Source organism: Rhipicephalus sanguineus, chromosome 9 (genome assembly GCF_013339695.2).
Source record: "Rhipicephalus sanguineus isolate Rsan-2018 chromosome 9, BIME_Rsan_1.4, whole genome shotgun sequence".
In the NCBI taxonomy this organism is placed as follows: domain Eukaryota; kingdom Metazoa; phylum Arthropoda; class Arachnida; order Ixodida; family Ixodidae; genus Rhipicephalus; species Rhipicephalus sanguineus.
Genome location: NC_051184.2, coordinates 125,190,205 through 125,334,383, shown reverse-complemented (window position 1 = coordinate 125,334,383; position 144,179 = coordinate 125,190,205).

The following is a 144,179-nucleotide window of genomic DNA, read 5'->3' as shown; positions in this document are numbered from 1 at the left end:
CTCGCGCGAACAGGTCGACTTTTCACCATAGAGACGACATACCGTCACCGCCTTGACATCATCTACATGGTTTGTAGCGATGTAGACGCAGATGGTCCTCGGGAAATCGGAGTTGTTCAGGCGCGTAGTACATGATCCTGTCGTTGACTGCGCTATAATTGCAGCGACACCGAGAATCGCAAAGGCAATACGGTCACGATCACAGTTTATTTCATTTCTTCCTCTTCCTCTCCCACTGGAATTTTACTCATGTGTCTTCTTTGCTGTCGTCTTCCATACAAAACATATTCCGAAGTGCGACCGTGGATTCGAACCTGCGAACCCTTCGCTCGGCATTGCGTTGCCTTAGACAATAGCACCACGCACCACTTGTTCCGACGGATAATAAGGGCATTATCCAAACGCACGAGGCTTTGGGGTAAAACGCATGGGACGCCACAATTGGCGAAATTAAACTTATGCGAGACGTGCGCCATGCTGCATTGTTGTCCGTGCTGCGTTTGTGCCGTACTGCTGGGGACCAACGCTAGTTTTCCACTTTTCAGTTGTAGCGCCACGAGGCCCGTGGCCAGTCGGCCAGGGATAAAGATGAGCGCCCTGTGACTCGTGATGGCGTGAGCTAGTGGGAACGCGTTGGCTCTGGTAGACTTATGCCCCAGGAAGGGAAGGAACGACACTGTATAATCAGAACCACAGTAGGCCCTATATAGGTTACACCATGAGCAGAATCGACGCCAGCAGGGAACGCGAGCTGTCGATTCACGCGCTACTGCTAAGCGCCGCCTTCATTTTCTTCTCTTGAGGTTGTCGCTCTCCGGTTTTGTTCGCCGCCCAAAGGAGGGTACTAAGGGTCTTGGGAAAGCGCGAATGTAAGAATACGCGAGTGGATTGCGTTCTGCGCATGCGCCTTGGCGGCTGGCAAATTTTCTGGGTCCCCTAGCTCTTTGGGTTCTCATTTCTAAAACTCTATTGTTTCGCCAGAGTTGTGCTGTGCGCCTCCGACTTGTACTTTGACATACAGCGCGTGGTCGACCATGCTCGCGCGCTTATCTCTCATGGGGGAAGGTATTTACGTCTGGTGATTTGACAGCAAATTTCGCGTTCAATCTACAGACCGCGTGAAGGTCTCTAGATTGAACAAACAGCTGCTAGAAAATAGCTGCTAGCTAGAAGAGCCAAAGTAGGGGGTAATTGAGGTAACAAATTTAACAGTTAGTTCACGCTCGCCCTGTGTATACCGGTGTGTTCTTTTCTTGTTTTCTTCTGCGTGTGTCTGAGCAGCTTGCATTTATTGCACATTTATTGCATCACCGTTTTGAACAGATTTTCATCTATGAGCGCGCCTTGGAAAAAAGATGATTACTATACTTCGAGTAGATTCTACATGACCGATTATGTAGATGTTGCTCTAAACGGGGTAATAAAAATAGGAACATACATGTGTGTAGTAAACTAGCCAGCTTTCTGTATCGTTAAGTAGTTTCTATATTTTTTGTCTGCTGCAATAAATTTACGTTTCCTAAATGACTTCCTGACGTGGCGGACTGAAATCGTCAAGTGAAAAACGTGAAAAATTTGGCAGATCCTACGTACCGTGGCAATCCATCCTATGCGAAGCATGCGTGGGTGGTGACACATTGAGCGAAACGTTACGGAATGACGCTAGAGAAATATGGAAGTGGTATACGCACACTCATATGTTGAAGAGTCGCATATCTATTATATAACCAGTTGTTTACAGTTGCGTAGCGATGGCAACAGACACATGGGTGTTACGAACACCAGGCGTGGTAAACTGATATGTAGTGCTTATATTCATCAATACTGGATAGCGCGGATCCGAACGGGACAAAGAAGGAACACAGACGCACAGGACAAGCGTAAGTCACAATTAATCTTCATTCAGGAAACTTTCCCTAGATATATACACAGCTGAATGGCACGCGCAGGCGCACTGCACGTATATACGCTACATGCACAGTTACAGTTGTAATGCTTATACTTGTCCGTTATGACGGAGAACGCACGCACGTTTCACGAACCCGTGTGTATGTGTAGAAGGGGTTTTTGACAGTTCTCGAACAAGGTCATCATCACTGTGACCAGTGAGTACCAGCTGCTGGACTGGACTTGTTAATCGGATCCGTTCGTCATCGCGGTTACGAGGGGTCTAAGTGTAGTTAAGTGCGAGGTATAGTATACTGGTGGAAACCCTGGATGCATCTTACTATGAAATGATCTATGATGCCTCCTGTCGTGGACGCGGCAGCGAGGTCTTCTGATGCCCTCTCCACATCCAATCCGTCTTTCACGCAATATAAGGACCAATCATATTTGGGTCTTGATAAATAAATGTTCAAGACACCGGTAATGATGAGAGGCCTGGTTCTCTCAGCAGATTTATTGTAGGAAGCAGTGTCGCCGGTTTTTGTGTAATCCCCATGGTCCACGTTGCGGACCATGTGGACGAGTGGATGGCACTTGAGCGTCTTCCAGGGGTGTTCTGTCTTCAGTTTTCTCACTTTCCTTGCGTTCGCCGCGGTGGTGTAGCGGTTAAGGTGCTGGGCTGCTGACCCGAAGGTCGCGGGTTCGATCCCGGCCGCGGTGGTCGCATTTGGATAGAGGCAAAATGCTACATGCCCGTGTTCTGTGCGATCTCGGTGCACGTTAAAGAATACCCAATGCTCAAAATTTCCGGAGCCATTCGCTACGGCGTCTCTCATATCACATCGTGGTTTTCGGACATAAAACCCCAACAATTATTATCACTTTCCTTGCGTGCCAATGTGTGTTCGCGGTTACTTCGTTGGTTGAGACTCTGTATCACCTGTGGCACATACCCGCTAACATTAACTCTGGTTTACGGGTATGTGCCACACGTGACTGAGAGAAAGGGTTTCATGACGTACGCAACAGGTATTTTGCGTTACTCATGTCATGACCAGTGAATCGTGTTCCACATGCACTGATCCCCTGCTAGGCCAATATTGGTATATTACAAGTTATGGAGACGACCAGGAGAGCGCCCAGACGTAGGCGGCTAGATAGATAGATAGATAGATAGATAGATACGTAGATAGAAACGGGCAAAGTGCCTGAGGTTCGCTAAGAAATGCTTCGCATTTAAAAATTATAGCAGTTTCGCACTAGTGGCGCCAAAGCTGAAGGAAGATTGTAGCTGGGTGGTCTTCCTTGTTTCTCTTTATTTTTTCTTCCCTTTCTCTCTGTTTCAATTATCTCTTTCCTGTATCTTTTTTCTTCACTTTCTGTGTCACTGTCTATCGTTGTCTCTTCCCTCTTTCTGTCTATATTTCTCTTTCTTCGCTTTCTTTGTGTTTCTGCCTTGCTTTCCGATTTCTGCCTTCTTTCCGTTTTGTGCCTTTCTATACGTTTTCATGTCTTTCTATCTTTCTCTTTCTTTCTGTTTTGCTGACTTTCAACTGTCAATTTTTCGTGCATTATGATTGCGACCTCGTAATAGGCGCTGGTAGAACTTATCCTCAAGGTCAGCTGCAGGAGAGGCAACTTATGAGAGCCTTCTTGCCAGGAAACGTGTCATGTGAGCAACGCATTATCACTAGAAATAAGAGTGAAATGTAAAATTTCCGCAGGACTGCAATGCTTCTCACAGAACATGAATTTTCAAGATTGAGTCCTAAAGTTTGTAATTGTGCAAATCAGCACAGCCGACAGGAGAGGAAAGAAGAGAGGACACGGAGCGCTGAACTTCCAACAGTTTATTTCTTTTGAATGCATTTGCTTTTATGGATTCGGTCCCTGCCCGCGGCAAGTTATCTTTTCCTCCACTTTGATTTCTTCACACTTACACTACATTTACTACTAATTACATCCCCTATGCTTTCCTTGGCATAATTGTCTGTTAGTGCTCATTAAAGGGGTACTGACACAAAATTTCCCGGCCGAGATAGTCTGCTGGATCGATTCCCGTGTACGTGCGTGTACCATCTGCAAAATATCGACAGCGAAGAAAGCTTGAAGGGAATTTTATATGAATTTTGAAGTTCGCGAGCGCGATCCAACATTATAGGCCGCACATGGTGCATTGACACCCTCGGAGGTGACCCGAGGTGACCCCCCTACTTCCCCTACGTAACCGTTGCAGCCGGTACAAGTGATGATGACGTCGTAGCCGCCATTTGATTTGACGCGCTTCCCGACGAATCGCTCCTCGCCAGCGGGTCAAACCTGAAGTGATTCGCCACGTCGAAAATTTCTTCCATCCTCGCCGCAAGAAAATCGTCGCCATCAGACGACGATGAGCCCGACGACGACAGACCGCGCGGAAATGCGTCACTGTTCTGTGTGCTCACGTGACCGAGCGTTTCACTCGCTAGGTGGTGATAGTCGCACCCGGCGGCTTGTCGTTTTTGGAGCTCTGTCAAACCGAAACTGAGGCTGTGTCGGTAATGAGGAGCTTGTAAATAATTATCTGTCGCGCGCTGCAGCAAACGATGTGCCGTGTAATGACTAACAGGCCCCCAGCAACACATTGCAGCAAAAAAATGCGGGGCGAAAATTTTTGTGTCAGGACTTCCACTTCTTTCCACTTCTTTCGTTCATTCATAGCCAGGGTCTCGTTCTGGCAGACTTGGTGCATTCAGGTAGTATGCGAGCTTTTTTGGTCAGCTGCCAGCTCGTAATAACTTCACGTGCTACGTGACGCAAACAGGCAGAAAAGAGTGTTCCACACTCGCCGTCATAGCTACTGGCGGCGCTGACTGACGCTACCACGTTTAAACGCACATATATACCCCATAAAGTGGACGGAGGGATGGCCGCTGCGGTAGCTTGGTTGGTAGAGCATCGGACGCGTTATGCGAAGGTCGCAAGTTTGGTCCCTGCCCGCGGCAAGTTATCTTTTCGTCCACTTTTCGTTCTTCACACTTAAATTACATTTACTACTAATAACATCCCCTATACTTTCCATGGCATTACTGTCTCTTAGTGCTCATTAATATTTCGCTTTTATACAGTTACACACCGTTACACCAGTCATACGGAGAACACAATGATGTTACAATTCATCACGTGAACAAACCTAAATATATGTTTTCCCTATCAGTGAGAGAGACAGAGGGGGTACTTAAGCAATCATCATTTAAAGAAAAAAAATCTTAACTGCCTCGATGATTTCGCGTCTGATGCGATATCTGCACTTGGCGACAATGCTACAATCTGAATATCTTGGTCTACACCCACACGTGCTACAATGAGCGGACAGCCACCCTTGCTTTGACCGATGAACATTGTACAGATGATCCTTCAACCTTTCATTGAAACAACAACCCGTCTGACCAACGTAATATTTTTCACATGACAATGACAGCTGATAAACTACGTTACAAAGACAGTCTCAAGTTATTTGCGTGGTTTGTAGTACACGCCCTATTGGGTCTGGACGCAGGGACAGACATTTTGCACAAACTGCTCAATTTTATGGGGCCGAAAAAAAGCACTATCGCATCCACTTGACGCACTACTTTTTTTCAGATTGTGTGCTATCTTACGCAAATACGTAATTACAGCGTAATTCTGTCTCTCTGGCAGGCTGTCCCGCGGTAGTGTTGCCATTTGAATGAAGATCACGCAACAGCCTTTCGGTGACAGAAACTTGTACACCGTCAGTGTACCCGGCCATGGTCAGCCTCACAGATTGCTCCTGAAAACTTTCTAACATCATGTGTTCAGAAGACTTGCGCAAAGAATTCGTAAAGCAGGATTTTATAGTGCCACGCTTAACTAGTTTAGATTCTGCAGAAACAAATGGCAGAATTGGCTTATTCCCACACGGTTGATACATCCAGCAAGAATGACCATCATTCAAGAATAACTTGACATCAAGGAACCTAATTTCGCGATTCTGAGACAATTCATGTAGTTCGTGTAGTTCGTTTCATGTAGTTCGTTTGCGGATTTGCATAACCTTTCGTTGTAGTAGAATTCGTTTTTGGCCTAGTTAGTGCATTGCATACTTTCGTTCACTTATTTCGGCTGCTCTGTCCACATGCAAGCCCCCACCTCCACCGCAAACGAACTTTCTGTATATGCCACTGGAGGGCAATGCTTTATTTTCCGCTGTGGTCTCAGCCAAGTTAGGTGCTACAGTATGGTAAAGCAATCGTATTGCAGATCCGGCGTGGTTGAAGTCAATTCGCACGCCAATATTGGATGACTAGTTGCAACCCCATATCAAGGTTGTGGAGAGCCTTTGCACGCAAACGAAAGCGACAGTTACGCTTCTACCGAAAACAGATAGATTCATCGAAATTCCTCCAAACGGCTGGTAGATCTGTTCTCTAGGCTAATAGGACGCCGGCTGGCGCTACCAAGCGCGTTTTGAGATGAAAGTGAGTGGGGAGCAGAGCCGGAGTTTTGAAGTGGAAAGCTGCACCAGTGTCCGCATCCGCTTCAGCGTTTCGCTGTGCATAACACATTTTCACTTGCAACGTGGGTCTATCTGTAAACGATTCGAGCAACAAGAGGTGGGCTTGACGATTTACACGCGTCCTGCCTCGATGGCCCTCGGCGAAGTTTCTCTACCGAGGGCTGCGACATGCAGTCTCGAATGTAATGTCGATCACGTTGCATTGATAGCAGCGAGTGACTGGATGGCGGTCACGATATTTTCTAGCGACGGCCTTTCCCGTTGGCGTTTGTTGAACTGGAGGGCGGCGACGGCAAAACAATGCAGTAACGGGTGCCGCTGTGTGAGCATTCAAAGCAAGAGCAAGGAAAGCGTAAACTATGGATGAGCGGGAGAGGCAGACGAAGCGCTGAACGTAGAGGTCAGTGAGGGCTTTGATGGCTTAGGTAGCGATCAAGTCGGAACTGGAGGTTCGGCAGCCGCTGAGGCCTTCCCACGACAGGCGTTCGACACGAGTAGCAAAGTCTTGGATGCTGTAGTGGCCTTGTTGCACAGCCGTAATTTTGACAAATATACGAGCTGAAGATGGGGATCACCATAGCGGGACTATTGTGCCGAGATTAGACGTGCGAAATTTGAACGATCGGAGGCTGGCAGGGACTCCAAGTACCGGAACAAAACTGAGCCACGAGGATTCGGGCTTTTTGGTGCGGTGACCATAAGTAGAGGGCAGCGACACGTTGTAACTGAATGCAAAAAGCGGACAACAACGCTGTAACGTCAAATGTAGGTGGGCTTGCGAACAAACCCTGGTATTGGTGTGTGGCGCAGTTCGAGGCGATAGCAGGAGTGCCGCCCTAAGAAACAGGTCGAACTTCAACTCTTGAAGGAGACTACATGATGTCGCAAACACGTGTCGTGAGATTGGAGAGAAGACCCTCAGTTGAGAAAATTCGCTGGACTAAGGAGTTCTCAATGGGGGACAGTCGCTGGTCAAGGCTTGCTTCAGGAACATCGAGTCAGGTGCAGGCGGAGGTCGATCGAAATCTGAATCGGTAGGTTGAACGACTGAAGGTGTCATACTAGGATGTGGAGCCTGACAGTGCGGCAGCGCTGACTGCCTGGTAGTGGCCCTCGCAAGGAGACTGTGGTCGAGTTGATTCCGTGATGGTGCCAGCAAAGATTATGGCACAGGTTCAATCGAAAATACTGTATTAGGGGACGCCTTGCTTCCGGTTAACATAATTGCTGCCACCAAGCGTAACTGTCACTATACACACGAGATACACTAACAGATGTAATACTTTATTATCTGACAGTCATTGCATGTAGTATCTTCCTGCTAGCTAGCCGTATTCCTCTTTTGTTGTAATCTGCGGCGTTGACTGCCACCGGTACGGTATTATCTGCAGAGCACGCAATCGCCTTGTATGCGGTATCACTTGGGAGGTAGCATGCGCAAATGCAGATGCCGGAATCGGTATCCACGATAAGCCTGTGGCTACTCATCATCGCGCGCCGTGGATCGGCAAAAGCGACCTTTTTCAAATCGTTTCCTTTTTCAAATCGCGCGTGACTGTGCGGCCACACTCGCGGATGCAAGGAGGTGATCGCTCTTTGGTTGTGTAAATATGGCGCATTGCTCATAGACTTAGGTCCCAGCAGAAGCCGTCGGAAGCCAGGAGAAGAGACAAGGAAGCTTCTCTTTAAAGAAGGATTTAATGCCTCATCGAGGCGAGGATGTCGAAAAGGCGGGCGATTTAGTTCGTGAGCCATGAATGTTTTTACTTCTTAGGGATTTACCATGTAAGAAAGTTGCCCATCCAAGAACTTTGCAGGAAGAAATAAAACGCTTCAAGATTTATATCGCAAGTGAACACGCGCGTGTGCCCAATAGACAAGTTGCCCATGTGTGCCTGACTGAGCCAACGGGGCAAACATCGCAGAAATTTCCCGAAGAAACCCCTGTCCGTGTTAGTAATGGCCATGAGAACATGATTTCTTGTAAAGGAGGTTGATGGGTCAGTTGGTTCACCGTATTTGAAGGAGAAAACCTGCGCTAATGAAACCACGACAGTACTGAAGAAGAACCACTCAACATAATCGCTGAACTTACAATAGAATTTTTGATAAAGAAAGACCACGCTCCCACGCACATGAACCAAAATGGCAAGTTAGGCTTGTTCGTGGTTGTTCATTCTTGAAGAAAAACAGCGCACAGGAAAACGTATAGCAAAAAAAAAGAAGGAAGACACACAGCGCTGAGTTTACAACCGACAGTTTCCTCGAAGCTAATATAAACCTTTTCAAAATGTTAACAACGCAAGAACGAATAGGAAGGGACGAGACAACAAAGAAGGTAAAGAGCGCTCTTTACCTTCTTTGTTGTCTCGTCCTTTCCTAATCGTTCTTGCGCTGTTAACATTTCGAAATGAATCCACACCAACTTGCCCAAGCGTCAACCCTTGTAATATGAACCTATAACCGTAATACGGCGCTTGTCATTCAGGTCATCTTGACAAAAAAACATTAAACATTTGAGAAACTTTGTACACAATTGTGTACACGTCTCGTTCTTGCTTGTTGTGTCGACTAGTTGCTAAGAAAGTACCAGATTCGTTGACCTTTTGATTAATTGAACCTCCCGCACCAAAATATGTCTTCATTTAACATCACTTTGCAGTGTGCTGTCGAATATAGTAGCTTTACTGAAGGCACTGCCATGTTCGACGAATAGTTCGACGAGCCGCTTCCCGCGACCCACGTCAAAAGTATCGTTTTTCTTCGCTCACGTGAACATAACCGAAAGCGAACAAGCGCTGCATTGTAGCCAAAGATTTGATTCTATTTAAGGAAAAAGAGAGCGTGAATGACTTCAGGATAAATACATATTTGATTTCAATTTCGTAAGATCAACAAGTCTAGCGCACAGAATCAACGTATTATGACATTCATTTTTGAAATAAAATATCGAGTACCTTCAAATAATGTTGCGTCAATATGACACACTTACAAAGAATTCTTCATAGGGGGCGTCTGAAAGGATCAAGTATAGGAGAGCTTTTTATAGGAATAGCGTTGGCACCCATTGGAGAAAAAGAACTAGGAGGCTCACTAGTAAATATACGGCTGGCACAGTAAGAAATATGGCAAAAACAGCGTTAACTGAAAAGTCTGAGAGGCGGAGAGGATTTACTGGATGGCCGCGATGGAAAAAAGCAGCTCTTAGTAACTACCGAAAGGGCAAAACGAAATAAGGAGGGAGGCATTTTACGATAATTCAAAGGGAAACGCTTTACTGTTTGAAGTGAGATTGGGTGTCCTTACTACGCGTAGTTGTAAAGCGAGATTCAGTAAAGAAGAAGAACACTGCACATGCTGTGGGGAAGATAAGGAAATGGCGGAGCATGTTATGACCGAATATGGAATATGCACCCAGGTGTAAGTTTGGGCACGAGCCTACATGAGGCCTTGGGCTTAGGTACAACAATGGAAGGCTAAACACACACGAGATTGAAATCAGTGAGAGAGGGTTGGTGTATTACTGACAGAAAAGTAGAGAGAAAGCAAGGAGACGCCGACCAACAACTCAAAAAATAACAAGACGTTTCAGCTCCCGTACGGGGGCCTTGTTCACAAATGACTTCATTTCATTTGCGAACAAGGCCCATGATTATATATGAAGCAGCGCACGACGACAGGCACAAAAGGAACGAAAGGGACCCTTTCGTTCCTTTTGTGCCTGTTGTCGTGCGCTGCTTCATATATAATCATGAACTATCACCAACTCGCCCAACTTTCGACATCACTGAACAAGGCCCCCTTACGGGAGCCGAAACGTCGTGTTATTTTTTAGCTTGTTGGTCGGCGTCTTCCTACTTTTGGCCATGATTGTTCTCGACCAGACGAGGTTTCGACGAACTCTTGATTTCAGAGAGAAAGCACAAAAATAACTTGTGAGAAAAACAAGGACATTCTGCCGCAAAGGGCAGAGAACAGGGCTGTGAATTTATGTATTTTTAACACGAAAGTGTCGTATGCCGGGGTCCACCAAGACTTCAGTGACGTATTTCAGTCGCAGAAATGACGTCGAAAAAATGCACACGATGAGATGACAAAGAACAAACTATACCATCTCCCACTAAAAGAGACCATGTACGGATTTGAAGCTTCGCATGGGTTTACTTAAAGTTCCATTCATCACGGGCACCTTGCCCGATGCTAACGCGTCCTTGCAAGTGGAGCAAACCATGAATTCAATGTAGTTGCTGTTGCTGTTACGAGTCCCGAACTCTTGTTGGAGCACGCCACGCGGGTTCACCGCGCGTGTGCAGAATCTCGATCCACGGCGCAATCACGTGATTGATGAGAGAGTCTAAGAGGGAGAGGCCACAGCGTCTTACCCAGCCCCTTACACAGGCCCGAACGTGCTTGCGAGTGCCAGCGCGTTCTGACTAGGATACAACGCGTTGGTTCACCGCACGTCTGCAGAATCTCATTCCCCGACCTCATCACACGATTGCTGAGAGAGCGTAAGGGGGAGAGGCCACAGCGTCTTATCCAGCCCGTTACACAGGCCCGAACGCGCTAGCGCGTGCCAGCACACATTTTTCCCCTTAGTGGGAGATGAGCGGACGGTCGCCAGTGGAAGGACGGACACAGCCCCGAACAAAAGCTGGTTCGCATCTAAAAAAGGTTCATCAACAGGAGTCAAACCGACGACACCTTGTTCTGCGACAACAGATGCCGGGCACGCTATCCGCTGCGCTAGAGTTACGCTCTCCTGAGGCTTTACAAACGCGCCTATTATATTTCACACTTTCCTCTATCAGTGCTCTTGGTCGGTGGCTTGGTGTCACCGTCTGGGAGCGGTAAAGTGAAGTAATGGGTTCACAGCCTGCAACGTGTCGTCGCTACGCATGCCTCCCGTTCGGCGCGTTTCCAATAGAAGTGCAATTTTGTCAACGCCTTAAAACACCGCCAGGTGGCGACCTCAGCCTAAGTCTCGGCCTCGCTCATAGCATTCGTCCATATCAAATATAGCTCTGCGACGCACGCCTGCCTCGCCTGGCTGTAACAGCACGTTTCGCGCTTACGCTCGCACCGAGAAAAATAGCGGCCGAGCTACAGGGCAGAGACGACGTGCGTTGCGTTTCCCTCTAGTCCCGCCGTGGCGTTCAATAACTCTTTAACATGCGGCGGGATACCGCATGCCCAAGTTATGCGTCCAGTCAGTGACGCTCTTTTGGCTGTCACACCGCTTTCTCTGATAACGCTCTCACCATTAACTAATACCGCTACCACAAAGCTTTATTTAATCATTGATCATGGACGGTAGTCGTCGGGATATAGATGTGCTACCAAACGTCAACGTGGGTACATTCACGTTAGACGGTGCTACAGTTGCCAAACACCAATATACATTGTGCAAGCTCTCTTATACCAATGTACTGTGAACATCAACTTCATGTGTAAGAAGGACGCGTCCTACTTTCGTGTTATACCGATTCCTACAATGGAGGAATCGACCATGTTTTTGTGTAGTAACATAGATTTATTCGAAGTGGAGGCAATAGGGAACCATTAAAAAAGGAAAAGTTTCTTTATTTGTCGGCCCTGGTGGTGCACTTGTCACCACTCCGTTATAAAGGGGACGCTCATAGCATCCATTCATCATACGCTCATCAATAAAAAAACACTTTTTCTGCATCGTCATTGACGTTTGGCAACCACACTATTCAGGACACGTACGCATGTGCAACGCTTCTGAGATTTCTCGTGTGATCTATTCATGGTGCTTAAATAGTAAAATGTTACTTAGAAAACCGCGTGTACAACGGCACCTGGCGTATTAAGAAGCCAAATGAGAAGGTAGATCATTCTATAAAGAAAGGTAATGCCTATAGAGCCGTTTATTAACACAGCGGCTCGTTTGTCCGAAATACGAAAGATCTCAATACACTGGGATGAGACAAACAAGTCCGATTCAACATGCAGCATACTTATGGTTAGGGTTCACAGCACACTTTTTCACATCTGACTTATCTTTTTCGCTCATTTTTGTAACCAGAGAGCACATTATTGCGAGTTTAGTTGGCGCCCTGAAAACATCGACACAGTAGCGGGAACCAACCTTTTTTAGCCCATGTACGAACATCGAAAAAAAACAGAACTTTACGGTCATTCCTTATGTGCATAAACTAGCCGACAGTGGAAGGTATGGCGTCGGTCATGATAGCTGTGTCAGGTGAAGGAACACCCGCGTTGCGGCGTCTTGACTTAGGTGCTGAGGGAGAGGGTTAAGACGGTGTGCACTGGCGGAGCTCATGGCTTTCGGATGTTGCTGAGCTACTTCGGCAACGCCCGTAGTTTGGGGAATTTCTTCACGGACAAGGTAAGTAATTGCAGCGAAAGTAGTTTTTTTTACGGAGAAAGCAATAGATTATTCCTCAAACGCGAAAATGGACCATCGGTGTACGCGTCGTCAACGGTACGCCGCCGAAGTCGTCAGTCAGTTCCTGTCACGACGTGAAAATGTATTACAGTGATAGCGTCAAAGAGCTCGTTTCGCAGAAATTCAGGTATCATGGGCGTCGGCGTCTTTGGTTGTGCGCGCATTGATCGTAAGCGAAAACTTGAGCTAGATGCAAGTAAAGATAGGAAGCGGAGGGCGTTTACACTTTGGATTTTTGCGGCACAGTTTATGTCACCACCGAGAAACAAAGGCACACTGGCGATTAGGAACACGATGGTGCGTGTGTGTGTGTGTGTGTTTGTGTGTGTGTGTGTGTGTGTGTGTGTGTGTGTGTGTGTGTGTGTGTGTGTGTGTGTGTGTGCGCGCGTGCGTGCGTGCATGTGGATATTTCCGTCGATATCAACTCAGGGGTATGATAGGGTACATCGACCAAAATGTAACTTCTTAATTTCAATACTAAGAAATAATAAACACTGTGAGGAGCGAAAAATGCATTGGCGAGTGTGTAGGAGTGCTCCAAGCCATTTAAAAATGGCGCTAAAGGTGATACATTCTAAAGGATACGCAGGCTCTTTTTCACCACTGTTTCTGCGTCTATGCATTTTTTTATCGTAACTAGGACTAGATTGGGTGAAAATATTCACTTTCTACCATTTTCATACTTTTTGACTGCGAAATTTCCCATCAAAATGCGTTTTAGCGAAAATATTGCGATACGATGTGAGGACATTGCGCGCGTGTTTTGACATAAAATCATGTCTTTCTGACGATCACTCTTGAAAACTTTCTAAACTTGATGTACTTTTTCTGGGAAACTATCCGACGGATGTCGCTCAAATTTCTGCAGATTAAAGTTCATTGTCTGTTCCGTTAAGGTACATTGTCTGTACACCTATATCTCTTCCGAATAATCTGAACCTAAGTTATGAATAACTGTTTAGGTTATGATTAAGAAAGAAAAGGTTAATTGGAAAGTCTCCCTCACGGCAAGAGACAAGTCAGGATAATATTTTTTCATTGTGAGAGAAACGTTGTATCCAGATATTATAGGTTGCGATTAATTAATAAAATATGTTGATTAAGCGTGGCAAATTTCACGGTCATATAATTTTGTTTGGTTTTTGAGGATATGTTGTGCAGCATTCTGAAAGTTTGTACTCAACCAGAAGCAAGTAAGAAAAGCTACACGATCTAAATTGTGCAGGCATAAGGTCACAATTTCCCATATTGAGCAGGCAGAGTTTTATAGCAAAATATGGTGCAGTTCATGAAAAAGAAAGCTGAAACGCAGACCACCTGCACACCTTACGATATCTCCTTAAGGCGGACCGTAAGAGTCCCCAATAATGGGGGCATGGAGGGAGGGGGGCTAGTTTGCTCAAACGTGCAGTAAAATAGCGCCAGCCAAAACAAGGAAGCAGACAAGGAGGAACCACACGTACACAGGCCGCAGTAGCAACTGAAAGTATATTCAGTATTTCCGGCGAATAAGAAATGACACGAGGTGGATAAAGGAAACATATGAAAATACAAGAGATGACAGGAAATGGCATGGTCACTACTAGTGCGAGTGCAAAACATGTAGGTAAAGGAGTGTCTCCGCAATTCTATACATATGTTCCATTTCGTATAACTCTCCTGAAGTGGCGGCTATGGCGGGAGTAAAGGTGCCTATAGCCCACCCGAGAAGCTTGCAAAAATGCCTAGAGTGGTAATGAGGGAAATAAGAAACATGTGTCACCTAAGAAGCATCGCAACAGGTTTGTACAGTGCACTAAATATGTGGTTAACGCAGATTATTTGTCTTGTGGTCCGTCACACATAGGTAGAAAGGTGTCTAAATGACAGAGAAAGGGAATAAATGCAACGCAACAAAAGTGGTGTCAGGGCCTCTAGGTATCCATTGTAGGGACAGCGGATGCGCACATGAATATGATCACACTAGCATCTTGTCCAAATCAACTGATAGGTTCATAAGGGAGGCTGTTGAATCCCTTGAGATGAAAAATGTCTGTGAATCCCCTGTCAGCGTGCCGTATGGTACGGTTTCAGATACAGAAGTAAAAGGTCTCACAGAACACTTTTTGCACGCGTAGTAAGAGTGACCATGTGATTCTATGTCATCACTTTTACATTGATACCGTTTGTCTATTCATGTAAAGCCAGTACTTATTCTGCGTGACTACTGAATATAATTGCAGTTCGTGCGCCATCGGGTACATGTCGTTCCTCCTCATTTGGTCACTTGCTTTTCCTATCAGTGTTTCAGTGCAAATATCACTGCGGTCAATTTTGCATCACAGGTGAGCAAAAGTTTGTTCAGTTTGAATGCAGTAATTTCAAAAGCTAAACTACAAAACAAAGAAATAAAAGCATCAGCAAAATAATTGTTACATTATCTCTTACACAAAATATTCTGGACAAAATTATATAAGAAGGAACTACGATGAGATACGGAATAATTTAAGAGCCTTTTTTTGGATATACCGGGTGTCCCAGCTATCTTTAGCCAAGGGTTAAAAAATACAATATTAGAGGCACGCGAGTGAAATCGGTTGCATATTGCTGACAGCCACCTTGCGCACTACAGACAATTTTTTGTTTTGTAATTAACTAATTTGTTAATTAGGAATATTTAATTAAATTGCTAAATATTGACTGTAGGCAAGAAATGCGGCTTGCAAAGTTCGAGAGCGTCTTCAGAAACCCCAATTCTACTATTTGCGATAAAGAAAGTCTCACGATACCATTTTTTTCCAAGCTGCAAAGAAAGCCCGCGAAATACAAAAAGAACCACGTGACTAGCGCATTCTCCCGCCGCGAGAATGCTGCCCTCAGCCGTGGTTCGAGCGAACGAAATCAGCTGCGGCCGCGACTCGCCTGCTCCGTTGCAGTGGTATAGGCCGATAAGTCGGCGGTGGTTTCTTGGCCCGTTTCCAGCCAGTCGGCGCGCGTGACGGTACAAGTTGTAGCGAGCGCGCCGCGCTTTTCGGATGGCGATAAAAGCTACCCATCTAAAGGATAGAAAAGAAAAAAACGAAAAGAGCTTTAGGCAATATAGTCGCAGCTTATGGCTTGGCTGCGCAGTGATAGAAGGCGTGGCCGCTGGTTGAACTCTCCTTTCATTTCTGGTTGCTCACATTTATATGAAGTGTTCGAATAAGTCGCCTTGTGAAACGATACAGCTCTGACATCTTGTTCGCATATGCGCCGTTGCATTTCTTATGACCGCCTCAGGCATAGTTAAGCAGACTTCCCTTATTTTATCTTTCAGGTCTTGCGGTGTTGAAGTTGGCGCGCAGTATACCTTGTCTTTAATGTAACCCCACAAGAAGTAGTCCAGGGGTGTCATGTCCGGTGACCTGGCTGGCCAATTGACGGGTCCTAGCCGTCCTATCCACTTGTTCGGAAACACAGCGTCGAGCCAGGTCCGAGCCTTGCGGCTGCTGTGTGCGGGGGCACCATCGTGCTGAAACCATACATCAGTAGCCCTGGCGAGTGGCAGGAGCGAAAGGAAGTCGTCAACTGGTCCTTTAAGAATGTCATTTACATAGCGCTCTGCTGTCAGCGTCTGGTCAAAAAACACAGGTCCGATCAAACCCCCGTCAAAAATTCCACACCAAACACTAAACGACCATTGGTACTGGTGCTGCGTCTGCCAAACCCAGTGGGGATTTGACGCGCTCCAGTAGTGGGCATTGTGTATGTTGACCTGTGCATTTCGCGAAAAAGTCGCCTCGTCAGTCCAAACAACTTTGGAGAGAAAATTCGGGTCGTCTTGCATCTGTATGAGAATCCAATTGGCAAAGTCGGTCCTGCTTTGGAAGTCCCGTTGCACCAGACTTTGGTGCAGCTGCACATGGTACGGACGCAGCTCGTGCTTCCGCAGAATCCGCCACACTGACGACTTGGAAACTCCTGAATCCTGGCTCACGCTGCGAACGCTTGCTTGGGGATCCAAAGAGAAGAGCGATAAAATGTTCGTCTCGACGTCCTGACCAAGAACAGGTGCTCTGTGCCGTCTCCGCGTAAAACTGCCCGTTTGTCGCAGGGTCTCGTACGTGTTCAGGATCGTCATTGAACTTGGCCGCCTGCTAGGGTGCCATTGTTGCATAAGGTCGGCAGCGCGCCTTCTGTTCCCATGAGATGCTCCGAGAGCGAGAACCATGTGTGCTTTCTCTTCGTTTGTAAACGGCATGTCTGCTAAGCTGCAAGACACTTCACCGAAACTTCACTCTCAACTCTCGCATGTTACTGACATCGCAAGAGTGTAACATTGCCTGACCACTGCTTCTAGCTCACAAAGTTGTATTTACTAGGAGACAAAAGTGCCGCCAACACCACCCGCCAGCACAAATCATGAATTCTAGTTTTCTTTTGCTTCTTAGTGACAAAGCTACCTTGGCATTTCATTACCTTATCCGGTTGGGACTATATCCCCAGCCGAAAAACGCGGCGCGCTCGTAACAACTTGCACCGTCACTCGCGCCGACTGGCTGGCAACGGGCCAAGAAACCACCGCCAATTTTGTCGGCCTACCGCTTCAACGGAGCCGGCGAGTCGCGGCCCCAGCTGATTTCGTTCGCTCGAACCACGGCTGAGGGCAGCATTCTCGCGGCGGGTGAATGCGCTAGTCACGTGGTTCTTTTTGTATTTCGCGGGCTTTCTTTGCAGCTTGGAAAAAATGGTATCGTGAGACTTTCTTTATCGCAAATAATAGAATTGGGTTTTCTGAAGACGCTCTCGAACTTTGCAAGCCGCATTTCTTGCCTACAGTCAATATTTAGCAATTTAATTAAATATTCTTAATTAACAAATTAGCTAATTACCAAACAAAAAATTGTCCGTAGTGCGCAAGGTGACTGTCAATAATTTGCAAGTGATTTCACGCGCCTGCCTCTAATATTGTATTTTTTAACCGTTGGCTAAAGATAGCTGGGACACCCTGTATACGTGCTAGATGATGAATGTAGAAGGCTGTGAAAGATTTCTGCAATGAAATGGCTGTAAATAAGAAACAATATGTCTTAATTGTTGTAAACCCGTGGTAACCGTACATTTCCCATTGAAGCAAAACATGTCTGCCACTTTTAACTAGTCACGGTTGAAAGGTAGCTCACTAAATTATCATAAAACATGTGCGAATAATTTCACGTATCTGTTTAAGAGATAAGATGTTATTAATATAGACAATTAGAGAGTATTAGAAATCAGCACGTTGGAAGTAATAATGAGGATTGAGTGGTTTGGATCAAATGTCTTGATGAAATGTAGGATTTGTTTCAATTTGCCGAGGGGCGATATGCAGGATGGCCCGCGTTTGGAGAAACTCGGAATCCATCGAAGCTCTGGTGAAACTCCCTTTTGAACGAGGTAACAGTACGAGAATGTCAAATGTATCCTTCAGCGCGCGCTACGTTCCATTCGTTACGATGAAACGCAGCGTCACGTCAAGGGCGGTTAACAAAGCTGGGTGGTGCTCTACAGAGAAGCTGCTTCTTTCACTTGTTTGTCCTTCCACTGGATGCAGAAGTGCACCCATGCAAGAAAGCTGTGAAACATTTACTAACGATGTTTTTTGGAGGCAGGGGCAGTGTAAATTCATTTTCAAGCTTTAAATATCAGCACTAAGTTTTCTTTAAAAAATTTCGGCAGATCCCACGTACCGTGGAAGTCGATGTTATGCGAAGTATACGGCTGGAAGGTTACTGTGGCGCAATTTTTTTACTGAGCGAAAGGTTACAAAATGGCACTATATATATATGTATAAATTTTATACGCACACATATATGTTGAAGAGCCGCATATGTGTTATATAAGTAGTCGTTTACAGTTGGGTAACGCTGCCAACGGCAACGTGGGTGCTACCAACACCAGAAACGGTAAGCTGATATGTAGTGCTTATACTTCTCCCTTATGATGGAGGACGGACGCACGTTTCACAAACCAGTGTACATGTGTTGAAGAGGTTCTTGACAGTTTTTCAGCAAGGTCATCATCACCGCGATCAGTGAGCACCAGCCTCCGATCATGACTTGTTATCGGATCCGGTCGTGATCGCGATGACGAGGGGTCCATGTGTAGTGAAATATAAGGTATGGTATAGCTGTTGGAAATCGTGGATGCATCGGTCACTTCGTCGACAAATTGGACCTCGATAAAGCCGGCGACTTGTCGGAACCTGAAGTGACCTTTCGCGTTGGTGAGGTATAGGCCGTCGAGGCTGGTAGGCCTGGATACTACTACGTAGACAAACATTAGTGGATGGCGCTTGTCGTATTCGTAGAATACCGCGGCTTATGTGGCCTAGTGAGCTAGAGGGGAAGGGACACACCGCCCCCCCACCCCGAATTTTTTTCCATGGCACACAGAGCACAAAATGACAGTCGACCACATCTGCCTGCCCGGCCCCCACTTCAGATCAAGGTGGTGCAATGCATCAATATAGCTTGCTGAATCATAGGAATACAAATGTAACGTTTATTAGACTGCTATAAAAGCGGTGCCAACACTGGAACCACAGACGTTATTCTGATATGACGCCTGCATCGTAGGAGTACCGATGTAGTGTTTATTGCTTTCTTGTAAAATCAGATAGCCACCACCACAACCACAATTGAGGTTGCACCGACATTACGCCTGAAGGACTGTTTTTCCAGACCAGTTTACAGATCTGGAGTGGCTCTGTTGTAGAATACTTGGGTTCGATTCCAGCTGGGATCCTAATTTTCATTGTTTTCATACGTCGGGTAAAGGCTGCCAATGTCGGTTTTAGATGCGAAGTATCGTATGGCGGAGTTCAATCCGCTGCTGGTGGTGGTGTGCGGCGTGACCACCCTTAGTGCGCATGCGCATACCTTCTCCACTCACCCTCTCCCTCCCTCCTCTCCACTTCCCCCTCTACTCTTCCCCTCCACTCCCCCTTTTCCACTTCCCCTCTCACCTTTCCCCATCTCCCCTCCCCTTTCCACTCTTCCTCTGAAACGCGGGCTAGACTACAACGTTCATCCCGCCCTCGATGAGCTGGAAATCCGAAACAATATTTCGTTCAGTCAGCCAGTTCTCGAATGTTCCCGCGTGGGCCCAACACTGTTGTGCGCTTCGCCGGCAAAAATGCACCGCCCGACGTTGAGCTATTTAAGCAACGTCGCCGCGTTCGCGCCCGACGCCCGCGCCCAACCCAATGTGACCACTCTGGCCGATACGGTCACATTGGCGTCACATGCACTCATGAACAACGCTGTGTACGTTGCGGTGGTCCCCACCCCCGTGCCGGGTGCGCAACCGAGACTCCCAAATGTATTTACTGCGGCGGCCCCCATCCAGCCACTGAACCACGCTGCCCCCGATGGTAAGAGGAGGGTCGACTCCTCGAGGTGCGCGCTGAGGCGGCTCTATCGGGAACCCCATATCGCGAACCGAGGCGCTCGCCATTGCGCGCGTTAAGCGCCCTAACGTTAAGCGCCCTAGCCCCGGAGTCGTGTACTGCTCGGGAAGGCCTCTCCTATGCGACGGGCTTTGGCGGACCCTCTGCGACACGCACGCAGCCTCCACCTGGCGTCCCTACGCCTCCCGGCACGTGCACCAGTGACGAGCAGGACTCCATCATCACCCTCATAGCAGCGGCACTAAAATCTGCTATGGACTTCCTACCTACCGGCTGCCCCGTCCGCCCGCTCTGCGCTGCAGCGCTGGCCACTCATCTGCCCCTCATCGGTGATGACGAGTGTTAAACCTGAGCGAAGGCAACGCATACTGCAGTGGAACTGTCGCTCCCTGCGTCGCCGTCAAGTAGAGCTCGCAGCGATTCTTCCCTTGCGCGATTACGACGTCATTGCTTTGCAGGAGACGTATGTTCGCGTGGAGGACGTTTCGCTGCCCGGCTACATCGGCTACAGCAGTTCCAGGCAGTGTGCGCTGGCTGAGTGCAATATTGCGCCGTCCTGTGACACCGCCCACCCGTCCGGGAAGCCGCGCGCCTGTTTGTACATTCGTGACACACTCGCTCATGCGTTTGTCCCCATAGAACATTTATGCTGTGCGACGAGTGAGCGCGTTGCTGCCACGGTCCGTGTTGACGGTGTGGACACTTCCGTAGCGAGTGTTTATGTGCGCCCAGTCGTCGCGGCCAGCTGCGCGCTTGTGCCGCGCCTTGTCGCCGTGCTCGCGCGTGACCACGTACTATGTGGAGACTTCAACGCGCACCACGTCAGCGGGGGTTGCCGTACCACGGATGCGCGCGGTAGGGACCTATGCAACGCGATCAGTTCGGTGGGACTCCTCGCACTAAACTCCGGGGAACGCACCTTCATCCGTCGCAGTGCGGTCTCGACAGTGATTGACCTAGCGCTGGTGTCAGAGCGCTGCTCCTACGAGTGGAAACGCCACGCTGACACTGCTAGTTTTGATCACTAAACGATCACACTCCTACCGTGCCACCCCAGCCGTGGTGCTGTTCGTGAATACAGTGTTGTACGGTGGCCGCTTTTCCGTGAACTGTGCGCGAGCGTGCAGAGCAGTGATGATTTCTTTTCGCGCATCGCGGACTGTGCTAAGCGCGCGACAACGCGCTGTGTTGTTCCCGCCGGCACGCCCTGCCCTGACATCAAGCTGCTCAACCTCCGCGCAGTGCGCCAGCAAGCACAGCGACGGACGCTGCGCTTTTCGGTCCCCGGCGCATGGACAGAGTACAACCGACTCGGCGCTGTGTGCCGGAGGCACGCGCAGCGGCTACACCTCCGCAGCTGGGCGGGCGTGTGTTCCTCTCTGAATGACCCACGCTGACGTCGCCGCGGCTGGCACATCATGCGCGTCCTGATAAAACCAAAAGTGTCGCGTTACCCAGTGCTCGCCGTAGCCGTTGCGCAGGGCATCACTGAAAGGGAGCTTGCTGAACTGCTTGCCGTCTCTTTCGCGCCTCCTTCCCCCTCTAGAGCGGGGAGCGCTGGCGGTGTCACGACAAACGCCGCACCCCCGCTCTCCACCCTGCCTCCCGTGGATCCCGTCATTTCAGCTGACATTCGCTCTCTCTGCAACGAAGACTTCTCCCTCTACGAATTGGAACGGGTTCTCCTCAGAAAGCGCAAGCGCAGCGCCCCTGGAGCGGACAAAATCACACACCAGCTGTTGAGAAACCTGGATGCCTCCCAGCGCCCACTCTTGTTGGATGCATTCAACAGAGTTTTCTCCAGTGCTGTCCTCCCGGAAGAATGGCGTTCCGCGATTGTGATCCCTGTCCTCAAACAAGGCAAACCGCCGCTTTCGGTGGCGTCATAGAGGCCCATCTCCCTCACTTCTGTGGCGGGCAAAACTATGGAGGAGATGGCTCTTTGCCGACTGCAGTGGATCGCGGAGGTGCGCAGCGCTTTCCCACCAGAGCAGTGTGGATTCCGGCCACATCGCGCGACCATCGACTGCATTGCTGCAGTCGTGAGCACCCTCGAGCAAGCCCTTCACGATGGTGAAATGGACATCCTACTCCTCCTTGCCATAAAGTCGGCGTTCGACTCGCTCCCCCACTCATCTATCCTCAGTGCTGTGCGCGCGCTAGGTGTTGAGGGCAAACTCTTCAACTACGTTCAGGCCTTCCTCACTGACCGAACGTTTACTGTGCGCGTGGCGGGGCGACAAGTGCGCCGCGATCTGTCAGCTGTGGCGTCCCACAGGGCAGCGTCTTCAGCCCGTTTTTGTTTAATCTAGTGCTCGCGCCGCTCGTCAAGTGCCTACCAGAAACGGCTGTGTTCCCTGTTCGCGCAGTGGTGTACGCTGATGACGTCGCATTGTATATGCGTGGACCGACCCGAAAGTGCTCGGTGGTGCGCGCTTGCATGCAGGAGGCCCTCAAAACTTCTTTGCAGACCAGTTGGTTCATACTTGTAAACTCGACTTGCTGTGCAACCAGCAGGAAAGAAGGAGGAAGACAGGAAAGAGCGCCGACAGGAAAGAGCGCAGCTCTTTCCTGTCTCCCTCCTTCTTTCCTGCTGGTTGCGCAGCAACTCGAGTTTACAAGGAGGCCCTCCAATGTGTGGCTTCCTTCGTGAGAAATATCGGCCTCACGATCTCGGCGCCGAAAACCAAGGCCCTCGCAGTCCACCCGCGTGCTGAAGCCCGACGACGTCTTCCGTGCCTTGAGCTGGATGCTGCACCAATAGTTTGGAGTAGCAACGTCCGCTACCTCGGCCTGAGGATATACAATCGCCTCCGATGGTTCCCGGCGGTGCGACGTGTACGCCAGACGACGCGTCGCGTGGAATCGGCCGTGCGCCAACTACTCGCATGCGGCAACGGCTACCCCGCTGCCTTCGCCTGCACCATCTACAAGGCGATGGCTCTGTCTCCCATCCACTACGCACTGCCGATCTGCAAACTTCAGGTGCCACAGTGGCGACTGGGCGACCGGGACCACCGCCGAGTCATCCGCATGTGGCTCTCGTGTGGCCGAGACCCTCGCGGAGGCTCGTGCGTGGCCTGCGTCGCTCACGGCAGACCTGCGCGCATTGTGCCACTTGCAGCGTCTCCACCGGGCGCCTGAAGCAGGTCCCCTCCTCTCGCGGTTACGTGCTGTGCCAAACTCACGTGTCGGCCAACTTATCGACGTGTACGACGGTGTTGTGGCTGACGATCTCGCACGCCTTTCGCGCTGGCCACCACCTCACCGTCGAGTGCCCCTTCGAGTGAACTTGCACCTGCCGGGCATTCGATCCAAACGCCACACCCCCCTCAGTGCCATTGCTCAGGAGGCCGCGGCACGGATGTATGAGGACGTGGCCGGGAGGACGCAAGTGTTCACCGATGGGTCCGTCCTGCAGGATCGCTCAGCCGCGGCCGCGTGCATAGCCCCTCAGCTCAGCTCGGAACGACAGTGCCGCTTGCGATACTGTGCGTCCTCAACAATAGCTGAGCTAGTCGGGCTCCAGCTGGCTGCAGACCTCTTGCGCAATTGGCCGGCCGTCACTAGCGCAGCAATCTCCTGCGACTCGAAACCTGCCCTGCGCCAGCTTGCTTGGGAGGAACGAGGCAGCCTTCTTGCTCAGCGCGCCGCTCTCAGCCTGCTGGCCCTCCAGGAGCGCGGCTGTGATGTGGTCCTTCAGTGGCTCCCTTCACACGTCGGCATCGCGGGCAACGAGGCTGCAGACGAGCTCGCAAAACGAGCACACTCCGCCGAGACTTCGCTGACGGATTACGCCAGCTCGTTCGACTCGGCACGCAACAACCTTCGCCGGGAGCTGGTGCGCGAGCATCCCGGCGCACGGGTCGCCGCCGGACACCCCTCTCCTCCCATCCCAGCCACTGCTTTCACTCGCCGCGAGCGCGCGCTTCTCCTTGCCGTGAGGACCGGTTCCGTGTGGCCCGCGGAACGCAGGCATCGTCTTCGCGGCGCCGCTGCACCGAACTGCGCGCATTGCGGCGCGATCGAAATCCTCTGCCACCTATTGTTTGACTGCCCTTCTCTCAACAATGCGCGGAAGCGGCTTGTCATGAAGTACCGCCTCGTCGGACTGCGGTGTGCGACCGTTCAGGTCTTGCTCTATCCCGCCGGCCGCGTGCACCGTCGCCGATCAGCCCTCGCGGCCCTACTTGCTTTTCTCGAGGATGCCGGTCTAGTCGAACGAATTTTCTAGCCGCTCACAACGGTGACTCGGACGCCCGTTCTCCTGCCCCCTCCCCCCCTCTCTTTTTTTTCCCACTCATACCTTTCTTTTTCTTCTTTTACCATCCTCTTTTCACTCTCACTGTCCCTTCAATCCCCAATCCCCCGTGAGTGTATCGGTTGAGGTGTCCTCACTTGAGAGAAGGTTTTCATGCACTCCACACCCAATTTTCATTTTCATTTCCTTCTTCATGTTAAGAATCAGCCCCCCATGCCAAAATTCTCTCCTGCGCAACGCCGCGATGAGCACCAGCGCATGCGCGTCCCCTCCCCCTCTCTCTCCTCTCCTACGCTGCCCCCCTCTCGCACTCCTTCCGACCGCGTTCCCCACTCGCCCTGTGAGAATTAACGGACAGGCTAGGGGGAAGACAAGACGCGCGTAGCGTTCCTCTTCGCGTTCCACGACGCGAGGTCGGTAGCATGCCCAAAGAACGCCAACGGAACGCGATCGTGCAAGTGCTCCTGCTTCGCATCGCCTCATGGTCGCCTTTAGCGGGAAATGGTGTAATTTTTTTTCTTAACGCTCTCGCATTTAAGTTACCAGAGTCTGCTCTCGCCGTTCCTGGGTAGTTTAAACTGTGAATCACCTGTGGCGCATACCCGTACACCGCGGCCCATGATAAACGGGTATGTGTCACACGTGTGTACAGGAAAGGGTTTGACGACGTACGCGACAGGACATTCGCGTTATTCATGTCATGACCACACAGTCATATTCGTCAAATCCTCTTACCCTCACATGCCAATTTTGGTCTACACCAAGTCAAGGTGGCGATCACGAGAGCACCCAGACGTGGGCGGCTAGATAGACAGATACGTAGATAAAAATGCGCAAAATGCCAAAGGCTCGCTAAGAAATGCTTCGCATTTAAAACCAGCACTGTGGCCTCGGAGATTAGCTCCGGACGAGCGCTATACATCATGGCGGCTTCATAGTCAGCCTTGTCAACGGAAAAATCACTGCCGCCGCACACTCCATCAGGAAAGCACGCCTGGAATATGCTGGATGACCAGGTCACCATTCCCCCTCACTCCAGCGTGATCATTTCCGTGTGCACTGAAAAATCTGCAGACCTCAAAGGCCTCGTTGAAGGCGACCAACACCAATTTATTAAATGCGAAATTTGCGTCGCAAGCGGAATAGCTGAGCTGCGGAGAGGGAAAGCAATACTGATGCTCACAAATTTTGGCAATTGTACAAGCACGTGAACATATGTACGAAGGTCGCCTACATAAAAAAAATCGTAGAATCCACCACTGCTTTCGCCCTCACCGATTCTTTTGAGCATTGTGCGACGAAGCAGGCTCCTCAACCAGCTTTCGACGTCATTCCCAGCCTTCCGAACAATAAGCAAGAACAGCTCAAAACCCAGCTCTCGCAATACAAGGACTGCTTTTCGTTGTCCTTAAGAATCCGGCAGACTCCTATCGCAAGACATCGCATCATTACCGAGATAAATGTCAGATCACTACTTCAGAGCCCGTTCAGAATTACGACGCGAGAACGGGAGCAGTACAGAAACCAGTCGACGAAATGCTACTCGACGACATCAACCAGCCATCCAAGAGCCCGTGGGCGTCAGCTGTGGCGTTATTGAAGAAGAAGGTCGGAACCCTACGCTTCTGCGTCGATTATCCACGCCTGAACAAGATCACGAAAAGGTCGTGTACCCTGTCCCACGGATAGACGACACCCTGGATCGACTCCACAATGTCCGGTACTTTTCATTCATGGACCTCAAGACCGGCTACTGGAAAATAGAAGTCGATGAGAAAGATCGAAAAAAAGACTGCCTTTGTAGCACCAGACGGCCTGTTCGAGTTCAAGGCCATGCCCTTCGGTCTTTGCTCGGCGCCTGCGACTTTCCAACACGTTATGGATAGAATACTCGCAGGTTTGAGGTGGCAAACTTGGCTCGTGTACTTGGATGGTGTTGTCGTCTTTGCCTCATCTTTTGACGAGCATCTCCGGCGCCTTGCGGCTGTACTTGATGCAATCAAAGCATCTGGACTCACCCTGAAGCTAGAATAGTGCCGCTTCGCGAACGAGGAGCTCTTGTTTTTGGGTCACATGATCAGCCAGGATGGTGTTCGCCCAGACCCACGGAAAACAGCCGCCATCACTGCCTTCCCGCCACCCACTGGCAAGAAGGCGATACGCCGATTTCTTGGTTTGGGCGCCTACAGCACACGCTTCGTCAAGAGCTGACCCGCTAACACACCACACCAAGTCCGAAGTGCCATTAGAGTGGGAAACGGCGAAAATCGAAGCATTTCGAGTACTGAAACGACGCCTTCAGATGCCTCCAATACTGGCACATTTCGTCGAATACGCCGATACGGAAATCCACACCGACGCAAGCAGCCTAGGACTCGGCGCCGTCCTTGTGCAAAACACTGACGGGCTGAAAAGGGTCATCAGTTATGCAAGCAGGTCGCTATCAAAGGCAGAAAGCAAATATTCCACAACAGAAAATGAGTACCTGGGCATCATCTGGGCTACATCGATGTCGCGCCCCTACATCAATCGCCGGCTCTTCAAAGTTGTGAGCGACGACCACGCCTTGTGTTGGCTATCTAACTTGAAGGACCCTTCAGGTCGCCTTGCACGGTGGAGCGTAAGACGTCAAGGATTACGTCATTTACAAGTCCGGACGGATGCACTTCGAGGCCGACCAGCAGTCCCGTGCCCCCGTTGACCCACTGCCACGGGACGACCAGTATGGTGACTACTTCTTGGGATTGGTAAGTACTGATGACTTTGCCGAACAACAGCGAGCCGACCCGGAACTGAAGGGTCTTGTGGAATACCTCGAGGGCATGTCCACCGTTGTTCCGAAGGTATTCAGCCGAGGACTGGCGTCGCTTTTCTTGCTGAATGGCGTTCTCCTAAAGAAGTTCTCGCCCCGTTCGAATCTTCAGCATTGACACCAGAAATCCTTTAGGCCCCACACGATGACCCGACGGCTGGACACCTCGGTGTTTAACGCACGCTCACAAGAATGACGGAAAAGTACAACTGGTCACGCCTTGCCGCCGACATCGCTCGCTATGCAAGTACATGCCGAGACTTCCAGCAATGCAAGACACCGTCGACAAGGCCCGTAGGCTTTCTTCATCCGATCGAGCCACCTCGCCGACCTTTCCAGCAAATTGGTATGGACCTACTAGGGCCGTTCCCGACTTCGACTTGCGGAAAGAAAAAGATCGTCGTCGCTACCGTCTACCACACCCACTACGCCGAAACAAGGTCCTTACCTAGAGGCAGTGCCGCTGAGGTAGCGAAGCTCTTCGTTGAATACGTCGCGCTGTGTCATGGCGCCCCAGAGTTCCTCATCACCGACAGAGGTACGGCCTTTACTGCGGAGCTAACCCAGGCGACTTTGACATCCACCACCGACCGCCTGCCACCCTCAGACCAATGGCCTCACCAAGCGTCTAAACAAGACCATCGCCGACTTGCTGGCCGTGCACGTCGACGTCGAGCACAAGACGTGAGATGCCATCCTTACGTGCGTGACCTTCGCACAGAACACGGCAGTACAAAAAACGACGAAGCTGTCGCCGTACAAGTTTTTCTACAGAAGGAGCCCGGCAACGACGCTCGACGCAATGCTGCCAGCTACCACCAACGAAGACAATGTCGACGTCTCCCCTTATTTGCAACGCACCGACGAAGCTGAACAGCTCACCCGCCTACGTATCAAGAACCAGCAGAGGATCGACAGCCGTCACAATAATCTTCGGAGACGCCACACGGAATACCAGTCCGGTGACCGTGTGTGGGTCTGGAGAGCGATACGCCGACGTGGACTCAGTGAAAAGCTTCTTCGGCGATACTTCGGGCCATACAAGGTGCTACGACGTCTCGGTGAACTGGACTATAAGGTTGTTCCTGATGGCATCACAAACTCTCAGCGGCGCTGCGCACGGCCTGAAGCCGTTCAATTCGTGCTCATCAAGCCATTTTATGCGCGATGAGGAACCTGAAGACTCCGCTTTTGCTTTCTTCATTGTTGTTCTTTCGTGTTACATGCATATTTTTTATTTCCATGTTCTGTCTTAGACATCGGGACAAAATGCTTTTTCAGAGGGTGGCATTGCCACGCCCGCTTGTTGTTTTATTTTGATGTATTCGGGTGTGAACCGCATGGACGGTTAGCCACGCTTCACGCTGACCGCGCCGCAGTGTTCTGCTTTCAGATTTCTGCTTACACGCATTCTGGCCACCCAGAACCAATTTCTCGCCTTTTGTCATGTCTGAAACCTATATGTTAAATTCCACTTAATTTTCAAGGAAGCGCCAGTTAATTAAGATCTGCTCCAGCGCACACCCTACTGAAAATTTATCTACCATGTGGAATGGTGGATTCCACCATCCATCATTATGGTGGATTATGGTGCTGGAAGATGGTGGCACATGGGGTATGCTGGATGCTGGCGTATGATGGATGCTGGAGAATAACGGAGCGTAAAACGGCTCTACAGCGTCGGAACCATCGTGCCTAGCTGTCATACATAAATAATTGTATATAAGGCCGATGTGGGGCTTATCTCGACGCAGGCCTAAGGTAAACGTTCGTGCATTTTAGCTCCTCATGCATTTTCAGTGTTACCTTAAAGTACCGCTGAGGTAAGTGAGTGAGCAAGAATTGCCACAGTTGCGTTTCTAGCGTGGCGGTATCAAGCGGCGGCTGTTTTCTGGTCTACCCGCTGGAAGGGCTCATTTAATTCTCGGCAACTGCGCGGCAATGTAACACAGTTACGTTGTTCACACCGACACTTCTAGACTTGTAAACATCACAATGCAGCAGCACATCGCGGATGTAAACCTGATAAGTACGTGCGTTAAATGTAAACATTCACGGCTGCTGTGCTCCAAAAAACTTGAGGCGGTTATTGACGCCGCATGAATAAAAAACAGCGTGCTGGAAAGCTTAACGATCGGCGTTGGCTTCTTTGAACTGTAAACATATTTTTCTTCACATTCAACAAGAAAACATTAGAAGTGACAGTGATTTCACATAATGTCACGTGCACTTCCATCATGCCACCGTCATCCAGCTTGTACACAAAGCCATCCACCAAAACATGTTTTCCTCACCACCATCAGCCAGCATTTTCCACTTAACACCAAAAGAAGCTCGCCACCACCGCAACCATCTGCCACCATATTTACCACTGTCGCCATCATCAGCCATTATGACAACCACTATTATTTCCACCTTGTCCACTATTGTTTCCACCTTATCCACCAAGAATAACAGTATCCACGAACCCACGATTTTCAGTAGGGCAGTCGGTAGCTAAACTGAAATCTTGATCGACTTTAACTTTCGAAATTCAATCACGTTTGGTATTCGCCAAAAATTTTCAATTTTGTTCTTATTGGCCACCCATAGGCTTTTATACTTATAATCCTTTCACAGCTCCTCCACTGGCTTTGACGGCTATAACTTCAACTTTTACAACGGAACATTTAGAACTATACTATGTTTTTCATGTTATCTTACGCAACATCGTCTAGCGGATATGTTCCACAAGAAATGGCGCTAATCTGCATCCCACTAAAAATGGAGAAGCTGTCTACCGCAGTGCAAGATCCTCGTCGGATACAATGCGCCAAATACTGGCGTTAGGGGCACATTGCTAATGGTTGTCTCGAACCAAGAAAACAAGAAAGGAAATTGAAATTGAAACTTTGCCGATTATTGAACACCTGAGTGACCAGACGTGGTCGCCAATGCTCTTCCGAACGAGCATACTTTGCTCGGTGAGGTACTGAGTATTCGTACTTCAACGTCTCTGTATACTTGAAGCTTGTTGCACGTTCATGAGATTGCGAGAAATCTTCCTGATTTCGCTTAGCATTTTGTGCCGTCTTGTACGTTATTCCTTTCATTTAATGGCGTTACCCAGTGTGTTGTAGTAAAAATTGCTGTTGAGCCGAATTCATATACAATTCGCACAAGACACTCCATTGTGCTCGCCTTGCTTTCGCCGACTGCTCGCTTCGTTCACAGGTGATCTGAATTATATACACCCGGAAATACATTTTGAAAAATATTTTCAGCTCTATGACCTCGGTAATTTAGAAAATGGTATGAATTATGTTCATCCAGCGATCAATCAAAAAATGACAACGTCCTTTAGAGTCAAGCTTTAAAACGCTAAATATTTATTCGACACCGGTACCTGAAGGCTTCCTAAAGTGCCATTCACAGGCTAGCCTAAATACGTCATCCGGAGAACGTAATATTTCGATAACTTTCTCTCATTGACTGTTGGCGTCGTTATTTATTCAGAGATATCAAGTGAAATCTTTCGCCAGACCACTTATCCAAATGTAGGGTAAAATTGCTCCTCCCTGGATATCGTGAAGAAAGTTATTGTCTGTCAGGCAGCTGATGTTTGTTTTCTTTCTTTTTCATTCATCAAGTAATAAAGCAGTTGCATAATAATCACTCCGAGGCACCAACACACTATCCTGCCTCTATAACCACTCAGGAGCACCTTCATAAGCAATATCATTTATGCGAAACTCCTGAACTAGAATGTCTCCCTTGCTCTTTCTTTCTGCCTCTCTGCACTCGTTTTCTTGCCCATCAGCGTTACTGCATCCCAAGGCGAAAAAATTTGCCCCCGTGTTCAAGGAGCGAAACAGAAGAGCAAGAAGGCGCGTGCCAGTTCATCACGATGCTAATATCTATTCGCTACGAACGGGTTTTTCCTTCCGAGGTGAAACAGCTCATCTGTTAATACGTAAATTACCGCAACATCTGACGCGTTTATGTTACATCCTCCTCACCGCATGTTCGGTCTCGGTACACCAGTCCAGTGCACCAGCTGTGCTCCGGTTTACACAGCGCTAACCTCACCTATATCACAGGTAGGGCTCGCGTAAGGTGCACATCTTCGGGCACTGGCCAGGTGTCGCGCACTTTGCCCTTCCTCATCTTCTGCCTAATATAAGAGCACCTGCTTTCTCACATCACCGGTTGCTCTTCTAGATGTGCCGTGGTACAGCACAAAAGAAGCCATGAAAAGGATGTCAATGCACATAGTTGTCCTACTGTTCGGACAGCGCTTTACCGCCGTCTTACCCCACAAGTTGCTCTTCTGCGCGTGCCGAGTTATGAAAAGATAGCAGCCTCGCTGGCGTCAAATCATGGCGCAGCCGATGTCTCCTTCGGCGCTGAGGAATACACCAGGGCACACAATCAAGGATGGGTGAGTGTCATTGCCTGATACATAAGTGAATGATGAGGGTCGCCTCCAGGACGTTTTGAGCGCGTAGCACTTGAGGGCTCTAGGCTGTCGTCTCATGTCATCGCCTGGCGTCTGAATTAAATTACCGAAATATGTCAAAAGATGGCGCTACAGCTCTTGCTATTTCCGAAATAGGTAATAGCAAGAGTTCTGCAAGGCCATGGAAAACAAAAAAAAATCCGCGCATTTGGCACTCCAACGCGCGCTAATCCATAAAAATCAGCGTCCCCGAAGGGCTAGTTCGTCGGTTCGAGCCGGCGAAGCACTAGCGATACGCCAACGCCGGAAGGTACACGGAAGTATATGCAGGAGAGAAATGGTGGCGAAGCGCCAGTGAATGCAAAATAACGCTCTGCTTCGGAAGACTAAGATATAAGCCTAGAGCCAACAGAGACAGGTAAAGCTGCAGCTTCGACACGGACAAACACAGGCCCAGCGTCAAAAGAGGCAGGCGAATCCTCACCCCTGCTACGCAATTAGCTCCCTTGTTAAGGTGTGGAGCTGGCTGGATTTTTCTGCAAGTTTTTCGCCTAGATAACATTGTGATCGTTCGCATTATATCTGATTTTTTGATTGGCTGTAGACACTAATACCTACCAGATGCAGCTGCCTACTCCCACTGTTTCACTATGGGTACAAAGCTTGTACTAGGAATTGTTTTATAAAGCCATCGCGAATATTACTGCAATTCTGTAAAATGACGCGCAAGCACACTACCCCATACCGTATGCAAATTGCCTCACAGACGTTCTGGATCGACCTGTCACAGACATACTTGCGAATCACGTCGATTTAGACTGAGCTGGCAAATATGTTGGCCTGTCCTTGAGCCCCTAGACGACAGTAAATGTGACAAAGTGACAAACATGCATTTATACAGGGTTAATATTCTAAAACTGACCTATTTCATTGGGGCAATAGCTTCGTTAGAAATCATCCAATTTTAATGCGGTTTGTGGCAAATGATTCAGGACGGATGAAACAAATATGGCCCGCTTCCGTTTTCTGACTTGCAATGCTGGAAAAAGCGAAAAAAGATCACAGCATATCCACGGAGTGAATGATGATGTGTGGGCGAAGAGCGGAGGTTCATCGGTAAACCGTGAATCTTCCGTGAATTCTGCCCAGTACATCATCACCGACGTGAGATCGGGCGCGTTTATACTAAATGTTCGATGAGTTATGACGACTTGCAGCTCACTTTAATTTTACATGTACGCTGTGAATTTTCATTGTTTAGAAAACCATTGCTTTAGAAAACATCTGGCGTCTTTCGTTAAGCAGCTGGCGTCTTTTCGTTTTGCTTTAGAAACATCTGGCGTTCTTTCGTTTTGCTTTTACAAAACATCTGGCGTCTTTCGTTGGTTTTTTTCATCAATCAACGGCGTTTTGAACAAAATTTTTATTGTTTAATCACGCACAGGAGAAATCTCACCAGGCACTACCTTGGAGGTAAACAATGGCTGCTAATGGGAATGAGAGACAGAAGAAGTCGGCTTTTAGCTAACACTTACACTTCTACTTCTACTAACGTTTCCTACTGAGACATGCCAATGGCTGCTAATGGGGAATGAGAGACAGAAGAATTCGGCTTTTAGTTAACGCGCACGCTGCGAATTTTTTATTGTTCAACAACGCACAGGAAAAATCTCCCACCGGCACCACCTTGGAGGTCAAAGCGTAAGACTGGTTACGCACTACGACTACTACGACTACGACTACGAGGGACGAACGGGTGCCGCCTTAAGGAGCTTCGCCCCTAAAAAAGGTGAAATAACCGAAACCGCAGCATTCGGTGAAGTTCTATGCGAGAGGGATGCCGCGCACGCGCAAATGCGCGTTGTCAAGGCGATGGGGCGCGGCGCGCGCACGTGGGAGTATAGAGTGTGTTTTCTTTGCGTCAACTAAAGGTGTTTGACCTGGCGTCGCCGACTTTCCCCGGCGCTGGCTGACGCGAATGCTGCGTCGGATTAGCCATCCCTGCTTGTATAGCATTTCCTGGTTTGGGTAATTGCTTACTTATGCTTTTAAACGCGGAGCATTTCTTAGTCGCACCTGCGGCGTCGGTGCCGCCGTCCACACCCCCACTGCGCATGCTCGGCTTGTCTCGTGCCGCAGGAAGCCTCTCCTCTCCCTCCCTCCCTCCCTCATCTCCCTTGAACGCGGACGGTGTGTATATAAGTGGCAGAGCGCGCATTCGGAATTCAGTCAAGGGAGTCTTTACTTGGCTTTCGCTTGACTTGACGCTTTGCTTGACTGGAGTAGATGCGATGGAAGCAACAGTACCTTCAATCAGCGTCCCACCACTCGTTGAAGGCAACCTTACCCCACCCTCACCGTCGTCGTCGTCAACAACAGCGAGCAACGCAGAAGACAAGGATGCGAAGAGACGAGCATACGACGCTGAACGCAAGCGTTTGAAGCGAGCTGCGGACCCGGAACTTTGTGCACGCTGGAGCCGTTCAAGTCGTACTTGGTGTGCGCATCATGTAACATTAAGCATTCCCAAACCATACCCAATTACGCAACATTCACGCGATACCCCCACCACTCTTCAACGCATTTACTCGAGTTTCCCCCGTTGGAAGATGCGGCGATCTTGTTGTTCTGCATCGCACATAAAAGCGAGATGGGCCATTTTCTTCTTCAGATAATGTTTTGCTGCATACCTCATTGAAATGGGTTAATTTGTAACGAATGTACAGCCCAGTGAGATAGGTCAATTTAAAAAAAATCACCCTAAATATACGCGCGTGCTAAAGGATGTCGGCATTTCTAGAGAAACCAGCAGCAGCCGCAGCTTGGAAGAACGAAACCGCTGAAGCAGATAGGCAAGACCGCATTTGAAAGCGAAAATAAAAGCGCGTTGATGTATTCGGCGCTATGTAAGCGCACCAGCCTCGTACGCTTGCGGTCACTCGCTTGCGGCTATCTAGTTTCGTCAGTAAAACAACTAGACAGCACCAAGATGTGGCATCCGGATGGCACTACTTGCTAGCCAACATGAACGCTTTTCTGTGCAGATGTCGTAAGACTGTCTAGGAATCATTTGCAGCTTTCTATGATTGGTCTACGCTATCAATACCGCGAGCCAAGAGGCGCAATAAAAGCGTTTTTTTTTCTTGCATTGTTTTGTCTGAGGACCATCAAAGCTATATCGCTGCTATTACCCCAGTAAACCAATTTGCACCCTTAAGGCGGGTTCAAGCAAGGAATACACCCTTTTTGACTAACCGGAATTTGCGAAAATTAGGGTGTAAGTGTGGATTCCTTCCGAAATTGCCTTAAATAGTAATATTTTAACTAAAATACCCAATCAGATTTCGACGTCAATCCGAGCCTCCTGACCTAAAGGTGTTTTGGGTTATAGAAACACCCGTGGCCCATACGACAACGTGTCAGATCCTACTTGCATATGGGACTCGCTGATTATTAGATTGTTTGATAATAGGCGAGTTTGTATTAAAAGATTTGTCCTTTTAGGGCTATCCACAAGCAAACCATAACTCTACGCCTACGCTATTAATGTTTAATGTTCATTATAGGGAACAGGGATATCCCCACCGGCACTAAGCGACGGCCTAAGAGACTATGGCTATGTATACGAGATGGTCGGAGGAAGGCTGTGTAGCGCGAGCGCTCCGTCCGTGGGATAATGTTGTCGGTGTGCCCAACAGTGTGCCGAAATCAGTGCGCCAGGGGTGCCACTTATCTCCACTGATGTTTTGTTTATACATTGAACCGTTTTGTCTCAATTTTATAAAGCGTGAATGTATACCTCGATTAAAAGTGCATGAGGTTGAAGTGCGTCTTCTCACCTATGCAGATGACATCTCCAATTTTTGCATTTACTATTAGAGCATTACACATGCCGTGGAAAATTGAACAATGCTGCTCTGTAGCAGAAAATACGCTGAATGGGTGAAGTGCATAGCTTTCTGGCACGGTGAATGGTCCGGGAACCCTGAAATTTTCGCCAATATAGCCTTCATTCAAAAATCCGTGAAATATCTCGGAGCGCCCTTGTATCACTACAAGCACAGGGATGCATACTGGCAGGAACAGGCTGCTAATTGCGTGACTGGACCAGCAAATTGAATAGACGGAAATGGTTAATATTTTCTAGAGCAACTCTCTGTAAGTAATTTTTGGTCATTAAGATTTGGTATGTGCTCCAGGTTCTTCACTGTTCTAGAGTTAACATCCAGCCATTTCACCGTGTTCTTGCACTGTTCCTGTGGGTGTCGACACGGCAGGGGACAACTCGAACTGGTTTTTTTGAAAGACGATAGTCTTTCTTGGGGAACTTAAACGCAGAAATTTTGGTCTGTCTTTCTGTCTGTCTGTCTTTCTGTTTGTCGGCACGTCCCTCGATTCAGCCACTCGGCCAAAGTTGAACCACTTGCCCAAGGGCCAGCCGTCTTGAACTGGTACGGCTGTTCATACTTGTGAACGCTGTCGATCAAAAAGTAAATATAATGCATATCTCAGGTGCAACATCACTAGGTAAGTATTAGGTGGCGTGTTCCTTTAATAGAAAATGCATACATACGTAATTTTAAGGACCCTAGTTTCTTAAGCTGCGCTGAAAATGCATAAGAATGGAAGCTTGAGCGAGTTGGTATGCGTTCATCTTTGTTGCTACAGCGCTCACTAGACGACAACAAAGTAAAAGAAGGCACAAGACAGGCGCTGCCTGTCCTGTGCCTTCTTTTACTTCGTCGTCGTCTAGTGAGCGCTGTTGCAACAAAGCTGAAAATGCGACTGCGCTGAAATTTGCCTTCCTCCGTGCCCTTCGCACGAGCTCATGGAAGTGTTTCGGTTTCGGTTCTGTATTGCACTGTACGAATGCCATGGGTTGGTGTTGAAAAACTTTAGTTTTGAGAAGGCCAAGAAGGTGAAAAAAATATTTAAAAAATGAAAAAGCAGCGTTGTGGGCGGCCTTCAGGCTGCTGGTTGTGGGCGCCGATCTGGCGTTCCTGTTTTACCCAGGCGACGTGTAAATAAAAGAGTGTGTGTAGAGTACTCGTTGAGCGCGGACGTTTCTCTGCTTCAGCGCTTCGCGCCAAACCGCGTTTTCGGGCTGGCTGGCGTCCCCGCCGGTCGCGTTGGTCACCGCCGGTCTTCGCCTGCTGCTGCGTCGGGACTACCAGCACGCAACACAGCACTCATGTTTCCCGACGTATTGCCAGATGGCGTCCATATCTCACACAGCGCCTCTTCTATCGTCTTTACACGACATTTTCAGCGAAGCACGCAGATACGCGGCGAATTTTTTCGACTTAAAATTGGCGGGCTCGGATTGACACACCTATTAAGAGTGAAGCTGCTTAGCAAATCGCTCCTTATCTGAAGAACCAAAACAATTATCATCCTCACCAAGAGGTACGTGCCACGGAAATTTGGTAAGTTCCCATATGCACCACTGGTCCACTTAAAATGATGAAAGTAACAATTACCGCAACAAATGTGCGACATACATTCGTTAAATCCCACTACTCACCACTGGTCCACTTAAAATGAAGGAGGCAACAGTTAGGCCAACAACAAATGACAGCGAAGCGACGGCGCCGAGCCGAAGATCCCGAGTACGTACAACGAGAGAATACTAGGTAAAGGGAAAGGCAATGACAGCTGCTAGAAGACCCCGGAGTGACGGAAGGCATACGCCAACGTCGACGTGCCCATAGAACAATGAGAGGTGCGAACGCTTGCTTTCATCGCGAATTTATCTCTCTGGTGTTTGGACACCCGTGTCGTGTCTGCGACTGTCTGCGGTTTCACTCGAACCCCTGTACGCTGAGAATCAACGTAGAAACGACCTAGCATCACCTAGCTAATGCGTAGAAAAGACCTAGAAGCAATCCAGAAAAAACCTGCACTCCCTAGCTAAAACCTAGAAGCAAGCTAGAAGCAAACAGATTAGTTTTCAGGATAGTCCAGTATTGGTGTTTAAAGCCTTGTGAGGCTTTGTACATGCTTCGCCAATTTTTTGCGCCAGATTGTCGAGCCATTTCTATTCTTACGCAGTGTACAGGACCCTTTTCTACGCACTGTGTGTCAGATTCGCCTGCGCAAACCGCTGCCGGGCATTGTGTTTTGTGCGACATACTTGGCTGGAAGCTTTCATAGCTTTAAGAAGTAGTATCAGCTCGTGATGTTTGTCCACTCACTTTTCTCTAAGTTATCTTTCTACTGTCGCATAAAAGAAATTGTATAGATACCTTTGTCACAATGTACAACCTGTACCGCAGTGCAATACAATGCACTCTGGGGGTTGAGGGAGAAATCTACTAAAAATCCGGCAGATCCCACGAACTGTGTTAATCGATGTAATGCGAAGCAGACAGCAAAGAGCGGCATACATCGCCTTGTTTGTCATTGAGCCAAATGAAATCATTCATGTCATGGCATCTAGTCCACCATATATGGCATGCTTGCCATGCACGTATGTATGCACAATCTGGTATATACCATGCTTATGAAACGTATCTTCTGGTATATACAATGCCTGACCTGTCATTTATGTTCATCAAGCATTCGTGTCATGCCATACACTTTTTGGTATATATCCAGTTAACAAAACGGCCGGAAGCGCATCATGGCACTGTCATGTAAATCATACCGTACATGGCATGCATATAACATGATTCGCACGAAGGACCGGTCAGTTATCTTCGTCATACAGTCACATCGAGCAATACCAACGTTGGTGTGTATCAAACGAGCGAAATGGCCGCGAGTGCACCATGAGTGTGGCATGTAAATCATGCCATACATGAAATGCATATCATGGTTTCATGTTACCACCTGTAACTTATGTTCGTCATAGAGTCGGGTCCCACAGTACCAATTTTGGTGTATATCAAGCTAGCGAAACAGCCGCGAATGCACCATGAGCGTGGCATGTAAATCACAATATACATGACATGCATATCATGGTTTTCATGTTACCACCTGTTATTCATGTTCTTCATACAGTCGCATCGCGCAATGCCAATTTTGGTGTATATCAATTTAGCGAAACGGCCGCGAGTGCGCCATGCGTGTAGCATGTAAATCATGTCGTACATGATATGAATGTCATGATTTTCAAGTTACCACGTGTCAGTTATGTTCGTCATACAGAAATGTCTCGGCATACCAGTTTTAGTATATATCCATTCATTTAAACAGCAGCTAGCGCCCCGAGACCATGTCATGTAAATTATGCTGCACATGACATGCGTGTCATGATTTGCACGTTAGGACCAGTCATTATTTTCGTCATGAACTCTTGTCACGCCATACCATTTTTGTTATATATGAAATTGACGGAACGGCCGCAAGAGCCCCAAGGCCATGGAATGTAAATCATGCTGTTCATAACGTGCGTGTCATGATTTTCACGATATGACTTGTAATTTATGTTCGTAATACGGTCATGTTATGCCATACCAATTTCGGTATATATCCGTTTATGGAAACGGCCAGGAGAGCACAAAGTCGTAGGCGGCTAGATAGATAGATAGATAGATAGATAGATAGATAGATAGATAGATAGATAGATAGATAGATAGATAGATAGATAGATAGATAGATAGATAGATAGATAGATAGATAGATAGATAGATAGATAGATACGCTCAAAGTCGCAGAAGTTCTCTAAGAAATGCTTCGCATTTAAAAAAGGTCAAGAGAATGATGGCACCTGCAGGAATGAAAACTTTCTTTTTTCAACTAGAAGCAGGAAACTTCCCGTCAAATAATGACTTGAGGAAAATGGCATATTTGTGCCATGGAAAGCGACTGTTTAATGTGCAGAAAAGTAGAATCGATGGACCATATGTTGCTTGACTGCTGGGACCTGAGACACCGTGTTCCTATGAGACGTATTGGAGCGTACCATCAAAAAAAAAGACTTCCCCTTAGACCCCCCTGGCATATGGAAGTGCAGGATGGCCATACGGCCCGCTTACGTGGACAGCCATCCGGCCTGTCAAGGAAAGCATAACTCGTTTTGTTGAAGAACAAACACTTCTTGAAGATGTTGCCGATGGGTAAGAAGATGTAGAGCTCCTTTTGCAAATGAACGAGTTCTAGAGTGTCTCATTAGTCCCAGTTTAGCTTTGTCCTTTTTGACACGAAAGTGCGTCATGCCTGGGTCCACCAAGGCATCAGTGACGTATTTCCGTCACGAAAAGGACGTCGAAAAAATGCGCGCCATCAGATGGCAATTTAAACAATAACGAAATAACTTCCATCAATTGGAGTCGAACACACGATCTGCCACACAACAGACACCGGGCATGCTATCCATTGCGCCACTGTCACACACTTTGGAGGATTTACAAACACGCCTTTTATATCTCACACATTCCTCTCACAGTGCTCTTTGTCGTTGGGGTGGTGTCAGGATGGCTAGCTGGCTTCAGCTTGGTAGGTTCGTTGCTATCGCAATGTGATATAAAACTTTCAGCTCAAATAGACTTCTCCGTCCTGCGTGGATCATTTCCGCGAAGCTTGTACTAGTTTTATATCATATTGGGGCGGTGTCGCCATCTGGGAGCGCTAAAATTAGGGGTTGCATTATGACGGTGCCCCTCGCGATTAGCTCCTGCAGCGCGTCGTTGCTACGCGTCCGTTCCTATCAGTAGGTTTCCAATAGCAGACGCGCAATTTTTACTATCCCTCAACACACCACGAGGTGGTGACCTTAGCCCAATCCTCGGCATCGTTCATAGCATCCATCCGTATCAAACAATAGCTATGCGACGCGTGCCTGCTTCTGTAACACCGTGCTCACCGCCTACGCACGCCCCGAGAAAAATTGCAGCCGGGCAAGAGGAAAGGCACGACGCGCGTTGCGTTTGGGAATCTATAAACAGCACTTTGAAAATGGGAATCTCTAAACAACACTAAGAGCACAGGCCGCGAAAAAGCACTGGTGCTTCGCGTTTCCACCAGTGCCCTTTCCTGGCCTGTGCTCAAAGTGTTATTTATAGATTCCCATTTTCGTGCGGCAAGGTGTATATCGGGCAGACGGGCAGATGCCTGAATGATAGGTTCAGAGAGCACAAACAGAAGCTTAACTGCGACCGCGACGGGCATGTCTAGTCTGCCAGTCAGGGAACATGCCTGTACAGATGATGCGCCCAACCATACACACAGCTTTGTACATTGTAATATACTCTAAGGAAGGAGCGCTCTTTTTTTCTTTATGGAATGGAAAGAGCGCTCGCGCTACACAGCCTTACCCCGGCCATCTTGTATACATAGCTATAGTACCTTAGGCCGCCGTTCAGTGCCAGTGGGGATATCATATTCCGTATACATCAACATTAAACATTAACAGAATAGGTGGAATGTTCTGGCGTGCATGTAGATAGCCCTACATGAGACAAATAATTTAATCTAAACTCGCCTAATATCCAAGAACCTTTTAATCAGCGAGTCCCAGTTATCTCGCACGCTGTATTAATGGCCACAGGTGTTTCGATAAACCATAGTGCCTTTAGCTCCTAAAGTGCCATTTGGTTAAAACATAACTCTTTAAGGCTATTTCGAAAGGAAAACACACTTAAACCATAATCTTCTAGTTAGTCCAAATAGTGTTTCGCTTGCTTGAAACAGCTTTAACGGCGTGAAGTGGTTTACGTTGTATTCGGGGCGAGGAGTTACTCTGTCACCCTTCATCGGGCAGGCATCTGTTCGTGCTTGGTACGATGACACAGGCGCGCGACCCATTAGTTTGGCTGGTGGCCGTCTACAAAAACACCACGCGGAAGGTCTCGTGGGAGGTGTTTACAGCAAAAATAAAACCTTCGATAAAAAGAAAGCACATAATTGATTACAGGTGCTACCTGCTTACGGGATATGAACAGGGAGCGCAGGTTGCGCGCGGTCGTCGCGATGGAGTATCCACAAACAAGCTTCTTGCATGAAAGGCAGTTCCTCAAAACGAACTATATGACGCATGCTCTTACATCGGTAAATCTGCATAAATAAATAAGACGTACCATATTGAAGCCTTAATTAGGCAGTCACGCGGTCGAGTGTATATTGCCGCACGCGCTCCTTTAATTTTATGTTTTATGTTACCGCCCCCTTACAAGAGTGTTACAACTGGCTTACGCAAGCTGCGCCAGAATCTCTGTGAACATTGCAGGTTGCAGCAGATCATTTTGTTAAAGGGCCCCTAAACCACCCAGAGGTCGTAATTTAGTTGTGGCGTTGCAGTTGTGCACCAGTCTACAGCGAACGCCGGCGGAGATGCACGCGCTTTCTCGTTTCGCCCTTTCCTTCACTAGGCTGCCTTCGTTGGCTCGTCTATCCACCTTTCCGAGTGCCCTTTCTCGGCGTCCGAGGTGGAAACGCAAGAAGCGCGCGCATCCGCTAGCAGAAAACAGGCTCTTGTTCGCCCACTGACAGCATCTCTTGCTCGCGACGTCACCTAATCATACAGGTGACGTCATGACGGCTATTGTCGACAGAGAAAAGGCACGCAGAGGAGCAGGCGAGCCTCTGTTGGTGGTTTAGGGGCCCTTTAAGATTGGGCATATGACGCGAATATGCAAGAATATTCCAGAGCTTCCATGACCACCAGCGATGAGGCTGGAAAGATCGATCCATGATGTATAAAAGAAGGCGCGTCTCAGCGATGATCAGATTATCGAAGGCGGACGTTCTGTTCGCCGTCATCAGTGTGCAGTGTGTATTGCTGTACAGTGCGCAGTGTATTTTCTAGCCACAAGTTCGACCAAATAAGTAGTTTCATCGTGGACATGCCGAATGCTGTCTTCGTCGACGTCACGACCCCGTGAAGTCTGGTGGATATGCTTCCCGGTCCATATACCGAACGCCCCCCTCCAGCCGTAAGCCAAGCCCACACCATCAAGGGGACATCGCCGGCAACCAGCGAGCTAGCCACAGGCAGCGAGGTCACCGGCTGCTGTGTCGGCTGCTGTGTCGTGACGGCTACTGCGTCGGCTGCTGTATCGCCTAAACGAGTCGATCATGAATCAGCCGATGCAGCCGCCGACTTTCCGCGGATCACTATCTGAAGACCCGGAAAGCTGGTCTTAAAAAGGACGGCAGATCCCACGCAATGTGGGAATCGATGTAATGCGAAGCAGCCAGCAAAGAGCTGCATACATCGTTTTGTATGTCATTGAGCAAAATACGTATCATGGTTTTCATGTTAACTCCCATTATTTATGTTCGTCACACAGTAACGTCACGCAATACCAACTTCGGGGTAGATCAAGCCAGTGAAACGGCCGCCAGCGCCCCATGAGCGTGGCACATAAGTCATGCTGTACATGACATGTGTGTCATGATGTTCATGTTAACTCGTGGTATTTATATTCGCTACACAGTCACGTCGCAAGATACCAATTTTGGTGTATATAGATGTAGCGAAACGGCCGCCAGCGCACCATGCGCGTGGCACGTTGTCATGGTGTACATGACATGCGTGTCATGATTTTCATGTAAACTCGTGTGTTATTTATGTTCGTCACATAGTCACGTCGCAAGATACCAATTTTGGTGTATATCAAGCTAGCGAAACGGCCGCCAGAGCACCATGAGCGTGGCATGTAAATCATACTGTACATGGCATGTGTGTCATGAGTTTCATGCTATGACTTGTCATTTGGGTTCGTCATACAGTCATGTTACGCCATACCGAGTTTGGTGTTTACTCGATTAACCAAGCGACCAGGAGAGCACAAAGTCGTAGGCGGGTAGATAGATAGATAGATAGATAGATAGATAGATAGATAGATAGATAGATAGATAGATAGATAGATAGATAGATAGATAGATAGATAGATAGATAGATGCGCTCAAAGTCGCAGAAGTTCGCTGAGAAATGCTTCGCATTTAAAATACGACCAATTTACCCAATTCAACAACTGGGACCATGATAAGAAACTTCGTGGCGCATACTTCTCCCTTGAAGGTAGAACCAGGACCTTGTTGGAGAACAGAGGGGTCACCCTGACGACCTGGGATCTATTTCGCGCCGCGTTCCTTGGAACCTTCACAAGTATCATACGTAAGGAAAGAGAAATTTTTGCTGGAAAGATGTGTACAGCTCCCAAATGAGAATGTTGGGATTTACACCGAACAAATGACGCGCCTCTTCCGTCCCGCCGACCCAGCCATGTCTGAGGAGAAGCTCCGGTTCCTAATGCGAGAAGTCAAGCAAGGGCTGATTGCCGGACTTATTTGCACCGCGCCCAAGAATGTCACTCAATTCCGTACTGGCGCCCAAACAGTAAAAAAGGCGCTTGAGATGCCGACAAGGCACTACAACCGCCGCTCACCAACAACCGACTACGCCGAATTTCAAGCCCTCAGCGCGGACCAGCTGCGTAAGATGTTTCCGTAATCGCAGCCTCGAGTGGACTAGAACACCTACATTGTTCGTGAAGAAGACCAGCAAGCGTTGGGCATTCGCGAAGCACCGCAGCCTCATCCCGAGGCTACCAGGTACGGTGCTGCAGCGCGCCGTAGCGCTCCCCCTCGGCGCCGACGGGACGGGCGACGCCACACAACCGCGGCTCCGCCGTCAGACACCACCGCCAGCGACGCCATACCGCCCAACTGTCTGCCGGCGCAATGGTCCAAGGAAGACCGACGTGGGGCGTGCCCCCGACCACCATAAATTCTGCTACCACTGCGGAGAAGCCGCCACACCTATGGCCGCTGCCGCTACCGCGAGATAGGACTGCGTGGATTGGCCAGCAACGCGCCATACCCAGAACGAGGTGAACGGCCGTGTGACATCCCCGACTATCTCGCAGAAGCGCAATGGACAACACGAGCACCTTCCCGATCGCGGTCGCCAGGCCGCTACGTCTCTCCTAAACGCCGAACATAGTATGGCCCAACCTGGCCCCGATCACCTAGCACGTATTCAGGAAACTAAGGCAGCAACTCATGGAGGTGCAGTTGTTGAACGGCGAACTACCGAAGACCCTCCGCCGCTAACGACAGCCCCGCGACGACGCCCTAAGTGCATGACACAAACCAAATGGAGCCCTGACGTCGAAACCTCGCGGCCTTAACACCTATCGAGGCGACGTAGAAGCAGCGGCAGACGGTGACCTAGCCATGACCCAACGCCGCAAATTAGCCGTAACGCAAGACGACGAACAACCGACGTTGACGGTCTTATTGATGGCCACAACGTCACGACACTGATGGACACCGGAGCTGACTACTGCGTCATCAGTGGCCCGTTCGCCACCAAGCTGAAAAAAGTAAAGACTGCTCGGAAAGGACCCGAAATCCGGACGGCTGGAGGCCACCTTATAACACCAACTGGAACCTGCACAGCAAGAATCACAATTGATGGCCAGACTTATCCTGCAAGCTTCGTAGTCCTACAGCGTTGCTTGAGAGATGTCATCATTGGCATGGACTTCTTAGGCCTCACGGTGCAGTCATCGACCTGAGATCCGAGTCGATAATATTATCCGCAGACAAAGCGATACCGCTGCACAGGCCGCCCGGAGAGCACGCTTTGAATGCTCTGGAAGACCAGGTCACCATTCCCCCTCGCTACAGTGTCATCATTTCTCTCGGCACTCAGAAATCAGCAGACCTGGAAGGCGTCGTTGAACGCGACCAGCACCAGTTGATTAACCGCGAGATTTTCTTCTCAAGAGCAAAAGCCGAGCTGCGGAGAGGAAAAGCAACAGTAATGCTCAGAAATTTTGGCAATGACTACAAGCTCGTAAATAAAAATGCGACAGTAGTATACATCGAACACATCGTTGAAGCCACTACTGCTTTCGCCCTTACCGATTCTTCTGAGCTAGTCCGACGAACTCAGCTACTCAACCAGTTTTCGAAGTCAATCCTAGCCTTCCGAACACTGCGCTTGCAATACAAGGAATGCTTTTCGTCGTCATCAGGGATTCAGCAGACCCCTGTCGCAAAACTTCGCCTCACTACAGAGGAAGGCACCAGACCACTCCGCCTGAGCCGGTAGAGAGTTTCGACGCGAGCATGCGAGGCTGTAAAGAAGCGAGTCGACCAGATGCTGCGCGACGACATCATTGAGCAATCCGAGAGTCCGTGGGCGTCACCTGTGTTGGTAGTGAAGAAGGACGGAACCCTACGCTTCTGCGACGATAATCGCCGGCTGAACAAGATCACGAAAAAGGACGTCTACCCTCACCCACGGATAGACGACACCCTGGACCGACTCCACAACACGAAGTAGTTTTCTTCGATGGACCTCAAGACCAGCTATTGTAAAAGCGATGTCGACGAGACATAGGCCGAGAGAAAACTGTCTTTATAACACGAGACAGCCTCTTCGAGTTCAAGCTCATGCCCTTTAATATTCGCTTGGCACCTACCACTTTCCATCGCGTAATAGATGCAGTACTGGCAGGATTGAAGTGGCAGCCTTGCCTCGTGTACTTGGACGACGTAATTGTGTTTACCTCAAACTTCGACGAACATCTCCGGCGCATTCATGCTATCCTTCAAGCAATCAAGGCCTCTGGCCTCACCTTCGAGTCTGAAAAGTGCCGCTTTGCATAGGAGTAGCTATTGTTTTTGGGTCACGTGATCAGCCAGTCCGGAGTGCGCCCAGACCCGCGGAAAACAGCTGCCATCACTCTCTTCCAGCCACCCACTGCCAAGAAGGCCGTACGCCGATATCTAGGCTTCTGCGTCTATTACAGAGGCTTCGTCAAGGACTTTTCACAGATTCGCCGAGCCACTAACGCAACTCTCGAAGAGCGACGTCGAATTCACGTAGGAAACAGCGCAAGTTGAAGCATTTCAAGAACTCAAACGACACCTGCAGATGCCTCCAATAATTGCGCATTTTGATGAATACGTCGATACAGAAATCCACACCGTTGCAAGCAGCGCAGGACTCGGCGCCGTCATTGTGCAGAATATTGACGGACTGTACAGGGCTATCAGTTACGCTAGCTGGCCGCTATCCGAGGCAGAATCCAACTATTCCACAACAGAAAATGAGTGTCTTGCCATCATCTGGGCTACGGCAGTTTCGCCCCGACCTCTATGGCAGACCCTTTATTGTTGAGAGCGACGACTACAACCTGTGTTTGCTAGCTGACTTGGAGGTTCCTTCAGGGTGCCTCGCACGGTGGAGTCTGAGGCTTCAAGAATTCGACATTACCGTTCTTTACAGGACCGGAAGACAGCACTCTGATGCCGACTACCTGTCTCGTGCTCCCGCCGACCCACCACCGCAGGACAACCAGGATGACGACTGCCTCTTGGGAACCATAGGTTCCGACTACTTCGCCGAACAACAACAGCGAGCCGAACCGGAACTAAGGGGCCTTGTGGAATATCTCGAGGGCAGGACCGCCGTTGTTCCAAATGTATTCGCGCGAGCAATGGCGTCGTTTGTCTTGCGATACGCCATTTTTTTAAAAAGAAAAACTCGGCGCCACTTGGAACCAACTACCTTCTCGTGGTGCCCTCAGCATTACGATCAGAAGTCCTCCAAGATCTACACGACGACTCCACGGCTGGACACCTCAATGATTCCCGCATGCCCGCTAGAATACACGAAACGTACTGCTGCCCGTAGCTTGCCGTCGAAGTCGCGCGCTACGCAAAGACCTGCCGAGACTGTCAGCGACGCAAGACGCAGCCGGCAAGACCAGCAGGCTTTCTTTATCCCATCGACCCACATCGCCAACCATTCCAACAAATCGGCATGGAATACTGGGGCCGTTGCCTATGTATATCCTTGGGGTGAATGATGATGAGTGGGCGAAGCTCCGAAGGTTCATGACTCTTCCGTGAAAATTCGCCCTTTACATCATCCTGAAAGACGTGAGAACCAGTGTCTGAGGTTATATAAGAACTTTTATTCATTTTCTTAGATGAGGTTTGACTTCCGTTGTCCCTTCTAAATCACGGCTTTATGGTCCGTGAAATGCAAGTAGAGCGGTTCTTGTATGGGTTGCAGTTGGACGTTCGTAAATGCAATCCGCATTCGTCATGCGCATGAGCTTGGCGTATTTGTCTCTGTCCATAACGTCCTGACGCTTGCGCACGGCGGCACAGAGACTGCCGTCTTTGACGACACACATCAGCTCTTCGTTGGGCACGAGGTCGGCGCCTTCGTCGGCGAGGACCACGGCGGCGGCAGCGGCGGCGGGGTCGGCGGGCTCCGATTCTTGTTGTTGTTGTGATTGTTGTCGGTGTTGTTCAATAAACTGAGCCACGATGTCATCGTCATTGGCAATGTTGTACTCTCGGTGTTTAGCGACAACTCGAGCGCAAAAAGAGGGAGCCTCATGGCGCGTTACTTCTGATATGTTGTCTTCGGGCGTAGTTGAAAGCACGAGACGTAGTAAAGAAGAACGCCACACAGGCGAACACACACGAAAGTCTCACTCGTCAACGTCGTCTTCTTCTTATACTGCATACCAGAACACGCGTACGAGTGAGCGCCAACTATACTAAAACTAGCACCATCTAGCGATATTATATGCAAATATATATAATTATATGGAGCGAGCGCGCCAAGAGGGAGCCTCATGGCGCGTTACTTCAGAAATGCTGTCTTCGGGCGTCGTTGAAAACACGAGACGTAGTAAAGAAGAAAGAACGCCACACAGGGGAACACGCACGAGAGCCTCACTCGTCAACGTCGTCTTCTTCTTCTACTGTGTACCAGAACGCGCGCTCGGTGGCTACTACAAACGGAGGATGGACAGACCCTCGGCATAAGGAGCTTCGCCCCTAATAATTGGATCGTCTTTGTTACCGACTACCTCACCCGCTACGCCAAAATAAGGGCCTTACCTAGAGGCAGTGCCGCCGAGGTACCTAAGTTTTTTAAATGCGAAGCATTTCTTAGCGAACATCTGCAACTTTGAGCGTATCTATCTATCTATCTATCTATCTATCTATCTATCTATCTATCTATCTATCTATCTATCTATCTATCTATCTATCTATCTATCTATCTATCTATCTAGCCGCCTACGAATTTGTGCTCTCCTGCAGGGTTGCCAATGGTGGCTACTTTTCGCCAAATTGGCGAATTTGAGAGGCCCGTGGCGACCTAAAATTATGAATGGCGACATGGCGAATTTTTGGCGATTTTCGGCTTAGGTCTCCACCGAGTTTTGAATCCTAAGCTCAGTGTCTTCCTAACGAATGAGCGGCAACATTCTCAGTACTTTTCTTGGTTTTAGACCCACGAGTAGAATGTGCACATTACGCGTCATTCGGCATGTCCGTCCTGTAACTCATGTGTACCTCCTCAATTCATCTAGAGAGATAATAAAACGTTTATTTGATGTTCTGTGAAAATAAGATCAGTGAGTGGGATCCCTAGTTCGGGATACCATCTAGATGCAGGAGGTACTGGAACGTCCCCCAGCGACATTCTAGCAAAATGTAAGTCAGCGCGGACTGCCTTGCAAACCGTGAGGGGGCAGTGATTGACTATAGGTTTATGGCTTTATGTGCTTTAAGCTTATCTGAAGTTTCGCATCTGAAGGGGCAAGACGACGGGTTGGCCGCGTGTTCCGACCATTTGTTCCGCCAAAGCTCCAACTACTCTGAATAGCTTGGCGACTTATTCACTGTTGTAGTACCCCCAGTTCAGCTCGCAAAGACTGTTTTGGAATAGCAATAAAAATTATTTATTAAGGCATTTTTCACTGTTCTCGGTGAGCGTGTGCAATAAAAACAATTGCTATATAACATTTTACATTGTTATACAGCAATAACGCATCGGATTGACGCGTGTAGATATAAGGAACTATAAGAAAGGGTCAGTGATGTCCGGTATCATATTAGTTCACACTGAAAAGGTGTAAGACTCACTAATGATCGGTTCATGTAAGAATTCTGTCGTGTTACCTTAAATAAACCTTTTATTCCTTTTAATTCATATAAGGGTACGTAAAGTTGTCTACAAATAATGCTTTCACGGTTTTCGCCCAAGATTTATACCCCACTTTTAGCTTTGAAACGAGAGGACAGGGATAGAAGGATATCATGAGCGTTTCGTTCATTCACCCTTGCGCCACCACGCACATCTTGCGGCTAGTCGGAGAAGCAGCACCATGCACTCCCATGGTGAAGCGGGCAATATGACTGGCATCGAGAAACGTCAATATAATTTAAGGGTCTTGGATGGTACTGTATTCTACGGGGGCTATACGTGAGTGGAAATTTTTATTACTGGGTATGCTGCACATATCTAGAATGGCGACTTTTTTGGCGAAATTTGTAAACAAATGGCGACTTTTGGCGACTTTTTGCTCGTCGTTTGTCGACATTTACTCGAAAGTCAGTGGCAACCCTGCTCTCCTGGTCGTTTCGTTGAACGGATATATACCAAAATTGGTGTGGCATAACATGACCGTATTAGGAACAAAAATGACAAGTCATATCATGAAAATCATGACACGCACGTCATGAACAGCATGATTTACATTCCATGGCCTGGGGCTCTTGCGGCCGTTCCGTCAGTTTTATATATACCAAAATTGGAATGGCGTGACAAGAGTTCATGACGAACATAATGACAGGTCCTAACGTGCAAATGATGGCACCCATGTCATGTGCAGCATGATTTACATGACATGGTCTCGGGGCGCTAGCTGCCGTTTAAATAAATGGATATATACTAAAACTGGTATGACGATACATCTCTGTATGACGCACATAATTGACACGTGATAACTTGAAAATCATGGCATTCATGTCATGTACGACATGATTTACATGCTACACTCATGGCGCACTTGCGGCCGTTTCGCTAGATTGATATACACCAAAATTGGCATTGCGCGATGCGACTGTATAAAGAACATGAATAACAGGTGGTAACATGAAAACCATGACATGCATGTCATGTATGTCATGATTTACATGCCACGCTCATGGTGCATTCGCGGCCGTTTCGCTAGCTTGATATACACCAACATTGGTATTGCTCGATGTGATTGTATGACGAAGATAAGTGACCGGTCCTTCGTGCGATTCATGTTATATGCATGTCATGTACGGTATGACTTACATGATAGTGTCATTATGCGCTTCTGGCCGTTTTGTAACTGAATATATACCAAAAGTGTATGGCATGACACGAGTGCTTGATGAACATAAATGACAGGTCATGCATTGTATATACCGGAAGATACGTTTCAGAAGGATGGTATATACCAGATTGTGCATACATACGTGCATGGCAAGCATGCCATATATGGTGAACTAGATGCCATTATATCAATGATTTTATTTGGCTCAAAGACAAACAAGGCGATGTATGCAGCTCTTTGCTGGCAGCTTCGTATTACATCGATTCCCACAGATCGTGGAATCTGCCGGATTTTTCTTGAGAACATCGTCCTGCATCATGGCGCCCCACAGGTCCTCATTACCTACAGATATACGGCTTTGCTGCGGACCTAACTAAGGCGATCTTGAGATACAGCCAATAAAGCCACCGCCCGAGCACCGCCTTCCGCACACAGACCAATGGCCTCACCGAGCGTCAAAATAAGACCATCGCTGATATGCTGGCCATGTTCGTCGACGTTCATCAGAAGACGTGGGATTGCAGCGTTCGTTATGAGTGCTTCGCATAAAACACGGCCGTACAAGAAACGACGCAGATGACAACATACAATTTGGTGTACGGAAGGAGATCAGCAACGACGCTTGGCGCAATGCTGACAACTGCCACTGACGAAGACAATCTCGACGTCCTCGCTTATTTGCAATGCGCTGAAGAAGCTCGACAGCTCGCCTGTCTGCGCATCAAGAACCAGCAGAGGGTCGACAGCCGTCACTATAATCTTCGACGAAGCCACATGGAATACAAACTCGGTGACCGTGTGTGGGTCTGGACGCCGATGCGCCGACGGGGAGCTTCTTGGACGATACTTCGGACCATACAAGGTGCTCCTACGTGTTGGCGACCTAGGCTACGAGAATATCCCGGACGGCATTATGAACTCTCAATGGCGCCGCGCACGACCTGAAATCGGCGATGTCCTGCGCCTTAAGCCGATTTTCCTCGTTAGAGAACCTGCGGACTGTACTTTTCGCTTTATAATTGTAGTTTATTTCTGTGTCACTTCCATCTTCTCTTTAAGCATCGGGACGGTGCCTTTAGAGGTGGGCAATGCCACATGCACTCCTTTCTTTCTATGTTTTACGTTATCGCCCCCTTACACATGTTACTAGAGCCTTGCGAAAGCCGCGCCAGAATGTCTGGGAACATTTCATATTGTAGTAGAGCACTTTGTTAAGATTGCACATATAACGCGAATAGTCAAGATTATTCCAGAGCTTGCGCGACCACCAGTGATAAGGCTAGAAAATTCATTGCATGGTGAGAATATTGACGGCCGACACTCTGTTCACCGATATCAGTGTGCAGTATGTAAGGCTGTAGTTTCACTTTTCGTTTCCTGGCCACAAGTCCAGCCAAGTAGAGAGTTTCATCTTGGACACGCCGACTGCCGCCTCCGTCGACGTCAAGAACCCATGGTAATATGAACTCATTTATCTGTACAGAGTTGAAACTGTTGTTGCGTGAACAGTATCGAATCATTTCAAAATTATTTATTTGAAACTCTATTGAAATTGACGCCCACGGTGACTTTAGTGTGTCAGCAAGAAAATTGTTTTCTTTGCTAGTTATTGGACATTTCATCATCATTATTACTCAAGTGGCATCGCAATGCGCGTTTATATCCGTGAGCAATTTCCCGCTGTTTCTTTTTATTAACTGGTACACTCATTGGTCGGGGCTGAGATACGCATGAGCATATATGCCGTGCCAATCCTTAACATCATTCCTACCCGTTCTATTCCAGTAACTTAGCTATTATCTACAGACTACAGCATCAAAATGCTGATATACCAAAGCTGAAGACTGTAGGTTTCGCGACTACTGTTAGAAGAAGCGGTCTACGACGCTGAACATGTGGCGTCGTTCTGCGAGTAGGCGGACAGATATCAAAAAATTGAACGCTCGCTGGACTAGTTCTGCAAACATTGTTAGTAGGCAAGGACCCGCACGAGGTAGGAATACCCTTGAATAACAGCAGTTATTGCAGCAAATAGCTCAAAGCGGAGTAAGAAGGTGTAAAGACCTCACTGTAATGTTTTAATGCGCAGCATTTTTATAGTAAATTCTGCCATTATTTGGCAGCAAAATTACGTCTGTAACTCAAAGGGCGTAGCACCTTTCGCGGCTAGAATGCATACTGCGATTCGCAGAAAATAAATGAGGTTGGCATGGGCCAACTTGAATGTGGGAGTGAAAACACATAATTTTGTGATCGATATGGAGATGGGCAACACATGGGCGAGCTTGCGCGAACAAAGCGTAATTGACCTACCCGTGTACACGGCCAAAAATGTATTGACCGTTTTTATTACTCACGAACCATCGCACCCCCACGCGAAAGGGAAAATCGTGCCCGCGGAAGTGCTGGTGGAACGTACAGCTTGTAGTGGATGGCTGTTAACCATTTCTAACCCCCGTATTCAGAAACGCTCCTTGACTTGAACCTGACTTGCCACCGCTCAAGGGAGCGCGTTCGAAACACGTTTGTGCTGCCTTGGCACCACTCAAAGGCAGCGCGTTCGAAACGCGTTGAAGGCGGTGGCAAGTCAAGTTCAAGTCAAGGAGCGTTTCTGAATACGGGGGTAAGTTTCAGCAAGCAAGCTTGACGGATATTCTTACCCCGAAGACATGTATGGATGCTGACAGCGGGCTCCGTTGCATACGCTTCGCAGTGCGGCACCGACCACTGGCCAACCAGATACGACGTTTTCAATAGCAGCTATAATGTACGGTGCACTTCTTTCAAGTGCTGTCAAGCGCACAACCGAGAGAAAAAGAGACGTCCTCATTTATTCAGAGTTGCAGAGTTGGTGGCATTCTAAAATTGTGTTTTCAACGCGCGTTGGTGCTCCCGAAGCAGACGACGCAACCAAGCACGCCACGACGACGGTGGTGCAAGCTCTTTCAGTGGTAGGGCCTCGCCCCCAACAAGTTCATATGTTGGTTTTCGATCCACCAGAAATCTCATCCAGCTCACGCTGTAAGTGTGCTGCGTGTTCAGGCGCCTGTACTGTTGTGCTTAGTCCAAACTGTATCACAAGGCAGATCTAACAATAGAAGAATATAAATAGCTGGGCCAGTTGGTATGGATCCGTGGAAGTAAGCAGCGCAAAAATCAAGACGACCCACACAGGAAGCAAGCGCTTGTTCTTGTCTTTTCTTCCTGTGTGCCTCGTCTTGATTTTTGCGCTGCTTACTTCTATGAACAATAGACTTGCAGCGTGTCGATGAGAAAGGCAAATGTGCGTTTTCGCGCGCAATTGACCATTTTCATAATCCCCAAGTGCGCTTCGCTACGCAGCTTATTCGCCCTACTAGTGGCGGAACTTGTCATGCTTGAAATAGACACGAGGTCCTAGTTGCACATGCCGGAGCTTGCCCATTATGCGTGTTAGTATCATTATAGCCAATTCTACATTTTCCACGTCATTGCGCAAGCAAACTGCCCTTGAATATGCTGTTTGCGGTAAGTGGTTAGCCAACATTAGTTGCACAAACTGCATAGCAGGAAAGCTAGCTTTACAACCATGAGATACGTCTTTTGTGGCAGCTGCCATGAGAAATGAACATATTCACAATTATTCTCTGAAATAGGACGTGACACACAGCTGCTTTGTGTCATCGCTCCGTTTGAAGTAAGGATGACCTTAAAAAAAGCCATTTTATGCTGTTGAAATAAGCATGCCATAAAAGTGGCCCGCAGTGTATAGCCTGCATCTACGAGGTATTTTAGCATTTTTATGCACTTAATATTGTGCCCGAACTCACAAAGGCTTCCATTCGTACGCATAGATTGCCCCTTGCTAGTAGCCTTTGCTAATTTATCCACACCCAGCATTTCACAGACGACACTACTACAAACACTGTACCAAAACCGTCTTCGAATACCGCTTCTGGCGTGCGTTCTGTTCTTGAAGCTGAATCAGAACGTGGACTGAATTGGAAGTTCCAGTAAGGTGACGAATATGGACACCAAGAAGTACTCAGACATGTAAGTTTATGTGCAAGACTCATGTCTCCGCGAGAGATATGTTCAAAACGAATATGTATAAATCTTCGATACAATTAAGTTAACAACACTAGTATCTGTCCAACTGTCAGTTGATGCTTGCGTAATGGTGAAGACTTTGCAATAGGTGGTTGCATATTACAGGTGTGAACAGCTTTGAGGCCCGTGTACTTAGATTTAGGCGCACGTTAAAGAACCCCAGGCGGTCGAAATTTCAGTACGGCGTCTCTCATAATCATATCGTGGTTTTGGGACGTTAAACCCCAGATATTATTATTAGGTGTGAACAGCTCTGCCACGAAAGCTTTGCTGCATTCAAGAGCATGGCGACTTCACTGCTGAGGCTAAGTAAATATTACAGGCATATAGAATATTCTCATAGAATGAGGCATTTGAAAAAGCACATATTTACGCCTTATTTTCATTCTTTGACTGAAGATCTAGTTGAGGTTTTTTGCTGCACGTCGAGAGAAGTCGTAGTAGCAACATGAAACTGGAGAAACTCGCTCAAATGGGCAAATAAAAAAATATAAGGTGGTTATAGCATATTTTGTTTAGTTCGTGATACCGCATGGTATTTTGTGCATTTTGGTTTTTGATAAATTTTGTTTTTGTTATGTACCTGCCTGGCTGGACGGCATTTTTTCGCACTTTCGACAATACATATCTTTGATAAAGCAGAGAAACTCACGTTGTGGAAGTTGAAGGACTTAAGTCCGGCACATTCGTGCAAAGTCCAGTTGCGGGATCGCAAAAAGATCCATCTTCACACGTCTCGCTGCACAATGAGCCTTCTTCTATAAAAAAGGAATTCAGTATGGGCAAATATCAGTCTCTTTCTACGGCTTTGAACAAGATGCGTTCACAGTATACAATTAATAATGTGCATTTAAATACTCCAAGGAAACATACGTGCACGCAATGCTAGTCTGAAGAATGATCTAATTATAAATAGTTTTGTAGAATAGGTTTAGCACACATATTTCACTTTCTCTGCTACAGCAAATTTTTCGAAGCTGCCTCCCGATGCTTGGAACTTTTCTTCTGCTTGAGGGATGTACTTATAGTTAATGTTGTTAACACCACCAATTAAACGCGCGTAAAAATTGTGACAAAAGTGCTTCCGCTATGTGCTGCCGAGCTGCGGGATCCCGAAGACAAGTCTCCGGCCCTGAGGTGCAGCACCTCTCATGCAGAGCTGTACCTTCTTGCTTGCATACACGTATGTCAGAGAGATTTTCTTGAGCGTGACTAGCGTATCACCAAAGTGTGGCTGGAATCGATACGACGTGCAAGGCCCGAAGAACTGCGAACCAAGCTGATAAGCGCACTGATACGCTGTAGCAATGCCGGCGCGAAACGAATGTGAGGGGGAGAGTAATGGCAAAGCGGCTCAGCGGGCCCAGCGGACGAGTGGGGACGCCAGCTGCGCATGCGCGGTACGCTGGGGCAGCCGCTCGCCCACTCACTTCGTCTCCTCAGCGAAGCGCGCGCAGCGGACGAGCCAACACAAGCGGCGGTGGCATGTCGTCGGCTGAACCTTCAAGCGTGTCGCAGGTTCGGCTGCTGGAGAAAAGGCCCCAGCGGTGATTCACCACAGAAGAGAACCTAGCCATTTTAAGAGAAGTGGCAGCGACGAAGTCCTTTGGCGACGACTTAAAGTTGATTGAAGTGATTGCAAACGTTAAAGGTGTGCTCGGCAGGAAGTTCACACTTTGAAGCCTGAAAGATCGTGTCGACGTTTTAATCGGTTACTAGAAGCAAGAAGACATAATAAATGTAAGAAAGTAGGTACTGCTTTTGATTTATTGTCCTCAAAGATAACATTTAATACCGCTTGAGATCTTTTCAGCGTGCACGGCAAGTTTCGCCGGCGAGGCTTAGCGCCGTTCGCGTCTCCGACAAACATGGCCGCGCTGTCAAAAGCAAACTGTTGTCGTTCACGTCGAATCAATCAAGTGTCCGCCGTGCACTCTGTAGCTTGTAAGCTCCGAACTGATGCTTCCACCTGCTTTATATTCATGCCCTTAAGCTTCTTTTGCAAAATATAACAGAACGAAGGATGGGACCGAAAACAGAAAAACCACAGGACGAGTGCTGACTACCAAGTGAGATTTATTTGATGAAAGTGCTTTCTTTATAGTGTCACATGTCACCACCAACAACACGCTCCCGCTCACGAAACCAGTAATAGCAGTATCATGAACGCTATATCATACAAAACCTGAATCAGCGCAGAGTTAACCACCGGAAACAGCACCCACAGATTATACAGACGCGCATGGCAATTGTCGAAACACGCTTTAATACACATTATCACAGTTTAACATGTTAGTGCACACATCTCGTTAGAACACACTGTTGCGCATGCTCCTCCCAATCAGCACAGCTAGAAGGCAAGAGGTTCCAACGACTAAAACCCATAAAGAAAAAAAACAATAAAGAAAAAACCAGCGACTAAAAACGTGGCAGCTGGAAAATACGATGAACCCCCAACAACCGCAAAAACGAGAGTGCTGACGAGAGAAGATGATCAACAGATCAAACCCAGCCCTGTTCAATTAAAACTTAAAGGTTGCTCATGCATGGTCATCGAAAAAGGCCATCTCGTCTTTGGAGAGAAATAAGGAAGGTTTGCTTACACATTGATCGCCAGCGTTGTTGATAAGAAACGCCTCTAATATTTCTCTCGCCAATTTGTTGCTCGCTCTATTTAAAACCCTGCTTCTCTGAAACTCTGGTGCACAACCACACCTGCGGCAGTGGTCCGCCAGGTGCCCCCCTGACTTGTTTTGCACAATCAACCTGTGCTCTCCAGCCCTATGATTAAAACATCGGTCTGTTTGACCGATGTATTTCCGTCCGCAACTGAGCGGGATTTCATAAACGATCTGAGACTGACAATCAGTGAACTTGTTCCTGTGCTGCTTCTCACACAACTCAGGCACCCTGTCTACTAAGGAACAAACATTACTCAGCTTCTGGGGGGCAGAAAAAACAACATTGACTCCTTATCTTGTTGCTACTTTTTTATATTATGCGATACTTTATGTAGATACGGATTTGCCTGTACCCTCTTCTTTTCTTTCTTCTTTCGCCTTCCCTGCTCACACAGGGAAGTAATTGTTAATTCCGGGTATCCTGAACGCAAATGCGCGTAATTTGTGAGGAAAACCCTGATTGCACAAGGTGGGTACACGACTTTTTTTAATGGTGCGCCAAGACAAGTGATTGCGATCCCTTTTTTGATAGTTTTAGAATGAGCACTATCATACGGTAGAAACCCTTTTACAGAGCGCGGATTGTAAATCCTGCAGACACGAGCTTCATGAACATGCAAGCGAACGTCTAAAAACTGAATGACGTCGTTCTCTGCCCTATTGCAAAAACCAGCGCCGTTCCAGTACCCCCAGCGTGATACCAGTACGTTTTTTGGCACTGGATCGCACTGGGAACACTGGTATACGCTCGAATTCACTGGGACTCCGGTGAAAGCACTGGGAAAGGCTTGGTCGCACTGGTAGGCGCACTGGCTTTGCCGCTGTGACGCTGGCGCTCACTGGGAAGCGCTGGAGACGGTGGAAGTTTCACTGGAGTGTGCTGGCACATACTGGAGCCTGCACTGTTTCTGCCAGTGCTGCGCGCTGCCTTCAGATCGTGCGCGGCGGAATGCTTTGGTGTCTTTGAATACCGAATGTTTGATTCGGTGGTACCGATAGATGCTATCCTAACGGGTTCCAAACCTCTGTCACAAATTCTAGCTTGGCAGAGAAACACGATGAGATGCGCACTATAGTTTCATCATATACGTGATATGATATGTGAAATCACGGTCAATTTTAATGTTTCCCTGTCGAATGTGAAGAAAAATATGTTAATAACCAAAAGCAGCAAACACTGATCATTTTGCATTCTTGCGCGTTTTTTTTTATTCATGCAGTGCCAATAACGTCGTTATTTTTGCGGAGCACGTAGCAGCAATTAATACACATTTTGTGCATGTCGCGCATACATATCAGTTTTGCATCCGTGATGTGTTGCGGTAATGACTTCATATTGTAATTTTTATTAGTCTGGAGGCGGCGGTCTGAACAAACAGAGCAAATCGTTACATCGCCATGCAGTTGGCAAGAGGTAAATGAGCTCTCACTTCACGACCCCTCCCAGCGGAGGCCAGAAACAGCCGTTGTTCAATATCGCCTCACCGGAAACGCACCTCGGCCAATTCTTGCACTTACACTTCCTTCAGCTATATTTTAGGTAACAGTTCAAGAGGTTCCGAGGCCAAAATGCAGAAACTTCAACCATCGCAACTCATCTGCGCCGAGATCGGTCCTACCCAGCGCGGCTCCCAGCGAGCGTTAGGCCTACCGTACCAGCCGAGTTTGTCGACATGCCACCGGCGCTTCTTGGTTTAAGTACACGCAATTTCAACGTGTAAGATTCGCTGTAAAGTGTAGTATGGACATCCATTAACCTAAATTAACCATTTTTTCTTGTGTACGGCATCCGCACAAGAAGCGATGACCATCGATGCGACGCGCTTTCAGCAACTAACGCAGGCTCACCGAAAGCAGCCGGCCGCACTCGCCGGTACTTCTCTGACTCATACGTCAGAACACATAACTGTCAACCGGTACGCGTTAGTGAACTAACACACTGACATATTTCTTCGGCGAATTGTATTTGTTTTTGCTGAGCGGTTTTATAGTTGTATATATCGATCGATAGAATTGCAAATCAGAATACAGGCACGCCCGCCCCGCAGTAATATCGTCGCTCGCGCGAGAAAACTACTCAGTATGAATTCATGTAGGCGCGTGTTTATCGAACGAGTCATCATAAAGCTTCTGTACATGTTCATCATTAGCAAGGACGAGAAACGGCTATTCAAAATCGGCCGTAACAGCCGTCAAATTGTACCCTGCTCCTCGATCCATTTGATATTTTTCGGAGTTAAGACGGGAATTCTTAAAGAAACTTAGCGCTCTTCCCATTGTGGGCATTTATTTCGTTTGCCGGCAACCCTTTGTTTGTGTCTAATAAAGAAGCAAGCTTGATTTGGAAAGGAAGATCGCGTCTTCCTTGAATACGCGGCATCAAAATATGAAACGAAACGGTGTCTTAGTGTGTTGACTAGCCCTTTACGAAGCCGTTGGCATGTTTCAGCGTGGCTCAGTGGTAGAATACTCGCTTGAAGATTGAGAGGTGACGATTTAGAATCCTCGTAGTGCACTTCTTTTTTCATGCGGCTTGTTTTTTTTATTGCACGAATGCCTCCTATATGACTTTCTTTGCTAATACATTTATGTAGGCCACGTAAACACCGCCGTTTTAACGCTGTAGAGCCGTTTTGCGCTTGAGTACCCAGTGCCTTTCAGTAAAACGCCGCTGTGCAGCGGCCCAGTATCCAGCGCAACGCTGGGACCATAATCAGGCATGGCACTGGACGCTGGCACCCAGTGGCGCTGGGTTTTGCAATAGGGTGGTTTCTAAAAAGTAAAGCGTCATCCACTGCCGTACAACTTAAACGTGCTGATCACACCATCAATACATTCATCAAGAGCAAAATTGGGAACATCTTTCTGTGCAACCAAGAAATCATCCGCATACCTAAAAAATGTTTACTACTCTTGAATAAGAGAGATTAGCCTGAACATCATGATCTATACCCTACAAAAATATATTGCACAGTATGGGTTCGACGGGAGACCCAATACATATACCACTCCTTTGCACATAATGCTTGTCCTCAAAGATTAAAACAATCGACTGAAGATAGAATTCCAACAAGGCCATAAGATGTTCACAAGTGATGCCCGAGCTATTTTGAAATTTCACGTCTCCCACTTTCTCAATCTGTGTTCTAACCGCACTAAAAACTTCCGCGTGCGGCACTGAGTAATATAGTTCCTCTATGTTGATCGAGAAGGCGGTCAAGCCAGATTCCTTTTCCACGCACTGCATAAATTCGACCAACTGAGATGAACTGCCAATTCCGAACGGATTGTCACAAGACAACGCGTTAAGCTGAATTTTTAGTCGTTGGTTTTTTATTTATTGTTTTCTTCTCGTTATGGGTTTTAGTCGTTGGAACATCTTGCTTTCTAGCTGTGCTGATTGGGAGGAGCGTTGGGAGTGTGGGAGAGATTGGGAGTGTTCTAACGAGATGTGTGCACTAACATGTTAAACTGTGATAATGTGTCTTAAAGCGTGTTTCGACAATTGCCATGCGCGTCTGTATAATCTGTGGGTGCTGTTTCCGGTGGTGAACTGTGCGCTGATTCAGGTTTTGTATGATATAGAGTTCATGATAGTGCTATTCCTGGTTTCGTGAGTGGGGACGTGTTGTTGGCGGTGACATGTGACACTATAAAGAAAGCACTTTAATCAAATAAATCTAAGTTGGTAGTCAGCACTCGTCCTGTGGTTTTTGTGTCTTCAGTCTCGTCCTTCGTGCTGTATATTTTGCAAATGTCACACCAACTTGCCCAGACAGTCTCTGTCTCTCCTTAAGCTTCGACAGTAATGTATTCGTCCCGATTCGGCACCGTTTGAGAGCCCTAGTCAAATAATTTATGCTGTACGGTTAGTGAGTCCAAATACACGAGCCGCCGGCCGCTAGCGTGCGCGCACCAGTAGCGACGCGTTTTAGAGAGCAGCGGGCCTGCTGCAACATGCACGCATTTCACTTTGCTGGTCAGGAATGGAGGAACAGTATGGCGAGAAAAAAAGAAATACTGTAGGACTTCTCTGATTATAAGGGCTATAAGTTTTGTCCGCAGAATAGCACCTAGAATTTCTGCCAGTTCTGGCCTCAAAAGAAGGCGAGCAGCTGCTCCCTCTCTAAGGGCGCCGCCAGAACAAGTTTGTGCAGATGAAGGTAAGCGCAACAGTAAAGCCTGACATCTCTCTGAAACTGATAAATTGGTTCTAAGGTCATAGTCGTGAGTACCCAATTTCGTGCGTATGTGATTTCAAGTGAGGCATGCGGGAATAAAAACAACACTGGAAGTATCTCCCACAATATTAACGTGCTTGCACATTTGGAACAGCTCAAATAAAGGAAGCGCTCTGTGTGGCCTGCAAAACGACTCTCTTGGTTCGCATAGTGTCAGCAATGAAACGCAGTTATTCGCAGTGAACCCAAGCAGCAGGTTCATTATCATGTATCGACATAACTCATTCATGAAGTATTGGTTGTCGATGTATGAAGTTGCGTTACAGCAACAGTACGAATGCTTCATTTGTGGTTTTGAGTAAGAGTCAACAAGTTTGTTCAGCTATTTTCCATTACCTATAAGAGGCAAAGTAAACTGTCAAAGTGTGATTAGCGTGTGAGCTCAAGTCATTCATTCATTACATTAGGTATCAGTTGTGATTACCTTGTAACATTGTAATACAAGAAAGTTATTCTGTTGTGGTGGGTTCCCATTATGCCAGAGTTGTAGCAATGAAATGCGTTAGTGTGATTTGATCTGACATCTCCTGTTTTTGATTATGCATTACAATCAGCACAGCATGCTGCACAACTCATGTTCTCAATGACCGACTCGTGCAGTCCCGCTGCTGTTGACCTCACTGTAGAGCAGTGCCACGAGGAGGAGGAGGAGCAGTCAGAAGAGCAGCAGTGGCAGCAACAACAACACCAGCAGCAGCAGCAACAACATCAACCCCAGCAGCAAGAACAACAGCAGCAGCAGAAACAGCAACAAGAGCAGCAATAGCTGCAGCGGCAGCCACAACTGCCGCCTGCAGCTAGGCAGCGGGTTCCTATAACGGCGAGTAGAGGTAAGTCTAAAACAGGCCCGTAGCCAGGGGTGGCCCTAGGAGCCCGGACCCCCCCCCCCCGGAATTTCGGTGAACTACGTGTTTTTACCAAAAATCAATAATGAAAATAGGCGTTTTTTTTTTTCAAATAGTCAAGATTTTCAGCAAGTGCCCCACCCCCGAAAAAATGCCTCGCTACGTGCCTGGTCTTGAAGGACTCTTCATGCCACGCCGCAATATGGCGCAATATTGCCATGGTGAGCAGTACAAATGGACAACATGATGCCCCTGTAGAGTCTAGTGCATCGGGCTACTTGGTTTCACAAAATGCAAAACCAACTAGCCCAATACTTTACATGGCTAGCACAGTGGTAGCACGTAAACATGGCATGTGAAATGAACATAGTATGCAGGCGCGGACACATGAATGTTTGTATTTAGTGTTATTTTCAGAGAAGTGCCACACCTCTCAAATGTTATTTGGGACAAGACTGTGATTCGAGTGACGGCCATGGCTTGCCATCTGTCTGTACAACAAGCAATGTGAAAAGAATGATTGCTTTCTTTACCGCGCATAAGTTGGAGTGTTGGATAAGGCTAGCATACGGCCACCTGGAGATTTTGAACCTCCCATGCCCACCAGTATTCAAAGCTTTGGCAGAGTGCTTTGCATTGAGCTCTTGTAATAATGGTAGTGCCAAAACAGGTTTTTTAATTGTCGTTACACAAACTGTCAGGATCCAAGCGACGGCTGCGATATGTTATCAAGATTCGAGGGTCACCCTGCTAAAGTACTAAATAGGTCATCACTAAAGGACATGCGATAGCATCGAGTGTAAGGCTTGTGTTTGTATTACGAGTTTGTCAAGTGAGCTTCCTATGACACGTGATATGCGTATGTGAACAGACTTACTAACGCCAAAGAAATTGCGCGACGAAAACACGGACAGAAGACAGGTAGAAATACAGCACACTGAATCGCCTCATTTCCCAATATTTGCAGGAATCAAAGTCCTGCAGAGCATGGGGTTACAACTGTTGACTGGGCGTCAAACGCATCAATTCGAGCTCCGACAGAAGAAGCTTGAAACCGAAAAACGAAAAGTGGACAATGAAGAGGGTCGGCTTGCTCTGGAGTAGCGCAAGCCGGCGCTTGCCAAAAGAAAGCACGAATTTGAGGTAGCCAGTCGACAACAGGAACACCTGGACTTGATTAAGCATGTGGAGCAGGTGTTTGATAAGTTCCGCAAAGTATTAGGCGTCCTAGCAAGATGAATGCCTGGAAGCAGTTGACCAATATAAAAAATTTCATCATCTCCCGCTAAAAGAAACCATGAGCGGATGCGAAGCTTCGCATAGGTCTACTTAAAGTTCCATTGATCACGGGCACCATGCCCGATGTTAACGCGTCCTTGCAAGTGGAGCAAGACATGAATTCACTGTATTTGCTGTTGCTGTTACGCGTCCCGAACTCTTGTTGGAGCACGCCACGCGGGTTCAGCGCGCGCGTAGCAGAATCTCGTTCCCCGACGCCATCACGTGATTGCTGTGAGAGTGTAAGGGCGAGAGGCCACAGCCCCTTACAAGGGCCCGAACGCTTTAGAGCGTGCCAGCGCGTTCTGACTAGGATACAGTGCGTTGGTTTGTTGCGCATCTGCAGAATTTCGTTCGCCGACGCCATCACATGATTGCTGAGAGAGGCCAAAGCGTCTTACCCAGCCCCTTACACAGGCCCGAACGCGTTAGCGCGTGCCAGCACACGTAGTTTTGTCTGCGTTACGACAAACTAGGACAGCATACGACAGCTCGGGCTCCTAAAGTGCTCTGCACGCATCATCATCAAGGCGGTCGAACAACAAGACGAAGAAGACTTCTCCTTGGCGCGAGCGCGCGCTCAGCACGTATCACCATCAAGGCGGCCGAAGAAGAAGGCGAAGAAGTCTTCTCCTTGGCGCGAGCACGCGCTGAATATGTTACAGATGGCTATGGTAGGTTTTAGAAAGCGGATGGTCGCCACTGGAACTACGGACAAAGCCCAGCGCAGTCAGCTGCTTCGCATCCATAAGTCACAGTTTCACCTCAAGGGCGAAGCAATGAATGCGATAGCAAGAAATTGGAATGCCACAGGAAGAACGTCAAGCAGCTATGAACTTGCTACGCACTGCTCAAACACAAAGGACGCAGGAAAATAAAACACGCAAGGCGAGTGCGAACTAACAACTGCCACAGCTCGACACTTGCAGCGCGCTGCTGAGCCACTTAGAAGAACTTAGAAAAATACATAGGACGACCGCGAACTGTCACAGTTGTCACTTCAGCAACCCCTACTTTGGCTCTTCAAGCTAGCAGATCACTCCTTTCGCAAACGCAGCCGCTGCAGCGAGCCTGCAGCGACCACCTTTGTGTGGTCTATAGCTTGAACGCAAACTTTCGTGAAAGCACAAGAGTACAGACCTCCCCCTCAAGAGATAATCGCGCGAGCACGGTCGACCACACCCTGTATGTCAAAGTAGAAGTCGAATTCGCACGTCTTAACTCTGGCCAATAAATAGCTTTAAGATTGGGGACCCAAGAAGCTTGCGAGCGGCCTGGAAGCATGCGGAGAACGAAAGCCACTCTCGGACACTGCGCTCACGCCGTCCCAAGACCATGCAGCGCCTTCGTTTGGGCGGCAAACAACCGCAGAGCGCGTGGCCTCAAGAGAAGAAATAAAGACGGCGTTTGGCAGTGGCACGTAAAGCTACGGCTCGCGTTCCCTACGAGCGTCGATTGTGGTCACAAAGATACAACGTCATTTGGCTCTATTTGGTACATATTCCTGAGGCTAAAACAGCGCAAACGCACTTCTTTCTTCTTCTTACTTCTTGTTTACTTTAATCAAAATAGAGCACGCGCCCGAGTGGAGCGAGCGCCACATGCTACGGTTGGCTACGCTATATGTGGTTTTGCCTGCGTTACTATCATCATCAAGACACCCCCCCCCCCTAGAAGAACAAGAGGAAGAAACTTCACTTTCGCTCGAGCGTGCGCTTAGATTGTTATACTTTACCTGTTTAATGTTCGTTTGAATTTTGCCGCTAGTATCCAGGAGACCGAATGAGGCATGGCGTAATTGTCTAAGGCAGCAAGCTGCGGAACGAGGGGTCGCAGGTGAGAAACCCCGGTCGGGCGCTTCGGAATTTTTAAATGCGAATGCATTTCTTAGTCGGGCTATGTAAGGCATCCGGCGTTGTCCGCGGCGCCCTCTCCCATAGCAACAGCTGCGGGCGCGCGCGCTTATCCACGCCCCTAGCAACCGGAGCATGTGGTGCGAGAGAGTGTAGGAGAGGGTAGGTGCAGTGCTTCGCCGCTCCTTCTCTCGCCGTTCGCTCTCTCTCCTCGCTGCGCCCCACTCTCCCGTCCGCTCGCGCCTCACTCTCCATCGTTCGCTGGCTGGGCGCCTCTCAAGAACATCCGGAAATGTGTGCTCGAGATGCTGCTGTGAAACGCCAACGCTGAGCCGAGAACGCTGGCGCCTCACTCTCCCGTCCGCTCGCTCCTCACTCTCGACCGTTCGCTGGCTGGGCGCCTCTCAAGGCGATGGCAGAAGTCGGTGAAGGCGAATGTCTGACGGCAACAGTACCCTCTCTCGGCGCAAGAAATGCATTCGCATTTCCTCACGATTCCCTTCGGGGAGGTGGGGCATTTTTTTCTTCTGAATTATTTTTATTTCTTGCTTTATATATATATATATACATGTATATACATATCAGGGGCATGCCGGCGACGGCGACAGCAAAAATCCACCGAGAGTGTTCATATAATTGGCATCGCAATAAAGAAGGGTTGGTGTGACAGACAGACTTTATTCTGTCTGTCTGTCTGTTATTCTGTGTGACAGACTTTATTCTTTCAATAAGCAAAGGGATTGGCCAGTGCCACATTGCAAGCTGTCATTAAAGTTAACGGGCGTTCAGGTACACTTCCATCGATGGCGGTTGCAGGACAAAGTATTCGCCTGGTGCGCCACCGATGGCAGCGCTGCGAACGGTGCTATGGCGACGCAAAGGCGGGGATTCGGCTTTTGTCGTCTGCTAGGCTGTGGCTAGAACAGCAGAATTTTCGTTATAGTTCACTCAATTCGCACGGCGTTCCTCGTCTACTAGTTTATTAAATGGGAAGCATTTTTTTAGCGAACCTCAGGCACTTTGGCCGTTTCTTTCTTCGTGGCTATCTATCTAGTCGCCTACGTCTGGGCGCTCTCCTGGACGTCCCCATAGCTTGTAATATACCAAAATTTGCCAAGCGGGGGATCAGTGTATGACGAACACGATTCAATGGTCATGACATGAATAAGGCAAAGTCCTGTCGCGTACGTCATGAAACGCTTTCGCTCAGTCACGTGTGGCACAGTCTCAACCAACACAGTAACCACGAACACACACATTGACACGCAAGGAGAGTGATAATAATAATAATTGTTGGGCTTTTATGTCCCAAAACCACGATATGATTATGAGAGACGCCGTAGTGAAGGGCCCCGGAAATTTTGACCATCTGGTATTCTTTAACGAGTACCGAGACCGCACAGTAGATGGGCATCTAGCATTTTGCCTCCATTGAAATTCAACCGCCGCAGCCGGGATCGAACCCGCGACCTTCGGGTCAGCAGATGAGCACCGCAACCGCTACACCACCACGGCGGTGGTGTAGCGGTTAGTGAGTAAGCTGAAGACAGACCACATCTGGAAGACGCTCAACTAGTATCCACTCGTCCACGTGGTCCGCAAAGTGGACCACGTTGATTACGCAAAAAACCAGGACCAATGCTTCCAACAATAGAACTACAATAGAATACCAGGGCTCTCAATTACCGGTGACTTCAGCATTGATTTATAAAGACCGAACAACACCTGGTCCTTATAGTGCATGAAAGATGGATGTGGACAGGGCTTCAATACACCTCACCGCCACGTGCAGGACAGGAGGCATCATAGATCATTTAACCGTAGGAGGCATCCAGGATTTCCACCAGCTGTGCATCGCACTTCACTATACTTAGACCGCGAGCACGAACAGATCCGATTAACTAGTCCGGTCCAGCTGCTGGTGCTCACTGATCACGGTGATGATGACTCTTTGTTCAAGAAATGTCAAGAACCCCTTCCGCACATGTACACGGGCTCTTGAAACGAGCGCGCGTTCTCCGTCATTACAGACAATGCAAGCATAACAACTGTAACAACCGTAACTGTGACTGTAACGTACGTCCAGCGCGCTCGCGCGTGCCACTCGCCTGTGTATATATCTCGGGAAACTTTCCTGAATGAAGCTTAGTTGCGAGTTACGCCTGTCCTGGTGCATTAGTGTTCCTCCTTTGTCCTGCTCGGATTCGCGCTATCTACTATTTAGGAATACAAGCACTACATATCAGCTTACCGCGTCTGGCGTTGGTAACATCCATGTTGCTGTTGGCATCGTTACGCAGCTGTAAACAACTGGTTACATATTGCATATGCGACGCTTCAACATATTAGTGTGCGTACACCCCTTCCAGATTTCTGTAGCGTCATTCCGTAACGTTTCGCTCAATGTGAAAAATTACGCCACCGTCTCCATTCTGCGCAGGCTTCGCATAACATCGATTCTCACGGGACCTGGGATCTGCCAGATTTTTTTCTTGTAACAATAGGTCTTTAGATGGCTGCTAGCGTTACAGGAGATTAAGAAACGTTCAGATTAACCGTATCCTCTATATACGCAGAGCCATTGCTGTCAGTATCATGCCACCGGGTTCGTAGCGTCACTCACTGGGCTGGATGGTGTTGAAATATCTTAAGTGCAATTGTGAACGTCCTGCCATGCGAGCTAAAAAGAGTCAGCGCTGCCTTGGGAGCGAAACGCGATCAATTCTACGGCTTCTTCGCAAAAGATTGCTTATATAAACAGATTTCATGAAAGTGAACACGACACTCCCAATTGTAGTCAAGTGCAAAAAATGCCTGCCGACAAAATAAAATTGATACCTTCATCCACCAGCGGGTTATTGCGGACAATTAGCGTTTATTGGGCCAGTTGGATGCGCATTGAAACTTGTTACACGTACTATCGGTTCCAAATCAAACACCAGGAGTGTTTCGCGTGGTACAGTTCGCACCCTTATGATTAGAGATAGATACGCTCTTGCGGTTTGCCGCTCGCGAGCCAGATTCATGCTTTCGATTGCGCAGTGCTGCCTAATCGGGTATGCGTGCATGTCAATGGTGACGAGAGGACGGCGTGCATTGTACAGTTCCTAATGCTTAGGGAACGCGCTCGGCTGTTCGTGTTTCATTTTCACCGACAGTAAAGCTTGGTAAACAGTAGGAAAAATCGCCGAATGTGTCCAAAAAGAGGAGAAAGAAAACTCTTTGCCACCATTCTTTTGGCCCCTTTGGCTGGTCATTGGTATTTTTTACCGCGCTGTAACAAGATTGAATATTTTACGGTGAAAGCTTTTGGATTTCTGATCAAACGCGAAAATTCACCGTCGGCGTCCTTAATGGGCAGCGTGAACACGAGTGATGTTAAAAATCATCCCACGATAACGTCACCTTATGACGTCCACATGACATCACAGACCTCCAATATTTGTGACGTCATGACGTCATGTCATATAATGGTGTCATCACATGACATCATCGGTTTGCATTGCCTCCGTGATAGGTGGGTCGATCACGGAGTCAATGCAAAAACAGGCGATGTGTAAAAAGCTTGCAATGGATCCGATCCTTGACGCAGTGCAAAACCACGTTATGTCCGAGAAGCATTCGGAAGGAGGCGGGGAACATCGACTGGGCATCGATGAACGAAAAGATGGATTTCGCCTTCGCGCAATCTTAGGCAAATGCATAAGGGACCCTGCGAGTCCGTTTTGTACAGTGACCGCATCACGCCCCGTTGAGACTGATTTATACTATTTTCTTGCAAATACATCTTGCTACGACTTTCGATGCGAAAGCTTTGTATTTAGTACGTTAGTATGAGTACACTAAGTCTGTTCAGCATACTTTCAAACGACCTTGAACGAGTCAGCAAACGTGGATTTGTTAACGTATGGTTTAAAATATGCTGCATAAGCAGAAAAAAAAAACAACACCGCGAAACCTGCGAAATCTTTCATATCACCGCCGTGCATCCCCTTTTGACACGTGCTCTCAACCTTTTATTTCTTGTTTAGACTTCAAGTACTTAAGACGCGCTCACACGACAGCTGCTGAAAACTTGGGTTTAATCAAAGGTTGTTGCTTGTACTGACGATTTAATTTATTTGAATAACATCAGACGTCGCTTGTCATGCGCTTAAAACACTCCGAGCAAAGAAACTGAACCTAAGGAGCATGCTTGGGAACCGAACTCGCGCAGCACGCGGTATACGTATACTGCGCTTTAACGAAGACCCGGTAGCCGAAGCCCGAACTCGGAAATCAGTGATCGAAAATGGGCCGCAAGTTCATTCTGAGAGCGTCACAGCCATACGGCAGTCGCGAAGAGAAATTCTCGCCATACATTCAGATGAACACATTGATGGTTAGCAGACGACACCAGGAGCAATCGACACAGAACGTGCTCCTGACGGCAACTCCGGTCGATTTCGCTGGCCATTTTGCTTGAACATTCAGTACAAGTTGCTTTATGAGCTTGCCCACTAATGTTTCAATAACTCGAGCAGGAGAAACTGGCCGGTAGCGTCGAGCAGCCTTGACGTAGCGAACACGCGCGCAAAGAGCGGCACCCGAGTCCCCTCTCTCAGGTCACACGCGTGAGGGCGCCACTCAAAGATCTCGAGTAGAGTCCCTGGAAAATTTCAGAGTACCGCAAAGGTAGGCTGCACGCGGGCAACATTGGGCGGCGGCGGCCATATCCCTTCCGGACCGTCCGGCGCGTTGGTAGCGTGTGTTGAGAAATGACCCATGTTTTCGCCTGGATGCCGGGTTACGCTCGGCGTAACTGCAATATGTGTGTGTGTGTTTCTTCAAAAGGATATCAGAAGTGATTTCGAGTCATCGACAGTCATCAATCGACGACGCGGTAAGCGGTGTAGCTAATGAAATGTGCGGCGAATGTTGCCATCTGCTCGCGAACTCCCTTCGTGGCTTCATCGGTCTCTTTTCGTTTCACGGCCGGGTGTGTTCGCAAGGTCCGGAGCTGTATAGTTGCATAGCGTAATGACCGTACGAGATGCCCTTTATTTCGACACTTGGTGAACGTTGACTGTTTGCGCTAGCTTTGCAGTCGGTGTTCAGGTTCACTTCATAGCGCATTCGAGAACATTATCGAACATCGAGAACATTCAGCATTGCGTCCTTCGACTGATCGCTGACGCATACCTTACTTGCGCACCATGCTTGCTGTTAAGCTGGGTGTTATCTGTAATAGAAGTGGTGTGTGTACGGTAAGTGGAAGTTGTGCGTGAAGTATTTGTCTCAGTTCGGAACGCCAGCACCCGAACGCACGAGCGAATCGGCGTGCGGTAGGTAAGGTGCATTTTATTTTGCGAACACATTGTCATTTCCTAACAGATACGTAGAAAATTGGCCATCAAAAATGATTGACGTCACTACACAGTTCTTTCATTTCCTATTTCTTGTCTCCTTAATATTCCCAACGTTACAGTGCATTTGTAAATATTTTGCTGTGTTCCGAGAAAGTTTTTTTGGCGTTGCCAGCGCGTAAACAGCTAAGGTTCGGTTTCTGCACTGCTTTTAATTTCAACTTTTTTTTCGTAATGCACTCTTGTTAAAACTTCCTCGGAGCAGTGCTTTATGTTATTTTGATCAGAAATAGCACATGCCGAAAAATTTTAACGCGCATGCTACTGCAACACATTATGTGTGTACGAGCTAGGGCTCGCATGAAATCGATTCCCTCAATGCGTGGGAGGATAAGCCGTTTTTTTTTCTTTTTTGCTGTGACCATTGCTCACCCTCTAAACAGTATTGTAAGGGTGCGTTTGGCGCAATGCAGCATTAGCAAGATTAAAAAAAAATAAAATACGCTTAATAACATTGCCTTATATCAAGTTTATCAACAGAGTTCCACGCTTCAGTTTTGCGCAGTGGCAAGTGATCACGCGACAATTGCCTTCAAGGTATACAGGAAACAGTTATTATTTGAATAAGTCTTCGATTTCCCTCTCGTGCGTGACACACTTATAACTCGAAATGCATGCACAATCTGTTCAACAGATCGAGATATAAACAGCCAAGCAAATAGAAAGGTATGTAGTATGTAGTTTTCAATATCGCTGAACATAGCGAACCGTAAAGGTGAAGTATCCTGTTGCACGACATCTTTTCCAGCAAAGTTTGTGTAGTTCACTGCATAAAGGAGTGTTCTTCGAGGGGGGCGAATTCATTCCGCGGCCAACTATGCAGCCACGTACGACGCTCTTTGACGTTAATGTTTTCCACATAGAATTCAAAAATATACGAAATTCCCGGAGTAGCTCACCAGCAACGTTCGGTTACTGGTGAGCTACTCTCTGGCATCTGCATGACGCGTTTAAAAAAGCGACAAAGTACTTCTAGGGACCGTGGTACTGCTAAATGTCCGGCCGCGCTCTGCATTCGACGCGCCTGCACCCAAAGCGCTTGGATGGGATATGGCGGCGAGAGGTCTCGTGATGCGAGTAAGCCAATCGCGTCGGCGGCGGCGCGCGGAAAACAGATGCGATACTCTGAAATTTTTCTAGTGACTCTAATCTCGAGGCGAGACCTGCGCGCCATACAGGTAAGGATCGCAGTTTGCCAGCAATGCACTCGCTTTATACATCCTTGCAACATTCTGGTGTAAAATCGCCTGTTCTTTTAAATATGCAAAGGCAAATAGTCCAGCAAGTTTTTCGCAACCCCATTCACGGTCTGCCTCACGCTGCTCATTGCCTTTTCAAACGCTCATTGCTCCGGCGTCAAAGACGCACCACCGTAAGGTTTCAGCCGTAGTGGCCACAGTGGCCGCAGTGGGTAAGGGTGGTTGCCGTAAAGGCAGTAGTGGTGTCCCTGCACAAGCTTTTCCCGCTTTGCGGAAGCCTGGCTGTTGCCAAAGTTGCCTGAAAAACAGCGAAATGAGATGCTGCGTAATCACCACTGTTGCGGACGATTGCGGCCGCGCGGCAACAAGCAGGAGGACAAAGGTAAGACAGAAGACGTAGACACGAGCAGTGGAATAAAGAGATAGAAGGCTTGGTCTAGGGCTCGGGTCTTAATTACGCGACAACCACTATGCCTGCTGATTAAACATTTGGTGCAGCTGTGGTAGAGAATATAAAAGTAGCAACAGAATAGGCCAGATGCCCACAGGCTTTCAATGCATATGTTATTTAGCTAAATGTTATTTTTTTTCATTTTACAAGATGGATGTTCAGCAGAGAGGAAGCAGTAAAGCTATAAATTGAATTTAAAAGAGAAGTCCACAAAGGAACACCAAAAAACACAGAAAACAGCAATGTGCGCACATAAGTAGACATAAGGCATGTGCTTTCAATACAGTGTGAAGTCATTCGTATTTGCGAGAACAAAAATTAAAATCAGTCACAGCATAGTAATTAAGGAGAGACATAAGAGTGTAATACAGGTGTTCTTTTCAGATACAAAGTTTACGCATCGACGCTATCTTTTCCCTGCCATGTCTTTAAATAGCCTACTGCATTTTTACTTATTGCAGCTAATTTGCTGAGGCTGGCTATATTATCTCTAATTTTCGAAATTAATACCATACTAAGGGAACAATCATGAGGGTTTTTAATTTCATCACTCTGGAGTGAATAAATAAAGCTGCAGTCGAATTGCGCTGTCATAATTTATATGCATGACGGAGGTACCTTTCTTGGATTAAGTGAATGCGTTAAGTGAATGCCACTTAGCTTGGTGCACCCCTAGCTAAGTGACAATGACCTAATGTGAGTTTAAGACTTATTTGTAAGTCAGCACCATAGTTTGTGCGGAAAAGAGATATTTGAAACGAATTGTAGGACTAGTAATTTTCCCTATTTCATCTGATATTTCGTGAACATGATAGTCCCATGGTATCATGGAGAAAAATGCAACTTCAAGGTATATGAACTACCTATTACTCCCAAGGCATCGTGCTTGCTGCATGCATAACACCCATCCAATTGGCAAATAATGTCATTCAGGCACATCATTGCTTGATATTTCAGGGTGCAGCGAAGCCTTGGAACTTAGTAATGGGTTTCGCTACTCAGCGCCTTCTAGTGGGTCGTCCTCTTTGGCTTCTGAAAGGCCGCTGCTCGGGTTGAGAGTCCGTACTTTGCCTTGACTGTCGCCATTACGTATTGTCGCTGAGTGCCGTCAAATAAACACCTTAAAAAATTGAGGGAGAGTGGTGTGCCCACCCTGGAGCTTCGATCCCGTATGCTGCCATCTACCTTGCCTCAGTTTGACAGCTCCGAGACACTGTTAGTATAAGACGCGACACAGTCAGTCGCAGACATTACAGCTGATGCGCGGCATGCTCACCTCTCCACTGTGTGCCTGCTCGTCCCGGCTGTCACAGTTTTCATACTCCGCACCGGCGTGAGCGGCATGCCTTGCGCGACTTCCTGTTTCTAACGACTACAACGTCATACCTAGACAGTACACTAGGTTAGTTTCGGTTTCGGTATTGCGCCTTTTTCTTATTAAATATTATTTTCCAATTTGCTGAGCATTACTGCTAACGGGTGCGAGACAAGAGTGTCTCAGGAACATAAAAGCACCATTACCCTGACATGGTGAAGAAATCGCCGGAGTTGGCCTTTATGCGTCTTTCCTGCGAACTTCACCTTCAGTGGGCATTGGAGAAGCCCTATCGGCATGGCTTGTAATCTCTGCTTTTGTCCAGCGCAGGTGCGTACTATAATTTCGTTATACGCTAGAAAAAGCGACAACTGCTTCCTAGTGCTCTTCCCGTGCCCACGGGTGATATGTGATTACTTGTGATTGTTTGAATTCGACGCTTTTCTTGTTACTGCTGCGTTCAGGGTATGTTTAAACGAAGCCTGGACCTAATGCTCGAGCAGATTCCCTTTTTGATATCGACACCTTACCAGATGACCCTTCACAGGAAATGAAGATAATGTTTCGCATCATTATGGACATGCACACTCGCTCACTCCAGTCTTCGATAAGTTTAGCCGGGCAATCCGCCGATAATAAAGCTATTAGAAATAACCAAAAAAGTATTGAAACGAAATTCGTAACACTCAGCAAGCGAATAGACAATGTGGAAGAAAAATGTAGGCCTTTTCAAGCCCACAATGCAGACGTCGCTAGTATAAAAATCACTATTCGGGCCCTAGAAAGTGGAAAATGCTACATTGCAGTCTTGCGCCAACGATCTGGAAGATAGACCACGGCGTAACAATCTAATCATCCGAAACATTGCAGATGCTAAGGATACATGGGAACAAACCGAAAAGAAGGTTACATCTGCCCTGAAAACCATGCTTCCATCGTTTTCATCCGATTCAATTGAACGTGCTCATCGCTTAGTCATTTTTCACCGGGAACATGTCGACCCATAATCGTCACATTTCCCCGTTTGAAATTCAAAGAAAATACTCTTTCACAACGTAATCGCGTTAAGACAGATGTCACCGTGCTTAGTGAAGATTATTCACCCGCAACTCGCCTCGCTCACAGAAATCTCATCGAGTTTGGAAAACATCAGCCTGGTGCACCTCCACTTAAACTTAGACATGACAAACTTACCATGAAGAACAAATGAAACGTCTTCAATCTAGTTTATAAACGGGTGACAGAAAACCAGTCACAGGGCCAGCGCACAAGAACCGCGTTTTTCTGTAGTTACTTCGACTTAGCGATGCGAGACGGGTGGTGCACTGTCTTCACAACGCTCAGTATCCGTCTTTAATAACACAAGGAGTGTGTTAACAAATATTTTTCCTTGTCTTCCGCCCTTGTCACTTCTTCACCACATATCATCGCTTTAACCGAAATATAGCTTTCGAAGGACAATAATGATTCTGAAATCTTCAACAAAGCCCATCGTTTTACGATTTAAAGGCAAGATAGTGCTGGGCGTCACGGATGCGGTGTTTTACACGGCATTTCTAATGACATCCCTTCTTCGCATATTTATGTGGCTACTGACATCAATATATCTGGGCATCAATGAATATTAACCACCAAAAGTCAATTATAGGCGTGTGCTACCGATCTCCTTCTCCCTCACCAACATTCATGTGCGAATTACATGATATTATGAACACTGTTATGTTATGGTTTCCATCATCTCCCCTATACTTTCTAGGTGATTTCAACCTTCCTAACATTGAATTGGACACTCAACCTCCTTCATTACAGACTTTTTCATCTTAGGCCAAGGAATTCTGAAATTTATGTTCTATTTTATCGCTTTCACAAGTTGTAATGCAGCCTGTACGGACACAACTAGTGTCTTAAATACTCTTGACCGAGTACTTACTACTGAACCCAAGCTAACCTCCAACTTCACACTTCTTCCGTCCCTAAGTGATCATACTGCTATGTACTAAAGGTAAACCTTCGACAGAAGTCTGCCTGGTTGGGTAATAAACTTACGGCGAAAAAGAGAAAACTCCAACCAGAAATTTATTTTAGAAACCCGACGTTTCGTAACCTGACCGGCTTCTTCTTCAGGCGTGAGACGGCCCGAGACGCACGGCGCTTATATACGCCTTCTTGCCGACACTTGTCGCAAGCCTTGACATAGAGGGGTGGGGGGGGGTAATGTCCCCATGGTGCGGTTGATGTTTCCAGCTGTTTGTTGTATCTGCCACGACTCAAGGAGAAGCCGCCGGCGCAAGCTGTCATCTTGTTCCAGGATCACCACATGGTCAGGACTAATGCGGTGGTGAAACTTCTCGCAGTGCTCCGCCACTGCACTCCGTTCGCTGCTCAATTGAAGGAGGCCGTTCTTGTCCGGCCGCATTCTTTCTCGAAAGTTCTTTGTGTATGACAGCACTTAAACTGTCATTACACGAACAAGCTTTTAGTCCGTCTTTTTCCTTTACAACCCTTACCTTTTTCTACATCTTTTCGTCTTCCCAAAAGAGCCGATGCGCTTAATAAATATTGACGACGCGGCAACACTACCGGCCACTTCGGGTCTTACACCCAGGCCGACACAGAAAGGCAGACGCTGAAAGCCCTCACTCTCCACCCCACCAATTACATTAACGCGGTAAACGACGAAGATGGACGTCAAAAACGCCACCCGTGGCCTCACACCGGAAGGTGGCATACTAGATGCGCGGGGTCATTACATTGTCCGTTTGGGTGAAGGTGGTTGCGCAGAGACTCTATGGTTGTCGCTTCCTAAACTAACACAATGTCCGCGTCAAGCGAAACCCTTCTTACTGACCTTCCTGACTTTTCTTTTTTATTGTTATTGTTGTTGTTGTTGCTGTTGTTGTTGTTATAGTCATGGTCCCCCCGCCCCTCTTTCTCCGTTACTTGTTACGTTCATATTACCCTTCCTTTCTGTCCTCCACTCTCAACATGCTATAAGAGGACACACACACGCTGTATATATTGTTGTGTCTTGAAGAAGACGGGGCTCACGTCGAAGCGTACACAAAATAAACAGTTGTTTTTATGAAGGCGCATATACTTTTACACTTACATCAAAATATTTATTTGGCGAACCAGTGGCCGGGAAACGACACAGAGCGTCGGCCGTCAATGAAACTGATCGTTGCGGGAACGCGCCGTCTTTTATACATCATGCATCGAACTTTCGAGCCTTATCACTGGTGGTTGTGCAAGCCCTGGAATAAACCTGACTATTTGCGTCATGTGCGCAATCTTGACAAAATGACCTACTATCTATAACGTTCCCAGACATTGTGGCGTGGCCCACACAAGACAGCGATCACACGTGCAACGAACCAGTTACACAAACATAGCAAAAGAAGCGCGCATGGCATTGCCCCCCTTTGAAAAAGCATCGCTGCGAGGTTTAAACGAGAACATAGAATTGAAAACACGCATGCAAATCCAAAGAAACATATTAAAGCAACGAAAACGTGGAGTGCACAGGTTCCATACCGCCCATAGAAAGGCTTCAGGCGTACAACATGCACGAGCTCGGGGCTTGCCCGGTGCCGCTGAGAATTCTTCATGCCCTCGGGGATAACCACGTAGTCAATTTCGCCGAGACGTTGAAGTGCCCTGTACAGTCCGAAGTATCGCCGAAGAAGCTTCTCGCTAAGTCCCCGTAGGCGTATTGGCGTCCAGACCCAGACACGGTCACCGGGTTGGTATTCCGCGAGGCGGCGTCGAAGGTTGTAACGACGGCTGTCAATCTTTTGCTGGCTCTGGATGCGCAGACAGCCGAGATATCGGGCTTCTTCGGCGCGCTCAATTTGACGGTGACGTCGAAGTTTTCTTCGTCGGAAACGTTGGGTAACATGGCGTCGAGCGTCATCGCCGGGCTCCATCCGAAGACCAACTTTTACGGCGTCATTTGCGTCGTTTCTTGCACGGCCGTGTTGTATGCGAAGGTCACGTACAGAAGGATGGCAGCCCACGCCTTGTGTTCGACGTCGACCTACACGGCCAGCGTGTCGGTGATGGTCTTGTTTAGCCGCTACATGAGGCCATCGGTCTGTGGGTAGTACGCTGTAGTTCGGCGGTGGCTTGTTTGGCTGTATCTCAATATTGCCTGAGTTAGGTCAGTAGTAAATGCCATACCTATGTCTGTCATGAGGACCTCTGGGGCGCCGTGACGAAGGACAATGTTCTGAACAAAGAACACGGCTACCTTGGAGGCACTGCTTTTGCACAGGGCCATTGTCTCGGCGTAGCGTGTGAGGTAGTCGGTAGTTACGATGATCCATTTGTTTCCGAAAGTCGACGTCAGGAACGGTTGTTGGATGTGGGCGCGAAAAGACAAGGCCGAAGGGAAAAAGGACACACACACTGGTGTCCTTGTCTTTTCGCGCCCACATCCAAGAACCATGATAGACCAACAAGGCCGCATCGCTACCCTCGTGAGGAACGGGCGGTGTAAGACCATCTTTATGTGTTGGAACGGCCGGCGAGCGGGCTCAATTGGCTGAAGAAGTCCGGCTGGCCTAGTCGGCGGTGTCTTCCATCTCTGACAATCTCGGCAAGTATTTACGTAACGAGCGACGTCGGTGGCAAGGCGCGGCCAGTAGTACTTACAAGCCTGCGGGAAAAACCCAGGTGTTTTGCCGTGGGCTCGTCGTGCAGGGCCAGGAAGACTTCTGGTCGCCATGCAGAAGGCACCACGAAAAGGTACTTGGCTCGAAGTGGTTAGAAGTTATTCTTTTAGATGACGCCGCTGCCAAAGAAACACGACGACAGTGCTCGCTTGAACGCTTCGGAACGACGGCAATCTCGCCCTCGAGGTATTACATAAGGCCTCTGAGTTTCGGGTAGGATCGCTGTTCAGCGGAGTCGTCGGCACTTATTATTCCCAAGAAGCGTCATCATCCTGATCGTCTTGCGGTGGCGGGTCTACGGGGGCACAAGACAGGCAGTCGGCGTCAGTTTTTCTTCCGGACTTGTAAACAACGATAATGTCGAATTCTTGAAGTGTCAAGCTCCATCGTGCGAGACGACCTGAAGGGTCCTTCAAGTTAGCTTGAAGGGCCTGCCGTAAAGGTAGGGGCGAAACTTTGATGTAGCCCAGATTATGGCTAGGCGCTCTTTTTCTGTTGTATAGTAATTGGCTTCCGCCTTTGATTGCGACCGGCTAGCATAACTGATTACCGTTTCCAATCCGTAAGTTCTCTGCATAAGAACGGCGCCGAGTAATACGGTGTGTACTTCTGCTTGGGCGTATTCGTCGAAATGCGCGAGTAACGGAGGCATCTGCAGGCGTCGTTTTAGTTTTTCAAATGCTTCCTCCTGCGGCGTTTCCACTTGAACTCGACGTCGGTCCTGATAAGGTTAGTAAGCGGCTCGGCGATTGGGCATAGTTTTTGACGAACCGCCTGTAATGGGCGCACAAATGGGGGGGGGGGAGGAGAGATCGATACACGGCCTTCTTGTCAGCAGGTGGTGGAAATGTAGCGATGGCGACTGTCTTCTGCGGGTCATGGCGTACGCCGGACTTGCTTATCACGTGTCCCAAGAACAAAAGCTTCTCGCACGCGAAGCGACACTTTTGTGGCTTCAGGGTGAGTCCGGAGCTCATGATTACTTGAAGTACAGCTTCAAACCGCGGTAGGTGTTCGTCGATGTTTGAGGCAACCACAACGACGTCGCCCAAGTACACGAGGCAAGTCTGCCACTTCAAGCCAGCCAGTAGTGTATCCATGACACGTTGGAAAGTCGCAGGTACCGAGCAAAGGCCAAAGGGCATGACCTTGTACTCGAACAGGCCGTATGCTGTTCTGAAGGCAGTAATTTCTCGGTCTCTTTTGACGACTTCGATTTGCCAGTAGCCCGTCTTCAGGTCCATCTACGAAAAGTACTTGGCGTTGAGGAGTCGATCTAGGGCGTCGTTTATTCATGGGAAAAGGTACACGTCCTGCCTCGCATTCTCGCATCGAAGCTCGGTACGGGCTCTGAGGGAGGATTGGTGGGGCACTTTCTTCTGTTATGATGCGATTATTCGAGACTTGGGTCTGTCGAATTCTTGAGGACGACGAGATGCAGTCACTGAATTGCAGGAGCAGGGCTTTCAGGTCGCCTTCCTTGTGCTTCGGGAGGCTCGGATTGACGTCCAAATCTGGTTGGGTTCCTCGATCCGTCTAAGCAGGTATGGTAGCATCGAAGAGGGCGAAAGCAGTGCTGGCGTCCACGAATTCGCGGATGTAGGCGACCGTCGTACCAATGTTGAGGTACCTATTAGTCTGCACTACCTTTCCTTTGCCGTCACGCAGCTCGGCTATGCCTCTTGCGACGCAAATCTGACGGTTCAGAAGCAGGTGCTGATCGCCCTCGACGACGCCTTCAAGGTCTGCGGGTTCTTCGGTGCCGACGGAAATGATGCTGGAGAGAGGCGGGATGGTGACGTGTTCTTCTATCACATTCAATGCGGGGTTCCCTGGCGTCGTGTGTGGTGGCAGCGATTTTTCTGAGGTTAGTGTTATTGACTCAGACCTCAGAACGATGATGGTGCCGTATGGCTCAAGAAATCCACCACAAGTATCACATCCATGTAGGAATGTTGTTGGATTACAAATCTCGAAGAATGAATTCGGTGATTGGTGGTGACTCTCGCGGTGCAGACTCCAAGCGGGGATATTACGAATCTTCTTACTCCTCCCGAGGCTTTTATCATTCGTGCCAATATTACTGACCACTTCCCCGTGGCGCTTCGCTTTCATCGCGTGGCCACTCCTTCAAATACTTCCTTCTCCAAGTCGGTCTTTGACAAAAAGAAGTTTACTGATTCAATAGGTGTAATAAACTGGTCCCACGTTACCTCTTGTACTGACCCTGAGACCGCTTACAGGGAATTTTCTTCCCTTATATCCGATGCGATAACTTCCTCAACGTCTAATGTTTTGTGCCGAAGAAAGCATTCATCTCCCTCGAACCCTTGGTTAACACCAGGACTTCTCGCCTGTCTACGAAAGAAAGACAACCTATACAGAAAATCGAAGAAAAAACCTTTTAATCTGGCTTTAAAAGAACGTTGCAAGAAATACAGCAATACATTAAACCTCATATTAAAAAAGCGAAACGAGATCACTATGAAAATTTAATAATCCAAGCTGGTAAAAATACGGGAAAGCAGTGGCGAATACTTAACTCATTTCTAAATAAAAATAAATCTGCAACAAGTGTTACTGAAATATGTCACGATGGAAAGACCCTTCGCACTTCTGATGCCATTGCAAATGCTTTCAGTCAGTATTTTTCTGGTATCACCACTCAATCCGGGCAATCGTGCATTAACGACAGTCGGCGTCCATTGCAATCTTTTTATCTTTTTCCAACCTGTCCAGTTGAAGTTCGCAACACGATCTTGAATCTTAAAATAACTAGCGCTGGGCTTGACAACATATCCGCTAGACACATAAAGAACATTGTTGATGTCATTGCCCCTATTTTTGCCCATATCGTGAACTTATTCTTTAAGCACTCCATCTTTCCTTCCGAACTAAAGAAAAGCAAGGTAGTACCTGTTCATAAGAAAGGTGATAAATCAGTCATAAATAATTATAGGCCCATCGCTATTATTCCTTTTTTCAGTAAGGTTGTTGAAAAACTATTTTCCAGTCGTCTCACAAGTTACCTCGAAAAATTTCAGCTCTTATCACCCCATCAATTTGGTTTTCGTCAAGGGCTTTCCACTAATCTCGCGCTAGTTGCTCTTACTGAAAATATCAGGAATACAATTGATGACGGGAAGTTCTTTGGATCAGTCTTCATTGACTTCAGTCAAGCCTTTGATTCGATCGACCACGCTATTCTCATAAACAAGCTCTCTTCTTATGGTGTAACTGGCCCTTCACGAGAATTCATTTCTAGTTACTTACTGAACCGTACACAAGTTGTATCTATTTCAGGCGTGCTCTCGGACTCCAAAACTATCAATATAGGAGTCCCACAAGGATCTATATTAGGTCCTCTTTTATTTCTCATCTACATAAATGACCTGGCAGACTGTTTATCACCTCACACAGAATGCTTGCTTTACGCTGATGACACCACCATTTTCACTGCACATGACTCCATTCCTGCCCTAACCTCCCAGCTAAACAGTGATCTTCAGAGCGTCATTAGTTGGTGCCATAAAAACAAGCTTGTTATTAACCCATCTAAGACAAAGTATGTCATTTTCAGTTCTCGGTCGAAAAAACGTGATAACGCACTACCAGTGTATGTCAATAACCATGAAATATTCCCATCTGACAAGTGTACATTTCTCGGCATCGAACTTGACTGTTTCTTGAACTTTAATGAACATATTAACCAAATAAAAAGAAAGACCGCCTATGGCATTCGTGTTCTGCTCAGAGCCCGCCAATATTTTGCGCTCCCTACTCTAACTTCTCTCTATTTTGCGTTCCTTCATAGTCATTTCAACTACTGCATTGAATCTTGGGGACTTACATATAAAACTTACTTAAGCCCATTAGCGCATATTCAAAAACAGGCTCTCCGTATAATAACGCACAGTAATTATCACGCTCATTCGGCTCCACTATTCTCTTCACTAAATATCTTTCCCATTTCAAATATTATCGTCTTTAACTTAGCCGTAATTGCCTACCGCATGGTACGTAATCCGAATCTGCTGTATGTCGTAGGCAAGAAATTTACGACTTCCTCTAATAATACACGTTTCTCCCTTCAAAGCAATATTTTTCCGCCCAAGGCTCGCACAAACTATGGACAAAAAACAGTAAGCTTCTCCGCAATCAAGGTGTGGAACACTCTGCCTTTGGAAGCCAAAACATCGCCCTCTTTATATGCTTTCAAACATTCCGTTCGCCTTTTTCTGAACCATCCTTTGGATAATTGAACTATATTTAATCACTGTCGTTACTTCATCGCCGCTTTCACAATGCTTCATGTATTCTTTATTCACTTTCATTGCATTCTTTTTCATGTGAAATATTTAATAATATACTATCCTAAAGATAGCATCATTACACATTGTTAGCTCTTACTTATTTTGCTACCTTTCTTGTATTTTCAGTGTCAAATAGTGTAAATCGTCTTCGCATACCATAATGCCTCTCCTGTTATTTTGTGCACATTCTATCCTTGTTTGGCGCTATTTCTGCTCATGATTTTATTTTCTTATGTATTCTATAACAAGAGGTCCCATTGCAGTGTTCGCACTAAGGGACCTCTTTCTGTATACTTCTCCCCATATGTAACCCCCATTCAAATACGTTCAATAAACTGAAACTGATTAGATGGCCCTCAGCGGTCCGGATTTTCGGGCCTTGTCAAGCAGTTCTAACATTCTTTTAACGTTGCGGTTAAGTCGAGGCGTCGGATCACGGCTAGATCGGCTTGTCCCGCTGCTTCTACGTCGCGTCAACAGGTCTTCTTCAGGCACCGAGCTTTCGTCGTCAGGGCTAAGTCTGGTTTGCGGCGTGTGCTTCAGATTTCGCGGTGTCGTCGTCGGCGAAGGATCTTTGGTATTTCGTCGTACGGCAACCGCTCTTCCATCGGTTGCTGCCCTTAGTTTTCCAGGTACGGGCTAGGTGACCGGCCCCTTGTTTGGCCAGTGAGACAGCCGGAGAGACATAGCGAGCTGGCTACGGCGAACTTGAGGGTTGTCGGGGCGTCCACTGCGTTCCCGTGAGGTAGTCGGCGATGTCGCGTGGTCTTTCAGCCCGCTGTGGACGCGGCGTGTCAATGGCGAACCCACGCAGTACCATCTGTCGGTACTGGAAGCGGCGGTAGGTGTGGCCAGCTTCTCCGCAATGGTAGTGAGTGGGCGGTGGTCGGGGGCGCGCCAAACGTCGGTCTTCTTCGGCGTGTATCGCTGGCCGGCTTGCGGGGGGTAGGACTTCGGTGGTGCCGGCGGTGGTGCCTGGTGGCGGTACTGCTGGGGCGGCGCGACGTCTTGACGTGGGCGAGTAGGGGGGGGGGTGTTGCATCGGGCTGCAGCAGCATAGCTGCTGGCATCTGCAGCAGGTACGCTGCAGCAGCGTACCTGCTGGCATCTGCAGCGGTGCGGGCTCAGAAACACCCAGTGACTGCTGGACATTCTGGCGTACAACGTCAGCAATAGCCGTGACTTCGGGCTGTGCAAAAGGTGCTTGCTTTCGCAGCTCTTCTTGCCCGATGGCTCGGGTCGTTTCACGCAAGTCGTCGGAGCCGAGGACATGAACAGCTGCGCTGTGTTGAAATGCGCGCCGATTGTACTGCTGGGTGCCCATCTCCAGCGTCTTCTCGATGGTTGTTGCCTCCGAGAGGAATTCATGGATGGACATGGGTGGGTTTTTCATCAGTGCCGCGAACAGCTCCTCCTTGACTCCTCGCATGAGGAAACGAACTTTCTTCTCGTCGGGCATGTCAGGGTCAGCATGGCGGCACAGTCGGTTCACCTCTTCCGTGTAGATCACCCCGTTCTCTTTTTAGGGGCGAAGCTCCTTAAGGCGGCACCCGTTCGTCCCTCCTAGTCGTAGTCGTAGTAGTCGTAGTGCGTAACCAGTCTTACGCTTTGACCTCCAACGGGTGCCGGTGGGAGATTTTTCCTGTGCGCTGTTGAACAACAAAAAATTCGCAGCGTGCGCGTTAACTAAAAGCCGAATTCTTCTGTCTCTCATTCCCCATTAGCAGCCATTGGCATGTTCCAGTAGGAAACGTTAGTAGAAGTAGAAGTGTAAGTGTTAGCTAAAAGCCGACTTCTTCTGTCTCTCATTCCCATTAGCAGCCATTGTTTACCTCCAAGGTAGTGCCTGGCGAGATTTCTCCTGTGCGTGATTAAACAATAAAATTTTTTTTTCAAAACGCCGTTGATTAATGAAATAAACCAACGAAAGACGCCAGATGTTTTGTAAAAGCAAAACGAAAGAACGCCAGATGTTTCTAAAGCAATGGTTTTCTAAACAATGAAAATTCACAGCGTACATGTAAAATTAAAGTAAGCTGCAAGTCGTCATAACTCATCGAACCTTTAGTTTAAACTCGCCCGATCTCACGTCGGTGATGATGTACTGGGCAGAATTCACGGAAGATTCACGGTTTACCGATGAACCTCCGCAGCTTCGCCCACTCATCATCATTCACTCCGTGGATATGCTGTGATTTTTTAGCTGGATACTGGTTTCCAGCAGAGCTTCAGCCCTCTCCATGCGATCGACGCCCATGAATGTGGCGAGGAACATGGTGCGAAATATGTGCCACGTTGTCAGGTTTCGCTCTTGGTTCTCGAACCAGGTCCGAGCGGCGTATTCAAACGCAAAGTACACATGCCATAGCTTGTGCTCACTGATACAGGTATTGATGACCGTGACGCGGTCGTACGCTTCGAGCCAGCTTTCTGGGTCCTCAAATGACGATCCGCGGAACGTTGGCGGCTCCCTGCTTCCTTGTATTGGGATGCCGGCGTTCTGCATCCCATAAAAGCATCTTCACTGCAGACGCTTATACGATACTGGCGGCCGTAAACATATTAACGAAATAAAGCTTCAAAAGGCAGTTATATATATAGATTCTCTGAGTGTGCTAAGCCTTGAATACTTTAAAGAAACATAGAAATACTATTGGTATTTAACTGTACTCACTGTTATGCAGGATATACACGCTCAAACAGCATGTACTTGCACGCTGAGTGCCAGCGCACCGCGAGATCGAAGGAAACGTGTTGGCGGACCAACTAGCTGCATCCGCCAATGAAAACGGCGCCAATACACCCATGGCTGTCCCTGCGCTAGATCTGAAGCCTTTCCTGAACCGGACTCAGAGCCCATTGGTAGCGCTATGGGAAATGGCAAACAAAATAATCTACACCTTATAAAACCGCATCTTGGTAATTGGCCGCCGACATCTAGAACACGTCGTAGAGAAATAGCACTAAGCAGACTTAGAATAGGACACACACACAGCACACACATACCTTTTGTTCGGTGGCAATCCACCTTTTTGTGATAGATGTGGCGAGCCTCTCACCGTCCTTCACATACTTGTGCAATGCACGGGACTAGAGGCTCATAGAAACAATTAGTTTCCGTTAATATATCGGCAACAGTTGCCACTTATCCCGCTATGTTTATAGGCAGAGAACCACTTCTTAAATATCAGTCTATTTTTCTATTCTGAAAAGATATCAATAATTTCAACGTTATTTTCCCGAGTAACCCGTAGCGCGTTCTCATAACGGAGGTTGCGGCTGTGGTAGTACTACCAACAAAGAACACCTACTACCCGGCTTTTGGGCGCTAAGGTCCCAAGGAGGTATTCGTGTTCGTTAGAATATCTTACTTTTCGAAATCATACTCACTGATCCTTTATCCCACACTCATAGTTCAGATCACTTGTCATTGTCATAATTTTATGTTATATACACGTTTTACGCTGCCGTTTTACGCGGCGCGAAATTTTGTCACGCTGATAGCAGTGTATGGCCTTGCGTTACCGTGGAGAGGGCTACATTGTCCAGATGTCCATTGTCCAAATACACATTGTCCAGATGTCCATTAGGTGATCTGCTGTATGTCCATTAACCGTCTGCCGTTGAGGATCGTATTGAAAACACCAAGTTTCGTCCTCAGCAATTGTGTTGTCGAGTAATGCAGCATGTTTCTCTGCCTCGGAGAGCAAATCAGCGCTCACTGATACCCGCGTTTCCGTCTGTTCCTGGCTAAGAGACTGCGGCACAAGTCTGGCATGCAGCTTTCGTTTTCCGAAGTTCTCACGCAAAATTTGGTGGCATGTTGCTTTACTGATGTTGAGACATGCGGACTAAAATGGTGCGGTCTTGTTGTACGATCTCCCTGATCCGAGCCACGTTGTTTTCATTTTGTGTGGTTGCAGAGCGCCCCTGCCTTCTGTCGTCTTCCACCGACGTTTTCTCCGAAACGAACCTCTTGTGATACTGGAAAATTCGGGCCCGCGATAATGTCTCTTTGCCGTCAGCGTCAAGAAGGAGCTCATACGTCTGTGTGGTTGTCTTGCCAAGCTTAATACAGAACTTTAATATTACATTCTATTCGAGGGGGACGCACATCTCTCCTTATTCACACACAATAAAATGCGCAAACGACTAGTGAAAACGTACATTTTACATGTAGTACCATCTAGCGGCTGCCAGAGCAATTAACATAAATAGCTGAGGTTAGCCCGAAAAGATGGCGCTGCACGCACGCACCAAGGTTTGTTTTCGGGATTCATTTCTAGCGAAGGTAATAACCCCGTCTCGAAACTTTACGGACAAAGCTTGTATTCGCAATGCCCACGAACTATAGGTGGCGCGCCGTGCTTTTCAAGATGGCGCCAGGGGGAGGGTCAACCCGTTTGTTAGCATAGGAACAGATAGTACGTGCGGACGTACCCCGTGCCACTTTCACCGGATAAAGTCATGAGCTGCGCTGAATTGGATATGAGATTAAAATACTTTCCCAGGCCATGGAAAGTGCTAAGTACTCGCCACCTCATTATTTGCTGCGGTGCGAAAGGCTACATTTCAGCTCCGTTACCGTGCATAACAATGCTTTGCGAAATCCTGTGCGTGCTACATAAAACTGCATAAACTAGAATTGATGTATGAGCTGAACGGCACTCCGAGGTAGTACGTACCGAGCCTGCCTGACGGATTTGCCGCAGTATTAGGCCGCCAGCGAGTAGCGCCATCGCTGCTGCACGGGACCGCACGTTTAACGTGGTGATGGTTTGCAAACATAATACGCCGTCATCATTGCGCAGTTACGTCTTCAACGGAACACGAGCATTTAACATCCTATTCAGTAGCGCTTGTGTCACAGTCATGCTGAGACTCTAGCTGTGTGCAATTCATTTCACTCGCATGATGCAGGCTCGATCAGCACGATCGAAAGATGAATATCGAAAAGAATGCACACGTATCCTTTTCGCAACGTCGAAGTTAGCCGAGAGGTGTGGATTGTAACCGTGACTGCACGTTCCATCGCCCTAACCATTTCGCTTCGCTGGTCGCGCTCGTGCGTGTTGGCGGCATGCGGCGCTCCCTAATATCCACAATAATTGTTATACACGCAATGCAGAAGAGGAACTATGCTTTTATTTTGGCCTCGCTCAACAATATTATACATTAAATACAATCAAAGTGACTTACGAGCGTGAAAGAACATTAACGCACGAGGGGACGTGAAGTGCAACACGTTCCTCGTGAACTAGCAGCTGATCGTTCATCGTCGCTGTCACTCTCGGTGCTTTCACAGTCTTCTACGTCCAGTGAAAAATTCTCGTCGTCAAGATTGTTTCTTTCAACATCACTGCTGAAAGCAATCTGAAGAATTTCCTCTGCCGAACAACTTCGACCACTCCGCGTCACCACGTTTACAATTGGAAAGATTACTGGGCGCGGAGAACATATTGCCATGATATTGCTCTCAGATCGGTCAACGAGAAAATCGCTTTCAGTGTGCTGCCACATATCAACAAACGTACAAAAACAAGCGGCGCAGCGCTGGCTATGAAACCAACACACTGGCGAAGGACAGCGTTGAAAGCGTTCGCTCCACGAAAGGCGTGGAGCAGACGCGTCCTCGAATGATTGAAACGTCGCTCGCACGACAGTAACAGCGCTTTGCTGACAAATGATAGAGGCCCTATTTTATTGTAGCGACAACTTGACATCGCTCAGATTTACTAGAGCACATCGCGAGCCCGTGGGACCTCCCGCGTACAGTGTTATGGGATTCATGCACTACAAGAAACACTGACCAAGGCTATATGCAAGTAAAACAGACGATAACATTATAAATGTTATCGTCTGAATATGTCAGACGATAACATTTAACTAACCTACGTGGGTACAGAAAGCCTCGCGAAGTTGATAGTATGCGGACGCTTTCGGCTAGCATTGAAAGCGCGAGTTGCCACGAACTTTCAGAAAAACCCGTCTCGCAAGAACGAATCAGATTTCTCGTGCCACGGAGGGCCCGGTTTCTTCACTGATGCAGGGAACATGCAAAGTCGTAGTGTTCCTTCCTTGCCAACGCGTTAACACTGAGGTTAGCAGAGCCGAACACGGGAGCGACTGCGTAGTGCGGCCATTTTATCGTCTACTAACCCTCCTCGAGACGACGCTCCTGAATTCCGCTTGGTGGCACGACAGTCTATGGGCATTGCGAATAATTGCATCTCAAGGTTTCAGTCACCTAGAGCACACTATGATTTTACCGTAATCAAAATGGGTTAAGAAAGAATAATATTAATACCTGGGCTTTTTACAGACCACAGCCACGATATGATTATGAGGCACGCCCTAGTGTAGGGCCCCGGAATGTTACATCATCGGGAGTTCTTTTATCGTGCACGGATATCGCGCAGTACAGGGGCCTCTAACAATTTGCCGCCATCCAAGTGCGACCGCTGCGGCCGGCATCCAACCCGCCATATTTCGGTGAGCAACCGGGTTCAAAAAGAATCACTCCTGCGAAACACGGCTATTCGAGCTAACCACTGACTTTTATTTCAATATGACGGTACGCTACAAACTGACTGCATATTCCTCGGTTTCATCAAATCTTTCGACCGCATATCCCGCGGCCGCTTGATTTCTGAATTATCAACACTTCGTCTAGACTCGGGAACTTCATCGTGGATATAAAACTTTCTTTTGAAAAGCCGATGGTTCATAACAGTTAATAATCTGTCCTTTAATATTTCCCCGCAGCCTTAGGTGTGCCACACAGCAGCGTGCTGTGTCCGTTATTATTTATGTTTGATATAAACGACTTGAGCAATATTATTTATTTCTTTATGAAAATTTTCACAGTTGATATTACTATGTTCCGCCACATTAGATCTGCTATTGACCACTTGGCACTGTAGTCTGATCTCCACCTGACTAATGATTGGTGCATCCCAGGCAGCACGCCGCCATTGGACCGATCTCGGCCCAACGTCGGCAAATGACGGCAGCAATATTGGCCCCGCGTCGGCAAATCACGCTCGCGCTCTTATCACCCGCATCGGCCCGACGTCGGCTAGCCGCCTTTGGGCCGATGCGGGCTTGCCGGCTTCGGGCCGACGTGGGCTAGCCAGCGTCGGTCCGAGAGGGGCCTGCCGTTATTCAGCCGATGATGGCAAGCCGTCATTGGGCCTATGTATGCTAGCCTATGCTGGCGTGGTGTCGGCCCCGCCGACGTCGTGTAGCCGCCGGCGTGACCGTTTACACCCGTTATTATGTTTTAGCAGTGGTGGCTTACCGTGCGTTAAGTACGGTAGTACTGTACCGTCGTGGTCTGCACGTAGCTAGTTTATATGGAGACACCAGCGGTAGTAGGTCGATGCGTAAAGTAAGTTGATCAGGCTGGCTGATACACGTGTTATAATGTAAAATGGCTGCGTGCCGACCACGGCAGTTCGGTACTACTGTGGTTACTGTACTGTAAGTCAGCAGCGCTAAAATAGACTATTCGTGGCCCAACGGCATTCATCGACTACCATTGGTGCCATATTCGAAAAATGCTTCCGAATTAGAACGACTGCTTAGTGTGCGTCTTAGTGTGCGATTAAAACCCACAATTCTGTCGAACCGTGCAAGGCCGAAAACGAAAGTCAATATTGTCTCTAACACAACTAAATTGATGAAATGCCTGCTGCACCAACTATGCATGCGTCTGAGAAATTAAGGAGCACCACATTTGCAAGGTGATAAACACAAATTTATTCACAGATATGAACACACGCCAGCAGTCCCGGAATAATTATGCCGTAAAGGAATATCTAAACATCTATAGATACCGTAGCCAACATCTAAAACAAACCCACAGCCACCGTATTCCTAAAAAAAAGCCTGCGCTGAAACTGCAGCACAGTCACAGCGAAAGCTGGAAGAGCGGCGATTCTAGAGGCCGTTAAGCTCTCTTGGGGCTACAATACAAGTACACTAGAAAGGTACCCACTACGCCATAAATCACAATTTTTGTGAAGTTGGGAAGCACCTACTAAGCCATTATTCGTCATTCTGCGGAGAAGCGAAGCACCAGCTACACGTCTGTAAGGCATTATGTGTACTTTGTTGACGCGACGACTGATGACGATGAAGAATTATGGCTCAGCCCTTTGTAATGGGTTGGAATCTTTAAACGGCCCACCAGTTATGTAATTTGCATTGGATGACGCCCGGACGCTATTTCCCTCTCCCGTCATGCTGTATAACATACGTTTACGTGGGAGATAGACGAGGGTGGGGGGGCGAAGAACTTTACTGAGACCCCGATGAAATGGATCATGCGCTTATGGGATTCCTTGGCAACCAATACAAGTGCACTTACGAGGAACCCACTACGATATAAATTATTGTAATTTTACTGAAACCCCGAGGAAGTGGATCATGCGCTTATGGGCTTCCTTGGCAACCAATACAAGTGCACTTGCGAGGAACCCACTACGCTATAAATCATTGTAATTTTTGAGAAGTAGGGCAGCAGTCACTGTGCCATTTTTCGTCATTCTACGGAGAGCGTTGGTACCTGCTTAACGCATGTAAGGCATAGCCCTTTGCAATGGGCTGTGTTGATGCTGTGTTGTTGATGCTGTGCCTGATGTTGTTGATGCTGTGCTTTGTTGTTGCTGTGCCTGATGACGATGAAGAATTATGGCATAGCCCTTTGCAATGGGTTGGAAGCATTCAACTGCCTACTCGTTGCGCAATTCGCGTTGTGTGACGCCTGATTACAGAATTCGCGTTGCGCGACGCTTGGTGCTTATTTTACTCTTCTACCACGCTACATTGCATATGTTAATGTAGTTCCTTCCCGACATGAAGCCTGTATAGGGCCTTAAAAAAATGAGCACCCAAATCAACACACACTCAAGTCTGTCATTACTAGTGCGTCGCCGGTAGCAGGTCAGCGATCGTTATGACGAATTAGTCTATCGACACTGCGCTCAGGACAGGCCATACAGGCGGGCAGAAGACTGGGTTCACTCATTTACACATACAAAATGAGTACCTGCTGATTTAATAGACTTAAATATTAGTGCTTAGCTGTTGTCACTAGGAAACCTTAACACTTCTGTGGAACCGCAAATCGAGGGGTTAAGACACTACAGAGTCACGCATAGTATATGATGAACCGAGGCCTCACCTATTACTTCAGCAGGCAAGGAAGTACAAAAAGTTTATGGGTGCTTGATCGTTTCATCTCCTACATTATTACTGAATAATGCGTAATCGAACAGGACAAAGAAGGAACACAGATGCACAGACCAGGCGCCACTAGCAACATAGTTTTATTCAGAAAAATTTCGCAACATATGTACGCAGCCGAGTGGCCGGCAGGCGCACTGCACGTTAGTCACAGAACACCCATCAGGATCGGATGGCCGAGAAATCTGCACATCATAACTATCTCTCTAAGAACAGTTTTTCTTTCCTGCGCAGCACATCAGATGTGTTACTAATGCACTCGCTTTCTAACTAATATGATAAGCTACATCACTTCTCTGGCAAGGGCATTCCCACTTCTGCGCAGAATTCGCACTCACTTACAGGCACAGGTGCTACATTGCAGAGTTTATTGAAAAGACAAATTATGTTTAACATATCCTTCGTGTTTCTGTGCTCGATCTTTGAGGCGCCGACCAGTTTGTCCGGTATAAACCTTCCCACAAAAGATTGAAGTTTTGTACACGACGCCACGGCGCGTGTAACGCAGGGCCTTGCGTGCTTTTTTTCCGGACTTTGGTTTCTTAGGTGGTCCCGAAATGTTTGTTCTTTTAAGCTCCATTCTGTTCATCTCCGACTGTCGCATGTTTATGAGAAAAACAGTGGCCTGTCCGCATGCTTGCGCAGTTCATTCATATGGCCAACTGGAACGGTTGGATTGAGTAAAAAAAATACTTTGTTACCAAAGTTGGGCAACAAAGCAGCAAAAGCTCGACCTCCTGGAGTTCAAAATGAACTCAGGAGGTCGAGCCTCCAGGTTAAATCTGTATTGCCTCGTCGAGAGACGCATAACTTGCACATTTGATTCCTTTAGGCTAGCTTTAGCAGAACAATATATTTTGGTCGGCATCACTGCCCTACAAATTTCGTCAGAAGCGCCGTTTGTGATGCCTGTAGCGACAGACAAGAGACCGACACCCGTATGCCCTGGTTGAACACTTCTCCTTTCACCTTATTGCATGCTCGCGAGCATTCCCGCCTTACGCCCGCTTCTTCGCGCGTCTGAACCGGTCCTGAGCTGCATTTGCTCGTACACGTCCCGCAGCCTTGATACTTGGGATGAAGACTCGATCGGCTCAATGGAAAGCAGGCTGCCTGTGTGATCATTGACGATGCCTTTTCGGCCATACCCTTCGGTGGACAGCTTCACGGCAACGTTGTAATTCTTCTCAGTCAGGCGTGTTCCTTCGGTGGTTCGCCTCGTAGCGCCGGCCAAGTTAGGCTTCAAGCACTTAAACGTTTCGATGTCTGTGAGCTTGGGGTGCGTGTGAGTGGTCGCCTCGTAGCGCTCCCAGAAACCCGGTCACACACGGTTCTCGCAGCTGAAGGTGGGTACTTGAAGCCTCGGCAAGGTGTCTTGCAGGCTCGGTGATCGTGGCCGACGGTGATTGGTGAGTTTTTGCCCGACTGTGTCCAAGTGGGCAGCTCCCATGGAGATGCTGGATCCGTCTCTTGCACCCGCATGCCTCGGCTGATTGGCTTCGACGACGGTAGGACCAACCGATGCACGCGAGTTCAGAGCGGACCAAAGTCTGCTGACGGCTTTCACTATCTTTTCGTGGAACTAAATAGCGCCCGTAATTTCCTCGTCAAACTTCTCACCGCTAAGGGCGTAGGTGATCTGTTTGTCCAGTTCAGCGAGAGTGGAGTCCCTGTCGCGAAGCTCGTCGATGAGTTCCTGCAAGTCGGCAGAAAACGGTACTGTGCCTTGTAGGATGATCTCGCTGGCCTAGCACAGGCGTCGGGCAGTGGCACCGAGAAGGACGCCTCGATGTCTGCGTAGCTTGTTCATCCTCGATACGGCACCGGTGCGGAGAATGTCGACCTTCTCCAGGGTTTCGGCACCAATAATGTAGCGACAGCGGAGAGACCGACACCCGTGTTTCCCTTGTTGAACACTCGTTTCTTTTTATTGCGTGCACCCGAGCAGCCCCGCCTTACGCCCGCTTCTTCGCGCGTCTTGTGCACGGCATGGTGTGTCCCGCCAACGTTTTCCCGCGGTAGATTCATCAATGCTGGTGGGAAGTCTACTCTTCTGGCGTACTTCAGGGAGTTAATGAAATCTGAAACATGGCGATCTAACAGATTAAGGAATCATGAAGCCGGAAGTGATAATGAAGAGGTGAAACCAAGTGCAACACAGATGTGCAAAACCACTTTTCTGCTTCCGGATCACGTCATGTAGGGCCTGATTGTTCGTGTTCCAGTGTACCAAAAGCTGGGTTCACATGACAAATGCCGAAATCCAGGCTGCAGTGCTAAATGAATACTAAAGTACGTAAAGCGTGGAATATTCCTCTCCCTGGAAAACTGCAACTGCTCGTTTCCTTTTCATACCCGCTCAGTCCCGGAGTCCCCGATCGCGGAGAGCCAAGTTTCACCACTTTTCTTCTTTAACTGAGCTTATTTCTTCCTCGGCTTATTTGAGTGTGATGCACCATGTAAACAAGTAAGTAACAAACTGCACTAAAACCGAGTTCTTAGTACTGAAGAGCGTAGAGATTTTCTTAGAAGGCATGATACGTGAAATTGTAAGTGATGTTCTTGAACATGGGGTAACATTAGAGGGCTGGTTGTTCTTCGTCACATTTTTTTTTCATAAAGAACTTTATGAGCCGATTTGCACATTCTCGTCTACTAAGTAAAAGCTGCAAATTCTTAGCAAAATCGTTTTACCTACCTTGTACATCGAGAACGCACACTTCGCAACAGTTGCAAAACCCTCCAGGAATGATGATGCCACCACAGTTATCTCGGTCAACCTCACTGCATTGGATATACTCGCAGACATTTCGAGAGCAGTCGTTTTCTGATAGTGGCGCCAATATGTCCACTTCTTGCTTTGCTGGTCGTTGTGCCGCAAAAAGTAGGGGTTCTGCCAAAGCGAATAATATACACAGCATTTCCAAGAATGCCATACCTGCCCTGCAAAAAAAGAGATTTTTATTGCACGTGTAGTCATTGCATTTGATTTATTAATAATAGTAATTATTAACTCTTGGGGTTTAACGTCCCAAACCACGATATGATTACGAGAGACTCCGTAGTGGAGGGCTCCGGAAATTTCGACCACCTGGGGTTCTTTAGCTTACACCTATATCTAAGTACACTGGCCTCAAGCATTTTCGACTCTAACGAAAATGCGGCCGCCGCGGCCGGGATTCGATCCTGCCATTTGCGGGTCAGCAGCCGAGCGCCATAACCACTAGACCACCGTGGCGGGGCCGGCATGCCGATACCAAAGATTTTTAAATTAACGGTGCAGGTGGGCCGCCCACGGCCTCGCTGGTTTCCCAAACAGTTACAATCAACTTAATAATCATCTATCTACGATCTTCTCTCCCCAGTTTCCTTTGCTGCATTACCACTCCATTATACGAATATTTTATTTATTATTTACCCCTTTCCTAATCCTCTCTAAATAAAACTATAACGATACCAAACAACTGCCACCTTTTTGACAAGTTTGATTACTATTTAATTACAATAACTTGAGCAGCTACTTACAAACAATGATAATCTGGTATACATGCATAAATATAGATGTCCTTCTATGCTGAATGCTTTCGTCTAAGAGTTTAAATAAATTGTTGAATTGTTTACTACCGTTCCTTACTTATGCACCATGCAGGGAGATTCGTATGCGTACCCTCTTCTCTGTTACCATTTATTTTGAATAACCAGGTGCCATTCTCATTTTATTCATTTACTCTAAACAGAACAAGACTCAAATACTTTTCGGTGCTGACTGGCAACTTAAGACCTCCACAGTATTCATAGTCCTCTTTGTCTAGCTCCTTCAAGAAAGGCAACTTTAAGAAAGGCAGTCAGCGGCAAGCCGCTGCTTCAAACTCAACTCTGTTCGCAATTATGGCAGACCGGTATAGTGCACCACACAAGAGGATCACGGCGCTATGTGCTGCTAAACACGGGCGCCTGCATCACTTCATCACGCATGCACGTTTCTTGACTGTTATCGCATCACTTTCAAGCAACCCCTCGTGGGCAAGTGTGTAATCGCCTCGACGGAACATCACATGGTGTCTCCGACGACTACGTAAAGTCCGGCGTTCTCAGGAAACGTTGCAGTCGGCGGCAAGCCGCTGCTTCAAACAAAACTCTGTTTTCAATCTTGGCAGATGAGTGTTTCTGCCATTTCATTCGCATTTGTAACGAGCTGTGCCGCTGATTGCAACAATGCCCTCTACTTCTTCCGCATTCTCCGTTATTTTGGAGTGAAAGTATCTATCCTGCTCGAACTGTAAGAGAAACTATCATCTTGGAAAGAACTGTTCATCAGTTACAGAGAATGCGTACACAAAGTAGTCAGTTGCGAAGCGTGAAACTTGGATTTGCCCTCCTTGCAAAAACATCCAAACAAGCCCGTCAGAGTCGCGTATGAACCACGTTAAAGTTTCCTTTGCAAATCTCTTTACTGCGGTAAAAGATAAATTGGATCAGTTGACGACAACGGTTGCGGCACTTGCTACTAAGGTAGAAGAATTGCTGATCTTCAAGGCTCCTGGAGAAGAAATGGCTGAGAGGGTCAGTAAAATTCAGTCTTCAATTGAATTTCTATCTAGAAAATACGGTAGCTTGATATCTAATACTGAAGCTAACCAAGCAGAGATAACAAGGCTGCACACTGGAGTGTCATCTCTTTCCTCCACTGTTGTCGCTCAAGCTGAATTGCTGGACAAAATAAGGTCGGAGGTAAATGATTTGGAACAGTATAGTAGGAAGTGTTATTTTGAAGTCTATGGTCTGCCCTACAAGCCTAATCAGGACTTGAGATCCATCATGAATGCGTTGGCCCAGAACTTGCGGATATCTGATTTTCAGGCGACCGCAATAACTGCAATACATCGTCTTCCCAGTAGAACCGATGCATGTCACCTGCATGGAACCGAACTTAGGACCTAGCTTCGCCCATTCGTCATCATTCACTTCGTGAAGAAGCGGGCCATTTGTTTCTTTTGTTTTTTTAGCCTGGTGGCACACATGTCACTGCCCTGTTATAAAGGGGGCGTTCATAGCGCCCATCCATCCAAGAGCAATGTTAGAAGAAAGTGTGAAAGATAGAATGCGCGTTTATATACCCTCCGTTATGTGTGGGCCGTAGCTCATTTTTTAGGTGCGAAGCATTTCTTAGCGAACTTCTGCGACATTGAGCTTATCTATCTATCTATCTATCTATCTATCTATCTATCTATCTATCTATCTATCTATCTATCTATCTATCTATCTATCTATCTATCTATCTATCTATTCGGCTACGAATATGTGCTTTCCTGGCCGTTTTGTACTGGGGTGTATACAAAAATTAGTACGACATAACCGACTGTGTGACGAACATGAATGACAGATCAGAACATGCAAATCACGACATGCATTTCATTAACGGCGTGATTTACATGCCACGGTGCTGTTGCTCTTGCGGGCGTTTCGCAAACTTGATATATACCAAGATTGGTATGGTGTGACAGGAGTGTACAACAATCATAGTTGATAGGTCTTATCGTGCAAATCAAGACACGCATGTCATATAAAGCATGATTTTGACGACATGATCTCACGGCGCTCGCGGTCATTTAATTAGATGGATATATACCAAATTGGTATGACGAGACATTATTGTATGAAGAACATAAATGGCTGGTGGTAACACGAAAATAAGGACATGCATGTCGTGTAGGACATGATATACATGCCCTACTCATGGTTCTCTTGCGGCCTTTTCTCTATCTTGACATGCACCAAATTTTGGTATTGCATGATGTAAATGTATCAACAACATATTTCACAGTTGGTAACATGAAAATCATGGCATGCATCTGATGTAGAGCATGATTTACATGTCACCCTCGTGGCCGTTTCGCTAGGTTGATATGCAGGAAAATGGTTTGCGTGACGTGACTGTACGAGGAGATAAAGAGATGAAAAGGAAGATGCAGGGAGGTTAACCTGGTGCGAGTGACTGGTTTGCTACCCTGCAAACCTGACTGTACGACGAACATATACGACAGATGTTAACATGACAGCCATGGCATGTATTTCATGTATGCGGCATGATTTACATGCCAAGCTCACGGTGCGCTCGCGGCTGGTTCACTAGCTCGGTATGCCCCAAAATTGATATTTCGTGATGTGACTGTAGGCGAACATAAATGGCAGGTGGAAACAGCAAAATCATGATATGTATGACGTGTAGGGTGTGATTTACATGCCGCGCTCATGGTGCACTCGCGGCTGTTTCACTAGCTTGATATACACCAAAACTGGTATTGCGTGACGTGACTGTATCAGGAACATGAATGAGATGTCCTAACACGCAAATATAACATGCATGTCATGTACAGCATGATCTATATGACACTGTCTTGGTGCGCTTTCGGCTGTTGTGTTAACTAGAGTCAAAATTGGTATGGCATAACAAGAGTGCGTGACAAACATAAATGAGAGGTCATGCATTGTGTATCCCAGGATACAGGCTTCATTATATAAAAGTCTGTACATGCACGTATGCATGACATACATGGGATATATAGTGAACTAAATGTCATGGAATGAATAACTTCATTTTCCTCAAAGAGAAACAAAGTGATGTACGCTGCTCTCTGCTGGCTGTTTTGCATTACATGCATTCTGACATTCCGTGGGATCTGCCCAGGTTTTTTATTCTTTGCCATTTGATGGCATTCATTTCGCTGAAGGATTTCCGTGACGGAAATACGTCATGTATGTATTGGTGCACACCGGCATCAAACACTTTCGTGTAAAAATTCTAAAGATGAAGTTGCAGATCGCTCCGAAAAACATCCGATAAAAGAGCTGGTAAGCTCGTATTTTCATGCTGAAGAAGTATTTCCGTCACGGAAATTCTTCAGCCAAGTGAAAGCCATCAAATGGCAAAGAATAAAAAAAATCGGCAGATCCCAAGCAATAAATTTGTTACAAAGAACAAATTTTTACTGTTTACGATATTATTCTGCGTTCATACAATATGATTCTCACACGCTGATCCCTACGCCCAGGGCGACAACTCATCGAGGGTGCCAATATAATTGCTATCGCAACCTGAGAGACCCGTTTGCGCGCCGTAGTTGAAGTGCTCCCTAAAGATCTGCGTACACACGATATGATTCTCACACGGTGAAGCCTACGCCCGGAGCGACAACTCGTCAAGTGTGCCAATATAATTGCTATCGCAATAAATATGTTACAAAGCAAAGCACAAATTTTTATCCTTTACGATATTGTAGGCACATTCTTATAATCGATATTGCAATAAAGATGTTACAAAGCAAACCACAAGTTTCTATCATTTGCGATATTGTAGGCGCACAGTCTTCCTTAACTTGCACAGACTTAGCCACTTGCTCTCCAAGATAAGTCGTAGTATCTTTCCAACGCGAAGACGTGTAAACTGTGAGTGGTTTTTCCTCAACGATCATGACGGAAAACAGATTTTATATCGTGTGATTCCATAACGCAGGTTGCATAAAATATCACAGTAAAAAACCCAGAAATATCACAAAAGCGTGATACGTGCGTTTTACACGTCTTGAATACACGAGCAGATTCCCACATTTTACAAATTTCCGCTAAGTGCCACGTTTTGTAAATATTAAGCAACTGTTGGATTTTACAGCATTACAGTAAACAACAAAGTACGCAAAGTTCGTTTTCTTCCGCAATACTGGTGGTATATTAGCTGCGGAAACTGTTTTTAATCAAAGATCTTGTGAATATTGAATACAGGCGTGTTGTATTGACAATGTCAATCACCGCTTTTAATCATAGATTCTGGTGATGTTTTTCAATGGCAAAGTAGAAGCGTCGCTCAAATGGCAATCACCATTAGCAGTTTCGCGATGGATAGTTATGGCAGCGACAACCGAGTGGCCGCTGGAAGCACAATAGTTTAATACAACATTTATTTATTAGCCGCTTACCACATCGTTTCCAAAAGTGTTACAGAGAATGTGAGTGGATATTCAGCACGAAATTGACGATCTGTAACAAATAATATTCTAGGTTCACCAAATTTACGGCAATGTATATTGGTGTCCCAAATTACACTCGCCTCTATTTTTCAAACAACATTACGTGAACTAGTTAAGTAAAGCAGGAGTTATCTGCGCGAGGCATGAGGACCACGCATTTTTTAGTATATGCGGCAGTACTGGCTGCTGCCAAGCCAGACATGCAAAACATCAAGAGTGGCGTTGGCGTGCCAGGCCGCTCACCATTTGCATTTTCCGATCAGAATGCGTCGTGTTCTATTATTTCAATGAAGTAAGAGTCTGCGACGCCGAAATTCGAGGATGGTGCGGCGCGGCTCTGACCGGCTGTGTACCTGAGATGAGACGCGGCCATATACCGTACTGGGTCATGCAAAGTGGAGCTCCGACTGCGTTCCGGGACGCACCTCTGTCATGGCAGACACCACGTCGTGTGTTCCGCTGCCCTTGGAACCACAGCCCGTTCTACGTAATGGCATTCGGCCGCCAGAAGAGTTTGTGAGCGCCGCCGGAGACCAGACGAACCATGGCATGAGGGTGAATCGGCTCTTCAGCAGCTCGCAAAGAAGAGCCATGAGTTCCTTCGATAAGCAAGCCGAAGTCAGGATGCACCGGCGAGCCTACGAAGCCATCTCGGTCAAGCAAAGGAGTAGCAGCGATGCCAAGACAGGGAAAAAGGACTACAAAGGCAAGGTGGAGTTTATGTTGTCAATTAAAACACTAAACCTTCACTTATTGTTCGCACATGATAACGCAGTGCATAATTTTGTATCTGCTCGAACTTCTCACATTTGTCAGCATCTGGAGATCCCACACGCATTAGGCGTATTCATAGTACTGAGCGATTGTTTGTTTCCTGCAACACTTTGTTACATTGCAGAGGTAACAATGATGCATTTCAGCGCATGAAGCCGAGAAATTGAGAAACGCTACTTCTTAGATATTCAATATGTCGGCGCCATGAAAGGTCAGGCGTTAAATACACACAGAGATATTTAAAGTGTTCTACAGCTTTTTTTAGTAGTTTGATAGACACGCCACGTTTCGCACCAGTTTGTCATCGTGCTGAATTCATCTGCCAGATCATACGAATCATTATTTGCTTGGACAACGCGGCGTAAGACGGAGTCGTCAACGAATAATCGCACGTGAGACGAGATTCTGGTAGTTATGTCATTGATATTCATTTCGATCCCGACTGTTTTGTAGGGCAAAACAAAATTTTTGATGTACTTTACTAGTAAAAAGGCTATGAGAAGCATGCAAATATAAAGACTAAATACCATGGTCACGAGAGAACTATGTCCAGTATACGGCACACAGGCATATATTTGTTATGGGTACACGCGCTGTGCTTTCTTCCTTGAAATAATCTTTCTTTTGGTGCATTCAGACACTTATTGTCTTAGATAACAGAAGTACTTTTTTTCGTGACCCGAGACAACGAAAAATGTTTCGCATGGTTAACTGCCGCACACGGCGCATAGCATCATGGATGGCAGAAAAGACTTAAAAGGGACGCCAGCCTCTCCCAATGCGCTAACTTGTCGTGCTCATGCTATAATTCTCATCATCCACCTGTTTCATTTGCTTTTAGGTAGAATGGGCTCAAGACAAAAACATAAAGTGACGAGCTAAATGCTCTTCGTAGAATTCACAGCATGTTCTTGTTTACATTTTAAGTGCGAAGTGCTCCGGTTACATTTTAAGTCCGCCTACGACTTTTTGCTCTCTTGGCCGTTTCGTTAATGGGACGTATCCCCTTTAGACACCCATTATGATACGCTGTCTGCAAATGCGTCAAATTCGCATAGCAAGATTAGAAGGCACTCAGTATTACATTCTAAGAATGAAAACAAATGAATGTGTTGTTTTGTGTGAGTTTCAGTAATTAATGTGAATTACGTGTAAATAATTATCTAATTTTTCTGCCATCAGTCAGCTTCAATACTTGCATAAAAAGATTCAACTATTAGGCCCGAAAAGCATGCACACCTTCTTTTTTGGCTGTATTTGTTTCGAGCGGAGAAAAAAAATACTCTTGACGTTGGTCCTGCAACGCGGCACGTGGAAAGATCGTCTAACACGGTAGTGTCTGTAGCAAAGTGATCCTCTGCAGCAATACGCAGGACAATGAAGTTAAATGACCACTAGTTGTTCAATCAGGAAGTGTGCACATTCGTGCACACTGAGGTTCAGGCCATTTGAAGAAATACGCGGCGTGGGACGCGCCTCTAAATTTCGCGTCCCCAAACGAGGACGCCGTGCCGCAAAGGGGTATACCAAGGTTGGTATGGCGCAACATGACTGTATGACGAGCGTAAATGATAGGTCACATCATGAAAAGCATGATATTGTCGCGGGCGAAACAAGACAGAGAACCAGGAGCCGACGTCTGCCCCAGAACCAGAGCAGCAAAAACGTTCTCTTCTTCTTCACACCCAAACGTGTATGTGCCACAGTGGGATGGTATGTGTTATTACCCCCTCTCCCATAGAAGCATCGTCTCGATGCTGTACATGAGGGCAAAAGAAAAGTGAAGAAGAATACTATACAAGCGAAATAAACGTGTCGTAACACAAAAGAACGTAGTCTGCTGCTGTCAAACTATGAGTCAAATAACAGCAAAGAACAAAACGAAAAAGAGAAAACAAGGGGACACACACTAAGGCGTCAATGAAGTCAATGGCACTCCACAGTCGAGTCACAGCGGGAAAAGTACGGTTTCAGCCTGGAAACATGAATGACTTCAGTTTGTGGAAGGCGACGGGAACGTCTCAAGGTGCCTTCTGGAAGAACCTCATAAGTAACGTCGCTGAGACGTCGTACAACCTTGTAAGGTCCGAAGTAGCGGCGCAGCAGCTTTTCTGAACGGCCGCGCTGTCTGATGGGGGTCCACACCCAGACTTCATCACCAGGATTGAAAGTAACTTCTCGGTGACGAAGATTGTAGCGGCGTGCGTCTGCAGTGTGGCGACTCTGAATACGGCGTCGCGCGAGTTGACGGGCCTCCTCGGCGCGTTGAGCGAACATCGCAGCATCCGTGTAAAACATTCCTAGGTTGTCGGGGAGGAGCATGGCGTCGAGCATTGTGGTGACCTCTCGACCGTAGACTAAGCGAAAAGGGGTGAAACCGGTACTTTCTTGAACTGCAGTATTATACGCAAAAGTGACGTAAGGAAGGATATCGTCCCAGTTCTTGTGGTCAATGGCTACATACATTGACAGCATATCTGCAATCGTCTTGTTCAGTCGTTCAGTCAGACCGTTTGTTTGCGGGTGATAGGCCGTTGTTTTGCGATGTTCCGTGCCACTTAACCTCAAAACTTCTTGCAGCATCTCTGCGGTGAAAGCTGTCCCACGATCAGTGATGACGACAGCAGGCGCTCCGTGACGGAGGACGACGCTGTTAACGAAAAAATGGGCGACGTATGCTGCGGTAGCTTTTGGAAGTGCCTTTGTTTCGCAGTACCGTGTTAAGTAATCGGTAGCGACCACAATCCAACGATTTCCAGACGAAGACGTGGGAAATGATCCCAGCAAGTCCATGCCAATCTGATGAAAAGGCGCCTTCGGTGTGGCTATTGGTTGTAGCAGTCCCGCTGGTCGTATAGGTGGAGTCTTACGTCGTTGGCAGTCGCGACACGTGCGAACGTAGTGCTTCACAGTCTTCGCGAGACGTGGCCAGTAGTAGGAGCGGCGAATCCGTTGCAACGTGCGCGTATAGCCAAGGTGTCCAGACGATGGTTCATCGTGACAAGCACGTAAAATGTCGTCACGAAGCGTGGTTGGCGCAACTAGCAGGTATGTAGCTTGCGTATGGTCAAAGTTCTTCTTATAAAGAACTCCATCCCGGAAACAAAAGGAGGCTACCGAGCGTGCGAAACTTCGAGGAGGTTGGGATGTGCGCCCTTCCAGGTAGTCAATGAGTGGGCTGAGCTCCGAGTCGTCACGCTGTTACCTGAGCCAAGCAGGTTGCTGACACGGCGGAAAGAAAAGTGTCGTCGTCTTCAAGGTCAGTGTTGGCATTTCCAATTGGCGCACGTGAAAGACAGTCAGCGTCGGTGTGTTTCCGCCCAGACTTGTGTACGATGGTGACGTCGAATTCTTGTAGCCGAAAGCTCCATCGTGCGAGACGACCTGAGGGATCCTTGAGATTTGCGAGCCAACAAAGAGAATGGTGGTCGCTAACTACCCTGAATGGGCGGCCGTACAAGTATGGTCGAAACTTCGTTATGGCCCAGACAACAGCTAAGCATTCTTTTTCTGTAGCAGAATAGTTTTTCTCAGCAGGTGATAAGGTTCTGCTCGCATAAGCAATCACGCGCTCTATGCCATTATGCCACTGAACTAATACGGCGCCTAGACCGACGTTGCTGGCGTCTGTGTGTAACTCTGTGTCAGCGTTTTCGTCAAAATGACCCAGTACAGGTGGAGCCTGGAGATGGTTTCGGAGGGTGTCGAAGGCATGACGCTGATCCTGACCCCAAACAAACGGGACGCCGTCTTTTGTAAGGTGATTGAGGGGTTCAGCGATCTTCGAAAAATTTTTGACGAAACGCCTGTAGTACGCACAGAGCCCGAGAAATCGGCGTAGGTCGCGCTTATTGGTGGGCACGGGAAATGCGGCAACGGCGCTGGTTTTCTCGGGGTCTGGGCGGATGCCGGCATGACTCACAACGTGGCCAAGGAATTTCAGTTCTTCGTATCCAAAATGGCACTTCTCAGGTTTGAGAGAAAGCCCAGCTGTTCTAATTGCCTGAAGGACCGTCTGCAGGCGCTGGACGTGTTGTTCAAACGTATCGGCGAAGACCACCACGTCGTCAAGGTAAACGAGACATGACTTCCATTTGAGCCCTGTGAGAACCGAATCCATCATCCTTTGAAAAGTAGCTGGCGCTGAGCATAGACCGAAAGGCAGGACCTTAAACTCGTAGAGGCCGTCAGGAGTAATAAAAGCCGTCTTTTCGCGGTCACGCTCGTCAACTGCGATTTGCCAGTAGCCACTACGTAAATCCATGGAGGAAAAATATCTGGCATTGCGTATACGGTCCAAGGAGTCATCTATTCGGGGCAGAGGATAAACGTCTTTTTTGGTGACCTTGTTCAGTTTCCGATAATCGACGCAAAAGCGCAACGTACCATCCTTCTTCTTTACTAACACAACAGGTGAAGCCCAGGGACTGGTCGATGGCTGGATGACGTCGTCTTTAAGCATCTGCTGAACTTGGTCACGTATAGCGTCTTGTTCCTTTTGCGACACCCGATTGGCATGTTGTCGAATGGGTCGTTCGGTGGGTTCGGTGATAATACGATGCTGAGCAAGCGGTGTCTGTTTAACCTTCGACGTTGTAGCGAAGCAGTCTTGAAATGAGCCGAGCATACGCAAAAGGCTTTCTCGTTGTGCTAAGGGTAGACCTTCGCTTACGTCGAGAGTGCTCGTGAAGTCCTCGGTAGAATGGTCGGCAGACGAAAGTGAAGCTAATGTTGATGAACCCTGGGCGTCGGCAATTTCCTCAAAGTACGCAATGGCGGTGCGTCTGGCAAGATGACGATATTCGTCGCTGAAGTTCGTGACCAGCAGGTGAGCTCGTCTGTTGCTAGGCTGAATGATTCCTCGGGCAATGCAGATTTGTCGTGAAAGAAGGAAAGACAAATTTGCCTCCGCAATGACAGCGTTGGACACGTCCTGTCCCAATTCCACAGTCACAAAGAGACTGCTTCGAGGCGGCAGAGTCACAGAATCATCGGCAACACGTAACGCTGTCTTCGGTAGTTCCGTGCTCTCAGTGGCAGCAGGAAAAGGTTCCTCGAATGATACAAGTAATTCACGGAGGTCAATGACGGCGCCGTATTCACGAAGAAAGTCCATTCCCAGGATGACTGGCCGAGAGCAGACAGGCAACACGAGGAAAGACCCTGTAAATGTCGACGCACTGATTCGAATACGTGACGTGCACATTCCAGTCGGCATCACCAGATGGCCACCTGCCGTGCGCAAGTGGGGTCCTTGCCATGGTGTAATAACTTTTCTCATTTCAGATGCCAGTGCGGCGCTCATAACAGAATAGTCGGCACCGGTGTCAACGAGGGCGGTGACAGCATGGTTGTCCGCGAATACGGCGATGACAGCAGAAACGATCTTTTTCTTGTCGGAAAATAGTGAAAAACCGGAACGGTCGTCGTCGGGTCGTTGCGTCGAGGGAGGTTCTTTCAAAGTTCGTCGGTCAGCGACTTCACCCCCAGAAGTCGCGGTTCCTAGTTTCCCCTGCGGGGACTCGGTGACCGGCTCCTGAAAGGAGCGTAAGACGACGAGGGCAAGCTAGGTGATGTTGACCGGCGAGGCGATGGCGATCTCGATTGGCGGCGCTGAACAGTCGAAGGAATTCGCTGGCCCGTGAGATACGCCTCGATTTCGCGAGGGCGCTCACCGTAGCGTGGGCATCGAGCATCAGGGTGGAAGCCGCGGAGACCTATTTGACGGTACTGACAGTTGCGATACACGTGACCCGCTTCGCCGCAGTGGTAGCAGAGCGGACGATTATCCGACGTGCGCCACACACTTGCCTTGCTAGCATTTTGTCTCGAGGCAGACGGCGGATATGTGGGTGCGCTCGGAAACCTTGACCCGGGAGGCGGACTCGAAGCGGTGTCCGGGAATGGGTGCGTAGCCTGGTCCATTGTCCGCATAGTGAGACCCGGTGCTGGTGGCGCAGAAGATCGCAGTGCCGCCGCATATGTCAGGACGGGGGCCTCAGGTATTGGTGGTGCGAGCGGCGCAAGAGGTGCGACCGCCTGCCTTATTTCCTGTCTGATTACGTCCGCGAGTGCAGTCACAGGTGGTTGGGCTCCTACTGCATGGAGTTGTCGCAGTTCGTCCCGCACGATACTTCGTATGAAGTCTGCGAGGGCCTGCCTCTCGCTGTCAGATCCGATGGAGCATGCAGTGGCTGTGATGTCGTTGCGTTCGTACTGTGACGACCGCTGCTGGAGAGTACGCTCCATCGTGGTTGCCTCACTGATGAACTCGGCCACAGTTGTCGGTGGATTGCGCACGAGTCCAGCGAAAAGCTGTTCTTTCACTCCGCGCATCAAGTGCCGCACCTTCTTTTCCTCTGACATGGCAGGGTCTGCGCGCCGCAAGAGTCGAAGCATGTCCTCGACAAACATTGAAACTCGCTCGTTCGGCCGCTGATTTTTACACGAGATGGCTTGTTCAGCTCTCTCCTTCCTTTCGGCGTTGCGATACGCGTCGCGGAGCTGTCGACTAAACTCTTGCCATGTCGCAAAGGAGCCCTCGTGGTTCTCGTACCACGTTTTCGCAGAATCTTCCAATGCGAAGTAAACTCTCCGCAGCTTGCGAACATCGTCCCATTCGTTGATGCTGGCAACCCGATCAAAGTGGTCGAGCCAGTCATCCACATCTTCGAAAATGTCTCCATGGAATGGTCTTGGTGTTTGTGGCGCATGAAAAACATGCGCGAGAGGAGACCAATGCGCATCGGTAGTTTGACTCGCCTGGCTTGTCGTCGGAGTCGTCATCTTTTCAAGTCTCGATGACAAGGGACCAAATTCGGGGGGTAATCCTCGCAGGCGGCGGCTGCTTCTTGCTCTGGGAGCTGTAGCTGTCTCCAAGGTGCTAGGAGTGACGGCTGACACTTGGGAGCCAAGGTACATGTACCCAGCACCCTCCACCAGTAATGTCGCGGGCGAAACAAGACAGAGAACCAGGAGCCGACGTCTGCCCCAGAACCAGAGCAGCAAAAACGTTCTCTTCTTCTTCACACCCAAACGTGTATGTGCCACAGTGGGAGGGTATGTGTTAATATGCATGTCATGAACGGCATGATTTATATACCACGGACTTGGGGATCTTGCGGCCGTTTCGTACCAAATTTGGTGTGGCGTGACAAGAACGTCTGACAAACATAATTGACAGATCCTATCGTGCAAATCATGACTCGAACATTATGAACAGCATGATTTACATGACATGGTCTCGGGGCGCCCGCGACCGTTTAATTATGAGAAGTTCTGTATGGCGAACATAAATAACAGGTGGTAACATTAAACCATCGCATGCATGTCATATGCGCTATGATATAGATGACCCACTCATGGTGCACTTGCGGCCGTTTCGCTAACTTCATATGTACTAATTACGGTATTGCGTGAATTCACTGTATGAAGAACATAAATCACAGGTGGTAACTTGGAAATCATGTTATGCATCTCATATATAACATCATTTACATGCTACCCTCATGGTGTGCTCGCGGCCGTCTCGCTAGGTTCATATACACCAAAACTGGCATTGCATAACGTTGCTGAATGACGACCATAAACGACAGCTGGTAAGAATACACTAATGACATGCATTTCACGGGCAGAATGATTTTGCATGCCCCGCTCATGGTGCGCTTGCAGCCGTCCGCTAGCTTGGTATACTCCAAAATTGATTTTTCGTGACGTGACTGCATGACAAATATAAATGACAGGTGGCAACATGATTATGACATGCATGTCGTGTCATGCATGTAATAATGCATGTCGTGTCGTGATTATGTGATTATTAGTATGACATGCATGTCGTGTCGTGATTGATATGTCATTCTCCTGGTACGTTCCTAGCCGTTTTGCTAGCTTGATATACACCAAAACTGGCATGACACGACGTGACTCTTTGGCAGAAATAAATGACTGGTGGTAACATGGTATGGATTCAAACAGTATAAAAGATCACAAATATACAGCTGAGGGTCGCAGAGTAAACGAACTGTAGTGGGACCCCGTTTAAGTATGCAAACATTGATGGTAAGAACTAAAACAGCAAATGAACACAGATATAATCAAATCAATAAGTATCCGATGAAAGCTCAGTTCACATCAGTAAAACATGAGAAAGCTCAGAAAAAAAAACTCGTTTCTCCCATGCACTGCCCACCAGAGGAGGCTGGATGGATTTCTTGTGATAGAAATCATCGAGTTGGCGGCTGCATTTCTCCGGTGACTTGCTGCGTGCACTTTCTGAGTGAGGACAGGAACGACGACCAGGTGGGCGTCTGAGCCCGATTATGGTTGATGACCTTTCGGATATTCTGGATTAGCATGACAGCTATAGGACCCGCAGGTACATACAATACGTCCATCCTGGTTCATAATATTTGTGCTAATTTCTGGTGTGGGGGCGGAGTTCGGCCAAAGCGCACTCTGTCTATGTGCGGCGTAGCGGTCACGAATGGTTACAATATTATGGCGGAATATACATGTACACAGGCATAAGATCGCGCCCTCTGTGTAACTGCAAACATTTGTATATATCATAAAATAATGGCAGACACGTGACCTGTTTAAGGGGGCGTAATGAATGACAAGTTGTCATGGATTCAAAACACGAGAGAGTGTAAATAGCACAAATGCCTCCTCGACGCCTTCAGGATAAAGGGCTGAAGGCGGAAGCTTCCTTTAACGCAACTACCACAGCAGCAGCCTCATTTGTGAGGCCATGCTATGGATTTCCGTCGAAATTATTGTTAAAATCGTTTAAACCTTGTAAAATCCATAAAGAGATTCATATTGCCACGCCCACTTCTTGTCTTGTTTTGATGTATTCGGGTTTCACCGGCAGGGACGGTTATCAACGCTCGACGCTGTCCGCGAAGTAGTGTTCTAGAAGCGTCGCGATTGTAGTAGATCGGTTTGTTAAGATTGCGCCCCGCACGCGAATGTTCCAGTTTTGTCTAGAGATAACGCCGCCACCAGCGATATTGCTGGAAATTTCGATAGCGCCTGTATAAAAGCCGACGCGCTTGATCGCTTGTCAGTTGATCGACGGACGACGCCCTGTTCGCCGTTATCATTGTACAGCGTGGATTGCTGTAGTTCTAGTTCTCATTTTCCGGCCACAAGTTCGGCCAAATAAACAGTTTCATCCTACAAACGCCGACTGCTGTGTTCGTCGACGTCACGACCACGTGACATCTGGTGGAGGTGCTGCTTCTTCCATGATCCGGACGCCCCCGCGAAGCGCTGACCCAAGCCCAAGCCGCGAGGAGGACGACGGCAAAGAAAACCCGGATCGTCGAACAAGCCGCAGGCAGAAGGGACTGCAGCCAGAGTACGGGCTCCTTCCCGAAAACACCAGGCAGCCCCAGGTCCCAACACCGACCGCAGCGACGATGACCGACCCCGTGCAGCCTGCGCCGATACTTCTCCGGCAGCCCAAGGAGCCGCCAACTTTCCGCGGGTCGTCATTCGAAGACCCGGAAACCTGGCTCGAGACCTTCGAAAGGGTCTCAGCGTTCAACAACTGGGACTCCGAGGACAAGCTGCGCCACGTTTACTTTACCTGGAAGATGCAGCAAGGACCTGGTTTGAGAATCGGGAGTCCACTCTTCGAACCTGGGACGCCTTTCGCAGCGCTTTCCTGGAGACGTTCACAAGCGTTGTCCGAAAGGAAAGGGCCGCAGCCTTGCTGGAGACACGGGTCCAACTTCCAAATGAAAGCGTGGCCATCTTTGCAGAGGAAATGACCCGGCTATTTCGCCACGCTGACCCTGCCATGCCCGAGGACAAGAAAGTCCGCTTCCTCATGCAAGGAGTAAAGGAACAGCTCTTCGCTGGACTTATGAGGAATCCGCCGAATACCGTCGAAGAATTTGTCTGCGAAGCAACAACAATCGAGAAAACGCTTGAGATGCGAACACGGCAATACAACCGCAGCTTCTCGACCACAAGCTACGCCGACGTTCAAGCACTAGGATCCGCCGACCTGCGTGAGACGATTCGAGCAATCGTGCAAGAGGAGCTGCGAAAAATTCTACCTTCGTCGCAACCTCAAGTGGATTCCATCGCCGACGTCGTGCGCCAGGAGATCCAGCATTCACTCGGTGCGCCTCAGCTAGCAGAGCCGCAGCCGCAAGCTATGAGCTATGCTGCTGCAGCCCGCCGTCATGCTCCTTCTCCACGCCCACGCCAAGACGACACACCGCCGCAGTACCGTCGCCAGACGCCGCCAGCGACGCCCTACCGTCCACCTGTCGGCCAGACGCCGCCGCCGCCACCGACGCCCTACCGCCCACCTGTCGGCCAGCGCTACACCCCGAGGAAGACCGATGTCTGGCGTGCCCCTGACAACCGCCCGCTCTGCTACCACTGCGGGGAGGCCGGCCACACGTACCGCCGCTGCCAGTACCGTCAGATGGGGCTACGCGGATTCCCCGTCAACGCGCCGCGCCCGCGGCCAGGCGAACGGCCTCGCGACATCGACGACTACCTCACAGGCACACAGTGGCAAGAACGACGACCTTCCCGCTCACTGTCGCCCGGCCGCTACATGTCACCGCACCGCCGGCAGTACACTGGCCCAAACCGGGGCCGGTCGCCTAGCCCGTATCCGAAAAACTAAGGGCAGCAACCGATGGAGGTGCGGTTGCTGAACGACGAAATGCTGAAGATCCTCCGCCGTCGACGACGACACCGCGACGAAGTTCCGAGCCCCCGCCGCACGCCGAACGACGTCGACGTCCCGAAGACGAAACTTTGCGACCGGAAGCAGACCTGACGACGCAACGCGGAAGCAGCGGTGCAAACCGACGTAGCCGTGACCCGACGCCGCGACGTAACCGCAACGCAAGACGACGGACTAGCGACCTCGACGTTCTGATCGACGGCCACAACGTCACCGCTCTCGTCGATACTGGAGCCGACTATTCCGTCATCAGTGGGTCGTTCGCAGCAAAGTTGAAGAAAGTTTGGACTGCTTGGGAAGGCCCCGAGATCCGTACCGCTGGAGGCCATCTCATAACGCCGATTGGTGTCTGCACGGCGAGAGTCACTATCAACAACCGGACTTATCCTGCGAGCTTTGTAATCCTACAAAACTGCTCGAGGGATGTGATACTTGGAATGGACTTCCTAAGTGACCACGGCGCCGTCATCGACTTAAGAACCAAGTCGATAACCCTATCGTCGGAGAAAGCGACACCACCGGATACGAACCCATGTCAACATGCCCTGAACGTGCTCGAGGATCAAGTCACCATTCCTCCTAGATCCAATATCATAATTCCCGTCGGCACCGAAACGGCTGAATGCATCGAAGGTGTCATCGAGAGCGATCAGGGTTTGCTGCTAGACCGTGACATTTGCGTCGCAAGAGGCATTGCTCGGCTGTATGAAGGGAAAGGAAGCGTGATGCTAACGAATTTCAGCCAGGAATACAGACACCTGAGCAGGGGCACGACGATTGCATACATCGAAGAAATCATGGCCGTCAGGGATGCGTTTGCCTTTTCTGATTCTGACGAAGCTACGACGACGATCCCTGAGCCACCCTCCGACGTAAACCCAAGTCTTCCCGCTCGCCAACAGCAACAGCTTCGATGCCTTCTGCAAGAATACAGGGACTGTTTCTCGTCGTCGTCGCGGGTCCGACAAACGCCCCTTGCTAAGCACCGCATCATAACAGAAGAAAATGCTCGACCACTCCGTCAGAGTCCCTACCGGGTTTCGCCGCGGGAACGGGAGGCCGTTAAGAAACAAGTCGATCAAATGCTACGCGCCATCATCTAGCCGTCCAACAGCCCGTGGGCGTCTCCCGTGGTGTTACTGAAGAAGAAGGATGGGACCCTACGTTTCTGCGTCGATTATCGTCGCCTGAACAAAATCACAAAGAAGGACGTATACGCTCTCCCACGGATAGACGACACCCTGGATCGACTCCACAACGCGAATTACTTTTCGTCGATGGACCTCAAGACCGGCTACTGGCAAATTGAAGTCGACGAGAGAGACCGAGAAGAGACCGCTTTTATAACGCCGGACGGCCTGTTCGAGTTCAAGGTCATGCCCTTCAGTCTTTGCTCGGCACCTGCGACTTTCCAACGAGTCATGGATAATGTATTAGGTGGCTTGAAGTGGCAGACTTGCCTTGTTTACTTGGACGACGTCGTTGTGTATTCCTCGAACTTCGACGAACAACTCCAGCGACTTCAATCCGTACTTCAAGCAATCAAGACCTTCGGGCTCACCCTGAAGCCAGAAAAGTGCCGCTTCGCGTACGAGGAGCTCTTGTTTCTGGGTCACGTGATCAGCAAGACTGGAGTGCTCCCAGACCCGCAGAAAACAGCTGCCATCGCCGCTTTCACGCCACCCACCGACAAGAAGGCAGTGCGCCGATTTCTCGGCTTGTGCGCCTATTACAGACGCTTTGTCAAAGACTTTTCACGGATCGCCGAGCCACTAACGCAGCTCACGAAGACCGGCGTCGAATTCAGGTGGCAAACAGCGCAAGTCGAAGCATTTCATGAACTGAAACGACGCCTGCAGACACCTCCGATACTTGCGCATTTCGACGAATACGCCGATACGGAGATTCACACCGATGCAAGCAGCATAGGACTCGGCGCCGTCCTTGTGCAGCGGGCGGGCGGACTGGAAAGGGTTATCAATTATGCTAGCCGGTCGCTGTCTAAAGCAGAGGTCAACTATTCCACAACAGAAAAGGAGTGCCTCGCCATCATCTGGGCTACGTCAAAGTTTCGCCCCTATCTCTACGGCAGGCCCTTCAAAGTTGTGAGCGACCATCACGCCTTGTGTTGGCTAGCTAACATGAAGGACCCTTCAGGTCGCCTCGCACTGTGGAGCCTGAGACTTCAAGAATTTGACATTACTGTCGTGTACAAGTCCGGAAGGAAACACTCCGGCGCCGACTGCTTGTCTCGTGCCCCCGTCGACCCACCAACGCCCGACGACCAGGATGATGACAGCTTCTTGGGAGCCATAAGTACCGAAGACTTCGCCGAACGACAGCGAGCCGACCCTGAACTGAAGGGTCTAGTGGAATACCTGGAGGGCAGGACCATCGTTGTCCCAAAAGTATTCAGGCGAGGATTGGCATCATTTTCTTTGAAAAACAACGTCCTCGTAAAGAAGAACTTCTCTCCGGCCCGAGCCAGCTACCTTATCGTTGTACCTTCGGGACTGCGACCAGAAATTTTGCATGCCCTGCACGACGACCCGACGGCTGGACACCTCGGACTTTCCTGAACGCTCGCACGAGTACACGAAAAGTACTACTGGCCGCGCCTTGCCGCCGACGTCACTCGCTACGTAAGGACGTGCCGAGACTGTCAGCGACGGAAGACACCGCCCACAAGACCAGCAGGCTTCCTTCAGCCGATCGAGCCTCCTCGGCGACCATTCCAGCAGATCGGGATGGACCTCCTGGGGCCGTTCCCAACGTCGACTTGCGGAAATAAATGGATCGTCGTGGCTACCGACTACCTCACCCGCTACGCCGAAGCATAAGCCCTGCCCAAAGGCAGTGCCTCTGAGGTAGCCAAGTTCTTCGTTGAGAGCATCGTCCTTCGACACGGCGCCCCGGAGGTTCTCATCACCGACAGAGGTACGGCGTTCACGGCTGACCTAACTCAGGCGATCTTGGAATACAGCCACACAAGCCATCGCCGCACCACCGCGTACCACCCACAGACCAACGGCCGCACCGAGCGTCTAAATAAGACCATCGCCGACATGCTGGCCATGTACGTCGACGTCGAACACAAGACGTGGGACGCCATCCTTCCGTACCTGACCTTCGCGTACAACACGGCCGTACAGGAAACGACGCAGATGACGCCATACAAGTTGGTCTACGGACGGAGCCCGGCAACGACGCTCGACGCCATGCTACCAAACGTGACCGACGAGGAAAACATCGACGTGACCACCTACCTACAGCGCGCCGAAGAAGCACGACAGCTCGCCCGCCTACGGATAAAGAACCAGCAGACGACTGACAGCCGCCGCTACAACCTTCGACGAGACCACATGGAATACCAACCCGGTGACTGTGTATGGGTATGGACACCAATACGCCGACGAGGACTTAGTGACAAGCTTCTTCGACGATACTTCGGACCGTACAGGGTACTTCGACGCCTCGGCGCACTCGACTATGAGGTTGCCCCTGTCGGCATTACGAACTCTCAGCAGCGCCGTGCGCGACCTGAAGTCGTCCATGTCGTGCGCCTTAAGCCGTTTTTTGCGCGTTAGCGAGCCTGGGGACTCTATTTTTTCCTTCGTTATTGTAATTTATTTGTGTATGCACTTGTTTTGTTTTTTTCTCTTCTATGTTCTTTCATAAGCATCGGGACGATGCTTTTTCAGAGGGGGGCAATGCCACGCCCACTTCTTGTCTTGTTTTGATGTATTCGGGTTTCACCGGCAGGGACGGTTATCAACGCTCGACGCTGTCCGCGAAGTAGTGTTCTAGAAGCGTCGCGATTGTAGTAGATCGGTTTGTAGTAGATTGCGCCCCGCACGCGAATGTTCCAGTTTTGTCTAGAGATAACGCCGCCACCAGCGATATTGCTGGAAATTTCGATAGCGCCTGTATAAAAGCCGACGCGCTTGATCGCTTGTCAGTTGATCGACGGACGACGCCCTGTTCGCCGCTATCATTGTACAGCGTGGATTGCTGTAGTTCTAGTTCTCATTTTCCGGCCACAAGTTCGGCCAAATAAACAGTTTCATCCTACAAACGCCGACTGCTGTGTTCGTCGACGTCACGACCACGTGACAATATTTAAAATATACCGCAGATCACACAGAGTGGGGGAATCGATGTAATACGAAGCAGAGGGCAAATGGCTGCTACATCGCCTTATTTGTCTTTGAGGAAAATGAAGTCGTTCATGCCATCGCATTGAGCTCACTATATATCGCATATTTGCCGTGCATGCATGCATGTGCGGTCTGGTATATACCATGCTTACGAAACGTATATCCTGGAAAATACAATGCATGGCCTGTCATTTTTGTTCTTCACGCACTCTTGTTATGGCATACCAATTTTGTTATATATCCAGTTAACAAAACGGCTGAAAGAGCACCAGACAGTGTCATGTAAATCATACCGTACATGACATGCATATCATGATTCGCATGTTAGGACCAGTCATTTATGTTCGTCATAGGGTCCCGTCGCGTAATACCAGCTTTGGTGTATGTCAAGCTTGTGAACCGGCCGCGAACGCACCATCAGCGTGGCTAGTAAGTCATGACGTACAAGATATGCATGTAAAGACTTTCATGTTACCCTCTGTCATTTATTTTGGTCACATAGTCACTCGCGCAAATTCGACTTCTGGTACAAGTCAAGCCAGCAAAACGGCCGCGAGCCCACGGTAGGCGTTGCATGTAAATCATGCCGTACAGGACATGGATGTCATGATTTACATGTTACCACCTCCTAAATAGGTTCGTCACCCAGTCGCATTGCCCAATGCCAGTCTTGGTGTATATGAAGTCAGCTAAACGGCCGAGAGCTTACCATGAATGTGGCATGTATCTCATGCCGTACATGACATGCATATCATCATTTTCATGTAACCCGCTGTCATTTATGTTCTACATACAGTCACGTCCCGCTATACAAAATTTGGTGTATATTAAGCTAACAAAACAGCCGCAAGCGCACCATGAGTGTGGCATGTAAACCATGTCGTGCATGTCATGCATGTCATGAGTTTCATGTTGCCACCTCTTATTTATTTCCGCCATACAGTGACGTCACGGAATAGCAAGTTTGGTGTATATCAAGCGGTCGAAACACCTTGAGTGCAGCAGGAGCGTGACATGTAAAACATACCATACACGACGTGGAAGTCATTGTTTTCTTGTTGTCACCTATCATTTACGTGTGTCATAGAGTCGCGTCGAGCAATACCAATTTCCGTGTATATAAAGCCAGCAAAACGGCCGCGAGTGCGCTGTGAGCTTGGCATGTAAATCGTGTCGTACATAATAACCATATCATGATTTTCATGTTACCACCTCTCATTTACGTTCGCCATACAGTCGCGTCGCGATATACCAATTTTGGTGTACATCAATTGGGCGAACCGGCAGCGATCAAACAGTGAGCGTGGCCTGTAATTCATGCTGTTAATTTAATTGCATATCCTGATTTTCAAGTTACCAATGGTCATTTGTTTTTGCCATACAGTCACGTCACGGTATACCAATTTTGGTATATATCAAGCGAGCGAAACGTCCGCGAGTGCACCATGAGCGTAGCGTGTAAATCATGTCGTGGTTGACTTTCATGTCATCATTTTCAAGTTTCCACCTCTCAATTACGTTCATCATAGAGTCACGTCGCGCAATACTAATTATGTTATATATCAAGCAAGGGAAACGACCGCGAGTGCAGCATGAGCGTACCGTGCAAATCATGCCCTACATCAATTGCATATCGTGAGTTTCAAGTTTGCACCTATCATTTACTTTCATAATACAGGCTCGTCGTGCAATACCAATTTTGGAGGATATCAAGAGAGCGAAATGGCCGCGAGGTCACCATGAGTGTGACATCTAACTCCTGTCGTACATGACTTGCATGGGATTATTTTCACGTTACCACCTCTCATTTACGTTCATCATACAGGCTTCTCGCGTAATACCGATTTTAGATTATCAAAGCCAGCGATACGGCTGCTGAGCGCACCATGAGTGTGGCATGTAAATCATGTCGTACAGGGCATGCATGTCATGATATTCATGTTACTATGTGTCAGTTATGTTCGTCATACAGAAATCTCTCCTCATACTAGTTTTGGTATATATTCATTCAGTTGAGCTGCCGCGAGCGCCCCGAGACCATGTAATGTAAATCGTGCTGTAGATGACATGCGTTTCATGATTTGCACTTTAGGGCCTGTCACTTATGGTTGTTATACACTCTTGCCACGCCATATCAATTTTCGTATTTATCAAGTTAACGAAATGGCCGCAAGAGCCCCGGACGCTCGCATGTAGGTCATGCTGTTCATGAAATGCATGTCATATTTTCATGTTATGACCTGTCACCTATGTTCGTCATTCGGTGATATTATGTCATAGCAATGTTGCTATACATTCCAATAACGAAACAGCCGGGAGAGCACAAAGTCCTAGGTGGCTAGATAGACAGATAGATAGATAGATAGATAGATAGATAGATAGATAGATAGATAGATAGATAGATAGATAGATAGATAGATAGATAGATAGATAGATAGATAGATAGATAGATACGGTCAGAGTCACAGAAGTTCGAATTTAAACATGGTTGCGTGCCTCTAAATGTGGTCGTCCAGGGTGATTGTTGTAGATATCTTCACGTGGCCGTGACGTCGACGAAGGCACGTCCGAAGGCACGTGCAGCACGTCCGAGATGAAACTATTTATTTGGCCGAACTTGCGGCCGAGAAACTGCAAGTCAAACTACAGCAATACACTGGTAGCGGCGAACAGAGCGTCGACCGTCGATCAACTGACAGGCGGTCAAGAGCGTAGGCTTTTATACAGGCGCTATCGAACTTTTCATCGATATCGCTGGTTGTTGCGCAATCTCTAGAATAAGCTCGAGTATTCGCGTCTTGCGCGCAATCTTAACGAAACTATCTACAATAATCGCGAAGCTTCTTGAACAATGAGGCGCGCTTTGCGCTGAGCGTTGCTGACAGTGTCTGTGGGCGAAAACCGAATACAGCAGAAGTGATAAGAAGAAACGCACGTGACAATGCCCCCTCTAAAAAAGTCGTCCCGATGTTTAAAACAGAACACGGGGGTGCCTTGCATGCAACAATAAATAACAGCAATAAAGCAAGAAATTTCAATAAACAATAAGCACATGCAAGCAAGATAGTACAATAAACAATATGCACAAGCAAGAAAGTGCAATATTAAAGAAAAAAGTACAGTCCTAAGATTCACTAGCACGGGTAATATAGCTTGAGGCGCACGACTGAGCGTTTGTAATGCCGTCAGGGACAACCTCGTAGTCGAGAGCGCCGAGGCGTCGAAGAACCTTGTACGTCCCGAAGTATCGCCGAACGAGTTTTTCGCTAAGCCCACGTCGGCGTATCGGCGTCCAGACCCAAACACGGTCGCCGGGCTGGTATTCCGCGAAGCGTCGTCGAAGATCGTAGCGACGGCTGTCGCTGTGCTGCTGGGTCTTGATGCGCAGGCGGGTGAGCTGTCGAGCTTCTTCGGCACGTTGTAAGTAAGCGGCGGCGTCGAAATTTTCTCCGTCGGTGACGTTCGGTAGCATGGCGTCGAGGGTCATCGCCGGGCTCCTTCCCTAGACCAATTTGTACGGCGTCATCTGCGTCGTTTCTTGGACGGCTGTGTTGTAAGCGAAGGTCACGTACGGAAGGACGGCGTCCCACGTCTTGTGCTCAACGTCGACGTACATGGCCAGCATGTCGGCGATGGTCTTATTTAGACGTTCGGTGAGGCCATTGGTCTGCGGGTGGTAGGCGGTGGTGCGGCGGTGGCTCGTCTCTCTATATGTGAAGATCGCCTGAGTTAGGTCCGCAGTAAAGGCGGTACCTCTGTCTGTGATGAGGACCTCTGGGGCGCCATGACGCAAGACGATGTTCTCCACGAAGAACTTGGCTACCTCGGCGGCACTGCCTTTGGGCAAGGCCTCTGTCTCGGCGTAGCGGGTGAGGTAGTTGCTACGACGATCCACTTGTTCCCGGAAGTCGACGTCGGGAACGGCCCCAGTACGTCCATCCCGATTTGCTGGAACGGCCGTTGAGGTGGTTCGATTGGCTGTAGAAGTCTTGCTGGCCTACTCGGCGGTGTCTTCAGTCGTTGGCGTTCTCGACAAGTCTTAACGTAGTGGGCGACCTCGGCAGGAAGGCGTGGCCAGCAGTATGTTTCCTTATTCTGGGTAGTGTGCGGGAAACACCGAGATGTCCAGCCGTCGGGTCGTCGTGTAGGGGCTGCAGGATTCTGGTCACAATGATGAGGGCACGACGAGAACGTAGTCGGTTCGACGTGGCGAGAAGTTCTTCAGGAGAACGCCGTTCCGTGAGAAAAAGACGGCAGACCTCGCTTGAATACCTTCGGAACAACGGTGGTCTTGCAGTTGAGGTACTCCACAAGGCCCCCCAGTTCCGCGTCCGCTCGTTAACTTTTCGCGAAGTCGTCAGCACTTATAGTTCCGAGGAAGCAGTCATTGTCGTCGTCATGCGGCGGCGCGTCGACGGGGGCACGAGACAGGCAGTCGGCGTCAGAGTGTTTTCGTGCGGACATGTACACGAGGGTAATGTTGAATTCTTGAAGCGTCACACTCCATCGTGCGAGACGATCTGAAGGGTCCTTCAAGTTAGCTAGCCAACATAAGGCGTGATGGTCACTGACAACTTTGAAGGGCCTGTCATAGAGGTTGGGGCGAAACTTTGACGTAGCCCAGAGGATGGCAAGGCATTCCTTTTCAGTTGTGGAATAGTTGCTTCTGGCTTGGATAGTGACCGGCTAGCACAACTGATAACGCTTTCGAGCCCGTCATATTTTTGCACAAGGACGGCACCGAGTCCTACGCTGCTTGCATCGGTGTGTCTTTCCATATCGGCGCAATCGTCGAAATGCATAAATATGGGTGGCGTATGCAGGCGTCGTTTAAGTTCTTGAAATGCTTTTACGTGCGCCGTTTTCCACCTGAATTCTACGTCGGTCTTCATGAGCTGCGTTAATGGCTCGGCGATCCGTGAAAAGCCTTTGACCAAGCGTCTGTAATGGCGCATAAGCCGAGAAATCGGCGCACGACCTTCTTGTCGGTGGGCGGCGCGAAGTCGTGGATAGCAGCTGTTTTCTGCGGGTCTGGGCCCATTCCTAACTTGCTGAACACATGACCCAGAACCAAGAGCTGGTCCTACGCGAATAGGTAGTTTTCTGGCTTCAGGGTCAGTCCAGAGGTCTTGATTGCTTGAAGTACTGTCTCAAGCCGCCGGAGATGCTCGTCCAATGTCGAGGAAAACACGACGACGTCGTCCAAATACACACGGCACGCCTGCCACTTCAATCCGGCCAGTACGGTGTCCATGACGCGCTGGAACGTCGCAGGTGCCGAGCAAAGACCGAAAGGCATGATCGTGAACTCCAAGAGGCCGTCGGGTGTTATAAAAATCGTCTTTTCTCGGTCTCTCTCGTATACTTCGATCTGCCAATAGCCGGTCTTGAAGTCCATCGACGAAAAGTACGCCACGTTGTGAAGTCGATCCAGGGTGTCGTCTATCCGTGAGAGGGGGTACACGTCCTTCTTCGTGATTTAGTTCAGGCGCCGATAATCAACGCACACGCGCAGTGTCGCGTCCTTCTTCCTCACTAACACCACGGGTGACGCCCACGGACTCTTGGACGGCTGGATGATGTGCTCGCGTAGCATCTCGTCGACTTGTTTCTTTATCGCGTCGCGCTCTCGAGTCGAAACCCTGTAGGGGTTCTGACGGAGTGGTCGAGAATTTTCTTCTGTTATAATGTGGTGCTCAGCAAGGGGCGTTTGTTGGACCCGCGATGACGACGAGAAACAGTCCTTGTATCGCAGGAGCAGGGTTTTGAGCTGGTCTTGCCTGACTTTCGGAAGGCTCTCGTTGACGTCAAAATCCGGTTCGGGACCTCTATTCGTCGAAGCATTTTCGACAGCATCGAAGAGGGCGCAAGCAACGCTGGCGGCTGCACATTCGTCGATGTAGGCAACCGTCGTACCAATGTTGAGGTGCCTATATCCGTGGCTGAAGTTTGTCAGCACTACGTTTGCTTTACGGTCACGCAGCACGGTTATACCTCGTGCGACGCAAATTTTACGGTTCAGGAGTAGGTGCTGATCGCCCTCGATGACGCCTTCAAGGTTCGCAGGTTTTTCGGTGCCGACGGAAATAATGACGCTAGAGCGCGGCGGAACGGTCACATGCTCTTCTATCAGATTCAACGAATGGTTCCCTGTCGTCGCGTGGGGCGGGAGGGCTTTGTCTGAGGTTAGTGTTATCGACTCAGACCTCAGGTCGATGACGGCGCCGTGGTCACTTAGGAAGTCCATTCCAAGCATCACATCCCTTGAGCAGTTTTGTAGGATTGCAAAGCTCGCAGGATAAGTCCGGTTATTGATGGTGACTCTCGCTATACAGACACCAATCGGCGTTATCAGATGGCCTCCAGCGGTCCGGATCTCGGGGCCTTCCCAAGCAGTCCCAACTCTCTTCAACTTTGCTGCGAACGGCCCACTGATGACGGAATAGTCGGCTCCAGTATCGATGAGAGCGGTGACGTTGTGGCCGTCGATCAGAACGTCGAGGTCGCTAGTCCGCCATCTTGCGTTGCGGTTACTTCGCGGCTTCTGGTCAGGACTACGTCGGTTTGCACCGCTGCTTCCGCGCTGCGTCGTCAGGTCTGCTTCCGGTCGCAAAGTTTTGTCTTCAGGACGTCGTTCGGCGTGCGACGGGGGCTCGGAACTTCGTTGCGGCGTCGTCGTCGACGGCGGAGGATCTTCAGCATTTCGTCGTTCAGCAACCGCACCTTCATCGGTTGCTGCCCTTAGTTTTCCGGATACGGGCTAGGCGACAGGCCCCGGTTTGGGCCAGTGTACTGCCGGCGGTGCGGTGACATGTAGCGGCCGGCCGATGGCGAGCGGGAAGGTAGTCGTTCTTGCCACTGTGTTCCGGTGAGGTAGTCGTCTGTGCCTCGAGGCCGTTCGCCTGGCTGCCGGCGCGGCGCGTTGACGGCGAATCCGCGTAGCCCCATCTGACGGTATTGGCAGCGGCGGTACGTATGGCTGGTCTCCCAGCAGTGGTAACAGAGCGGGCGGTCGTCAGGGTCGCGCCAAACGTCGGTCTTCCTTGGGGCGTTGCTCGTGGCATAGCGCTTGGCGACAGGAGGACGGTGGGGCGTTGGTGGTGATGGCGGCGGCGGCGTCTGTCGGCAGAACTGCTGCGGCGGCACGGCGGCGCGGCGTCTTGACGTGGACGAGGAGCGGGGGCGTTGCGTTGGGCTGCTGTAGCATAGTTCATTGCTTGCAGCTGTGGCTGCGCTGCATCGGGGGTGCCCAGTGACTGCTGGATTTCCTCGCGGACGATGTCGCCGACCGAATCCACTTGAGGCTGCGCTGAAGGCAACACCTTGCGCAGCTCCTCCCGCACTATCGCTCTGATGGTTTCCCGTAGGTCGTCGGTGCCTAGCGAGTGCGCTTGGTTGTATTGCGGACGATGCACCGGTTGTATTGCTTCGTCATAATCTCGAGGGATTTTTGAATTGCAGTAGCCTCCTTTAGGTATTCGGTGACAGTTTTCGGTAGGTTCCGCACCAATATTGCAAAGAGGTCTTGTTTCACTCCCCGCATAAGGAAGCGCACCATTTTCCTCAGGCATGGCAGCATCGGCCAGGCGGAAAAGTCGCGTCATCACTTCCGTGTAGATAGTGACCGTCTCATTTGGTAGCTGTGCTATTGTCTCCAGCAAAGCAGCAGCCTTTTCCTTGCGAATGCATTAAGGAACGTCGTCCGAAAGAGGTCCCATGATTGAAGGCTCGATTCACGGTTTTCGAACCACGTCTTCGCGGCGTCTTCTCAGTAGAAGTACACGTGGCGCAGCTTCTCTTCATTGTCCCATTGGTTGAATGTGGCGACTCGCTCGTACGTCTCCAGCCAGCTCTCCGGGTCTTCAAACGACGATCCACGGAAAGTCGGTGGCTCCCTTGGCTATTGCATCACGACCGTTGTAGGTGGCAAGGGTCTGGGCTGCCTGGTGTTTTCGGGAAGGAGTCCGTACTCTGGTGGCAGTCCCTTCTGCCGGTGGCTGGTTCGACGATCCGGGTTGTCCTTACAGTCGTCTTCTTCGCGGCTTGGGCTTGGGTCAGTGCCCCGCGGTGGCGTCCGGATGATGAAGCAGCACCTCCACCAGATGGCATGTGATCGTGACGTTGACGAAGGCAGCAGTCAGCACGTCGGAGATGAAACTCTTTATTTGGCCGAACTTGTGGCCGGGAAACTGAAAGTCAAACTATAGCAATACACTGATAGCGGCGAGCAGAGCGTCGACCTTCGATCAACTGACAAGCCGTCAAGCGCGTCGGCTTTTACACAGGCACAAAATAAGCGCGTCGGCTTTTACACAAAATAAGAAGTGGGCGTGACACCAATCGATAACACTCACACAAAGACAACTGGCATGTTTAGCGACACAAATGTAAATGTAATCGGAGCACAAGTTAGTCTTTGACACAGATGCGAAGCAGGAAAAACTTGAACTTCGAATTACCTTAATGCACGTGTTGTGCTCACTGATAGCACGGCAGCTTGGCTAATACGTGGTTTACCTATAGTGCCCTTTCCTTCGTATGTTACGTCTTTCCCTCCTCCCCACCATTATTTATATTGTTTCAATAAATTCAGTTGTTAAAAGTGCCTCGCCTGTGTAGTCCGTGTCTCTTTTTCTTCTCAACTTTCCAGCGCTAAATTTTCCCTTCGAATGTGAAGTGCAGTAGGCAGGAACAACTATGGCGCTGAAAGGAGGGAGGTCAATGTCCGTCGCGACGACAAGGTTGTCCACAGTAGATACGGTCACATCGACAGAAGGCGCGTCACGAAACGCAGATAGTTCCACTTCGGCCCGAGCGCATTCGAGAACGGCGTGATGGCGTGATAAGAAATCCCATCCTAGAATGATATCGTGGGAACATGAAGTCAACACGTGAAAATCAATGGTATAACACACGTCTCGAATTACCACATTGGCGCAAATGGGCTGAATTTGTTGTGCGCTTGCAGTTCTGAGGGAACGTACGGGAGAAAGCGTCGTTCCTTTACGAACAGAGGGGCAGAGCCTTTCACTGATCACAGATATCGCGGCACCAGTATCGATGAGCGCAAGTTCTCGTACACCTTCGACAGTTACATCAATAAGATTGGCGGGGGACAGGCGAGGACTTGCACGATTAGAGGATGACGCAGCTCGTGCCTCAGGAGCTGCGGCAGGCAGTTTTCCGTCTCAGTTGGGGTAGGGTCGTCGACGCATAGGGGACACAGAACGACGACCTTTTGAAGGGGAAGCAGAGCATCAAGAAGCGAAGGTTTGGGTATCGGGAGCAGCTTGCGCGACGCGTTCGTAAAGTCCAGGTGTCGTGTAAGGTGGCTTAAAGTTCAGGTGGCGTGTGTATGGCGGCCGAAACGAGTAGTCAGGTTATCTTGGTGCCACCTGGTTCACCGCGAAGCGCCGACGACATAGGCGTGACACATGACCCGGAATTCCGCAATCATAGGATATGTGCCAGTTGTCAGGAGTGCGCCAGGGATTTCCGTAGTGCTGCGATGTAGCAGAAAAATCACAGCATATCCACGGAGTGAATGATGATGAGTGGGCGAAGCTGCGGAGGTTCATTGGTAAACCGTGAATCTTCCGTGAATTCTGCCCAGTACATCATCACCGACGTGAGATCGGGCGCGTTTATACTAAAGGTTCGATGAGAGTTATGACGACTTGCAGCTCACTTTAATTTTACATGTACGCTGTGAATTTTCATTGTTTAGAAAACCATTGCTTTGGAAAACATCTGGCGTCTTTCGTTAATCAGCTGGCGTCTTTTCGTTTTGCTTTAGAAACATCTGGCGTCTTTTCGTTTTGCTTTTAGAAAACATGTGGCGTCTTTCGTTGGTTTATTTCATCAATCAACGGCGTTTTGAACAAAATTTTTATTGTTTAATCACGCACAGGAGAAATCGCACCAGGCACTCTCTTGGGGTAAACAATGGCTGCTAATGGGAATGAGAGACAGAAGAAGTCGGCTTTTAGCTAACACTTACACTTCTACTTCTACTAACGTTTCCTACTGGAACATGCCAATGGCTGCTAATGGGGAATGAGGGACAGAAGAATTCGGCTTTTAGTTAACGCGCACGCTGCGGATTTTTTATTGTTCAACAACGCACAGGAGAAATCTCCCACCGGCACCACCTTGGAGGTCAAGATGTGGTATTAGCGTTACGACTGGTTACGCACTACGAGGGACGAACGGGTGCCGCTTTAAGGAGCTTCGCCCCTAAAATTTGCATGGCGTACGGTCGCACAGGTTGTGCGGCCGATACTGACAGACGACGCGGTGGCCTTGCCGATTCAGCTGCATAAGTCAGTGGTGCAGCGACAGGTGTCGGTGGAGAGCTGGACGGCAACGGCTATGCCTCGGAGACCTGCTGTTGAATAGCCTCTCTGGTGGTCGGCGTTAGGCAATTCGTGGGCACTTCGGTGGTCGGCAAATACGACAGGCACGAGAGCTGTCGAGCCACTTCTTGGAATACATATTCTTTTATCTGCGCCAACAGGGTGTTGCCACCACCGGCGGTCAAGGTGGCGACGGAGTCGTCTGCTGTTGTCAACCACCCAACTGAGACACGTTGCTTACGAAGTTCTTCAAAGCTCTGGCACAAGGTGACAAGCTCGGACACGGTACGTGGATCCTTCGCTAGCCAATTTGAAAAGCATCATCGTCTATGCATTTCAACATATGTGTGATCTTGTCTTGTTCAGTCATCTCAGCGTTACATCTTCGATGTAGCTGGTGATGTTTTCGCCCGGCTTTTGCGCGCGTACGCGTTCGGCGCGAAGCTTGCGTACTGCGGGACGGCCAAACACAGCTGTCAAGGTGGTCTTGAAGCAGCCCACGTGGAAAATTCCGACTTCTGGTCGTGGAACTACAGGCTGGCGGCGTCCTTTAGATAGAATGGGACATACTCCAATTTCGAGGGGTCGTCCCACTTGTTGGCGGCGCTCACCATTTCAAACAACAGCAGCCAGTCTTCCACATCTTAGACCTCGGTGCCGTTGAAGAAGAGGCGATTGCGTTGGCGCAGGCTGGTAGGCACGATGGCCAGTGAAGACTGGGCCGTGCGTTGTTGGGCGGTACCTTGTTGGGCGGTGCCTTGCTCGGTGGGCTGATAAGGCATTCTCGGAGCAGTGGGCAGCTTCCGGCTTCGATGTTCCAGATTTAACTACCTAGCCACTTTGACAGGGCGTTTATTGATGACGTAACAGGCTCTGCGTCCGCAGCTCGCTCTCAGCGCTCATGCTTCGCCCCAAGAGATGGTCCCACTCGTTAATGCTTTTCTCCTTAACCGCTACATACCTCATCCATAATACAAACGTTAGCGTTGTGTTTGAGTTTAGGCGTAAATATTTTAAATGCGAAGCATTTCTTAACAAACATTTGGTACTTCGAGCGTTTCTATCTACGCATCTATCTATCTATCTATCTATCTATCTATCTATCTATCTATCCATCTATCTAGCCGCCTACGTCTCGGTGCTCTCATGATCGCCCCCTCAACTTGGTGTAGACCAAAATTGGCATGGGAGGGTAAGCGGATCTGACGAATATGACTATCGGGTCGTGATATGAATAACGTGAAAATCATGTCGTGTGCGTTGTGAAACCCTTTCCTCCTGACACGTGTGGCACATACCCTTTTACCGCGCGCCGCTGTGTACGGTTATGCGCCACAGGTGATTGACACTTTATATCTACCCAGGAACGGTGACAACAAACATTTGTAAATTAAATGCGAGAGCGTTAAGAAAATCGACATCGGCAGCCTTGACCCGACGAATGAAAAGAAAGAAAATTAGGACCCAGCAGGAATCGAACCCACGCATTCTGCGTGTCAATCATGTATTCTACCACAGAACCAGGCCAGGTCTATAAACTGGTTTGTAAAAACAGCCTATGCAGGCGTAATGGCGGTCCAACATCAATTGTGGTTGTGGTGCTTGTTATTTAATTTTACAAGAAAACAATAAACACTCGTACGATGTGTACTCTTACGATACAGGCGTCATATCAGATTACCGTCTGTTTTGCAGTGTTTGTTCCGGTCTTATAGCAGTCTAATAATCGTTACATTTTATTCATTTCATTCAGCAAGGTGTAATGAAGCATTGCTATACCGCGGAGGAATACATTAACGGCAGTTACGTATGATATTCCCATCACCACGGCGTAAAGTGGACTTATTCCGCCAGAACGATGCAGTTTCGTCTTCGTTTCTTACGATGCTGGGCGATGGTCTCATGCTGACCGAGGGTGATGCCAGATTGAGTGACAGCCGCTTTGTAGACTAGGCTACGTAGGCCACATACGCCCATGTAATCTACGAATACGACAAGCGCCATTAACGGATGTTGGCCTACGTAGCACTCTCCAGGCCTACCAGCCTCGAAAGCCTATTCCTCACCAACGCGAAGGGTGATTTCGCGTTCCTACATATCGCCAGCTCTATCGACAGACAATTTGTCAACGAAATAACCGAGGCATCTACGATTTCCAACAGCTGTACTATGCCTATATGGACCCCTCGTCACCGCGATCACGACCGGATCCGATAACATGTCATGATCAACTCCTGGTGCTCACTGATCACGGTGATGATTACCTTGTTCAAGAACTGTCAAGAACTTCTTCCACACATGCACACGGGTTGGTGAAATGTGCGTGCCTTCTCCATCATAAATGACAAGTATAAGCACTACATATCAGCTTGCCGCTTCTGGTGTTGGTAATACGCACGTTGCCTTTGGTAGCGTTACCTAACTGTAAACTACCGGTTATTTAACACATATGCGGCTCTTCAACATATACGTGTGCGTAAAAAATTTACACAAATCTTTCGCGTTATTTTGTATTGTTTCGCCCAGTAAAAATGAATTACGTCACTGTCACCTTCCCGCTGCATGCTTCGCATAACACCGACTCCCACGGTACGTGCGATCTGCGGAATTTTTTGCTTCGTTTTACCTAAAATCTCTTACCATGCAGGTCAACGTAAGCATTGGTTTGCTATGCTCGTATTCTAGACGTCCATGCCCAGGTATTTTACGTGGATATACCTATACCCGTTCATTTATGCCCATTGGTCACCATGTTCGAACCAAGCTGAATTGCCGAGCAAACAATGCAAGAATAGAAGACTTGAAACCTCCTATTATATTGGCCACAGACGTATAATAAAGCATGCTAAGCGGGATGTACAGGCCCAAGAATATAATTTTTATATTAAAAAGTGTACAAAAGTGGACGCCACCCTTACCTGATCGAGTCTCCTGAACGAATTGTCGGCAATAAACATTTACGATTCGGACATGGAATGTGCGGTTCCTTTTTACATTACAATCAAATCTCTACCTCAGACACCTCCGTCTGAGATGACTCTCAGCGTTTTTCTCAAACAACCATTTGGTGTCCTAGACTTTTATCATGCCATGCAACACTAAGAGAAGGAACTGCTTAGGAACAAATGCTTCGCGAATTACGCAGGAATTCACTGTTATGGGCAAATAGTTTGTTTCAAGCAAGTGCACTGCAGGGACACCTGGTAAGCGCTATAGACCTGTAACTCGAAACACGAGATGGATTCATGCCTCGCTTTCCAACAAGAACAATGACGGTACCTATTCAAAGGAGGAAATATCACCTGAAGACCATACTGTGTTGTAGATCGAAGGCAAAGATTTCTGCATTTCTGGGATATGTTTATAACATCTCACACGTTACATGGCCAAAGCAAGGGGCAGTGTCGTTGCAACAATTCAGCCACGCCTGGAATTCAGCCACGAAAAATGGTCGGTTGCATGCCTCGTATTTTGCAGTATTTCGCTCTAATTATTGTGTTTTATTGTTCCTTTTGTATTTGAAGCGTTTCCGAGAAGTGCAATGAGCTGGAAACATGCTCAATATGCACGACTAGGAAGTTCGCATTGACTTCCAAGGTCCAGCTCTGTATGTTTACCAACGGAAGTGAATGTGTGTGTTGCCCCATTATCCACTGGACCCTGTGCCACACTTTACCCTGGGATGCGGATATTTATTGCTGATAGAAACTTCTGCCGGGTGTACCTTCTAGCCTTCCGGCGCGTTCTTCTGCAGTGTGATTTGATCGCTTTAAAATTGTTAAGATTCTGAGCAGTGGGGGAATGGCGGCGCAGTAGCGCCCGCGTTTTCTTCTGCTTCTCACGAGTTTTCCGGTACCCGTCGTTCCACAAGGATAAGCCACGTTTGCGTGCCACACCAACTGATACCGAAATAAATTTCAAATGGACATCAGTTATAAAAGGATAAAAAATACTCAAAATAAGAATCATTCCCAGGCTCTATATGTGACACCGCAGTGTTATTGGAGGACTTCGAAACTTCTATCATTCCGCTGGGCGAACTTTCCACCGAATAGCCTGTGGGAGAAATTCATTTTGTCTTTGTGTTGTGAGCAATATTGGCAAATGGTCGTCCCACGGGGTCTTTTAACTACTTCCCAGTTAAAGTCAAGACATAATGTAGGAGAGAAAATGCTAATACCAACAGACGACGAGGTTTACTTTCAGACCTGGCTAAAACTTAAGTTTAGTCTTATTTAACAGGCAGGTGCCAGCAGAAAAGGTAAAAACCTCAATCAGGCGTCCACGTGCTTTGCTGAGAGTGTCTTCCTACAAGCTTTTTTGAGAATTAATATCACCAAGAACAAGCTAGTGTCCTGGCAGCGGCTTCAGACTGAGGAAGTTGTAAGAGTATGTCGGAAAGTATAGCTCGAACGAGAACTGCCTCCAGTTCCGTGTGGAGTGGAAGGTGGTGAAGTGCTACATTTCCTTGCAGTATGATCTCTAAACCACCAATTGATGTGACTATTGCTGGGATATTTGCTAAGAAACATACAGCCGAAGGAAATGCGTGTGCATTACTTAACATTCTTGTACGCCGTTCAGGGCGCGTAGAAGCATTATTTCGCTACATTTGTAACAATGTCTCGACCTTAAATGCGATTCAGAGCTCTGTGTCACCAAAGGGAAATTGCCTTAGTTATTTACACAAATTTTTACGAGCCTTGGAATTGGAGTACAGTATATTTTAGAGTGAAATTTACATCCTCGCCACTTTGTAGCCGCTGCCAGCTTCAGTAGAGAAGCAGTATAGTCCATTGCCCTTTGCAAAGCGGGGGACAGTCGCTTAAGGAAGTGTTGCCTGTGTCGTGTAGGCTTTGCCATGACAGACGAACGTCAAACCGCACCAAGCTAGCTGTCCACGGCACATTTCGGGTTGTGGCCGCGCTTGCTTCTGCGAGACCTTTCAAATGCGTATTGTGCGGCCGAGTTGAGGGCGGGCATGGCAGCTTTAGATGTTCCACTGTGTGGTAGGGGGTGGGTGCGCCTTGCCTAAGCGCACTGCGCGTGACGTACGTGACAGCTCAGGGCTTTATATTACCACTCCTCATTCTTTGGCTTCCCGTAAATCGATATATTGTGTTAAATCGATTGTGAAGATGTCTTCTCTCTCTTCCATCGCAACCGCGAGAGGGCATCAGAGTCATAGCATGTACGTCTACATAAAAAAGCTATGATATCGTATTTCTGAAGCCAAAAGGCCTCGAGCGACGACACCCGACACCTATTTCCTGTTATAGAACAAGCACACCGTGTGGTGATCAGTGATCACCTCAAAAGGACCACCGTAAAGATACGAACAAATTCTTCGAGGCCGCATACCGTGGGCACACACTATTCGCCTCTTACTGAGTAGTTGGTCTCCTATTCTGTGAAGGCAACACTGGCACCAGTGATCACGTGTTCGACATAATATTTTTTTTGCGTTCTGCGAGTAAGGTCCCACGGTTGGCTTCACTGGCATGAGCGCGAAGTTCAGTAGGTGAGCGTAACATTTCAGTAAAGTGGCGTAACAGTTCAGTAAACTGCCGTAACATTTCCAGAAACGTAAGTAGGCGGCAGATAGTTGGAAACACATCATCAAATGCTTGCGACCAAGTAGATAGCTTATTCCCATCATGAAGAAGTTGTTTTCAGTGGCCTCTCAGGGTTATGAACTTGTGAAAGATGCGTCCAAAACATCAAATAGTCCATTGAAGTTGCGTAGCGCTTGCAGGCTTCCAAAATTCTGTTATGGTAAGACTACAATCGGGTAAGAAAAAATACAACTTTGAAGACATTGTAGAACATTATAGAGATCGTTCAGCTGCGAATAGCAATTTGCTGAACCTTAGCCGGGGACAAGCTTTCAGGAGGCCTGTCAAACACAAAGTAAGCAGTGAAAGAGGGGCGACAAGTCTGCAGAAAATACCACAACGTCCCCGACGTAGCACATTCAAGCGCAGCACTTCATGGCACACAGGATACTGTCCATCACGCTTTAATAAGTTGTTTTGTACGAGCCGACTGACGTTGCAAACATGGTTTTTTAACAGTCAGTATCTGCCGTTATCACCTGCCATTATCACCTCCGGATTGATTTAATGCAAAGCAGACAGCAAGGGGCTACATATATCGCCTTGTTTGTCTTTCAGGCAATTGAAGGCATTCTTCCCATGACGTGTGTTCACTATCACATATTTGTCATGTGCATGTACAATCTTCTACATAACCTGCTCTTGAGACTTATGTTTTAGTACATACACGGCGTGGCTTTTGGCTTATGTTCTTCATGCAGTCATGTTTTGGCATATCAATTTTGGTATATATCGAGTCAACGAAACAGCTCGAAGTGCACCATAAAAGTGTCATGTAAGTCATACCGTAAGTGACACACATGTGATGATTTTCTTCTGAGGGCCTGTAATTTATATTCGTCATGCTGTCAGTTCACGCCGTAGCAATTCAATTTCGTAAATTTCTAGTGAATGAAACGACCATAAGTGAGCGTGGCATCTAAATCATGCCGTACATGGCACACATGTCACGATTGTTATGTTGTTACTGCTATTTTAAGTTTTTCAGTCATCTAACACCAGTCTAATTGCGGTATGCATTAAGCTAGACCAAACAGCGCGAGCCTCTGCGCTAAGGGAAGAAACTGATTGGGCGAAAGAATGACTAGTAATGGTCCTTTATGTATTCACGTAAGATGACTCGAAGGTGGCATACCTCGGTTTCGTTTGCTTCTTCCCAGGCGATCGTATTTACTCATTCCCTACTCTAGTGAAATTTTGCTGCACCTAAGGCCCATCGGCAGTATCCCAGATCTCTACTTTAGACAGCTGTCTTGGAGATCGATTCACCATTTGACCAGGCGATTATGCAATGTCTTCACGCGATCAGAAGACGTCACATTGACGTCAGATATTCTGCTGACGTCCTTTCTTGATGATTTGGTTTGATTGAATTCTTGTTGACTCCGTCGCGAGCGAAGGTCACTTTTGCATTTATGAAGGCATCTAAAATCGCACCGCAAAAAGATTCATGTGTTTCTATCTCGCCAAAACTAAACTTCCCATATACACTGCTATGTCACCGCAGGCCTTCGATCATAACGATTCGTACACCGCAAATTAATGTGAAAACAGCTGGTCTCTGTGAAGCAGGTCAACTGGGCACACATGTTAGCCGAACGGCGAGTAGCCACATGTCGTCCCGCCAGGAAAGTCGGCAGAATCTCGTAGACGGCAAGATATGGTTGCTTTTCCAGGAATAGATGAGTCTTTGACTGGGGGCTCACGTAAATCGGCGGACAAGTGGCAGCTCTCTCTAGCTGCCAGCGGCCTCACTGCTGCAAATTTGATACTGGTATCGTCGCTAGGCGTTTGCCACTTCGAAAGTGCTGTCGACAGCATGATTCAATAACAGGTAGCAAGACTCGTTAGATGCCAAGCTATTTCCCTTGTTTCTGCGCTACCTTGCGCGAAAAAATTCGAAAATGCAGGTGGCGCCATCGGCTGCGATACCAGCCCTAGTGAGATTACGTAGTGGAATATCGGCGTCCATGCGTACCTTGGCTTGCATCAGAAAGCTACGCAGCCCGAACATTTCCTCGGGGGTAGGGGGGGGGGTTCATCTATCATTTTGGTGTGTTCATACGTGCGTTCGAATGTGTGCGTGTATATACACGCGAGCATAACACTTTCGGAGGAGTAGGTGTGTTAAACGCCAAAACCTGCCCTCCTGGCCACGCCAGTGATATCGCAGGAATCGTATATTATTAGTGGTTCACAGTCATCATCACTTTTTGTAAGCCGTCAGCTCAGGTATTATTGCACTATTGGCGATACCTAATTAACCCACCAAAAAGTTTCATTCAGTCTATCGCCACTGGCGGCAATCATGTCCGACAGCGGTAGCGTACAAGTTACGTGATGTTTGGCGGCTGCTTACTGGCCCATGATTCGTGCGTCAGACCTCTTCTGAGGCCGTACACCACTGCATAGCGCATTAAAGACGCACAATTCACAAACACATTGAGCTAGGCAGCATGACGTAGTTGCCTGTGAGTCCGAATTTCTTAATCCGCCATGGCCACTCCTATAGGATCATGACATCCACTGGGAACTCTTGATAAAAGAGACCATGTTGATTCGGGATTTTCTTGCAGCATTCCGGACCGCAGCAAACGAAACCACCTTCGCGATTTATTATATATAGCTACTCAAGCTCGTTTAAGCAACTCGGTGGTATAACGGATATGCTCCGCTGAACGTACAAAACGCTCCTAGTATCGGTTATGCATTGCAGCTAGGAGGCGAAATGTTTTTTTTATACATGCGAAGCCTTTATTAGCGAACCTCCGGCACTTGCCGTTTCTTTCTTTCTATCTATCTATCTATCTATATAGCCGTCTACGTCTGGGCGCTGTGCTGGTCACCTCCATCGGTTGTACTATACCAAAATTGGCATAGCAGGGCAGCAGTGCATGAACAACACGATTCACTGGTCATGACATGAATAATGCAAAGTACCTGTGACGTACGTCATGAAACCCTTTGTATCAGTCACGTGTGGCACATAGCAGCATAGCAGAGTTCATGTTATGCGCGTATGTGCCACTAGTGATGCAGAGTCTGAAAGGACACAGTAACCGCGAACATACACATTGACACGCGTAGAAAGTGATAACCAAATTTACCCAGTGTTTACCCAGTGTTCTTTAACGTGCACTGACATCGCACAGCACACGGGTTTTTATCATTTCGCCTCCATCGAAATGCAACCACCACGGTCGGGATCGAACCCGCGACCTTCGACTTATCAACCCAGCACCATATTCGCTACACCACCGTGGCGGACACAAAGAAATTGAGGGAGCTGAAGACATAACAGCCCTGGGAGACGCTCGATTGCCACCCACTCGTTCGCGTGGTCCGCAACGTGGACCACGTGGATCGCGCAAAAATCCGGGTCAGTGCTTCCTACAATAACTCTTCCGAGGGACCCATGCCCCTCATTATTGCCGATGACTTGGACATTCATTGACCAAAACCCAACAACGCCTGCTTCTTACACTGCATGAATGACAGCTTGGATGTGAACAGGGCATCACAAGACCACGTTGCCAAGTCCAGGGCAGGAGGCATCATAGATCATTTCTTCGTAAAAATCATCCACGATTTTCACCAGCTGTACTATGCCCTGCACTTCACTACACACAGACCCCTGGAAGCCGCGATTACGAACAGATTCGATAACAAGTCTTGTCCAGCTTCTGGTACTCACTGATCATGGTGATGATGATCTTGTTAAAGAACTTTCAAAAACCCCAACCATACATGCACACGAGTTCGTGAAACTTGCGTGCGTTGTCCACCATAACGGACAACTATATGCATAACGGCCGAAATGGAACTGCAACGACTGTAATTGTGAGTGTAGCGTACGTACAATGCGCCTATGCGTGCCACTCGGCTGTGTGTATAACTACAAAATTTTTTCTGAAGAAAGCTTAGTTGCCCGTAGCGCCTGTCCTGTGCAACTATGTTCGTTCTTTGCCCTGTTCGAATCCTTGCTATCCAAAATTGAAGAATATCAGCACTGCATATCAGCTTCCCGTGTCTGGTGTTGGTAACACCCATGTTGCTGCTGGGATTGTTGCGCATCTGTAAACAACTGGTTATAAAACATATCTGCGACTTTTCAGCATGTCTGTGTGTATACCACTTGCACATTTCTCTAGCTTCATTTCCTCACGTTTTTCTCTATGTGAAAAAATTCGGCAGATCCCACGTACCATGGCAATCGATGCTTTGCGAAGCATGCGCGGGATGGTGACTGTGGCGTAATTTCCCACATTGAGCGAATTGTTACAGTATGACACTAGAGAAATATGAAAGCGCTATACGCACACTCATATGTTGAAGAGTCGCGTATGTATTATATAACCAGTTGTTTACAATTGCGTAACGATGTCAACAGCAACAAAGTTGTTGCCAACACCAGACGCAGTAAGCTGATATGTAGTGCTTAAGTTATTCAATACTGGATAGCGCGAATCCGAACAAGACAAAGAAGGAACACAAATGCACAGGACAGGCGTTACTCGCAACTAAGATTGATTCAAGAAAGTTTACCTAGATATATGGTACGCAGCCGAGTAGCACGAGCAGGCGCACTGCACGTACCTTACAGTCTCAGTTGCAATGGTTACAGTTGCGTTACAGTCGTTATGCTTATAGTTGTCCGTTATGACAGAAAACGCGCGCACGTTACACGAACCTGTGAGAATGTGTAGAAGGGGTTCTTTGCAGTCCTTGAACAAGGTCATCAACACCGTGATCTGTCAGTACCTGCAATTGGAGTGGACTTGTTATCGGATCTGTTCGTGATCGCGGCTACGAGGGGTTTAAGTGTAGTGAAGTTTGAGGTATAGTGCCGCTTGTGGAAATCCTCGATGCATCTTACTACGAAATCATGTATGATGCCTCCTGTCCTGGACGTGGCACCGAGGTCTTTTAATGCCCTGTCCACAACAAGCCATCTTTCACCCAGTACAAGGACCAGGCATTGTTGGGTCTTGCTAAGTCAGTGTTGAAGTCAACAGTAATAATGAGAGGCCTGGTTCTCTCGGCTGATTTGTTGTAGGGAAGCATTGACCCCGGTTTTTTTTGTAATCCACGTGGTCCACGTTGCAGACCACCTGGACGAGTGGATGGCAGTTGAGCGTCTTCCAGGGGTGTTCTGTCTTCAGCTCCCTCACTTTCCTTGCGTCCGCTGCGGTGGTGTAGTGGTTAGAGTGCTCGGCTGCTGATCCAAAGGTCACGGGTTCGATCGCGGCCGCGGTGGTCCCATTTCGATGGAGACAAAATGCTAGATGCCCGTGCACTGTGCGATCTCGGTGCATGTTATTGAATGCCAGATGGTCAAAATTTCCGGAGCCCTTCGTTATGGCGTCTCACATAATCATATCGGGGTTTTGGGACATAAAACGCCAACAATTATTATTATTATCACTCTCCTTGAGTGTCAATGTGTGTGTTCAGCGTGACTGTGTTGGTTGAGTTTCTGTAACACCTGTGGCACATACCCGCATGAAATGAACTCTGGTATGCGGGTATGTGCCTCACGTGACTGAGAGAAAGGGTTTCATGACGTACAAGACAGATCTTTTGCGTTATTCACGTCTTGACCAGTGAATCGTGTTCGTCGTACATTGATCCCCTCCTACGCCGATTTTGATATATTACGAGTTATGGAGACGACCATGAGAGCCCCCCGACGTAGGCGGCTAGATAGATAGATAGATAGATAGATAGATAGATAGATAGATAGATAGATAGATAGATAGATAGATAGATAGATAGATAGATACGTAGATACGTAGATAGAAACGGACAAAGTGCCTGAGGTTCGCTAAGAAATGCTTCGCATTTAAAATTACGGCACAGTCACTTTTCGCGCATGCTTCGCATAATATAGATTCCCACTGTACGTGGGATCTGCCAAAGCTTTTTTTGTTCTACATAGCCTTGCAATTAGGCATAAAATTTTCTGTGTACATGTTTATGAGATACACTGTTATGCCGGTGTTGTGTATGAAGTCCAGCTCGCGGAAGGATTGGTGTATGGTGTTTCTTCCGCCTTATTTGACTTGATAAATATAAAGTAAGACGTAAATACCACAATATGGCTTTATTTTTTACAGCTTATTTAAGAGTAGTAACGTCTTTTCTGCTTACCACTAATGCCTTATTCGTTTGCGCTTTCAGAGCACAAGTGCGCTGCTTGAAGTACTCTGCCTATGCTATGTGCTAAAGCGGAGATCGTATTCGGAAGTTCTCAGGCCTTCTCTAGTTGCTAAATCAAGAAACATTTTTAAAAAGATAAATAACGCAAGAAATTGTATACATCCATCGTTACAGCACCCGCTCTCAATGTACTGTTCATATAAATAAATCACAGTTTCACTGCAAGGGCCAAGCAATGCATGCGATTGCAAGAAATTTATGTTATGAAAGTAAGGCTGGAATAACACGTGGGAAAATCTTATCGCATGCGCCCTCCGAGCGATAGAGGTGAGCCGGCTCGTTTGATCTCTGCTTCAGCAGCGTTGACCACCCCCGCTCGCGCACGTTTAGCGGAGGGTACAATATATAATGCGTGGTAGGATGTTATCAATTCGCACGTAATACGGAACACAATGGCGGCACCTACGGTAGCGGCGACAACCCGTCCAGAGTGTAAACATAGTTGCTATCGCAATAAATATGTTACAAAGCAAAGCACAATTTTTTATCCTTTGCGACATTGTAGGCCCATTCGTTTATTGATATCGCAATAAAGATGTTACAAAGCAAACCACAAGGTTTCATCATTTGCGACATGTAGGCGCATAGTAATTCGTAAACTTACACAGATTTGGCCACTTGCTCTCCAAGTCGTAGTATCTTTCCAACGGTGAGACGTGTAAATCGGTGAGTGGTTTTTCCAGAATGATCATGGCGGAAACAGACGTCATATCGCGTGATTCCATAAAGCAGGTTACATAAAATATGTCAATAAAAATAACCCATAGATGTCACAAAAGCATGAAACGTGCGTTTTACACGTCTTGAATACACGAGCAGACTCCCAGATTTTACAACTTTCTGCTAAGTGCCACGTTTTCTAAAGATGAAGCAGCTGTTGGATTTCACAGCATCACGGTAAACAACAAAGCACGCAAAATTCGTTTTCTTCCGCAATACTGGTGGTATATTAGCTGCGGGAACTGTATTTTAATCAAATATCTTGTGAATATTCAATGCAGGCGTGTTATATTGCCAATGTAAATCAGGGCGTTCAATCATACATTCTGGTGATGTTTTTCGATGGAAAAGTAGAAGCGTCGCTGAAAACGCAATCACCATCAGGAGTTTCGCGATTAATAGTTAGGGCAGCGGCACCCGAATGGCCGCTAGAAGCACAGTATTTTAATAAAACATTTATTTATTAGCCGCTTACGACAGCTTTTCCAAAAGTGTTACAGATCACGTCAGTGGATATTTAGCACGAAATAGACGATCCGCTGCAAATAATATTCTAGGTTCACCAAATTTACGGCGATGTATATTGGTCTCCCATATCAGACGCACCTACATTGTTTAAAAAAATTGCGTGAGCTAGTGAAGTAGAACACAAGTATGATGTGCGAGGCATGTGAAAAACGCATTTTTAAGTATATGTGGCAGCACTCGCTGCGGCCAAGCCATACGTGCAAAACATCGCGAGTGGCGTTGGCGTGCCAGGGCGCTCAGCGTTTGCTTTTATATATAAGAATGCGTCCTGGTCCCTTATGTCTGGCGAAGAAAGAGACAAACAACTTTATTGACGGCACAGCGAGGTCGTTGAATTTACCTTTGCCGGTGGTTCGAATGGTGGCGACAAGTAGCTCGCCACGACCTTTTCGACCCAGTTAATAACTTCTGTGTGAATACGTTGGTCTTTTGATGACAGGAGTGACTCCCACGCCTCGAGAGAGGAAGCTGGTAATGTTGATTTTGGAGGCGGGTTTCCCTCGCATTTCCAAAGAATGTGATTTTGGGTAGCCTTCAGGCAGCCGCAATGTCGGCAGTGTGGTTGAATTGCTTCCTGGTAAACTTTAGACAGCCGATCGGAGCTGGCAAAAGAATCTCTTTGAATTCACCTACAGATCGTAGCCTGTTCTCTTGTGAGGTCTGTATGCGGGGCCGCGTATGTTTGACGGTTGTTATAATATTGCCACGCCCACTTCTTGTCTTGTTTTGATGTATTCGGCTTTGACCGGCAGGGACGGTTATCAACGCTCGACGCTGTCCGCGAAGTAGTGTTCTAGAAGCGTCGCGATTGTAGTAGATCGGTTTGTTAAGATTGCGCCCCGCACGCGAATGTTCCAGTTTTGTCTAGAGATAACGCCGCTACCAGCGATATTGCTGGAAAGTTCGATAGCGCCTGTATAAAAGCCGACGCATTTGATCGCTTGTCAGTTGATCGACGGACGACGCCCTGTTCACCGCTAACATTCTACAGCGTGCGTTGCTGTAGTTCTAGTTCTCATTTTCCGGCCACAAGTTCGGCCAAATAAACAGTTTCATCCTACAAACGCCGACTGCTGTGTTCGTCGACGTCACGACCACGTGACATCTGGTGGAGGTGCCGCTTCTTCCATGATCCGGACGGCCCCGCGAAGCGCTGACCCAAGCCCAAGCCGTGAGAAGGACGACGGCAAAGAAAACCCGGATCGTCGAACAAGGCGCAGGCAGAAGGGACTGCAGCCACAGTACGGGCTCCTTCCCGAATACACCAGGCAGCCCCGGGTCCCAACACCGACCGCAGCGACGATGACCGACCCTGTGCAGCCTGCGCCGATACTTCTCCGGCAGCCCAAGGAGCCGCCAAGTTTCCGCGGGTCGTCATTCGAAGACCCGGAAACGTGGCTCGAGACCTTCGAAAGGGTCTCAGCGTTCAACAACTGGGACAACGGCCGCTACATGTCACCGGCCGCTACATGTCACCGCACACAACAACGGCCGCTACATGTCACCGCACCGCCGGCAGTACACTGGCCCAAACCGGGGCCGGTCGCCTAGCCCGTATCCGGAAAACTAAGGGTAGCAACCGATGGAGGTGCGGTTCCTGAACGACGAAATGCTGAAGATCCTCCGCCGTCGACGACGACACCGCGACGAAGTTCCGAGCCCCCGCCGCACGCCGAACGACGTCGACGTCCCGAAGACGAAACTTTGCGACCGGAAGCAGACCTGACGACGCAACGCGGAAGCAGCGGTGCAAACCGACGTAGCCGTGACCCGACGCCGCGACGTAACCGCAACGCAAGACGGCGGACTAGCGACCTCGACGTTCTGATCGACGGCCACAACGTCACCGCTCTCGTCGATACTGGAGCCGACTATTCCGTCATCAGTGGGCCGTTCGCAGCAAAGTTGAAGAAGGTTTGGACTGCTTGGGAAGGTCCCGAGATCCGTACCGCTGGAGGCCATCTAATAACGCCGATTGGTGTCTCCACGGCGAGAGTCACTATCAACAACCGGACTTATCATGCGAGCTTTGTAATCCTACAAAACTGCTCCAGGGATGTGATACTTGGAATGGACTTCCTAAGTGACCACGGCGCCGTCATCGACTTAAGAACCAAGTCGATAACACTATCGTCGGAGAAAGCGACACCACCGGACACGAACCCATGTCAACATGCCCTGAACGTGCTCGAGGATCAAGTCACCATTCCTCCTAGATCCAGCATCATAATTCCCGTCGGCACCGAAACGGCTGAATGCATCGAAGGTGTCATGGAGAGCGATCAGGGTTTGCTGCTAGACCGTGCCATTTGCGTCGCAAGAGGCATTTCTCGGCTGTATGAAGGGAAACGAAGCGTGATGCTAACGAATTTCAGCCAGGAATACAGACACCTGAGCAGGGGCCCGACGATTGCATACATCGAAGAAATCTTGGCCGTCAACGATGCGTTTGCCTTTTCAGATTCTGACGAAGCTGCGACGACGATCCCTGAGCCACCCTTCGACGTAAACCCAAGTCTTCCCGCTCGCCAACAGCAACAGCTTCGACGCCTTCTGCAGGAATACAGGGACTGTTTCTCGTCGTCGTCGCGGGTCCGACAAACGCCCCTTGCTAAGAACCGCATCATAACAGAAGAAAACGCTCGACCACTCCGTCAGAGTCCCTACCGGGTTTCGACGCGGGAACAGGAGGCCGTTAAGAAACAAGTCGATGAAATGCTACGCGACGACATCATCCAGCCGTCCAACAGCCCGTGGGCGTCTCCCGTGGTGTTAGTGAAGAAGAAGGATGGGACCCTACGTTTCTGCGTCGATTATCGTCGCCTGAACAAAATCACAAAGAAGGACGTATACCCTCTCCCACGGATAGACGACACCCTGGATTGACTCCACAACGCGAATTACTTTTCGTCGATGGACCTCAAGACCGGCTACTGGCAAATTGAAGTCGACGAGAGAGACCGAGAAAAGACCGCCTTTATAACGCCGGACGGCCTGTTCGAGTTCAAGGCCATGCCCTTCGGTCTTTGCTCGGCACCTGCGACTTTCCAACGAGTCATGGATACTGTATTAGCTGGCTTGAAGTGGCAGACTTGCCTTGTTTACTTGGACGACGTCGTTGTGTATTCCTCGAACTTCGACGAACACCTCCAGCGACTTCAATCCGTACTTCAAGCAATCAAGAACTCCGGGCTCACCCTGAAGCCAGAAAAGTGCCGCTTCGCGTACGAGGAGCTCTTGTTTCTGGGTCACGTGATCAGCAAGACTGGAGTGCTCCCAGACCCGCAGAAAACAGCTGCCATCGCCGCTTTCCCGCCACCCACCGACAAGAAGGCCGTGCGCCGATTTCTCGGCTTGTGCGCCTATTACAAACGCTTTGTCAAAGACTTTTCACGGATCGCCGAGCCACTAACGCAGCTCACGAAGACCGACGTCGAATTCAGGTGGCAAACAGCGCAAGTCGAAGCATTTCATGAACTGAAACGACGCCTGCAGACACCTCCGATACTTGCGCATTTCGTCGAATACGCCGATACGGAGATTCACACCGATGCAAGCAGCATAGGACTCGGCGCCGTCCTTGTGCAGCGGGCGGGCGGACTGGAAAGGGTTATCAGTTATGCTAGCCGGTCGCTGTCTAAAGCAGAGGTCAACTATTCCACAACAGAAAAGGAGTGCCTCGCCATCATCTGGGCTACGTCAAAGTTTCTCCCCTATCTCTACGGCAGGCCCTTCAAAGTTGTGAGCGACGATCACGCCTTGTGTTGGCTGGCTAACTTGAAGGACCCTTCAGGTCACCTCGCACGGTGGAGCCTGAGACTTCAAGAATTTGACATTACTGTCGTGTACAAGTCCGGAAGGAAACACTCCGACGCCGACTGCTTGTCTCGTGCCCCCGTCGACCCACCTACGCCCGACGACCAGGATGATGACAGCTTCTTGGGAGCCATAAGTACCGAAGACTTCGCCGAACGACAGCGAGCCGACCCTGAACTGAAGGGTCTAGTGGAATACCTAGAGGGCAGGACCATCCTTGTCCCAAAAGTATTCAGGCGAGGATTGGCATCATTTTCTTTGAAAAACAACGTCCTCCTAAAGAAGAACTTCTCTCCGGCCCGAGCCAGCTACCTTATCGTTGTACCTTCGGGACTGCGACCAGAAATTTTGCATGCCATGCACGACGACCCGACGGCTGGACACCTCGGACTTTCCCGAACGCTCGCACGAGTACACGAAAAGGACTACTGGCCGCGCCTTGCCGCCGACGTCACTCGCTACGTAAGGACGTGCCGAGACTGTCAGCGACGGAAGACACCGCCCACAAGACCAGCAGGCTTCCTTCAGCCGATCGAGCCTCCTCGGCGACCATTCCAGCAGATCGGGATGGACCTCCTGGGGCCGTTGCCAACGTCGACTTGCGGAAATAAATGGAGCGTCGTGGCTACCGACTACCTCACCCGCTACGCCGAAACAAAAGCCCTGCCCAAAGGCAGTGCCGCTGAGGTAGCCAAGTTCTTCGTTGAGAGCATCGTCCTTCGACACGGCGCCCCAGAGGTTCTCATCACCGACAGAGGTACGGCGTTCACGGCTGACCTAACTCAGACGATCTTGGAATACAGCCACACAAGCCATCGCCGCACCACCGCG